This window comes from Siphateles boraxobius, unplaced genomic scaffold (assembly GCF_051911475.1).
Source record: "Siphateles boraxobius isolate OS27281-9 unplaced genomic scaffold, OSU_SipBor_1 86, whole genome shotgun sequence".
Classification (NCBI taxonomy): Eukaryota; Metazoa; Chordata; class Actinopteri; order Cypriniformes; family Leuciscidae; genus Siphateles; species Siphateles boraxobius.
This window is the reverse complement of record NW_027509215.1, coordinates 9294442-9420000: the sequence shown is the minus strand read 5'-3', so window position 1 is coordinate 9420000 and position 125559 is coordinate 9294442. Positions and strand designations below refer to the sequence as shown.

At 37.5% G+C, this 125559-nt stretch overlaps 6 protein-coding genes across 7 annotated transcripts in view; 2 read left to right on the top strand and 4 right to left on the bottom strand.

Moving 5' to 3' along the window:
* The window catches only part of LOC143731331 (homer protein homolog 3), a 47554-nt gene extending 45823 nt beyond the window's left edge, over positions 1–1731 (bottom strand). Inside the window, exons 1-2 of the mRNA XM_077222183.1 lie at positions 1320–1731; positions 598–647 (exon numbers count right to left, since the gene is read on the bottom strand). Of these exons, the coding sequence (XP_077078298.1) occupies positions 598–620 (23 nt within the window). The 5' untranslated portion in view covers positions 621–647; positions 1320–1731. The remainder of the gene's footprint in view (positions 1–597; positions 648–1319) is intronic.
* Positions 1732–11072: 9341 nt separating this feature from the next.
* upf1 (UPF1 RNA helicase and ATPase) lies at positions 11073–50876 on the bottom strand. The gene is made up of 24 exons (XM_077222116.1): positions 50462–50876; positions 47642–47778; positions 45857–45946; positions 45590–45757; positions 44281–44461; positions 39603–39764; positions 36242–36329; positions 35872–35970; positions 34430–34538; positions 32155–32314; positions 30984–31102; positions 29206–29370; positions 28846–28960; positions 27862–28005; positions 26525–26738; positions 25717–25834; positions 24956–25112; positions 19794–19936; positions 19502–19676; positions 18746–18827; positions 16046–16207; positions 15147–15370; positions 14142–14264; positions 11073–13408 (listed from the first exon to the last, which is right to left on the bottom strand). Exons 1-23 carry the CDS (start codon positions 50630–50632, stop codon positions 14145–14147), a joined length of 3303 nt encoding a protein of 1100 aa, XP_077078231.1. The 5' UTR covers positions 50633–50876; the 3' UTR covers positions 11073–13408; positions 14142–14144.
* An 823-nt stretch (positions 50877–51699) lies between these two features.
* pgpep1 (pyroglutamyl-peptidase I) lies at positions 51700–63359 on the bottom strand. Its single transcript, XM_077221746.1, has 5 exons — positions 63199–63359; positions 61929–61981; positions 59758–59874; positions 57563–57795; positions 51700–53915 (listed from the first exon to the last, which is right to left on the bottom strand). The coding sequence occupies exons 1-5, from the start codon at positions 63227–63229 to the stop codon at positions 53723–53725; spliced, it is 627 nt and encodes a 208-aa protein (XP_077077861.1). The 5' UTR covers positions 63230–63359; the 3' UTR covers positions 51700–53722.
* Positions 63360–72058: 8699 nt separating this feature from the next.
* jund (JunD proto-oncogene, AP-1 transcription factor subunit) lies at positions 72059–75895 on the top strand. The gene has a single exon (XM_077222213.1). It carries the CDS (start codon positions 72266–72268, stop codon positions 73103–73105), a length of 840 nt encoding a protein of 279 aa, XP_077078328.1. The 5' UTR covers positions 72059–72265; the 3' UTR covers positions 73106–75895.
* Positions 75896–89013: 13118 nt separating this feature from the next.
* On the top strand, positions 89014–106996 carry LOC143731323 (uncharacterized). Of its 2 annotated transcripts, none has more exons than XR_013200737.1 (3): positions 89014–90441; positions 92881–93540; positions 106273–106986. XR_013200737.1 is itself a non-coding variant. In XM_077222165.1 (3 exons), exons 1-3 carry the CDS (start codon positions 89674–89676, stop codon positions 106277–106279), a joined length of 1293 nt encoding a protein of 430 aa, XP_077078280.1. In that variant the 5' UTR covers positions 89014–89673; the 3' UTR covers positions 106280–106996. The 2 variants fall into 2 exon arrangements, 1 of the variants encoding a protein (XP_077078280.1); XM_077222165.1 differs by having other exon boundaries at positions 92881–93398; positions 106273–106996.
* A 17729-nt stretch (positions 106997–124725) lies between these two features.
* The window catches only part of loxl5b (lysyl oxidase-like 5b), a 5386-nt gene continuing 4552 nt past the window's right edge, over positions 124726–125559 (bottom strand). The window contains exons 6-7 of the mRNA XM_077222265.1: positions 125432–125547; positions 124726–125335 (exon numbers count right to left, since the gene is read on the bottom strand). Of these exons, the coding sequence (XP_077078380.1) occupies positions 125329–125335; positions 125432–125547 (123 nt within the window). The 3' untranslated portion in view covers positions 124726–125328. The remainder of the gene's footprint in view (positions 125336–125431; positions 125548–125559) is intronic.

The window sequence follows — 125559 nt, the reverse complement described above, 5'->3', positions numbered from 1 at the left end:
AACAATACCGGCTGTTTCATAAACAATATCCCAAGACCTTTTTGTGCAGCAGCAGGCGTGATGGGGTGTCATCTCTCAGTACTAGAAGAAATCTCTCTTTATATATGCATGCAGAATCCATAATTCCCATGAAAATGTCCAGCTAAGAGCAGGATTAATGGGTCATATGAAAAACAGGTGCCTTGTCCATTTTCACAAAGTGATTTTGTTTTAAAGTGCATTTCCGTGTTTTTTTTTTTTTTTAATGGCTGATGCTCTACAGCAAGCTGTCTGATTTATACATAATAACTTATGAGACATAAATGACAAATAATTGTCTAAATTGACTTTGCAACGTTGTAAAATAATGTTTAAAATACTATGCACTGATAATAAGTAAAATAATGTTTAAAATTATGCACTGATTATAAGCAAAATAATGTTAAAAAAATATTATGCACTGATAATAAGCAAAATAATATTATGCACTGATAATAAGATTCTCTAAAATTGGTGTTACCGATTACTGAGAATTTGATCAATGTATCTTATCTGGCCCATATTCACAAAAACACCCCCGGATCTGATAAAAAAAAAGAGAGAAACATGATGTCTTACCTCTCTCTGTGCAATGGATACATTCTTACTGGATAGATGAGGGTCTTCTTCTGCCATTAGAAATGAGAAAATGAAAACAAATAATATATAAGCCCAAAATTGTTAATACTGAGAAAATGAATGACATATTTGGGTCAAGGACGGGGATGAAGTTCAAGAACCGAAAGGCCTTTTAAATTATTTTTAAAAAATGTTTAAACAAAACTAATGCATGCATAATTAGGCTACAATAACTATTTAGAATAAATACATCATATCCTAGAAAGATGATAAATCTATCAGTGTCGATTATTTGGCTGAACCAAGATTTATGGGTAGTTGACAAATATCATTTTCTACATTCAATAAGATTAAAATGTGAAGTTAAATCGCACATGTACATAAGGAAAATTGTGTGTTTGAGATGTTGCAAATGAAGTTAAATCCCCTTTTAGTTTTTTTGCAGGTCACTTTTAACAAGAGTTAATGAAACATCATCTATACAGTTCTATAAAAATGGTTTGAAACGCTGTCATACAGCAGGATATTGCTTGTACATTTCTTAATGCAGAACTGAAGTAAACAAATAAACATTCCCTCATAAACAGTTTCCAGATGTCTAAACGCCATTTAAAGTCTTTCATCTGACATAGTTGCAGACAGTGAGCAGTGCTGTAGTAAGTTTGTGTTGAGTTCAGAGCTTTAAGCTCAGTTGAAGTTATAAATAAGAATATGACTCTTACCCCATGTCGTTGTAAACACACAGGATGTCAAACTCTTGTTCCTGTTCTGGATCAACAGCCTGTAGATTGTGTTAAAGATCAGTAATCCGTGTGTGGAGTCTGTCTACACAGTGAACGTGGTTTATATCTGCATGACATCAAGCGAATGCAACACTAGCAGCCGCAGAAACTGGACGTGATGACCGGGGCGCGTGTCAGTTCCTCTTTTCCCGTGTTTTTCTTTGGTTGCGCGCGCGGACACGCGGGATTCCCGCGTTCAGATGTTTCCCGCAGCGACTTTGATGACGTGCCGAGACTGTTACTTTGTAACCAGTTTTCGCTTTGATGTCCCGAGCCTCTTTGCGCGAGCGGGTTTTGAAGTGACTCTCTCTCTCTCTCACACACACACACACGCACGCACACGCGCACGCGCGCGCTCTAGTGGACCAGAACCAGAACTGCAGCTTCTTCATTGCGTCTTCTTCTCGCCCTCTAGTGAATACAGAGTAAAGAGCCGTTAATCATACAGGCATTTGTGCTGATGTTACCCCAATGAGACACTACAAACCTTCACAAACGCCAGTGAAACCATGGCGTTCCCATGTTTTGCGGACATGGTGCCTAAGGTAATAGTGTTTTATGACCATGTACCTTTTTTTTTTTTACATGTATCATGTTCTTTGAAACACCCAAGGGTAAGTCTTTTTTTAAAAACACTTATTGTTATAATGATTGACACTCTTTTCACATCCTGATAGCAATTAATAAAAGAAATTGCCTGATATTAAAACATACATTTTTGTCTTTAGCCTCCTTGTTGGCGCATCGCTCCCCTGCTGGAGACCCCGGTTGAATCCCGCTCGCTCGGAGTACATTTACATCACATTTATGCATTTGACAGATGCTTTTATCCAAAGCGACTTACATTGCATTTCAAGGTACACGTTACATTCTTATCAGTTCTTGCTTTCCCTGGGAACGGAGTAGGATTCGGTTACATTTGGTGCCGTGACCCAGATGGGAGTTAGGTTTAAATTGAAAATGAGACTTCCCATCACTAATTCCACTCATAGTGGGTCGAGTAGGACCGGTTACAAAAGCATAAATATAAAGAAACTACAAAGTTATGAAATCTATGAGCATAAATGTAAAAAAAATTTAGGAAAATAGTGCAAAAGTGGGTTTTACGAAGGTGCAACTTTAATGTAATTCATGTAAAAAATGAGGTTTTTATTAGGGACTGCGGGTGTAAATGTTGCTATAATCCGGCTTGTTTACATTTTCATCAACATGCTTTGTCCCCATCAAATAAATAATAATAAAAAAATTTGATGTAATAATGTGTAATGTCCAAGGCTAATACGATCCCACCCTCCCCTCCTCCTCCTGTGTGTTGATGAGGCCAGTTACGGATGAAAGAAAGTGTTTGTGGCGTGAGGCTTTAGTGGTGAAAGTCTGACGCTTGAATGACAGTCTGCTTTTGTCTTTGGCAGTGGCAGCATCAGTATAACAGATGGCGATGGATGATGGAAGAGTAGAAGTGCAACATCATTGTCTACGTCTGAAATTAATATTTAATGACTAGAATAGTAATGTCTCACTAGAAATTAGAAAAAAGTGTACATTTATTTCACACACAAACTGACAAACAGCCGCAACTTTAAGATGCCATCTTTATTTTTCTAGCTCGACTGTCACAGCACAGGATTCTGGGATATCAAAGGCAGTGAAGGATGCGATCAGATGAAGGAATCTCGGGAGACTGCAAGTGAAACCATTGCATTTAAACGTATCTTGATTTCTTCCAACCTTGGAGTGAGTCTCCAAAGGCAGCATTTATCAGTTTTCTTTGCTAGGTTGAACAACTTCTACAGTCGCAGTAAATACATTCACTGGTGCGCATTTGTTAATCAGAGAGTTGGTGTTTAGCTTGAGGTTCTGGGTGATGATGGTTCCCATAAACAGAAGGAGTCCACGATATCGACTGGGAAGTCAGAGCTCAGCTGGGAAATCTCGCTCAGAGATGAGCCCACTGTAAAAAGTTATCCGTTGGCAACTTTAAAAAAAATTACGGATACACTATTAAGTAAATTAACTTCATTCTTAATCGAAAAAAAACTAAGTTATGTGGAACTGTTAAGTTCATATAACTTAATGTTTTCAATTAAGCATTACGTTTATCTACATGATTTTAAGGCAAAGGGTTTCCTAATTTTTTTTTTATTCAATTCACATTTACTGTAGGCTATAGAAATTTTCACAATACACATCGTTTCAAAGCAGCTTTACAGAAAATGCATGAGTCCACATTACAATTTACAGTGATCTGTTATCAGAGTTATGCATTTCAGAAATGTACATATACAGAATCACAGGTAGCGAAAAATGTATTAATTTAAACAATGTAATAATTTAATGCAGAAACAATGAGCTCATTGAAGTAATGAATACTTGTTTGTTAACAAATGATTATGACATTTAGAAAATGTAGCATTAGTGCATGTCGATTCAGAGTTAAGTGACGACTGGATTCTAGACTTAACTGATAGATCTCAAGTGGTTAGGGTTAATGACCTTTTGTCAAAATCAATGTCCACCAGCATTGGCGCCCCCCAGGGGTGTGTTTTATACTCATTTTATACCAATGACTGTTTTTCTCACCATGGGACATAATGGTTTTTCTCACCATGACTCAGTCAAAATTTTTACATTTGCAGACGATACCACTTTGGTAGGCCTCATTACTAACGATGACGAATCGGCCTACAGAACAGAAGTGTCCTTGCTGGCTGAGTGGTGCACAATTAACAACTTGTCCCTTAACTTCTCTAAAACTAAGGAGATGGTTGTTGATTTTAGGAGCAAAAACATTAAGTCGCTCCCCTGGCCATCAAGGACAAAACTGTAGAGTAGTTGGTAGGGGTGGGCGATACTGCAAAATTCGGTATCGATCCGATAGCAAGTAAATACAGGGCCAGTATCGCCGATATCGATACCATACTTTTTAATTTTAAAAGTATGCACTTGAACTTACATGCACTTTCCTGTGCTAAAGCAGTGTGTCATGATTTATGAGGTGAATGCATCATCAATATGCTAAATCTGAATACGTTTTCATGACCACTAAATATTTTGTGATTTGTGCTCTCAACTCGCCTGTAATTAATCAGTGACTTTTACCAAACTACCCTAATTATAGTAAATGCACTATTGTACACTAGCCTACAGTTCAAAAGTTTGGGGGCTGTAAGATTTGTAATTCTCTTCGCCTTTATTTGATCAAAAATACAGTAAAAACTGAAACATCAGCATCATTACTCCAGTCTTCACGATCCTTCGTGATGAGAATTCATTTTAATATGCTGATTTGCTGCTCAAGAAACATTTCTTATTATCAATGTTGAAAACAGTTTCATGTTTTTGTGGAAACCATGATACATTTTATGCAAAATTATTTGATGAACAATGTTGAAAGAACAGCATTTATATGAATTTTTTTTTAACTAGTGTAAAACCCTTGACTGTCACTTTCGATCCTTGTAGAATAAAAATATTAATTTCATTAAACAAATCTTACTGACATAACCATTTTTAACCGTTATGTAGACTTTTAATTGGTTTATTGCGAAAAAACTCTCGATTGTTTCTCTGTCATCAAGGCTTCGTTTCCCAAACGCACTGTGACAGAAGCAGTGTTGGGGAAAGTTACTTTTAAAAGTAATGCATTACAATATTGCGTTACTCCCCAAAAAAGTAACTAAGTACGTTACTTAGTTACTTTTTATGGAAAGTAATGCGTTACATTACTTTTGCGTTACTTTTTCTCACCTGCATGGGCTTATTTGTTTGTTTTTTAATAACAGCTAAAACAATCTATTTTTGCCAATTGTTAAGGCCCTTTCACATCAAAAGTTAAATGAATAAGCCTAAGGCTGAAGGAAATGCATATTTACTACTGTACAGTAGAGGGCGCCGCTCAAACAAACCTTTCAGCTGCTGCTGTTCTTGATTAAATAACAATAGGATACAGGAGAAGGAAGTTCAACACTCTTATTTCTAAACCTAATCTAAAGTCATTTTTGCTTATTAGTATGGTTGAATTAGATCATTGTAGGTCAGCAGCAAACACATTGGTTAATAAACTGAGATTAAATACATAAAGTATATTTGTGTAATTTAACATAGTTAATTATAAAACTTTTGCACAACATTCTGAGATTGCATTTGACTGTTTTTATTCATTTTGGGGAATACTGAATGTTTTTGTGCAAGTGAGATGAGTAAATGCATGTTCAATGCAAATACACACAACACCTCACTTTATTTCTCTCAACATGGGGACAGGAGAGCTGTCAGTCAATAAATGTGAAAAAGTAACTAGCGTTACTTATTTGAAAAAGTAACTCAGATATTTTGTTGTAAATTGCAAAAGTAATGCGTTACTTTACTAGTTACTTGAAAAAGTAATCTGATTACGTAACTCAAGTTACTTTTAATAAGTTACCCCCAACACTGGACAGAAGCACCAGCATCGAACGCTCTCTGGGATTGATTGGTTTCATCTTGTATCCAGATGACTAGGAGAAATAGTTGTACCAGAGCCCGTCTCCGTCTACCCTTATTAGACATTCCCTGGTTCTACCCTACACAATTATTCGCTAACATTCGCGTATTTTTCAACTTAGACGTTTTTTACACACTGAATTGCGTTCTAAATTAATAAAAATTACTGGTAAAAAAACACACATTTGGATCGATATTTTAATGTGAGGATCGATCCTTTTCGATACCACGTCAGTATCGATACTTCAGGATCGAAGTTTCAGGTTCCTTGGGACCATTACATCCTCCAGTCTCAAATGGAGCCTTAATGTCAGCCAGATAGTTAAAAAAGCTCAGCAGCAACTTTTCTTTTTGAGACAACTTAGGAAATTTAAAGTGTCCAAGGCGGGAATGCTTCACTTTTTTTATGGGTGGTGATGGTGCAGTGGATAAGACACATGCCTTTGGTCTGAGAGACCCGGGTTCGAATCCACTGTGAGACACCAATGTGTCTCTGAGCAAGACACTTAACCCCTAGTTGCTCCAGAGGCGTGCGACCTCTGAAATATAGCAATTGTAAGTTGCTTTGGATAAAAGCGTCAGCTAAATGTAAAATGTTCACTTTTACAGGGCTGTGATTGAGAGCATTGTCACTTTCTCGATCACTGTGTGGTGGCGTAGCTGCTCGGCGGAGGATAAGTCTGCATTGAACAGGGTAGTTAGCACTGCATCGAGAATAATTGGGATGGACCTCCCTAAGATCTGTGACATTTATAACAATCCGTCTACTCAAAACTGGTCTGAAAATACTCAAGGATTCATTACACCCTGCTAATTCCCTTTTCATCCCTCTACCATCAGCCAGAAGGTTAGGAAGCATAAGATCCAGAACCACCCGTTTTCCTAATAGTACTTACCCGCAGGCTGTGAGGGCTCTCAACTCACAACAACAATCTCTATCTACTTTACTTATACAGACACAGCTATGCTCTCCTTCTTCTTAGGGTCCCCAAACGCACTAGTCTGATTAATTTTATTACTATTTATTAGCAGTTATCTAAGTATTTGTTCTCTGTTTTTATGTTTTTATTGTACATGTTATGTTGCATTGTCCTGTGAGAGCCAATTCACCAAAATGAATTCCAGGCGATGTGGGTCGTTCTGGCAAAATAAAGACTTGAACTTGAACTTGGATCCTGGCGTAGTTTCCTTAAGGAATCCAGGAAGGTTAAAGTTGAGATGTTGTCGCTCAGAGACAAAAACAATAAGTGTCGTCGGAGGAAAAAATGCACGAGAGACGAGAGCTGGGGCCTGTTTCAGAAAGGAGGTTAAGTAAAAACTCTGAGTATGTTAACCCTGAAATGAGGGAAACTCTTGGTTTTCCGTTTCAGAATGAGAGGTGTGTGAAACCCAAGAAAGCGGAGTAAGTCAAGCCCGTTTCTGAAAGAGAGGTAACTTATACTTAGTTACCATGGTAACTTACTCTGTGAACCTAACCTGGTCGGGAGCCGGTTTTCTTCGGTAAACCCAGAGTTTTTCTTAGGTGTAGTAAATGCATCTTGATTTAAGAATTTTTTGATATTTTGACTGGACTGTATATCATCATCGGGGATGCAGAGCACATTAGAAAGGCCGCTGTATCAGAGCAAACGAATAATTAGGATTTCCTTTAGGATTTCCAGTGTGGTTGGATGCATTGATGACACACATATTCCCATCATCGCTCCTTCCGAAAATGAAACAGATTACTGTATGGATGCCAGATGGAAGGGTAGAGAATAGAGATATATGCCGTAACTGTTAAATAAACGCTATTCACAATTTATTTGGTCACTTCTATTTCCTACAAATACAAAAGCAACAGTAGGCCTAATTATTTTTCCTGTTGGATTTGACAATTCTTCCAGTATTGTGTATCTCCGCTTCATCTGTCAGCGGGGGTGCAGGTCCTCCACCTTCTTGCTGTTGGCGGAGGAGAACTCAAATGTTCATTTAATTTCATTAGCCTAATTCAAAAATGTAACAGGTTGGATTAGAGAACATTTAATTATGTGAAAAGAGCATTATACTACATGGAAACAGCAGTGGCACATTGGAATGTATATTTATTTAATATGTCAAATGTTTGTAAAGTCATGTAGCCTAAAGCCATGAACTTTTTATGCTTAATCATTTAAAATATCAAATTATGGTTTTATTGTTCAATATTGTTCAACTTTAGTTGCTGCCACGTTCATTTAAAAAAAAAAAATTATGCCTGTGGGATACCATGAAAATAAGTATTAGTTCAATAACTTACCTTTCTGACAGTTTTCACCTAATAATATAACAGTGATTAAGAATTATACTTGACTCGGATGAATTGCCATGGGGAATCGTAGTTTCAGAGCTCCATTGATCAGGGCTTTTCACAGTCATGGTGCACGCGCTTAACTTAACGAGTCAACCTACTCAGAGTTGATTTAACTAACACAATTCAGCTGTTCTGAAACCGAAAACTCAGAGTTTCCCATCTCAGGGTAAATCAACTCAGAGTTCAAGTTTAACTAAGAGTTGATTCACACTCATCCGCATACCGATTGAGTGAGAAAAAGCAAACAAAAACATTCAACTCTGGTCATAAACCGAAAGGGAAATAAAAGTAAGTGCTTATCTCTTCTCACCTGTCACATCTATTACGGACTCTCTACGCACATGCGCAGTTCTCATTGTAGCCCTACCTCGAATTACCGTAAATGCACAAAAGTGACCACTACAACCTGTTGGCTCTGCTGGGGGTCAAGGAGAAGGTCTGTGAGGGATTTGAGGTGTATAAAGATATATAGAAATAAAGGACAGGTGTAATAACATTTACATATATATTTACCTTTCGTTAGATGTAACACCAGGCTGAGGTGGTATAAAGATAAATAGAAATAAAGGACAGGCATGACGACATAGTTGCATATAAATTAGTGCTGGGCAACGATTAATCGCATCCAAAATAAAAGTTTGTGTTTACATAATATATGTGTGTGTGCTGTGTATAATTATAAATTCACACGTATGCATGTAGGTATACTGTATTTTATATATAGCCTAAACACATTTTTCTTAAATATATACATGCATGTGTGCATTTATATATACAAAATAATTATACTCAGTATACACACATATTATGTAAACAAACTTTTATACACAGTACACACACATATTATAAATAAACTGTTATTTTGGATGCGATCAATAGTTGCACACCACTAATATATATATATATATTGCCTTTCGTTAGGATTTTTAAAATTTGAAAATAAATTTATTTACTGGCATGCTCTTACACAAATCACTTAGAAAAAAGTTTTAGCACAGTAGGTTTAATGGGTGATTGATACAGCAAGGAGATTCTGCAATTAATGCAAATTATTTACTTTAGAAGAAAAATATTAGCTTTAAAGCAAATATTGTATGTTCTTACAGTAATTTAATTTTAGGATTTAACATTCCTTCATCAAGGCTAATAAACATCATTAAAATATTAATTTCGTATGATATTTGCATCGAGTAAAACCTTGTCTCCTTTTCAGTTAAGCTAAACAGAGCAATATGAAAGCTTGTTGCCGCCACAGAATAGAAAATAAAACAGGTAAATGTGACTTTTTATCTCACTATTCTGACTTTCATCACAGGATGAAATTCCGAGGAAAATAAGTCGAGTCTTTTTTCCCTTAGAATTGGACTTTATAACTTGCAACCGCCGTTTTCTCTCTCACAATTCTGAGAAAAGTTATCAGTTGGCTATAAAATGTTTTATTCTGTGGCGGAAACAAGCTTCCATAGAGCACAGACACAATGCTCACACGAATTCTACTTCCTTACTATATAATTATATAGAAAACACCAGTGGTAAAAGTAAAAAAAGTCTATATTTAAAGAGCTTATTTGTAGAATTCAGAAACCCTGATTAGCGACACTGTTGGTCGTTAAGTGAACTGCAGCAGCTCTCGTGCTCAGTTGTAGTAAAATAGCCTACAAGAGACTGAACGTGACTTCAAGGCCCTGATATTTTCACGGCGAAGTTATTTTTTTGTTCTTCGCTTATAAGTTCAAAAAGAAGAAGCAGCGGGAAATACCTTTGCATCGATGATCCAACATTCAGACGCCGTCCACAAAAATATGTAAATCCTCTCAATAAGCAGCCATTAATAAAGCATCTGATCTGGATATGTTTACATGAGCTCTGCGATTCACCGGCATCATGTAAACAGATGAGCTAATTAAAATTACACTGTTATGATAGTTTGATTATTAAAGGTGCAATGTGTAATATTTCTGAGGATCTATTGACAGAAATGCAATATAAGATCCATAACTATGTTTTCAGTGGTGTATAAAGACCTTGCATAATGAACCGTTATGTTTTTATTACCTTAGAATGAGACATTTATATCTCCATAACCGCGGGCGCCGCCTTCTGTGGAGGTCGACATATTATGTGGTCATGTTTCTAGCGTAGCCGACAGCGAATACACAGCGCTACAGAGCGCGTTTCCTCACTACCTTGAAAGAGACGTTTTCAGTGGTGTATAAATGCCTTACTTAATTAACCGTTATATTTGTATTACCTTAGAATGAGCAGTTTCTGTCTGATTCTGTCGGGTTCCCGATCATTGAAATGCGCCGACATGTTTCTACAAACGCGTTTCGTTACTATGTTGCTCTTCGTGCAAGGAAGCAAGCTTAGTTCAGCGAATAAAACACTGACACAATACTATTTGCAATAACATATAGTTTTACTGAATAATTAAGCATAATTTCTTAATTTATCCTTGTAAGGAAACCTCATTGCTGAACTGCTACTCTCTGCGGTCTCAGACGATGACATATTTTCCTGTCGGCCACCGTAACTTTTGTTGGTTGCAATTCGTAACCTCACCACTAGATGCCGCTAAAAATCACACACTGCACCTTTAAGTATATTTGAAGGAAAGAATGGCTTTCAGGAGCACGCAAACGTCATATCCTTTTGATTTTCGCGGCAAAAACGCCCCGAGTCCTTTACATAAACATCAGTCTGGCATTCATAGTCAACCTAGAAAGTTGGGGAAGGTCTCGTTTTTAAGTTTCGTTACATGTTGTTCACACATTGGCAATAAAAAAAGCGATTAATAACGAATTCTTACATATAGCACCTTTAAGTTTCATTGTAGATCATAGCTACACAATTAAGACAAGGAAGCAACGAGACCTGCATTGGGTGAAAGAAAGCAACATTTATTTGTAAAGTTACAAGTACATACTGTGGGGGTGAAAACTCTTTCCACAAAACAAAATCCTGAATTATACTTAATATCCTGATATTTTTTCCAATGTCCCTCTTCAATGCAAGTTAATTTATTGTACATTTCGATCAAATCTGATATCTGAATGAAATTTTTTGCAGCGGATCCTCTCAGGCATGATCTCTTCTTCATCCCTTGTCATAACCAGAATATATCATTATGGATCACCTTGGCTTGAATATCTCATTGTCATTGGCAACCATTTGGCTCATGTTATATCAAATCTGAGCATTGTTATTTACATTTGAAGTATGAAAACAAAACTGTTTTAAGGAATTTTAGAGAACGAGTTAACTCTAAAAGGTGAGGTTAACATGGAAAAGACGGAATATCAGTCGCATACGTCAAAATGTCTGTTACAACATTTTTGCAACGTTGGTTATGAATGAATCATGATTGTCTTGTGGGCAAAGAAAAAGTAAAGCAAAACGGTGCATACGTGAGCTTAAAATGAATCTGTGCTTGATGCTATAAAATGCAAGTGGTGATATTCTAAGTAATATTAAACAGTCAAAAGTGTTTGCAAATATGGAGTAACAGCAAGGTATAAACACTCCAAAGTAAAAGTACAAAGTTGAGGCGACTGGCATCGGTCAGAACAGATGTTAAAAAGCTGCCTTAAAACTCTGAATGGGTCCGTGGAAACCAAATAAAGTTGAGCAATTTCCACACAGAGAGGTTACGAGAAATTCACGTCAGATCATACAAATAAAAATGAGCTTCTAAGAAGGGGGAGGAAAAAAAAGCAAATAAGCAACTAGAACAGGGGGAAAACAAAGCAAAACTACAATCTATCACTAATAATAATAATAATAATGAGGAAGGGCAGTCTGGAAACACACATACATACACACACCTCTGGTTGGCGATTACCGCCGCTCTCATTGACATCATCATCAAGCAAGAGAGCACGGCGGCGCCTCTTACGGTCAGACACAAAAACAGCGAGAATCTCACCTGTCTGTCCTTCGCATGGGTCTCCGGTCTCCTTCTGCTCTCTCTGAGGTGCAACTGCTCATTTTCACCTTTAACTAAAGCGATTTGGGCGCAACAATATTATGATGGCGTCCTGATTGGACAGAATAGAAGTGGGAGGGGTTTACTGTGATTGACACTTGTCTCATAATAAATCACATTTCAGCACTGATGATCTCACACACTGAAGTTTCTAACCCTTGGAAACCTGATTGTGACTTTTTTTTTTTTTTTTTTGACTGACCAAGGCAAGATTCCTGTTGGTTTTGATTGATTTTTTTTTTGTAGCAAGGTAAGAGATTTAAGAAGCCACATCTAAATCAAACAGGCTAATCGAGCGGTTCTACTTCACTGTTTTTATTCTAGTTGAACAAAAAAGCATTTTTTAAAAGAGGTAAATAAGAAAGGATAGATCCGTCGGGCCCCTTCCGCGTCAGCTCTGCAGAGACCAAACATTTAAAAAGAAAAGAGAAAGCCTTTTCTACCCCTTTTGCTTTCGCAAAATCACCTAGCAAAGAGCGGCTAAGATGTGACGGGCCTTCGGATACACGGCACCTCTCACCCTCCTTCTTCAGGCGGAAAACTTTCCTCAAAGTTGAATCGTCCTTCAGAGTGCCCTAGCACCTTTCGTTGCTCGGGGAAAACGCGAAATTAAACGCAAAAACACTCGTCCGTTCTCTCAAAGATGTTCGGTGGTAGAACCTGAACGTCAGATCTCAACTTTGAGGGGAACACTATTTTCCCCAAAATCAGCTGCTTGAAAAGCGTTTATAATTACTTTAAATACGTCACCCCCTCTCTCAGCTCGTGGAGACGACAGAGCAAGCGTGGTTTTTGCAGGTAAGTTTTAAGAGAACTTCATCTTTACTCCTCCTCTGTTGGCAGGGCAAGGCCTGAGGCTGACGTCGACAGCCAGGCGAGAGAGAGAGGAGGCCGGGAAGGGTCCCTGCGCTCCAGGAGCCTCCTCCACGTTGCGGAGTTGCAGATCGAAGATCTCGTGTTTCGTCTCCTCCTAACACCGCGTCTCCCCTCTCCTTCCCCGTCCTCAACGAATGGTGGATGTAATCCGCCACTCACACGTTCTCTTTCGTCCTGTCCAGCTTTACTCCCCTCCTGTGATTGGTTTGATTCTCTCCTGTTGCTCTCACACCATGGTGCTTCAGTTGTAACAGTGGTAAACGGGCATCCATGTTTGTTCTTTTTTTATATTTACCCATATTTAAAATGCTGATGAACTAAGCTCAGCACAGGCCTAGCTCCTGTTCCAACAACCTGCGGACACAGGCAGAGAAACGCATGTTTTATTACACGCAAAATGGAATTGTTTTATAAAATAAAAATCATTTTAAATTGCTCAAATATCATTTTAAAAGTGAGACAATAATAATACTGTGGTGTGCTGGAGTGGTAACAATGTCTGTCTGATTCATGTGTAGACAAAAACCAGCACATAATATGAATTATAATGGGGTTTTTGGTGTCTAGGTCATCCAGGCATCTATAACACCAACCAGACGAGTCAATTAATGTGATAATGTTAAAGTTTGGCGTTGCTAAGATTTTATTGTTTTTGAAAGAAGTCTCTTATGCTCACCAATGCTGCATATATTTGATGAAAAATAACCAATATTTAAAATAGCCGTTTTCTATTGTAATACATGTTAAAATGTAATTTATTCATGTGATGCAAAGCTGAATTTTCAGCATCATTACTCCAGTATTCAGTGTCACATGATCCTTCAAAAATCAGTATAATATAATTTGCTGCTCAAGTAACTGATACATTTTTTTCAGGATCCTTTGATGAATAGAAAGTTCAAAAGAACAGCGTTTATTTGAAATAGAAACTTTTGTAACATTATAAATGCCTTTAATGTCACTTCTTTTGATCTATTTAATGCATCCTTGCTGAATAAAAGTATTAATTTCTCTCTCTCTCTCCCAAACTATTAAATGGTAGTGTATGTGTGGTCTTCTAAGATGTGTGTGTGTGTGTGTGTCTTACACTCTAGTACTGTGAGAGTCCAGTCACTCCTCCGTGCTGATAAGCCCGTTCGCCCTGGTAGGTTGAATCCTGGGAGAGCGCCACATCCATCTGGGATTTGAACTCATCACCCAGGTAGCTGTCCTGTTTCACACAAAAGACCCACACAACTTTAACACAGATTCAAATGTATTGCAATATATATAGTTCTGAAATATATATATATTTTTTAGTTGCCTGTAAAACCACCTCATTCAAAAGTAAAAACTTTTTTTTGCGATATATGGGAGTTTTTGCGGAATTGACGTGTTTCTATTGGGTGTATTTTCAATTCGCAATTTGAAGGGTAAAGGAAACGCATCTATTTATGATTTGGGCAATAATAGATCATGTCCCTTTTAAAAATAATCATAAAGACATTTTGCACTACATACTGTTTAAGAGGTTACGTATACAATTTGACAGGGATCTTGAAAAGACTTTGTCTTTGTGAATATATTCATGGCTTAAGGAGCCTGTGACAACATTTAAGATAATTTAGCTCTGAAATATACTAAAGAATGGTAAAATGCTGTCAGACATGGTTCCAAAACTTTAAAAGGCACCTAATATGCTTTTTTATGGTGGTGTGACATAATTTAGAACAAAATCTGGCCAAAATCCGGCGCAAAAGCCCCTATTGCAATGCATTACTTTTAAAAGTAACTTTCCCCAACACTGCTTGCAAACCCAAAAAAATATGAACTCGTAAACGAGCATAACATGGGCACTTTAAACTCAAATGCTGATGTTGCACACCGAGTCGTATGCATTTTTTCGTATTCGTCATTCAGTGGCTCTGAATTGTCAAAACACCTCTAAAAAATGCTGAAATGCCAAAAATCGAATCCGATCTGATTTTTTTTATGACGGATGAAAGTTTCGGAGGCAGTGTGTAAGCGTGATTGACATAACGTGAGGTCGTATTTATTTTTTAACGTGTGAGAATTTCGGACTCCGTGTGCAAGGACCTTATAGTGTGTGTACCTGTGAGAGCTCAGGCTGGGACAGGCCAGGCTGGCTCATCTGTGAAGGCTGGCTCATGGTGATGTAGCCCTGGGTCAGAGGGCCCTGAGAGAAGGGCTGGGACACCAGATCCTGACTGGCCTGGCTGCTCGGCATGTTGGCCTGCCCACTGCCATGGTTCCCCGTGCCACGGTTCCTCTGGCGACCTCCACGACCCCCGGCCTTTCCTTTCGGAGCACCACGACCTGTAAGCAGCGAGGGAACCGATTAATATCGGGATTTTACTATTATTAAAATTCTAATATAGCTTTGAATATTTTGAATTGGCTTTTATTTTAATAGCTTCCATTAAAATGTTTTATTTTTAAGTAATTTTGGTGTGTTTAAAAAAATACATCTAAAGGGTTTTTTTAGATCGATTTTTACTTCAGTTTTCTTTTTTTTTGTTATTTAAGCACATCGAGTTAAACTAAATATTTTAAATTAGTTTTTTTTAAAAATATTTTCCATTTTCTTTTTAGTTAAAAAAAATTTTAGCTTTTTTTTATGTTAATCAATCATTTTTATTTTAGCTTTTAGTACATCATGATTAATAAAAATGAGACATGTTTTCTTGGCAACTAGCTGAAATAAAATATATATTTTTTAAAATATTTTATTCGTTAGCATTTATTTTATTTAAAGTAACATTTTTTTTAATGTTTTTATTTTTAGTTAACTATAATAGCCATGATCGTGATCTGATTCTGCTTCACCTCTTATTGCTCTATTCACTATGGTATTCTCCATCTCTTTTCCAAAGGCCAGTTTCTACACTATTGTGGAATTGTTTTGAACAAAAAAAAGTCCACTTATAACGTTAGTCAATGTTTCCTTCTCAGAAACAGTTGTAATTGAGTGTTTCTGGGGTTTTCTCTCACCTGCAGCGGGTCCGTTCACCTGGCCCAGGTACCCAGGCGGAGGCATGGGCGGCATGACAAGATTGAATGGGATGGGAATGTTCATGGAGCCCATAGGGTTCGGTCCGGTCCCGATCATGCCAACCTGATCATGGGTCTGGAAGTACATATTAGATGGACGACCTGTAAAGATAGACAATGAGTTGCAAATTACATTTCACAAAATAAACATTTAAAAAGCAGGTTCATCATAAAAACAACAGATTAACACAGGAATCATTTGGTTGATACTTAAACTAACCCATTAGATTATATTAGGGATGTCAATTTACAAATATTCCCATAATCGGTCATTGTACAAACCTCTTAATCAGAAGCAAGGTGCGCTAGCTACTAAGTTATCACGTTACTTAACTTGCTTAACTAACACAAAATAGGTGTTGTTTTAAAGCTTAGAAGCTTGGCTTTACAGTGAATATATATACAGGTCCTTCTCAAACAATTAGCATATTTTGATAAAGTTCATTATTTTCCATAATGTAATGATAAAAATTAAACTTTCATATATTTTAGATTCATTGCACACCAACTGAAATATTTCAGGTCTTTTATTGTTTTAATACTGATGATTTTGCCATACAGCTCATGAAAACCCAAAATTCCTATCTCAAAAAATTAGCATATCATGAAAAGGGTCTCTAAACGAGCTATTAACCTAATCATCTGAATCAACTAATTAACTCTAAATAGCTGCAAAAGATTCCTGAGGCTTTTAAAAACTCCCAGCCTGTTTCATTACTCAAAACCGCAATCATGGGTAAGCCTGCCGACCTGACTGCCGTCCAGAAGGCCATCATTGACACCCTCAAGCAAGAGGGTAAGACAGAGAAAGAAATTTCTGAACAAATAGGCTGTTCCCAGAGTGCTGTATCAAGGCACCTCAGTGGGAAGTCTGTGGGAAGGAAAAAGTGTGGCAAAAAACGCTGCACAACGAGAAGAGGTGACCGGACCCTGAGGAAGATTGTGGAGAAGGACCGATTCCAGACCTTGGGGGACCTGCGGAAGCAGTGGACTGAGTCTGGAGTAGAAACATCCAGAGCCACCGTGCACAGGCGTGTGCAGGAAATGGGCTACAGGTGCCGCATTCCCCAGGTCAAGCCACTTTTGAACCAGAAACAGCGGCAGAAGCGCCTGACCTGGGCTACAGAGAAGCAGCACTGGACTGTTGCTCAGTGGTCCAAAGTACTTTTTTCGGATGAAAGCAAATTTTGCATGTCATTCGGAAATCAAGGTGCCAGAGTCTGGAGGAAGACTGGGGAGAAGGAAATGCCAAAATGCCTGAAGTCCAGTGTCAAGTACCCACAGTCAGTGATGGTCTGCAGTGCCATGTCAGCTGCTGGTGTTGGCCCACTGTGTTTTATCAAGGGCAGGGTCAATGCAGCTAGCTATCAGGAGATTTTGGAGCACTTCATGCTTCCATCTGCTGAAAAGCTTTATGGAGATGAAGATTTCATTTTTCAGCACGACCTGGCACCTGCTCACAGTGGTAAATGGTTTACTGACCATGGTATTACTGTGCTCAATCGGCCTGCCAACTCTCCTGACCTGAACCCCATAGAGAATCTGTGGGATATTGTGAAGAGAAAGTTGAGAGACGCAAGACCCAACACTCTGGATGAGCTTAAGGCCGCTATCGAAGCATCCTGGGCCTCCATAACACCTCAGCAGTGCCACAGGCTGATTGCCTCCATGCCACGCCGCATTGAAGCAGTCATTTCTGCAAAAGGATTCCCGACCAAGTATTGAGTGCATAACTGAACATAATTATTTGAAGGTTGACTTTTTTTGTATTAAAAACACTTATTTTATTGGTCGGATGAAATATGCTAATTTTTTGAGATAGGAATTTTGGGTTTTCATGAGCTGTATGCCAAAATCATCAGTATTAAAACAATAAAAGACCTGAAATATTTCAGTTGGTCTGTAATGAATCTAAAATATATGAAATTTTAATTTTTTATCATTACATTATGGAAAATAATGAACTTTATCACAATATGCTAATTTTTTGAGAAGGACCTGTATACAGGGAATATGACTTTCACTTACCAAGTGCCTTTAAATTTGCTGACATATTAAAGTGCTCTATTTTCATAGTGTGAAAAAATAACTGCTTTACATGAAAATGTGATGTGAAAAATCATTGTAAGATAGACTTGTCATATATCGTTGAAATACAGAATATAACAAGCATATTTGTTTCAGTTAGAGACCAAACTATACCAAATACTAGATGATGTTTTGTAATTGATCGTCAATTAATCATTAGCATCTCTACTTTATATATTAACCAACAAGAAGAATAAGAGCTTTATTCTAAATAAGAAACTATATTAATTCATTGGAACCATAGTGTCTTAATGAGCAATGGCTTATTCAATTCAAATTTATTTATATAGCGCTTTTCACAATGCACATCGATTCAAAGCTGCTTTATAGAAAATGCATGAGTCCACATTTCAATTTACAGTGATCTGTTATCAGAGGTGACGGTCTTAAATTATTTATTTCAGAAATGTACATATACAAAATCACAGTTAGCTAAAAATGTACTCATTTAAACAATGTAATAATTTAAGGCAGAAACAATGAGCTCATTGAAGGAATTAATTTTGTTAACAAATGATTATGACAATATTAAGCTTATGATCATATTCTCACCAGTGTTGCTGCGGTCATACACAGAACCAGGAATCATGGCCTCTCTCGCATCATACATGGCAGTACTCATGAAACGTGCTCCCTGAAACACACACACAATTCCACTATTAGGAGGATTTTGCTACTTATGCGTGTTCTGGTTCTTCCTTTGAAATGTATTGGTCACTTTGGGAGTGATAATATAAAAATTAGATGTTACAGATGCAGTTAAAGTCCCCCTGTGGTGAAAATCCAGCTATTAATGTTGTTTATATGTCTATGTGGTGTTTTTAATATGTTTCAAGACAAACCATGTGTAAATTCTTAAGTCGACAGCATTGCTGAGTATTTTCTCCTTAAAACTGCAGTGAACCAAAGACAGTCTCAAAAACACGCTTTGAAATCGCTGGTGTTTCTGACGTCACAAACTACCTTGTAACCAATCAGATCAACGTGTGATCATCAACGAGTGGATCTCTGAGCTGAGTGAGTGGAGGCGGGCGGGGCTCATTTGCATATTCATAGAACTGTGTATACTAAATCAGGGAAGGGTGTAGAGTTAGATTCAAGCTATTATAAGTCCCAAGGAAAAAACAATTAAATGTCATTTTGGTGATCAAAAATGAGTTTTAAGGGATAAAATGATTGACTACAGGGGGACTTTAAGCACTTAAAATTCTTATTTCAACTTTATTCCAGCTTTGCATGCATGCATGCCATGTACATAACAGACTATTTCTGAGCCAGAGGAAATCTTGATATGTAGTCTATACTCACAGGGTTGATGGTGTTGACCAGCTTGCGTGGTTTGCTGAACTGCATGAGACTCTCTCTCAGGTTGTTGAGCGGACCCTCCACCAGAACCTTCTGCTCCTTGTAGTAATTCAGCAAGTGGTTCCACAAAGGCTGCTTGGACAGAGCCTTAGGATTGCCCACAATGATCACGCCATATCTGTACACATACACACAAAATTGTGCATATAATCAGAGCAATTCTCCTACATTATTTGCAACCAAATTTTCCTTCTCACTCAAATTTTCCTTCTCACTCAAAGTCTGCTGTTGTTACCTGGCTCTGGTTAGGGCCACATTGAGACGACGTGGGTCGTTCAGGAAGCCGATGCCCTGGTGCTCATTAGCTCTGACACAAGACAGGATGATGAAGTCCTTCTCTCTGCCCTGGAACGCATCTACACTGGCGATCTCCACCTCCTGTAGACACACAGTGGTCAATACATCACTGAATGCTGCTGACTGTGTGCCAAACAGCCATTAATCTACAGCCCTGTGTCTCTATCTAATCATCTTTTAGCATATGCAAGGAAATGGTCTATTCTTCTCATCCTAAGTCTAAATGTAAGAATCGGGGTCCATATTTACAGAATTCTTCTTAAAGGAGCATTTCACCCATGGGAACATTAATCTTCATTGAAAGTGGGTCATATATGTAGTCGAAATGTAAAATAAATTTCGAATTTTGTGCCTTCTTGAAGGAGGAAAGACAGACAGTAACTTTAGGGTGCATTTGTATGAAAGACAACAACTCCCACAATGCACCACACTGCACAGCTCCACAAGCCACTCCCACTAATCCAGAACAGCGCCTATGAGGTATCCGCCTATCAGAGAAATCACTCTTCCGTCTACAAGGCTAGCTACCACCAGAGCTTGAAATTCATTTCACACAAAATTTCTAGTTAGTTGGCGAACTCATTAGTGAATTACTCCTCGTTTGTATTTCTTTCGAAATGGTGAATTATCGCATGGAACCGAGATGTTCAGTCAGAACATATGCGGTGCAAAACTAGGATGGTTCACATCACAACACAAACGTCCGTGTCCTTGTCTGATTCAGAGATTTCGTCCAGGAGAAATTGACATCATTGAAATTCTTTGCAGCAGACAGACTCTATCTCTGTGTCTGTACGCGCACAGTGAGAGCACAGGCACCATCAGTCCGCCCCAGCTCGAGCCAACTATTGCGGCTCGTAAAAGTACTCACGAACTTTCAAAATGATCTTCTTCGATATTATATTGAGTACCTTCCGCCATTGTCGTAACTTCACATCTGGCTCCACAGCGCCTGCTAGCTTAGCTTCCAAACAAGATGGAGGATATTGTTTTTAGTTTCAGAAAGTGAAGTCCCACCCAGTGATCTGTATTAGGTCTGTAGTGTGAGTGGGTCCCACCCCTGGGAAAAATGAGGAACGAGTGTTTGTAGTCTCAACCCCTCTACAAAGATATGGGACTTCCTGCTTAGAATGACGCAAAATGATGATTTTTACATCATTATAAGCAGGAACTGCAACACTGAAATCCTTATTTCTCCCGTCTCAGGGGAAAATGACGTAATAATGCACGACCATTAAAAAACTATGACTGGGTTTCTAACAATACAAAGCTTAATGCAAATGGGTGAAGTGTCCCTTTAAGAAAGAAGTAAAGATATATCCAGTAAGAAAAAGCAATTCTTAAAAAATTCTCAAATTTTGGTAACACTTTACTGAGCCTTTATGTATAATGCATTATTAAGGTATGCATTATGTACGTTATAATGCATTATATTTTTTCATAAATAATTGTAATCAAAATTAAAATGAATTATAATATTCACAGATTCCTTGTTACATCTAAAATTGGTTGTTTATAAATGCATTATACTTTCTAAAGGTGTATTATAACTCAGGGATTAAAGTGAAAAAAATTCTTCTGACTGAAATTTTTTTTCAGGCCAAGTCATATTCCATTAACTTTATTTAAATAGTCGAGACCAATAGCGTTTTAAGGGGAGATGTTTTAAACCGCTTTAATATTGCCAGTTTGCGTATTTTAAAAGCTATTTTAATCTATGAAAAAAAAATTACTTAGCTTGACAAATAATCAACCATCTACATAACTTTTCAGTGCATGTTTTTATTTATCTTATAAGACCAAACAATGCTAAATTATATTAATATATAGTTTGTTTCATGGCAAATCGTTTTGGCTGAGGGCAAAGTGAAGTTTCATAACTTTATATATTTAGGCTATTTAACTTTAACTTGTTAGCCTATTAGAGAGCTGACTTATGTTTGACTGAATTGTTTTATTGCTTTATTTCTCAATGTATAGCTTCTTATATTAGGCTACTTATACTTTTATACTGGATATTATTGATCATTAAAACTGACATTTAACAAAAAAGCGACAGGGTTGTGTAATGTTATATATTCTAAAATACAGGTCCTTCTCAAAAAATTAGCATATTGTGATAAAGTTCATTATTTTCCATAATGTAATGATAAAAATTAAACTTTCATATATTTTAGATTCATTGCACACCAACTGAAATATTTCAGGTCTTTTATTGTTTTAATACCGATGATTTTGGCATACAGCTCATGAAAACCCAAAATTCCTGTCTCAAAAAATTAGCATATCATGAAAAGGGTCTCTAAACGAGCTATTAACCTAATCATCTGAATCAACTAATTAACTCTAAACACCTGCAAAAGATTCCTGAGGCTTTTAAAAACTCCCAGCCTGTTTCATTACTCAAAACCGCAATCATGGGTAAGACTGCCGACCTGACTGCTGTCCAGAAGGCCATCATTGACACCCTCAAGCAAGAGGGTAAGACACAGAAAGACATTTCTGAACAAATAGGCTGTTTCCAGAGTGCTGTATCAAGGCACCTCAGTGGGAAGTCTGTGGGAAGGAAAAAGTGTGGCAAAAAACGCTGCACAACGAGAAGAGGTGACCGGACCCTGAGGAAGATTGTGGAGAAGGACCGATTCCAGACCTTGGGGGACCTGCGGAAGCAGTGGACTGAGTCTGGAGTAGAAACATCCAGAGCCACCGTGCACAGGCGTGTGCAGGAAATGGGCTACAGGTGCTGCATTCCCCAGGTCAAGCCACTTTTGAACCAGAAACAGCGGCAGAAGCGCCTGACCTGGGCTACAGAGAAGCAGCACTGGACTGTTGCTCAGTTTTGCATGTCATTCGGAAATCAAGGTGCCAGAGTCTGGAGGAAGACTGGGGAGAAGGAAATGCCAAAATGCCTGAAGTCCAGTGTCAAGTACCCACAGTCAGTGATGGTCTGGGGTGCCATGTCAGCTGCTGGTGTTGGTCCACTGTGTTTTATCAAGGGCAGGGCCAATGCAGCTAGCTATCAGGAGATTTTGGAGCACTTCATGCTTCCATCTGCTGAAAAGCTTTATGGAGATGAAGATTTCATTTTTCAGCACGACCTGGCACCTGCTCACAGTGCCAAAACCACTGGTAAATGGTTTACTGACCATGGTATTACTGTGCTCAATTGGCCTGCCAACTCTCCTGACCTGAACCCCATAGAGAATCTGTGGGATATTGTGAAGAGAAAGTTGAGAGACGCAAGACCCAACACTCTGGATGAGCTTAAGGCCGCTATCGAAGCATCCTGGGCCTCCATAACACCTCAGCAGTGCCAGAGGCTGATTGGCTCCATGCCACGCCGCATTGAAGCAGTCATTTCTGCAAAAGGATTCCCGACCAAGTATTGACTCTTGAGTGCATAACTGAACATAATTATTTGAAGGTTGACTTTTTTTTTTGTATTAAAAACACTTCTTTTATTGGTCGGATGAAATATGCTAATTTTTTGAGATAGGAATTTTGGGTTTTCATGAGCTGTATGCCAAAATCATCAGTATTAAAACAATAAAAGACCTGAAATATTTCAGTTGGTGTGCAATGAATCTAAAATATATGAAAGTTTAATTTTTATCATTACATTATGGAAAATAATGAACTTTATCACAATATGCTAATTTTTTGAGAAGGACCTGTATATAAAATATTCTTTATATATTTTACTATGCATTCTCTTGTATGTGTACATGCATAATAAAATAAAACGATACAACCCTGTCTCTGTTTGTTAAATGTCAGTTTTAATGATCAATAAGGTTTCATATTTTTAAAATGAAAACAAAAAGAAGCAGAGTTGTGTTTTATATTTCGTGTTGTTATAAATATATGGAGTGAAGATAATCAATGTGCGTTGCCTGAACAACATTTGTGTGGCCATATAGGCCTAATATGTTTATAATAATATGTTCATTTATAAATGAAAAGAGGTGTTTTGTATATATTTCGTTTTATTGTTGATGAAAAGAGGCAGAGTTGTATTTTATACCATATTTCGTTTTATTGTTGCCTAAAATATACATAAAGAGATGACCGGAGCAGCCAGAGCGAGCTGAGTGACGCGATCAAGAACGCCGCGGTTCCGTTTGCAGAATAACCGGACTCTCGTCTTCTCGTCCTCGGGAGTTCGGTTCTCCTGAGTCGAACTTGGCAAGTCCGAACTATCAAGGACGCAAGTCCGAATTGCGTATTGGTATTGAGAAACGGCCAATATTTTACCCGCGTTCTGTTTTCAATCATGCGCCGTGCACGTTTGCGATGACGTAATATGCACGCAAACGCACCAGGGTTCGAAATGCACTCGGATTCGGTCCGCAGCTAACCAGCTGTAGCCTGACATGCACTTCTCCAAAACTAAGATTAATTGAGTGAACACGGAGCAGTTTTTCCGTGAGCGGGAATTGAAAACCTGGACTGGACCGTAAGCAAAGTGATTACAGAATGTTAGAGTGGAGAGAGGAACGTGCTTTCGCTCCAATCCAGGCTTTATCACATCCCCCTCAGCAGGGTGAATACACCTCGTCTTTCCTTAATTTAAGACTTATTCAAACTAAAATTAAGACATTTATCACACTATTTGAGAAATTAAAGCCTATTTACAGCCTTTACATGATGAAAAGTGAATTTAAGACATTAAGGACAGACGGGAACCCTGCAACTGACGGAAATCCGTCATAGACTCGCTGCAAACAGAAATCTGTCGTAGCGACGGAGAACTTTAATCCCTGATAATAGTAGTTGCAATTATTCATGAGACCATGCAATGCATAATTAATGCATTTTTATAATGCAATATATATAAAGACTTTAAGTAAAGTGCTGCTGATTATTTTTAAGAATTAATTTTTTTAATTTATTTTTTAAAGAACATTAAGAACTTAAGAATTTTTTTGGGAATACAAATTATTTCTAAAGTTATTAAGTCAGAAAATAAGAAGGAGATATCATTTTAGATTTTTATTCTTAAAACTATTTAGTGAATCCAGCCCCAGAACAGATTTGGGTTCAATAGCTTGGGCTGAAATCCATCTGCAAGCATGTTTAAAAGTGGTTTTGACTTTGTACCTGGTAGAGTTTGGTGTGCAGTGAGCCGCTGAACTGCATGTACTGCACCAGGTAAGAGCGCTGGCCCTCGTACGGCGTGATAATGCCAATCTGATCAGGTTTGGCTCCGGCTTTCAGCAGACGGGTGGTGATCTTCTCCACATTAGCAGCTTCAGTCCTGAAAACAGAGATATAATTTTATGAGACAGACCCTTTGAATGAGCTTTATCTAATGCTGGTAATGAGCATTTATGAACGAGCTTATGAATTTTCAAAAGTTTCTGTTATTCCAGTAGTAACATATAACCAGACTTCATCAACATAAAATTTGTTCTGCTTTGCATTTGATTCAGGCTAAGAGCAGCATATTTTTACAGGAAGCAGTCAACTAACTGATATATTTAAAAAAGTCAGATTGAAGCGTCTCATTTCAGACAGAATTACTATAACATGATCCCGTTCTTTACTGAGGTTGAAAATTATATTGTGGTCCAAGTAATTACCCTTTAAGTAATTTAAACAGGAATTGCTATAAGATTAACACATAATGATTCAATCCCCCAGTGAGCAAGACAGGAGATGTATTTTGTTTTATTTTATTTGAAATATTCCATTATGAGACTTGCAAACTTAGCCAAATTTGACCAGTGACTAGACTCACCATTCCAGAAAGGGCATAAAGTCTTGCTTGTTTTGAGAAAGCTCTTGGTATTTTTGTGTGCAATGTGCATCAGATATTTGTGATGCATGTCTTTTGAGAATGGGATATCACATGCAAATACCTGTTGAGATAGGAGGTGCCAGAGCTTGCGATCTCCTCCTGACCCTGAGTCACGTAGAAAAACATGGGCTTATCCGGCTGAGGCCACTGGAAGTCAAAGCCTTTCTTGATGCGATCAGCTGAAGAGCAACAAAACATTATTAAATGTGGCGATACAAATACTTTGTTTCAATATACTACCAGTCAATAAATACAATTTAAAATAACTTCTATTTTAATATATTTTAAAATGTAATTTATTAAAGCTGAATTCTTGGCAGATTAATACTTTTTTAAAATGTATTTGTTTAATATGAATGTTAAATGTTACAAAACTATTTGAGAAATGTTACAAAAGATTTAAAATAAACGCTGTTCTTTTGAACTTTTTTTTCATCAAAGAATACTGAAAAAAAAACCCAAAAAAAAACACGTTTCCACAAAAATATTAAGCAGGAAAACTTGTTTTCAACATTGATAATAATTGAGCACCAAATCAGTAAATTAGAATGATTTCTGGAAGATCATGTAACAGTGAAGACGGGAGTACTGATGCTTTGCATCACAGGAATAAATTACATTTTAAAATATATTAGGCTAAAATAGAAAAATATTTTACAATATTATTGTTTTTACGCAATTTTTGATCTAATAAATGCACCTTTGGTGCACAGAAGAGACTTCTATCAAGACATACATTTAAAAAATATCTTAATTGTGACACATAGTGTATAACAAAACAATTCTATCTATTATAGCCAATCTAAAATTAACCAGATCGAACTTAATGCAACCGTCTGTGAACTATACGCAAAGCGAAAATAACGTACCGGCAGTGACCCCGTTCTGCAGAGAACCCTCATAGAAGATATTTGAAGGGAAGGCGCTGAGTGCCGGGTGCATGCGGTACTGCACCTGCAGACGGATGGGTCTGATGCCCAGAACCACCAGCCTCTCAAACAGAGACTGAGAAAGACCTGCTTTAGCCGCCTTCTTGCACATGACCACAGGACCCAACTGACAGTGGTCACCCACCAGAATCAGCTGTCAAAGAGAGAGCACAGTATAGTTACTACTAGAGAAAATATACACTTGCATACAAGAGTCTCTACAAAAATTTCAAGAACCGTATTTTCCAGAATATAATAAAATGTAAAAAATGTAATCTCTGAAACCTGCTCAATTTATATTCCAAAGCGACTAACACATTTCAATTAATGTTAAGCACGCAAAGTGCAGACACATATTTATATAAAAGTTTAATTTCCACCTTTTGTCCAATTTTAATCCCTATAATCCCATCCTTTAATGTGGTACAGTAGAAAAACACTGTATATGAGATCATTAATGATCTTCCAACAAGTTAATTGTTGGCAACTTAAAAATGACTGGTCTGTGCATTTGTACAGAAATGTTTTATCTCATAGGTTTCAGTTATCATCTCTCCACACATTCAACTTTAACACATTCTTTCAATTGTGACCCATATCCGATTCATGCGTTTACACTTGACATAGATCTGAAACATCCCGCATGCTTAAAGGGGGTTCTTGCACAGATGGACGAACGCGAAATATGCTTGATGCTAGCTATGTGATATATGCGAAGTTCGCCAAACATCACCATGATTTTGAGGCCGAGGATGACGAAAAAGGCCATCATTGCAGCCTGCGCATATGCTTCAGTTATTGTGTGCGAGAGAGATCTCAGGACTGGTGGGAACATACAACACGATCTCATGAAAGTGCTTATCTATAGCATGAATTTTATTTCTCGTGCCATTCATACGCAAAAAATAGTTTTTGCGTGCATGTTACGCATTGTAAACCCCTTGGGTAGGATTACGGGCGTGGAGTGCGTGTGTATTACACGTCATTAAGTGCGTATCATATGCATTTTTGGCGCATAAATGGCACGAGAAATAAATTGTGCTATAGATACGCATTTTCATGAGATCGTGGCGGGCTCATATGCACACGAGCAAAAAATCGGAATTGGGTAACATTTCATGGACCTAAGGCACATCAGGTTTATTTGCATAGTGCGTTTCCTATGCTTGTTGTCTTTGTTATGTTGTGGATTAAGGGGGAACTACAAAGCATGTTTATAATGCTTGCAAATCTTTAGTTTTATGTACTGATATTTTTAATTATTTCCTGAAAATTACCTGTTTGGCCCCGAGCACCACGGGCACCATGCACTCGGGCTCCGTGGCCTGGGTGCTTTCATCGATGAGAATAGACCGGAACTGCATCTTTGCCAGACGAGGGTCACCCGCACCCACACATGTGCAACAGATCACATCTGCGTTCTGAGAAAGTAGAGAGAATGAGATGTTAGCAAGCCTCTATCACGGGGTTGGCTGATAGATCATGTCATGTTAGGGGTGTAACGGTACACAGTTTCATACTGAAACATTTCGGTATGGGTCTTTCGGTTAGGCACGCATGAGTACTGAATAATTGCAGCATTGTTTAACAACTGAATGTGCTGAACTTTTGCAAATGCATCTGACAAAATAATGGAAGGGAAAAGTGCATTATCCATGTTGTCCTAAATATATGCATTCTTGCTTACGTGCTTTATATTACACACTTCAAACTAACTCAAACAAATAAAGCGGCATGCCCTCCTGTCAGATATGTTTTCCTCGGCACATAGCTTATATCTTATGGTTGTATCCTTATATGTAAATGTTAGAAATTCAGGTATTTCTATTCAGGTAATACAAGTATTTCTATTTTGCCTAAGGGCTTGGCCTGATAGACAGCACAAAAGAATGGAAGCTCAGTATGTATGAAGAGTGTTGCGGAATATTTTAAATGCTTTATTTAAAGTTCAGTAAACCTCTTTTTCATAAAAAAAGGCGGTTTTATGTTGTGTTTTTCCCTCTGCTGTACCGTAAACAAACCAAACCTCGACTTAAAAATGACAGTTCTGAATGCATGTCGGTTTTGGTGTATCGTTACACCCCTAGTGCATGTTAAATAGCAGCACCACACAAAAACATGCATAATTGTTTTCCAATGCCTGCAGCATTAATATAAATCACTGAACATCCCACTTCAGACTCTAGAAACGCTTACTTTCGCTGTGAAATATTCCAGCATTTATGTCTATCTGTGTTTTAAAGAGAACTCAAGACATGTACCATGAGCAGCTCTCTCTCTGCGGTTCGTTTGAGAGCTCGGTAACGTTTCTCATCAGAAGACGACAGCTCGCCAGTTTCGTCCTTCAGCTGCTGCAGTTTCTGCAACTCAGGCATGCTGTAGAAATGACAGGCAAATATTAATCCTTTTAAGATCCGACACATTGTCTAACATCTACATATGCAGCATTCAAACTGAAAGGGTCATTGCTGGGTTAAGGGTTGTGGATTTTGAAAAACACTAAATCTGAGCAATAATAATGGTAATGCCAGCCTTACACCACTTAAAGCGCAAACAAATATAAGGTCTAATAGTGCATTTTTTTTAAATCTTAAACTCAGTGAGAACAGAAATGTCTGTACCTGTCCATGTTGCGGATCTGATTGTGCAGAGCCAGGAAAGACACCGGTGAATCGATGGCCTCACGACTCTTAGCGCACAGACGAACCACTTTCAGCCCCGTCTGATGGATCTTCTCTGTTAGCTGGTCCACTGCGATGTTACTCGGAGCACAAACCAGCACTGGACTAAAAAAATAATAATAATCAGAAGTTGAAAAAGATGAAATCAGATATGCATTTATTGGTAACACTTAACTATAAGGTTCATTAGTTAATGTATTTACTTACATGAACTAACAATGAGCAATACATTTGCTACAGTATTTATTAATCTTTGTTAGTGTTAGTTAATAAAAATACAGCTGTTCATTGTTTGTTCATGTTAGTTAACAGTGCATTAACTAATGTTAACAAATACAACCTTTCATTTTAATGACGTATAAGTAAATGTTGAAATTAATATTAAATAAGATTAATAAATGCTGAAGTATGGTTCATTCTTAGTCACCAAAATGACTTTTTTTTAAAAAAGTCTATGAAAATATGTTTTTCCTGCTTAAAAATGGCTTGAATGTAACTCTACACTCTTGCTTTATGTAGTATATGTGGATCCATGAACATGCAAATTAGCCCCGCCTCCACTCACAGAGATTCACTTCCTCAACTTTGCTGTAGTAAACACTGCACAAAGTCAAGCGGAAATACAGGTTTCATTCAACCATAAATGTTTGTACTAGAAAATTATTCGGAAGAAGTGGAAGAGCGAGTTATACAGGCTCTTCTACAAGTTGATGTATCAGAATGGTAATGCATTTTATGTATCGCTTTCTATGTCAGACACAAAATGGTAATAGACATGACTAGCCTTTGGCTAGCCTACATTACACAAAGCATGTTCCCATTCGCCATCTCAGAGACAGCTTTGAACGCTTTGAACGTCAGTGGAGAAAGGCATTTAGTTCATCATAATATACATAATACCCAATCTATTGTTAAATGTAGCCGATTTTTATGAATTTGCACATGGTTTGTCTTAAAGCATATTTAAAAACACCACAAGGACATACGTATAAACAACATTAAAAACTTGATTTTCACCACAGGGGGACTTTAAAATTCAACATTTACTAATACATTATTAAAATCAAAATTTGTCTGTTAATATTTTTTATTGGACCAGAGCTAACATGAATAATGCACAGTTGTATTTTCATTAATTAAAGTTAATAAATACTGTAACAAATTACTCATTGTTAGTTAACTCATTAAATAACATTTACTAATGAGACCTTATTGAAAAGTGCTAACAAAAATAATAATAAGGTGACAATACATTAATGTTAACTAATGAACCTTATTGTAAAAACTAACATGTGCTAACCATGAGCAATCCAGATGTTACTGTATCTGTGAATCTTTGTTAACGTTAGTTAATAAAAATACATAATTGTTAGTTCATGTTAGTTCACAGTGCATTAACAAAATTTTAATAAAGTGTTGGTAAATGTTAAAATTAACATTAACAAAGATTAATAAATACTGTATACGTGCAGTTTATTATTAGTTCATGTTAACTAATGTTAACTAACGAACCTTATTGTAAAGTGTTACCAATAATAAGGAAATAATTCATATTTAAAAATCGCAATCTAAATTTTTAGCAGAAAAATCTCAAATAGATTATTTCCAGCCCTAGTATTATCATCCAAATTAACTCATTTCATGTTGAAATTGTATAACACATTGGAAATACACAGAGGCATTTATGTCTAGCACTACCGTGAGAGGACGTGTCTTACCCATTGCCCTGTCTGGCCAGATGATAGACAATAGTGGCAGAGGTGACAGTCTTGCCGGTTCCTGGAGGCCCCTGGATCAGACTGAGGGGTCGCTGCAGTACCGTCTTCACAGCATAAACCTATATTGTGCCAGTGAGTCAATGAGTTTCAGAAGTCAGGTCAAGTCACCTTCATTTATATATATACAGGTGAAACTCGAAAAATTTGAATATCGTGCAACAGTTCATGTATTTCAGTAATATAAATTAAAAGGTGAAATATATTTAGTATACAGAATATAACTATATACATATGCATGATTATACTTTTCAGAGGGCCGAAATTTCTGTATTTAAAATCCTTTTTTTTATTGATTTCATGTAATATTCTAATTTTCTGAGACTTTGAATTTGGGGTTTTCATAAGCTATATGCCATAATCATCAAAATGATAACTTTTGCACGATATTCTAATTTTTCAAGTTTCACCCGTAGCTTTTAACAATAGAGATTGTTTCAAAGCAGCTTCACAGTGATAATAGGAAATTAAAGTCACAGAGATTGTTTTGGCTTTACAGCTGCAGCTCTAGAATAAAGTTATTGTCCAGCTAAAGTTAGTTTTGATTAATCCACTTCCGTTGCAAAGATCATTAGATATTAACTTAGGGGCCGCTAACGCGACACTGTTTTAACTGAAAGCAGAAAACGTTCAATGTTTTCTGGCCGTTCATTTGCACGACAACAGTGTTTGGTGGCTCGAGAATGCAAACTTCGAAATGGATTCCAAGGTGCAAGTTTTGAAAAATTTAGAAAAACGTTATCATCTCCGTGTAAACTTCAAAAACGTGAATAAACGGTGACGGCGTGCACATGCATATTACGAGTTTAATGTATAGGTATACGCATTTGAATATATATGTGCGCAGGCGCATGGTCTTTCTTTACAAAATGACCTCACCAAATTACTTGTCTGGTCTGCCGAATTTTTTGTTGTTTACGCGGATCCACGCGAACTGGAATCATTTTGATAATGTTTTAGCTGTACAGAGGTAAAGGGAAGGAGACTAGTTGACACTTCAGGACTGCGTTGCAGTACCGTCTTCACAAAACCTATATTGTATCAAAACTGGAGTTTCAGAAGCTTATAGTCAAAGGGCCGAATGAGGTGAAGGGGAGTTTGGGAAGCTCTGTACCTGCGAGTGGTTGAGGTCTGGCAGGCCCTGCGCAGTGAAGCGTTTGGGAAGCTGGCATTTGATGATAACGTCCTCCACCTCATGACCCAGCAGCTTGTGGTAGATGTAGCCAGACACAGAGGTCTCATCCACAGCAAACGTCTTCAGGGCGCTCTGCATTCTTCATGACATGACAAACAAAAAGCTGAACTTCACATCCACTAGGCTTACAGATCATTAGACCACATCAAGTAATAGCTCATCTGAAAATTAAACGGTTTCCCACATTCAATTACAAATAATCAGGACTAAAGGTATCAAGCTTAAAAAAAAGAAAAAAAGAAAGAAATGAGAGACAAAAGATCCATAAAAATATCATACCAGGAGTACATAAGACTCATGGACGATATATGTATCTAGTAAGGTCATACGATAACCTTTTGTGAAAAAGACAAAACTTAAAGCTACAATATGTAAGTTTTTTCGCCGCTAGGGGTCGCTAACCTCTTACAATAACAAAGGCGAAGGTTGATGACACATTAGCGGAATTATGGAACTTGTCGTCATGCCGATGGATCTAATAATGTTTATGGATGAGTGAATACATTGCTGTTTTTAACATGAATATGGACTGAAGCTGGGCGCGTTTGCTAATGAGAGACAGATATTAGCGCCACACGCGAGTCCCGTGGATATAAAGGAATAAGGACATTTCATTCTATTGAACTACCCGCAAGTGCTGAATTACTACTCACACCGGTCAGTTTATTAGCAGAAGGAAACGTGAGGTAACGCAGCGCTGTTTCACTTGGTCTACACTATCACACTAAACTGCATATGAGTGTGTTGAAAGTTATAATGTTATTCTATGTGTTAGTTTGTTAGCTGTATGAGACTAGCATTAAGCTAGATCAACATTAGAATAACATACTGATCATATTCTAACATTTCATCATGTTGTGCTATATAACATTGATTAGTTTTATGTAAATTTGCTCACCTGTCTAATAAAGTACATGCGAGAGTGGCGTCTCTGTCAAGTCGGAGTTAGCCACGGACGTGGCACACTGATATTGATCCTCGTTTTATTTCTCCTTTTGTCCCAAAGTCTGCTTGCCATAGTCCATAATGTTTGAACGAAACAACAACAGCGTGAGAGTGCCGCTAGACGTAACGCAGTTGTCCACGTCTGTCGTCATGGTTACTATGGCAGTACGACCGAAAACCAGGGATAGCGCGGATATTACATCATTGACAGGCGGCAATGACCAGGTACGAGTCATTATTTCAAATTGGAATTTCTCGGGAATTAAATATCTTTGGGAACTTTTGGAATATTGTAAGTGCACAAATGCAGGAAATATATCACACTGTGCAAGTGATTTTTGGATATTTTATTACAAAAATCTTACATATTGTACCTTTAAGTTAAAATTGCATCTGGCAATCACTTATGATCTTTTGGACAGAAAACTTGAGTCTCCATTTATTGTAATCGCATGCCAGGGTTATTATAGTATTATAAAATACTGAGTGTACTAGACATTAAGTAATTAAATGCCAAAGTAAAAAGATACATTTTTAAAATACTGAGTGTACTAGATATTAGGGAAGCTAGTACACTCAGTATTTTTAGAAGAAAATTAAAAATGTATCTTTTTACTTTGGCATTGATTTACTTACTCTGAATTATGCTTATAATAAATAGTCTCCTATATGTTTTAGCATTTTCTATTAGATGTGTTGTAGCTGATTACTTTTATTTTTGTCCTTCATATGTTTTAGTATTTTATAGTATGTGTTGCATTTAATTTTTTTGTATTTCGATGCACATTTTTTTATTGTATGTGATGTTGCTGTTGATATGGCTATATCATTTTTATGTAAAGCACTTTGAACTGCATTTTACCCCAGAAAAGTCCTATATAAATAAATGTGATTATTATTATGTTATTATTATTATTGTTGTTAACTAAAATAAAAAATAAAAAATTGTGAAATAAAATAACTTTATGTACTAAAGTAACAAATAAAATTTATAAAAAACTTCATAGACACATTTAAAAAAATAAATAAATAAAGAATAAATAAAAGGATATACATTAAAATAGTATCTCAATAACTGTTGCATGGATAAAACCAGTTCATTCTTCATAATGCCATCTACATAAAATAAAAAACATTCCGGTTTGGATCAACAAGTAGGTAGCAAATATGCACTGTATTAATGCAACAAAACAAATGGAAACGATTGAATGGACTGGTGAAAGTATTAAAACATGATAGTGGGACTAACCGGTCAAAAGATGTCGACTTCCAGACGAAGTCCACCTGGAAGTTGTGCGGCACCTCCACAGGTGCACCTGCACTGCTGCGCAGCTCGATGGCAATCTCATCTCCATAATCTGACAAAATCTCGGTTAAAGAATCATCCGTATGATACTTTTGTACTTGTAAATCAAAACAGTGATTTTTTCCTTATATAAAAGGTTAGGTGTTTGCAAAACTGTCACGATGCCAGCGTGTTTGTGAGGATTCTGCTATGCAGTTGTTAGAATTTACTGAGTGGTTTCAATTATGCTGCTATGAAATATACGATATTGTCCCTGATAGGGAAATTTGTAATGGACTCCATAGCCAGCATTTCACCAAAACCGGATATATCAAAAAATTACACCCTATGCAGTTGATAGGGTGCTCTGGGTGGTTGCTTATCAAATCATTAAAGCGGTGGTTCAGGATTTTGGACATCGAACCTCATTTCCAAGTTAGCCTGGGTGTTATTTATCAGTGGAGACAGTTTTCAAAAATTTCCATCCAGTCCTTCCTGTTGCATAGTTCGCCGGCGCTAGGCTAGCGCGAGTCAAAGGTATCTGCTAGCCTGCCATTGAAAACAGTTTTACCCACTCCACAGTACACCAAAAGCAAATAAATGATAACGCCAGACTATCGATGTTAATGTCTGTTGAGAGAATAATGTTAGAATTTTACCATTGTTAAAATTGTACTTTTTAATTTTACTTTGCGGAGGTTTACTTTGCTCCGGTTAGTAGCACTGCGCCGAAAAGTAAACCCAGAACAGAAGCGCACTACAGTCGGGACGTCTAGCTAGCTAGTAGTAGCCTTGAACAACGATGTTGAAACATTCGATTGTAAACGAAGGAATTGTCACATGGTGATATACTCTGCTTCTGTAGTGATGATGTCAGCGGCAGGGAAATACACCTGCGTGATTGTCATGTGGACCGGCTCTCTCGGTTGCCTTAGGTAACTTAATATCACTCCGCCGCTGCTATAGGCTGTGCTAATAAATACAGGGAACAAAGTATAACTATTGCAATGCGATGAAAGGATAGTTGGATTTCTAACATTATTCTCTCAACAGACATTTACATCGATAGTCTGGCGTTATAATTTATTTGCTTTTGGTGTACTGTGGAGTGGGTAAAACTGTTTTTAATAGCAGGCTAGCAGATACCGTTGACTTGCGCAAGCCTAGCACCGGCGAACTATGCAACTAGAAGGACTGGATGAACATTTTTGAAAACTGTCTCCACTGATAAATAACACCCAGGCTAACTTGGAATTGAGGTCCGATGTCCAAAATCCTGAACCACCCCTTTAATCCTAAGTATGAGCAATGTGTGCCTAAGGACATAATCAAAACATAATAGAAGTTGATAACAATAGTTAGTCATTGTGCAGCAGCCAGTTGGATAATCATTGTTGAAAGGATGCTGTCCGGGACTTTGATGACGTGTCCGATTCCTTTCCAGAGAGGAGCCAAGTCTCCTTTATAGCGCAGACAGATCTCGTCTCCTTGCATCAGTCGCATGTCTGATAAAAATCACCACCACAGAGAAAACACTGTCAGATAAACCACATCTTCTGGATTTATGTTCTAATAACAATAATAGAGCTATAAATCCATCACATACACACTACAGCAACACAAACACGCATGCACGCGCACACACACACACACACACACACACTCGGGCAGACATGTCCGTGCACACATCGATGAGGGATGCATGGGACACGGTGTTAGGGATGGGATGGATATGAACCACTGGTAGACACAGAAGATGTTGAAAGTGAATATTACCACCTGAATCCGTCTTGGGCAGAGTGAAATAAGCTATCCGCTTTTTATTCAGTCCCAAATCCCACCTCACAGTAATATTGTCTTGAGTCTGCAGTAAAAAAGAAAAAAAGAAGACAAGCAAAGAGAAAACATTAGCAGCAGAATAAAAACTAAATGTTTCAACACATTTTAAATGCGTTTAAACACATGATTTATTCCACTTAGAAACAACCTCTCTTTACCAGAAAGAAAAGAAACTCATGTACAAGATCACCCAAAAACATCTGAACGTCCATCTATTGTTTTTTCCTTGCAAAATTGCAATATTCTTGTTCCAGAAATAAGTCTCATCCATTTTCTCAACATCATTTTTTTTTTTGTGTGCAATAACGCAATGATGTATAACGTTTCAAGACAGACATATGAACTCGGGATGTAAAGAGATAATATATGCTTCTGCACAAGCCACAAATTAGAGATGCACGATTAATCGTTAAAAGATCCTGTCTATTAAACCTTAGACAAAATATTCAGATCTGCATTGGCGCTGCCACTGATCCAGAGAGAGCAGTTATCATTTATGAAACAGCTTCACAAACAAAGAAATAACAATACTGTGTGGTTGAAAAGTTGTTGCAAATATTCAAATCATCACAGAAGATAAAAATTGATAAAAAAAATACTGATGTCTATGGTAGCGATCATGATAAGAGTAAATCACCTTTTAAAAGCAACTCTGCACCCCAAATAATGATTGCATCGATTACACTGAGTAGGTTACGCCAGTAGGTGGCGACATGTGACTGTTAGAAATGTATTTGTCATTGAATCACTCATTCAAGAGATTTGTTCACAAGTAAAACAAATAGTATATGAGGGAGTCATTGAATCATTCATTCAATTTTTTTAATAAATAATTAAATTAACCACTTTTAAATAGTCTGCAGCTAATAACATTTTGTCAGGACCTCAAGTAAATGTTATTTTGTTTAGTTGTCTATTCAGAATCGCGATCACAGATTTTTAAACTTAAAACTAAATCATGCAGCTCTACTACAAATCAGTGTGATTTCAGCTAATTTTTTTTATAAAAATCATGTATACTGAATTAATACTAATACTTAACAGAAATCATCCAAACACTGTCGGCACCGCTATCACAGAAACGGAAATCATGAGCCGCTTTTCCACCGTCGCGCCAACCGTTCTTGTTGCTTAACCGTTCCGATCCGTGCCGATCCGGCCCAGCTGGTACGGATATGGTTTCGTTTTCAACTGTGGGGCTGAAATTGGAGCTCTTTGGAATGTAATACAAATGCGTCAGTCATTGTCTTGTTAACGCAAGAGTTTACAGACCGTACGAGATGTAAATAGCGATTGCGTTATGGAGGGTGTACTATTCAAGTACATTAAAGTTATTAATTTTATTAACTAGTGTTCTTTTATGGGAGGGGGAGGCATTTTATTATAAACTACATTTCTAACCCCTAAGTGTATGCTCACTTTTCATTTTTGCATCACTTGCATATGCAATTTGCATAATTTTGTTGCGAATCAGTTTACACAGCACAAGGAAGCTTGATTTCAACCTTGAATTTAATTTACAAAATAAATAACAAAAAATACATAAATTACAAGCAGAAGCACAAATAAATACAATAAAATAACATTACAAATTAAATAAAGAGTTCTTTAAGGTTTCCAGGAAGGTCAAACGGTATTTAGGTACAGGAATACTACAGAAATTGTAGTTCACTGTATAGTTGAAATATTTAATTGTATAAAATAAGTACTACAGAAATTGTAGTTCACTGTATAGTTGAAATATTTAATTGTATAAAATAAGTACTACAGAAATTGTAGTTCACTGTATAGTTGAAATATTTAATTGTATAAATTAAGTACAGATTAATTTTTCTCGCTATCTTTTGTTCTTTGATTGACATTAATGACACAGACAGCATCAGGTATATTAGGCTGCTGTCACTTTAATGCACGGATCCAATATCACATAAGACACCACCGACTGCGTTTATGTGAATACTTGCCAAGACTGGCCTTTTGACATCATTTTGTGCGTTTCTGACCATTTAATCGCAATAAGCCACGAAAAAGCACTCAGTTTGGCTTTATGTGTGTGTGCTCTAGGGTATGTGCCATCTCTCAGAGATTGCGCGAGGACTACAGAATGCTTTAAAAGTCGTGCATATGATAAACTTTAGTAACGATGCAACAGGCTCGATTGGGCAAAGTCTTTTAACGCAGCGTGCAGCTCGCTTGTACAGATGATGAGGTGATGTGAAGCCATGTTCTCAGTTTGAAAGAGAGAGCGAAGATGCGGCAGCGCTAAATCACTCTGGCTGTTTGTGAAATGACGTTAAACAGAGTTTTCGAATTACTGATTTGATCTGATTATCTGTGTGATTAATTTGCTAATTCAACCAACAAGCTAAATTAATAAATGTTTGAAAGAATTTCCCACCTTATAAGACCTGCAGGAATGAGTAAAATTATGCGCAATACCCGCACCAAAATTCGAGCCCTTTAAATATTTTGCAATAACCTCCAACACATCATATTATACACTTAGAGACAACAGTTTGGTCAATAGTTTTAAATTGCATCCTTATTGTGGATTTGATTAAATCATTCACAGATCCTCGTTTCCTCAAAAGGCATTACATCCTGCGCATCTGTCTTTGTTTTGATTTTCACTTGACACTTGTATTTCAAACACATTTCAAAAGATTAATCTCAGAGCTGGTTGATTTTGTTCATGGCGTAGAACTATTTATTGATTTTTTTTAAATGTCTAAAGAAAATTAATGGAAAAATACTTCCAGAACTAAAAGAGCTGAAAAAATGGATAGGCATGGTTGCGCTCTCTAGTTCACTTAGAAAAGTTAACCAAGCAGAAAATGAAAAGGACTGAATGCCAGTCTGTCAATCAAATCCACAGCAAGACTCAACCCATAGCAATGTGTCAAGGCAATGACATCTCAGATAGTCTGACAACAGATAAAAATTAACAGTAAATAAGTGACTTTCAGTTGATTCGTTACAAAAGTGCAGATTAAAGATGCTAAACACGGAAGCTCAAACATGCGCGTAACTCGCTAGAACAGACCTCATTGGTTCTCGAGCCTCGCACATGCACATTTGAGCTTCTTTTCCTTATAAGGACGGCTGGCAAACCCACTTGAAGGTCCATTATGGCAAAATTTACAGACAGCTGGCGTAAAATAAAGGATCAGGCTAAGGATAGCTGATACCGATCAGTTAAAAAAATGCTTAATCAGGCCCGATACCGATCCTTGAGATCGGCTCAGCTCAGGACATCCCTACACAGGAATAGAGTTGAATAGCAGAAAGGTTTTCATACTTGGGACTCTTTGAGTTTCTTGTCGTAGTCAGCCTCTAGTTTGACCAGCGGCCCAAAAATGTTCTGGTACTGATAGGCATCTTCGTAGCGAAGCAGAACGTGCTGAGGTTCCTCATCCACTCCAGGTTTCTCCAAATCTTCCAGGGTTGCTGTTGGGTTTTCCTACAAACATGATAGAAGATTAGGATGCTCAAAACTACGGTTCTGCATTGTTGCAGTGTTTTCACTCCAGAAGAAAGATGTAGGGATGCACCAAAATGAAAATTCTGGGGGCGAAACGGAAACTTCTAGATGCACTTGGCTTAAAACCGAAACTGAAAATGACTTTAAAATAATTTCTTATTTTAAATTACCTTTTTTAATATAATTGTATTATTATTAGACTTTTACATTAAATACAATCATTTTACTGAATTTAAAAAACTAAAAGGCAATAAAATAATAACCACACTTTTTTTTTAAGTAACACAAAAATTGGACAGAAAATAGCCATATATTAAAGTAATATTAAATGTATATCTATATATTATTCTTCATTCAGTTCTATGCAACAGACTCGGATTTAACAAATTTATTTTTTGACTAATTGTCAAGATAAAGTATAGTCTTAGAAAACTATTATTATCAGAGCATGAGAGCAGGGGCCGGTTTCTCAAAGATAGACTTTAACTATGGCTTAGATATAGTAGATAGTCAGACTTCAGATCGACATCTAAATCAGACCGATGCACAAAGCACTTAAGACTATTGCTGCGTCCCAATTCGCATACTATCCGTCCTAAATAGTATTCGAAAATATAATTAGTACGTCCCAAATCGTAGTATGTTGAAATGAGTGTTCCAAAGATACCCGGATGGTCTACTATATCCGGTCAGAATCCGAAGTGCAGATCGATGCACACTCTAACGGCTAATATTGCTCACAACCCATCGCGCGTTGGACGAGGATTCGGTTAGAACTACAAACACGAGTGAAAAGTGTTTAAAAAAACTACAGACATGGAGGACGCGCGCGAGTCCGGCGGTTATGTAGAGAGATTTAGATAAAGGGGTTTGAGAGATTAATTATCAGTATCTATGCTGACGAAAATGTATTTATTCAATGTTGTCTACATTATATTGCATCTGCAGCAGCATTGTGAACTTTTGTAAAGATATGTTTAGCCATTACCTTCTAAATGCATCATTATATTCAAATTGCAAACACATGAGGAGAGTCTTCGCATGAAAGACCCACGACTGGCAGATGAACGTGCTCTCTGAAACGGTAGGAAATCAAATTCGATTGAATGGAGGATTTTAACTGTGACAGGATGATTGACAGGGCAGTTTACGGTGACTGGATGCACGCGACAGATCTGTCCGTTAAAGATGACGTGATAGTATGTCCCAAAGCTTGCCTACTCTTTTGCTACACACTCAAAAGTATGTACTTTTTCTTCACAAAAAAAAAAGAGTACATACTTTTAGGTCGTAGTATAAGTAGGCGAATTGGGACGCAGCATCTGACTACCTTAAGCAGGACTACACTGCAATGCATTCTGGGTAAAATAAGATAGGCTACTTTTCAAAACAAAAAACATGGCGGATCGAGTAAGCGCCTTCAACCTTTCAGTGCAGTTTACCCCAGCGGAAAATATGTGTTTGTTGGAGGAGTGGCCTATAACAGTCACAAGGACATTTTACTGGGGAAGTTTAGCGGAGAATGTAGTAACATGAAGAAATGTTTAATTTGGAAAAAGATTGACAGTCAACAGCGTTAATCCGACCGTTGAGTTAAAGACGTACAGAAAAGAAAAGTCCTCATTATTATATATGTAGGTTAATGCGGTCCCTAAAAACCCTTTCCCTTCTCATAGCTCTCTCCATAACGTCATCAGCAAACCACAAATTATGAGCCATTTTCCCTTTTCTTTTGGCTGTTTGTAATGTAACTGATTGTTACTGCTGGTTGCCAAGGTAACAGAGTCTTAGACCCAAGTTAGCCTGGGTTAAGGTGTCTAAATTTTTTTTAGACTTGTCTAACACTATAGACCGGTCTAAAATAGCTTTGTGAAACCGGCCCCAGATAGCAGGCAGATGATCAGTGAATGAGAGGGTAGCTTCATTTTACCAGCGTTGCCCAGCACAGTTATACGATGTTACAGCACAGTAGGGATATTGCAAATAGGGATGCAACGATTAAAGATTTTGTAAGTACGATTATTGTCTGAGAAATAATCACGATTTAACGATTATCACGATTATTATGCATCAATTAATTTCACAACACTATATGTATAATATCACATGAACACTCAACACTAGATTTTCATGTGTTATTTGCCACAACACAGTACAAAATTATAAAATGACAAACGATAATCAATCTCTTTCTTTGGAATTAAAGAGAAGTGCTTTGTAATCATCCAGCATTTTTCTTTTAAAATAACAAATTAAGTCAATGGCTGCAGGGCTCTTTGATTGAAATAGATCACAAAATGATTAAGTGTTTAGTTTGTTCTAAATTTATTTTCAACCTGAGGTAGAAAACTTGATAACATGAAAACAATATCTTGTTGGTATTTGACTTAAAAACAAATAAAGGGATAATAAATCCCAATGAAAATAAGAATAAACAAAGTATTTGGCTCTATTGAATTAAATGTAAGCTAAATATTAACTATCTATTTCTTTTAAAAGAAAACAAATATAGTCCACGTTATCCACTCCAATATTATTGTACTTATTTTAATACTCTTTTTTAAATTATTAATCCAAATTTTACACGTGCCTTTAGAAAATCATCTATTATAATCTCATTATTTTGGTTTGTTTGTTTGAAGTTTAAGTAAAAATTATAGAAAGAAACTGAGAACATCTCTCATGTAGTGTTATCAATAACTGAAATGCAGTTAATTGGTAGTCCTAGAAGTCTACACGGCCCTGGCCCTGATTATGTTAGTGTTTTACACCGGGCATATTAAAACTACAAAGCCTAACATTTACAGGAGAAAGCAATAGGATATTAAGTTAAATGTTCACTGACTGAAACTCTTGAGAGCACGTCACATTCTGTTTTCCACAGACTTGGGTAACCAAAACATTCCGCTGTTTTTTGGTTGTTGTTTTTTTACGTTGCACTGAAAGCTGAAAGTTGCACGCCACGTTCTCCTTTTTCCAAAGCGCTAGGGCGGTTGCGCTCCGGAGGCGTCTGTCGTTGCTGTGTTGGTTCTTGTCACTTGACCTAAGGTGCGCTTGCGGCATTTTGAAAAGTAGAGATGTTTTTATCTCGATGCGGCGCGCACGCGCTTGCAAAAAACGAGCGCGCCGCTTCCCTTATGAGCGCGCATGCCGCACGCTTACATTTGAAATAACGAACTTGAGCGCGCAAAAGACGCGATCTGTGAACTAGAGGTCTGCACTCCCGCGGGAGTCCCGCGGGACCCGCGGGTCCCGACGCAAAACAGTGCGGCGCGGGACAAATTTTTAAAGGTCATTGCGGGAGCGGGCGGGATGATGAGGTGCACTTGCGGGTGCGGGCGGGAGGGATGATACGCTGCACTCCCGCATATTAAATATGAGTATAAAGTAAAATATATAAATGATTAAGGTAGCGTACATAATTTGTAGTTGTGAGGGAGATTCTGATTGGCAGCAATAAAAACGTTTTAAGCAGCCTAAACTTGTGAATGTTGTCGGGTAGGGCGGGGCCTAATCTCACGCACACTTGTTTAGAGACAATTTCCCGCTGCTCCGAGTTCGAATTCGAAAGCTAGTTCAAGTTCAAAATAGACAGCATGGACGAGGAACAGAGCGCCTCTAGTGCTTCAGATAAAGTACTGTTGTGAATATTATGCTGTTCGTAATATGGGACCAATAAATATGTTACCAAGTATTGGTAAGGAATTTTGTGTGCACGCATTTTTTTCCTCAAGACCTTTCGTCAGACAGAAAGTGCGGGCGGGAGCGGGACATTATATCACAGATGCGGGCGGGAGCGGTACTAAAAATGACAAATCTTTGCGGGAGCGGGCGGGAGCGGGACTGAACACTGCGGGAGCGGGCGGGAGCGGGTCTGAGAATTGTGTCCCGCGCAGACCTCTACTGTGAACAGGCCCTTAAGGCGTTTTTTCGGTGGAAATAGAGCGTCGCTGCTAGTCCCCCTGCCATAGTGGTTGACGAGCACGGCATTAAGCTGGTGCACCGCTGGTGTAACCTTGTTTTCGTTTGGTGCAAAAGTTCCGTTCCGTGCAGAACACTCGGTGTAGCATAGTCTTTACGATTAATTAACCGTGACGTTTTAAAGCGCGGTTAATTGTGAAATCCGGTAATCGCTGCATCCCTAATTGCAAACAGAAGTCTACTTCATAGAAATTTCACGTCGGCACGTTATTTGAGCGGATTTTGCTTATTCGGTGAGCGCCATCAGTACACGAGTAGAGAGTTTGGGGCATGAGCGACAGAGCAGTGCACACACAGAGCAGAACATTGAGCAGGCGCACACACACACACACACACACACACGGAATGGAGAGCGCGGCGCACACTTGTTTCGCTCGTGAAGTTGCTAAAAATGTTGCGCGAGAGTGAAACCTGATCGCCAAACACAGCGGCGCGGCATATTTTCAACCGTTTATCTTTTTCGGCCAAAATGCGAAATTCCGGTGCATCCCTAGAAAGATGTAAGTCACTGTACCTTCCAGAGCTCCTCGAGTTTGTTAATCTGCTGGGCCGTGATCTGACGGGCCCTCAGCTGCTCCTGCTCGGACGGGATCTTCACCAACCAGGACAGAAAGCAGCGGTCCTGGATGAGCGGCTGCCACTGAGAGCTGTCCCAATTAATGTCCTTCAGACTGCTCTGACTGGCGCACGGCTGCCTAAACACACAAACACACACACCCATGAGACAGAGAGACTGCACACGCTTAACAACATGCACTGTGTGGTTTCACAGCTTCAAGTGGTGTGATTAAACTTACATGAAACATTTTAAAATAATTCAACCAGTCAACATGAAGTGCAATCAATCTCTAGAAAAACCCTCTAGTTAAAAATGGAAAAGAATGTTTTATGCACTGCTCCCATTTATGCATTTATGTATGTTGTATACACAAATGCATAAATAGGAGCAGTGCATAAAAACATAAAACTATTTATTAAAAAGATATAAAATTTATATAATTCATAAAAATCAAATGTGTACACATTTCATAAGCACATTAAAAGCAATTATGCTAGCACATGAGGCACATACAGTATAAAATTTTCTTACACTCACGCCCAGTTTCATTATGAAAATATTAAAATACAAGCAACATTAGGGACTTTCCCCATTTCATTTTCAGTAAGAATGTACCTTCACACATGAAAGAGTTTAGACACTAATTATTAACAGTTTAACAGCCTTAAAGGAATGGTTAACTTCAAAATGAAAATTGTTATCATTCACCCACCTTCAAGTTGTTTCAAACCTGTATGAGTTTCTTTCTTCTGCTGAACACAAAAGAAGATATTTTGAAGAACGTCAGTAACCAGACAGTTGGAGGATCACATTAACTGCCACAGTAGGAAAAAAAATACTATGGAAGTCAATGGCGTCCATCAACTGTTTGGTTAAAGTTACTCTTTAAAATATCTTCTTTTGTGTTCAGCAGCAGAAGAAAGAAACTCATACAGGTTTGAAACAACTTGAGGGTGAGTAAATGATGACTATCTTCGTTTTGAAGTAAACTAATCCTTTAAGGTAACCTTGTAAAGCTTCCAGATTATGTCTTATACATACCATAAAGACACAATCAAGCAGCTAGAAAGAGCATATTTTAATTTTATTGTTGTTGTTATAAAAAACAATTACTAAAAACTCCCTTTATTCATTAATGACTAAAAGACATCAATTTAGGTTTGGGTTAACCCAATCAAAATAAACTCCTGTGATGATTTTATTCACAGAAACAGCAGTGTGTGAATCAGAATGAAGCAGTTTGTAAACGAGTGGTGAATTTGACCTGCACAGAAGCACCACGACGGAGTCTGCTTTAGCCGGGATGAAGCCGAGAAGGAAGACGTTACGGCAGCCACAGTTATAGCATTCGAGAACCGTCTCTCCCAGCGGCCCGTCCTTATGCAGCGTCACCTCCTTACATTTGGCCCTCACCAAATGGTTCACAATATGACTAAGACGACAAGTGTGACAAAAGACATCAGCCTTTAAGTGTTAACAATGCTTTGGTTTGAATTTAACAACACAAACGTAATCTAATTGGTGGACTCACCTGCCAGAGGTGTTGCCCCGGCCATTGCAAAACCATTTCTTGCTGGTGTTGCAGTAAACTACACATGCTGGATCATGGATGCCACAGTAGCTACAAACATACAAAACAAAACCAGTCCACAGAATGATTACTTTAGCATACTAATAAAACAATGACACACACTACCGTTCACATGTTTTTGAAAGAAGTATCTTAAACTCACCATGTCTGCATTTACTTGATTAAACATACAGTAAAAACAGTAATATTGAGAAATATTATTACAATTTCTTTTTTCCCCATTTCAATATATTGTAAAATGTAATTTATTCCCATAATGCAAGGCTAAATCATTACTTCAGAAGAAATAGTTATAAAATGCTGATTTGCTGCTCAAAAAGAATTCTGATTATTATAAATGCTGAATTTTTTTTGTGGAAACCATGGTACATTTTTTCAGGATTTATTCTTTGATGAATTAAAAAAAAAAAAGCATTTCTTTGAAATAGAAATCTTTATGAACATTATAAAAGTATGTGCAGTCATTAAAATAATGACGAGTTAAATCATCTGTGAATATATACTTTTCTTTGCACAGTCATTCTGACCTAAAATCTTACTGATAAAATAACTACCTACCTACAATGACCTACATAAATAAGGCATGATGTACATTGTACAATCAGAAGGGTCATGCTAGCCTTGTGGGAGTTTGTTTGTATAAATGATTGGCCGACTGCAGCCTGGGAAAACTGTCAATTATACAGCACAGTGTCATATACAAATAATGCTGTGAGTGATCAGAGATAGCCTACATGTTTCAGAGAAGCAAATCATGCAATAGGGCTGCAACGATTCGTCGACGTTGTCGACAAAAATCGATAATAGCAATAGTCGACAATGAATTTCATTGTCGAAGTTGTCGCCAGACATGTTTTTTCCGACCGAGGCATCTCTCTTCATTACAATCTCTGCCGAGAGTCGCACATGCGCATTAGCTTCCCTGCTGAGCGATAACATACAGAAATGGCGGCGTCCAACGAAGCAGCTGCGCGTACCAAAACATCTAAAGTTTGGGAGCATTTTAGCCTGGATACGGCGAATAAAAAGATTACCTGCATGGTTTGCAATGCAGTCCTTGCGTATCACGGCAGCACCTCGTGATGCACGAACATTTAAAGAGAAAGCACGTCGGACAGTTGAATGAAACTGAGTTTGACTCGCCTCGGTAAGATTTAAATAACATGGAAGCCAATACGTTTTCTTTTGGATGTACATTGTACATTTTATAAGCGTATTTTCAGCGTGGTTTTATTGCTGCTAATGTGCCTGCCCCTGGTTTACAGGAAGAGAATGTTTATTTGATTTTAATTTATTTTTTCTTATAAAACAAATGTGCTTGTCCTTTATAAAAATTATAGAGTTTCTTTATTTATGTATTTATGTCTATACTGACCGAGCACTGTGCTGTGCCTAATTGGTTTTAGACAGGGCATTTTTATTTACTTTTAGTATGAATCGGCCTATCATCAGCAAAGTTCAATAAAATATGCATTTTTCATTGAAGTACCCCCTTCTTTCTTGTGTTTACTATCATTTTCCACAGAATTAAAGAAATCTCATGCTAAATTTTAGAAAAATTTAATAATTATTCGATTAGTCGACTAATCGTTTCAATAGTCGACTATTAAAATAGTCATTAGTTGCAGCCCTATCATGCAATAGTCTATAACTCTCACAGTTACAGACACATAATTAAGGCACGTGAGATCAGGGCAGGTGTGTCATCATCATCAACTTCAGTACCTGCAAGCGTGCACTGGCAGATCTTTAGTGTAGTAAGTATCTTCCTCGTCCTCCTCAAAGTTCAGCTCGGCCAGAAGTTGGCTGGTCTTCACCACTGCATCTTCTCCGTTGGGCAGAACTCCGTCAGGCCCGTTCACCTGAACACACAACATTTCACTTTAACGCCCCCATTTCTACAAAACAAACCTTTAAATAGCACAAAAGTGAAAACAGGAGATTCAATACACTGCACAATGCACATAACCCTCAAATCACAAACATCTGCAACTTACACCAGCAGAAAACTACAGCACAAATGCTATTAAATCAAGCATAAATACACACTTGATTTACTAAAACAATGAAACTTACTCTGCTGCCTCATTTACTTAAAGGAATAGTTCACCCAAAAATGAAATGATCCTCGATGTATACGACTTTCTTCTTTCAGCCAAACATTTTTTTTTTTAAGTTACATTAAAAAATACCCTGGCCCTTCCAAGCTTTATAATTAGGGCTGTCACTTTACGTTCGAAAATCGATTGCACAATCGATCGGACCAACCAACACAAGTTTCGAAAACGAAAATAGGGAATCGATTTTAACTGCCTTTTTTTTTAACCAAAAATGTGTTTTAGGTAGACAGATTAATACAGTACACAGAAACATGTAGGATGTTGGAAAATAACAATGTCTGTTCTGTTAACCAAATGCTTTTTAATATTTGCTATTACCTCAGTGCAAGTGAACAAGCGCGCCGTTATTTGTTGCTTAGTGACGTGTGTGTTCAAGCAAGCCAGAAATACGCTGTATTTAATATATCATGAGGACTCACGAGTTGCGTATTTGCGCTAAATCCACGCAGATTTGGCTCACACGAACTTCCCCAGCAAAGTGAGTAAACATAGAAACACGCCAAATTGACTCGTGATATGACAGCGTAACCCGCCAAAGTTCATTTTTATCCGAATTTGGCGGGTGTTAATTTCAATCCCTGTTTGTCATTGTGCAAAAAACTTCACGCCAATAAATCATCAGAAATATTTATAAGACTTGAGGACGTCTCAAGCGCCCTCTTTACGTTCGTCCTAATGCCTGTTATAGTTGTCCGTGGATTTGCCAATATTTGGTGTTGAAAATGGAAACGTCTTTAGACATGGAAAAATCGATTTTACAATCGATTCAATGAACACATATGTCTCAAAAATCGAACAGGATTTTTTCACAAAAGTGACAGCCCTATTTATAATGGGAGTGAATGGTACCTGAGTTTTGGAAGCCTAAAAAAAGCGTATCCATCTGTGTTAATAAAGCCTTCTGGAGCGAAACAATGCGTTTTAAAAGAAAAACATTCATATTTTTAACTTTATAAACTATAATCACTGGTTTCCGGTAACGGTAAGCGAATCTAGTTCCGGCAGAAGATTGACCTCTGACCCGATGCATGATGCAGGAGTAGCGTAATCTTAGGAAAGAGTTGACCTCTCTTGCGGTCCAAACTAATAGGGCTGGGCAAATAAAACTCAAGCTCCTCCCACAATTCTCTTTAAAAATTCTCGTTTTAAACTTCTAATTCATGACCGGTGTTTTGTTTTGCTCTATTCATCAATACGTCATGCGTCGGATCAGAGCTCACTTCCGGCAGAACTAGACTCGCTTACGGCCGTTACCGGAAGCCAGTGATTATAGTTTATAAAGTTAAAAATATGAATGTCTTTCTTTTAAAACGCATTGTTTCGCTCCAGAAGGCTTTATTAACACAAATGGATACGTGTTATAATTATGGATATTTTACTTACAAAAAGCATCACTTCACTTCAGAAGGCCTTTATTAATTATTATATAGCCGTATGGTAATTATTACTTTTATGATGGGTGAATGCACTTTTTTGGGCTTCAAACTTCAAACTCACTCCCATTATACAGCTTTATTTTTAGACAGGATATTTTTTAATATTACTCTTGATTTTGTTTGGCTGAAAGAAGGAAATCATATACATCTAGGATGTCTTGAGAGGGTGAGTAAATTATAGGATATTTTCTTCATTTTTGGATGAACTAACCTTTAATGCACAAAAACCCGATGCAACATATCATTAGAGCAAACATTAAACAATATAGCTAAATCATTCACCTATAAACACGCCAAAACATCTTCCTGACCAAAACAAGCCCTATAAATAAAACACTCATACTAAAACTTTATACATATAAATTTAACACCAGTATATCTCACAAAAGAACCACACAATAACACATACGAGATGCAACTACTGACATAAACAAGCCCTAAAATACCACATAAATGCTCAAATACGGTGCATAATTTTATAATAACGCCAAACAGTTAATAAATACATCCCACATCAGCGGTAGAACTACATTATAACATCAATATAGTAAACAAATATCTGTCAACACATCTGACAGCTGTAGCCAACTCAAGCTATCTGTAATAACCCGTGCTGTTTAATATTTTAAGAAATCTAGATTACTGTTAACACCACTGTAGTTCACAAAAGTCCCTGAGAAAGTACGAAAATACACCTGGGATCCGCAGCTAAGCAACCAAAACAAACTATTTGACATAACACATTCATCATCAATAATATCATACAAGATAGTATATTTGATTGGACATATTAGTATATAAAATTAGTTAAAACATTAATGTAGTTGACAAAAGTCCCTCTGACAACTCTCTCTCTCTTTCAGGCGGCCTGCTCTATCGTTGCTAACGCTACCGCGCGGCTAACGCCTGCTAGCTCGCCATATTTGGACTCAAACGCGTTCTACCCAGCCTGATTTAAAGCTCGTTTGTGTGTTTTTATGCGTTTATACCTGGTTGTCGAGCTGACTCTGGGTCTGGCCTTGGGTTTGGGTCTGGCTGGGCAATGTAAAGTCGGTGAACTCGAACTCGGAGCCCTGCGTGTCGGCCCCGAGAAGCTCCGTTTCCTCCGTGTCCAGGAAGGTGAGCGTCTGCGAGCTCGGCCCGTACGCCTCCACACTCATCTTTATCCGGCTCTATTGACCGCCTTTTCACAGAAAACACCGAATAATCCGGACGAGAAGCGGGAGAATAACCGACTGAAGCGCGTCGGGCGAGGTTTGTTTTGATTCGAAGCGAAGAGAAGGAAACGGCGCGCGAGACGGGCTCGTGCAGAAATGAAAGCAAACGATTCCGGAGAAAGATTCGACTCCCACTCGAGAGCGCGACGCGAGGTGACGTCACGGTCGAGCGCAACCGACGTAGAGCGCACTGTACCGCTGACGTGTACACACGTTTGCTGTTTTTACAGGAAAAGGTCTGTTTTGTAAACATTTTGCTGTCATTTTAGAGCTTCTCTCAATGACACATAGGCTAGAAATAGATGTCTAGCTCTTTCTGAAATATTATATTGTTTTTAGTCACCATGGGAAAAGCTGTGAAAAATATGATAACCGGTTTTGCCAGATGAGAAGTTTATCTATGCCTCACCTTTTTAATCTTTTAGTTCCTTTTATAACTATCTTTTAATTCATTTTATAACTTTTAATTGCTTTTATTTTGTGATTATTTTAATTCCTTTCTGTGTAAAGCACTTTGAATTACCATAATGTATGAAATGTGCTATAATAAACTTGCCTTGCGCAAAATATTTTGGTTTTGCAAGACAAAATAAAGACAGTATAATATACTATGTGAATGGGCAGTGTCCTGAAATATTATTAAAAATTATAAATCGTTTTATATATATTATGCATTACTTTTTAACGACCTAATAATATTGAATAACCTTTAGTATTTGTAATTATTGAATATTTGTGTTTTTATATATCTGACTTCAGATAACATCAAAAGGTGAATAAAGAGTGAAAAACCTGAAATATTTTGACCTCTTAATGCACACTTTCATTGTACATATACTTAATAGGCCTATATATTTATAATATGATATGCTGATAATAAAATTGATAATGCAACATTTTAGAAAATGCAAAACACATTTTCACTAGTGATCTCATACTTTTTCCTATATTAAAATGTAATGTAAAAATTCACATCCATTTTATGAATTTAAGATAAAAAAACAATTAAATAAGGCAGAAATCATTTATTAAGAGCTACAGTTTATAAAAAAAGTGGAAGAATAAGGAAACACAAACATAAAGAGGAAACACAACGGCGTCCACCAGAATGTGGGAATATTAATGTATATACTTGAACAGATGTCAGAACACTTAATACAATAAAACTTATCAGTGGAAAAAAGGAAATGCTGAAAATAACAGTGTTTTTAGGCAACATTTAAATAATGAAGATTCACAGCATTATCTGTGTGGTTCAGTATGTTGTAAATAATCACTCAAATTCCAGTAAAAACTTAGCCATTATAATGTAATGCAATGCAATGTAATGTAAAATGTAATGCAATGTATAATGTAATTTAATGCGATGTATAATGTAATGCAATGCAATGCAATGTAAAATGTAATGCAATGTATAATGTAATTTAATGCGATGTATAATGTAATGCAATGCAATGTGATGTATAATGTAATGTAATAATTTAATGCAATGTATAATGTCATGCAATGTATAATGAAATTTAATGCGATGTATAATGTAATGTAATGCAATGCAATGTAATGTATAATGTAATGTAATAATTTAATGCAATATATAATGTAATCATTTAATGCAATTTATAATGTCATGCAATGTATAATGTAATTTAATGCAATGTATAATGTAATGCAATGCAATGTATAATGCAATGTAATAATTTAATGCAATGTAATAATGTAATTTAATGCAATGCAATACAATGTGCAATGTAATGTAATGTAATTTAATGCAATGCAGTGTAAAATTTAATGCAATGTAATGTAATTAACCGTCAATTAGCAGATTAAAGAGTTCTTTTAGTTTGGACCAAAATTCTACATAGTCCAAAATTCCAGCATTTTGCAAAGAGTAAGAAAGCAATATAAGAAGAAAATCTCAAACAATGTCCACTGAGAGAAGACAGACATCACGACTTCACATTTTGTATAATTAACAAAAGCCAAACCGCTGATGTCTTCACAGCTAGCACTGATAGCATTAGACATTGGATTACTCAAAAGGCATCAGATTTACGAGTCTTTATGTGGGACCCTGTACATAAAAGGATTAAAATGGTGAAAAACACATTTGGATTGTACAGTTAGGTTTGATGCTTGTATCCTAAAAGTCTGGTAACTCACTTTGGCACTTTAATAACCAGACAGACATAGTTATTATGTCTTTATATCACTGTCCAGCAGCCAAAACATTGTTTTTACTTTGTTATAATTGTAAACCAGCTTTTCCACCTGGTCTGTAGTCTGTGATCAAATAAACTGGGATGCTTATACTCCCTGCCAAGTGTGTGTTTGGGGTATTTTTGAAAGCTGCAAATGATAAGAGTTAAGTTTAAAACAGTATTAGTTTATCAATATTTTAAATGATGTTTTTAGTTTTTTTAACTATAAAAACCCTGATTCGAAAGTCTTAATAAAACTACATACATACTTAATTGGTAACACTTTTCAATAAGGTTTGTTAACATTAGTTAATGCATTAACTAACAATAAGCACTAAATATTTCCAGCATTTATTATCTTTGTTCATGTTAGTTAATAACGATGCTCATGTTAGTTCACAGTGCATTTAAAAATTCAACATTTGAGCTTAAAAATGTATCAACTAAGATTAATAAATGCTATAGACGTATTGTTCATGTTAGTAACCTAATGTTAGCGAATGAAACCTTATTGTAAAGTGTTAGCACTTAATCTGTTAAATAACTAATATAAAAACAAGACGGTGAGAGAAAGTGTTTAAATTAATTATTTTCGAAAATTTAGCTGCAAGACATACATGGTCTTCACACTAATGACGTCTGTTTTATGCATAATACCGAATCTCTGCATGTTTCAAGTATACCCCATTAAAGTGCTTTCTTAATGATTTGAGCCCGGCTGCAGCGTTGAGTTTAGCACACGAGTCGATTCCCGTGTTCGTAGCACACAAGCTAAGATATCGAAGTCTTCAAATGTGCATGAACTCTTGAATCCAAACAAGAGTGTGTGAGACTCTCACTGGTCGTGGAGACAGTGTTTCTTCCCCTTGTTTTGCTCCATCAGTTCAAGCATCTCCAGAACGACGGCTCTGAGGGCGCGAGCGAGATCTTCTGCGCTGTACGGTTTTCCCAGAGGAGGAACATGGACAAACGCAGATCTGCCGTCGCCCAGAAACAGAGACGTGTAGTAGGTGTAGTCACACAGATACCTGAGAAAACAGGATGGGGGATTTGGTTACGCTTTATTTTAAGGTGTCTTTGTTACACTGTAATTACAGTACCGTTCAAAAGTTTGGGGTCAACATGTTTTTTTTTAAAGAAATTTAACACTTTTCTTCAGAAAGGACGCATTAAATTGATCAAAAGTGACAGTAAAGACGTTTATAATAATGCAAAATATTTATTTTTTAATTAAATGCTTTTCTCTTGAACCTTCAAAGAATCCTGAAAAAAATTAATCACGGTTTGCACAAAAATATGAAGCAGCACAACTGTTTTCAACTGTGATAATAATCATAAATGTTTCATGAGCATCAAATCATCATATTATAGTGATTTCTGAAGGATCATGTGACACTGAAGACTGGAGTAATGATGCTGAAAATTCAGCTTTGATCACAGGAATAAATTACACTTTACTATATATTCACATAGAAAACAGCTGTTTTACATCGAAATAATATTTCACCATTATAAACTTTTGAACAGCAGTGTATACATTTAAGTACTGAGTAATAATAAGCAACTACATGTAGTTACTAAAGGGTTAGGATTTGGTTTGGTTTGGGGTTAGTTGCATGTAATTATGCATAATTAATAGTTATTACTATAGTAACTACATGAAACATATGTAACACTGTAAAAGAAAGTGTTACCGGGTATTTTTTTTTTTTATAAACCCCTGATCCAAAACTTGAGTCAGATGGCTGGATTCACAACATTTACAAGAGTCCTCAGGCTCACACTTCACCATCCAATTAATCCCAGATGGATCAAATCAAGGCCCACTTTACATTCTTGTGCAAAAGAAATTGAGCCAAGACAAAAATGGTAAAATATTTAGTGGTCTTTTAATGGTCTTAAAGGGACGGTTCACCCAAAAATAAAAAATCTATAATCATTTACTCACCCTCAAGTTGTTCCAAACCTGTAGTTTCTCTCTTCTGCTTAACACAAAAGAAGATATTTTGATTTTTGAAGAATATGGGTAACCAAACAGTTTATGGACTTCCATAGTAAGGAAAATACTATGGAAGTCAAATTTGGTTACCCATATTCTTCAAAAATCAAAATATCTTCTTTTGTGTTCAGCAGAAGAATAAAACTCATAGGTAACACTTTACAATAAGGTTCATTAGTTAGCATGAACTAATAATGAACTGCACGTATTAGTCTTTGTTAATGTTAATTTCAACATTTAAAATATTGTTAACATTAGATAATGCACTGTGAACTAACATGAACAAACAATGAACAGCTTTATTTTTATCAACAAACATTAACATAGATTAACAAACACAGTAACAAATGTATTGCTCATGTTTAGTTCATGCAAGTAAATACATAAATGTTAACTAATGAACCTTATTGTAAAGTGTTACCAACTCATACAGGTTTGGAACGACTTTAGTGTGAGTAAATGATGACAGAATTTAACTTTTTAAGTAAACTATCGCTTTAACCATTTTAAATCACAAATCACTGGTCGGGAAATTAGCAAGAATTGCACATTTACCGTAGATAAAGTAAGTTAGCACATAATCACCTTCCCCAAATTGCAGACAGTTTATTTACAGGAAGAAGAGTTGGTGTTTTTCCACTCTATGTTAATGGCTTTGAGAAGTTAAAAAATGTCTCCCAGTTAGTTTGAGTTTAATGCGAAATCAAATATTCACTAAAGGGTTCAAATCTGGACTCTGACTAAAACATGAGCCACTTCTTGGCTGTCTTTGCAGTTTGGGCAGGAGCATTGTCTTGTTGAAAAATAACATCTGATCATTCCCCTTTAGTTTAGATAACAAATTTGCATTTGTGGGAAGCAAGCCGTTCTGCAATATTCTCCTGTGCTTCAAAGCGTTAAATGACTTTTCACAGTGAAGTAGCTCATCAGTTCCAGTAGCTAAATAGACACTCTTCCTTCATGCTTCACCACTATAGAGACGCATTTATTATTATATTTCTGATTTCACCATGCAATTCATCACTCCACACACAACTTCCAATATTCTGCCAAAAAAATTAATCTGGCTTTGATGTTTTTCTGAGACAGCAATGGCTTTTAAAGTAGTGCATATACTTAAATTTTCGATTTTCCTGACCAATAATTTGTGGTTAAGACAATTAAAAGCTTAGTTTTTAGCAATTTTTTGGGCTAAATGCATATATTGACTTAATGAATATACTTTGTTACTTAGAAATAAGTAAGATTACAGAAGTAAAATGCCATTAAAGTCAGCTATTTTCATTAGCTGCGTTTGCATAAAACCTAATAATCCGTTTGTAAATCGCACTAGTAGCACAGTTGGAATAAAAAAAGTGAGAATGAATCGGCCAATTCCAATTGAAATTATTTTCAGATTGTAAAGGGTGGTTTAAACAATCGGATTGAAAACCGAAACTGGAAAGTTCTGTGCGTATGCAAAGACAGAAATGGTGTAATGAATTATGACTTGTTAAATATATTGTCGTGTCAATCTAAAATCCTCCTTTCACTTGCCATCTGTGAAGTGCTGCAGTAAAGTCCTTGCTTCGGTCTCTCATCCACGGATCTGATTAATGATAAATGTGCTTGTCGTCTTCTAATTAGGACCCAAAATAGATAAATATTAAATCTGATTAATATTAATAAGAAGCAATGGTAGGAGGCTGGTTATAATGCAGTAACAGCTCTATATTTGAAAAGATCAAAAGATCAAATCAAATTTGAAGCTTGTGACATATAAACCTGATCAACTTATTTAGCGTTCTAATGATTTTATTCCGATTGAAACAAAATGTGTCCATGTAAACGTAGATAAAATACAATGAAAACATACAGTACAAAATTTGTGGTCATAAGTTTACATATACCTTGCAGAATCTGAAAAATCGTAATAATTTTAAGAAAAATCATAAAAATGGCATGTTTTTTTATTTGGCAATGACACAGTTTTAAGAATCTAGCAACAGCACGATTTAAAAAAAATGTCTTGTTGACTATATATAAACATTTGTTATTGTTGGTAAGTGAAATATATGCAATATGCAAATATCACATGCAATTTTTATGATTCTTCTTTATTTTGTTAAAATTATTTACGTTTTAGAAATTCTGCAAGGTATCAAGTAAACTTATGCACATATGTCATTCTTACAGTCTTGATTTAGTTTTTTCCTGCTTGAATGTTGATTTTTATCCTCATATTCTGCATTGTTGCCTCATATTCTGTCAGCAACGCTCCGTTTACTTCCTGTCTCCATGAAGCCCCTCCTTCTGAAAAGCACACTGTGCTCTGATTGGTCGGCTGGAGCAGTGTGTTGTGATTGGTCGAGCGCTTTGAGTGTGTTTGGGAAATGTCCCGCCCCTTTTCATATCCGCCAGTTTCAACACACTACTAACTAACTCAACCAGGCCCCGCCCCTTTATTCTGTGCATTAATTATTTAAATGAGGAATATTGTGACGTGTTCGTTCCCGGAAGAAACTCAAGACCACAATGGAGGCGTTTCAGGAGTTCAGAAACACTGACACTGATATAGAGAAGCTTTTTCATTCTCAGATAGCAACATCACACACTAAAGAAAGATAACCATGGAAAAAAGAATAACAGGTCCTCTTTAAAAGAGCATTTTAGTGTGTGTTAGAGAAACGTCCATACCTGCCGGCGTCCTTCGATACAGACACAGAGACCCCAAGCCCAGAGGAGTTGACTCTCTTACAGACCGTGTCCATGTCTATGACAGAATGAATGCAGTCGGGTCCTCCCTCCATACAGCTGAGGGACTCGGGACAGAACCGGCAGTTGTCCAGGCGCATGTAACCCTGGTTATGACCACACTGTTCGAGTGTTACTGTGGTGGCCATCCCCGAAACTCCAACGTGGACAACTAACTTTGAAAAAGCAGAAAGAAAATAATAAGCTTTTTTGTTTTTTTTATAAAATGTGTTCTTAAAGGGGTGGTATAACGCCCTTTTCACAAGATGTAAAATAAATCTCTGATGTCCCCTGAGTGTGTATGTGAAGTTTCAGCTCAAAATACCCCACAGATATTTTTATATAGCATGTTAAATTTGTCACTTTTTGAGAGTGAGCAAAAACACACCGTTTTTGTGTCTGTCCCTTTAAATGCAAATGAGCTGCTGCTCCCGGCACAGGGGGCGGAGCTGAAACAGCTTGTGTCCTTTTACCTCACAGACATTAGTTTAGCCTTTTATGTTCAAACCAGAGGATGAAAGATGGAGAGACTCGAGAAGAAGTGACAACATGTAGAGTAACATTTCTGAATGGTTAGTTGATGAATTTATGTAGCTGGTGTGTTGTTATCTTCTAGACATTGATCAGCAGATTCTGTCTTGATAATCTATAAATCATGTTCAAGGGGCGGGGTTTATGTAAAGTTTAGGGTTAGTGATGTCACTAACCGGTGAGGAAGCTCGTGTAGTCCCTACCAGCCGTTTGTTGTAGTCCTTAAAAAGCAATTTCTTTAAAAGAAAATATCTCCCTTTGCTTTGAACTTTGAGCGTTGTAACTTTGCACGTGTTGTTTATGCTCAAACAGCAACATTACACACTAACTAAAGTTAGAAAAGTGAAATCATTATCAACCACCCCTTTAACAGAGCTGTCAAAAATGTTTAATTATTTGTGTGCTTTAATGAATTCAAAATAATTAATTTCATTAATTAGTGTCCTGGTTAAAACTGCTTATTTATCTGGATTTAAACATTATTGGAAACATCTGGGATAATGTAAGTACACAAGTCTAAAAAATACAGGTGAAACTTGAAAAATTAGAATATCGTGCAAAAGTTATAATTTTGATGATTATGACTTAAAGCTTATGAAAACTCCAAATTCAAAATCTCAGAAAATTTGAATATTAAATGAAATCAATTAAAAAAAGGATTTTAAATACAGAAATGTCGGCCCTCTGAAAAGTATAATCATGCATATGTATATAGTTATATATACTAAAAATATTAGTTTCACCTTTTAATTTGAATTACTGAAATGCATGAACTGTTGCAAAATATTTAAATTTTTCGATTTTCACTTGTATATAACATTGTTCTAGTAGTTTTTGGATATTTTAATACAAAAATATTACATATTGTGCCTTTAATAGGGCTGTCAAAAATGTCTGTGGTTTAATGCATTAAATAATTAACGCAGTGTCCGAATTTTATACTATGCTAACATCCTTGTACTAGCGTTACCATATATGATCACGTGATCTTTGCGCTGAACCAGCCCCGTGAGCCAAGAGATCCGCATATAAACCAGTAATTTATTACTTAGGCTATTTAAATAAACTTTGCAAAAAATATTCCTCTTTTAAAAAAAAAAAAGTCTCAGCTTTATGCAAAGTGACCAATATTTGGGTTTCGCCCTCTAAAAATGTGTACAATTGATTAATTTACTCATGGAGTGAACTGAGATCCCCATATCTCTGGAAATGAAACATGTTGGGCCTTAAAAAAAAAAAAAGTTTGTTAAGAACCAGAATCTATAAGGATATTAAGAGGTGCAAACTTAAAAAAAACACAAGAAGTGCGCTCTCCCTTTTTTAAATTTGGATTAAATTAACACACACACACACACACACACACACACACACACACACACACACACACACACACACACACACACACACACACACACACCCATACGCACACACACACACAGACACTCTAAAAACAAACGTTTATGTTAGATGTGATTCATCTATTTGATAGCACTCGTTTATACAGATATAAACTCATTTGAAACAACACAAACATGCAGTTATGAGAAAACGTTTTAGGTTTTTTAGCGCGAGCATGTGTGATTTTCGGACAGGTATAGTTACGCTACTTGTGGGAGGTGCTGTTTCCATAAAGACGGTAGAAGACTTTGGACGGCCTGATACTCCACAGGAACTTCAGCAACATGAAGGTTTATTTCGTCACCCAAACCCAGTTTCTCCAGCTCCTGAGAAGAGGAAATTTCACAGAAGAAAATGTTACTGCTTCTCATCTTATACAGTATCAACTTATTAAAGTATCAACTTTGTCTCAAAAGTTTCTCCTGAGATTCCTGAAGAACAAAAATGTACCTAAATGAGTCGACAGACATTCAGTATTTAGACAGCGGCTCAGAACATTTAATGAGAAACGTTTGAGATATTTGATTATCGATTGCAAACTTTGCATATTATCAATATGGAGCATAGTTTGAGACATTGTTGAGACCTTCTGAAACACTGAAATGTACACACGTGAGACTACTATGGTCTTTTTCTCATGAGAAACTTCGGAGAAGCGGATTGTTTCAGAATTAAAGAGATAATTGAGTTGTTAAAGTGCCCCTATTGCTTTTTCAGATATTACTGTACTTACTTTTATGTAGTTTATTTAGTTTAGCAATAAGTTTAAAGTTAACTGGAATTGTAAACGGATTTCCAGAACACTGGCAATTACCCATTGACTTCTGTTATATCCTTTTCCATATGATGAAATCTAATATCCAATGGATTTGACTATTTTTTCAAAAAGTTTTGATTTAAGTGGCCATTGTGCTTTTTGGGATAATAACTTTCACGTAGTGTGTAATAAAGCTGTTTGTGAATGTAAAATGTCTGTAAAGTTTCAAAGATCAAAGTCCAGATAAATTGAGTTATTGTCTCCCAAAAGAAAGAAGCGATTCTGAACAGCTGAAACGAGTCGTCAGTAATTCCAGTTTTACTTATTAAATGTTGGGGACATTTAATTTTATATTTAACAATATTATTACAACATTGTTTTCCTATTATCTCTGTAAAGCTGGTTTGTAACAATCAGTATTGTAAAAAGCGCTATATAAATAAAGGTGACTTGACTTCGTACTGAACCTACATAGGTTTGTAACTAATTTGCATAATGTCCCCCCATTGGCTGCTGGTGAACAGCGTCTGCTTTGCTCCGCCCTCAAACACTGTAGTTGTATCTGAGAAAATCCACTTTAACGAGATTGATAAGGTAAAACTGACGCAATCGTTACTGTTCTTATCACTGTGTATCAAGAGCTGAGGAAGAGCTGAAATTCAGATATGGTATTGAGCATTTAGTTTCTGACATGTGCTGTAAGCGGTCGACCAATCACAACAGACTGGACCATCTGACCAATCAGAGCAGAGCAGGCTTTCGGAAAGGCGGAGTTTAGAGAGACCGAATCCTTGATTGAACCGTTTCAGACACTGTGATAAAAGAGCTGATTCTGCAGTGTTTATTATGAGAACATTCAAGTGTTTCTGATCTTGAATGCATGTAAACCTGTTGTAGGAGACTTTAAAAAAAATTTGGAACCTTTATATGGAAGTAAAATAATGCCAAATGTCTCAAAGTGAACACTTTGAATATTTTGGAAGTAAAATATGAAAGGTGAATATGGATTATTGAATTTGTAATAATGCAAATGTGTTTGAAATGTTTTGAATTGAAATATTCACAGCTTAAATATTCAACCATGTTGAATTTCAGGACATCAAAGCCCTAAAAATACAAAGCATTAAAATACAAGCATGGTTAATGCAATGCATATTTTTTTCAAGTAGTGCAATTCAACAGGCTTTTTTGTTTCAAAAACATTTGGCATTATTTTACTTCCATACCTTTAAAATAGCATAAAAGTTGAACTTTAAAAAGATGTCACCTGTGCTTTCTGTATACAAATTAGATTCAACCTTTGTGAAGATTTCAGACCGCCAATGCTTGCAAAGACTCAAGAACTGATTCTTATCTAGCAATCATTAATATTTGTTAACTGCTGCCTAATACATTGATTCTGTCTGTTTTACTCAATACATGACATTAACTAACCACATAACATATGAATAATGCCATATGGACATTACTTTGATACACTCATCACTGACAGAAAACAGAAGTTAAGTTATATTGAATTGAAGTTTACAGTTATGCTGAAGTCATGCATAAACAAGCATAAATACAGATCATAGTTCATAATTGATTTGATCTGCTTATTTTCTACAGGTGCAAATATTATACCTGTACTGCCACCCAGCTGGCATTGACCGCATGTTCACCAAACGGTCCAAAACCTGCAGAAACACAGAGAAACACAACCATATGGCATATGTAACTGTCTTATATATATATATATATATATATATATATATATATATATATATATACTTGATTCTGACTGGTTAATGGTGTCAATCTATTCAAACATTTTGAATAATGACACTAAACTGAGTAACAGTTGAAGAAGAAATGAAGAACATTTTGAATCAAATCAATATTTCATGGCAATGTATTTGTTTAGTAATTAGCCGTATGATCGGCGAAATAATGTGCAATCAGCCAGTAATTATTACTCAATATTAAGAGTGAAACAAGACCTCTCAGCTTCCGATGACTTATCATCAACTTCTATTTTATAGCCGTTACACCCTTTAAACCCAACATGCTTTCAGGACAAGCTGGAGTCAGCAGAATCTAAACCCTGCAGTCCAGAGTCTAAGTCTGAATTTAATAAGTAACTGCATATTTTTATCAGCTCCATCAGGGGAAAAGTAGTATTTAAATCTGCAATGATGATGGAAATCAGATGTGAATTCCTTTTACTTTAATATATTATAGTACTGAATGATTATACTACAGTACATACATCATATACAACAAACAGGATGATTATCATAAAGCTATTAAACTATTTGTTAATTTATATAAAGCTGGAACTAAATAGAAATATTAGATGAAAAAAATCTAAACTAACTAAAATCAGAAATGTTGCCTTGACTAATTGAAATATGTTTAACTTAAAGCAACAAATAAATAAAAACTAAAACTGAAATAAAAAAATACTAAAAATTATTGATCATTTATAAAACAACAATTAATATAAATAAAATATATTATAATAATATAATATAAACAATACTGAAATAACCCTGACCTCAAACACTTCAAAGAATGCCATAGTAAAGTATTGTGGTAAATGTCCAAACAAACATAATCGAACATGGTAGACGTCCCAAAACAGTACTATGGTAAATATAAAAATTGAAAATTAAACTTTGTATTATCATGGTAAATGAAAAAAAAAGAGCAACATAGACAGTAATAGTAAAATACATGGACACAGATAAGACAAGACTAGACAAGACATGAAAAGACAAGACAAGAAAAAAAAGAAAACAAAAGAGACGAGGACTCATCTGTTTCTAGAAAAACTCTTAAAACTGAAACAAAAACCACATGATCCATCAAAAACATTCCGTTTTCCGCTACAGAGACTTTCATCACAGTTTACCTGTCACGATCACCGTCTTCTTCTCATCCATCACTGACAAACAAGCGAGTTTCGATCAAGAACAGAAGAATGACCATCAGATGAGATCTTCACAAACTGACATAATAAACAAACATCATGATCAAGGACTCTTCCTCTCTGTCTGAACTGAGATCAGGGGTAACGGTGCACAACAGCGCCACCTGTTGATCTGGCTGTACTTACCCTCGGGAATCAGTTACTAAATATACAAATATAAATAAATAAAACTATCGCCACTTTATATAAATCATTGAAGATGATTATATATAAGTTGTACGCTTGTTTATTATCTTAATAACTATGTTGCCAAGACGATAACTACTTAAAAAATAAATACATAAAAATCCCATTGACAAATGAGCCAAGACTGTTCAAACTCCAACTGTCAAAATTCTAATTGAAACATCTATCTATCTATCTATCTATCTATCTATCTATCTATCTATCTATCTATCTATCTATCTATCTATCTATCTATCTATCTATCTATCTATGTATCTATCTATCTATCTATCTATCTATCTATCTATCTATCTATCTATCTATCTATCTATCTATCTGTCTGTCTCTGTTGTTCTATTTATCTTGCTAAATCATGTAGTAACATGCTAAAACATGCTATTGTATACTACATGAATTATTACATTGCTAGAATGCTTCTAACATGATTTAAATGTGTTAACAGGATTTTAAACATTGTTAATTAGCATATTGTTAACATGTTTTAACACATTGCTAGCAGGATTTAGCACATTGCTAGCATGTTTTAACATGTTGCTAGCCTGATTTAGACTGATAGACTGTACTATTGCCTTCTAACTTTATGTTTAGGCATAAAGTTTAGACTTTATGTCTAACTCTAACTTCAAACTACTTCAAACTGAAAAACTTCAAGCTTTTAAACTCCTTCAAACTTTCTGTCTTGACAAACTTTTCTATCTAGTTGAACTTTACCATGCACTTTACAGTCCTGTTAAATAAAGTTAGGCAGGAACAAAATGGCATTTAATTCTGCAAAATAATTATTGTCGCCCTTTAGAATAATCTTTGCCTAAACATAAATCAATAAAGCATGCATGGACTTGCTTTATTGTGGAGTCATTGGTGGTTTAGACATGTGTGCCAACACCCATTACTGACATCTGGTCCAAACCTGTTTGTTTTAGCCAGTCCCTGTATCTTTAAAAGAATAGCTTCCCATTGTGATGTTTATACATGGTTTATACTTAACCAGCAGAAGTTCCTTCAGGCCCTGAGATGATGCTAAACACAGGAAGTGAGGCACAAATTGTCACGGTGGGGTTTTGTGTCTTGTTCCTTGTTCTTGTCTGTCATGTGATTCCCTGTTTGCCATGTGTCTTGTTAATAGTCTGATCATTGTTCCCATGTGTTTCTGATTAGCCACGCCCCCTTGTTATCTTGTCTAGCTTGTTTGCCTGTCTATTTATACCTCTGTGTTTCAGTTGTGGTTTGTCGGTCGTTGTTGTTGCTTCAGTGTTCCTGTCCTGAGTGCCGTGTTCCTTTGTTTCACCTGTTATTTTATTAAATTAGCTGCATTTGGATTTCTCTCTGCTTCGTCCTTGCTGCATCATTACAGAACGACTGACCAAAATGAATCCAGCAGCACGGATCTCGTCTGATCTCCCCAGCATGACCCGGGAGTTCGCTGGACAGACCGCGGCCTTGGCCCTGAATAGCCAAGATTTTTTCCAGTACACCTGGTTTGCTTCACTTGCTGCCTCCTGCTCCCTGGGGGACGAGGCAATCAAATTGTGTTACCGGCTGGGGGCCAAGGAGGTCAACCCGAGGGAGCTCCCCGATTTATCCGGTCTGGACTGGAGAGAGGCACTCTCCCGATGTCTGGAGAGCTTCCTCCCACGGTACGTCAGGTCATCATCTGACCTCAACGCCCAGCTGGATTTTCTCGTCCAGCCAGAGCTTCACGTCAGCCACGTCCAGCCAGAGCTTCACGTCAGCCACGTCCAGCCAGAGCTTCACGTCAGCCACGTCCAGCCAGAGCTTCACGTCAACCACGTCAAGCCAGAGCCGAGGCCCTCTTCGCCGCTGGTCCTGCCCAGCTCAAGGCCCTCTTTGCCGCTGGTCCTGCCCAGCTCAAGGCCCTCTTTGCCGCTGGTCCTGCCCAGCTCAAGGCCCTCTTTGCCGCTGGTCCTGCCCAGCTCAAGGCCCTCTTTGCCGCTGGTCCTGCCCAGCTCAAGGCCCTCTTTGCCGCTGGTCCTGCCCAGCTCAAGGCCCTCTTTGCCGCTGGTCCTGCCCAGCTCAAGGCCCTCTTTGCCGCTGGTCCTGCCCAGCTCAAGGCCCTCTTTGCCGCTGGTCCTGCCCAGCTCAAGGCCCTCTTTGCCGCTGTTCCTGCCCAGCTCAAGGCCCTCTTTGCCGCTGGTCCTGCCCAGCTCAAGGCCCTCTTTGCCGCTGGTCCTGCCCAGCTCAAGGCCCTCTTTGCCGCTGGTCCTGCCCAGCTCAAGGCCCTCTTTGCCGCTGGTCCTGCCCAGCTCAAGGCCCTCTTTGCCGCTGGTCCTGCCCAGCTCAAGGCCCTCTTTGCCGCTGGTCCTGCCCAGCTCAAGGCCCTCTTTGCCGCTGGTCCTGCCCAGCTCAAGGCCCTCTTTGCCGCTGGTCCTGCCCAGCTCAAGGCCCTCTTTGCCGCTGGTCCTGCCCAGTTCAAGGCCCTCTTTGCCGCTGGTCCTGCCCAGTTCAAGGCCCTCTTTGCCGCTGGTCCTGCCCAGCTCAAGGCCCTCTTTGCCGCTGGTCCTGCCCAGCTCAAGGCCCTCTTTGCCGCTGGTCCTGCCGAGCTCAAGGCCCTCTTTGCCGCTGTTCCTGCCCAGCTCAAGGCCCTCTTTGCCGCTGGTCCTGCCCAGCTCAAGGCCCTCTTTGCCGCTGGTCCTGCCCAGCTCAAGGCCCTCTTTGCCGCTGGTCCTGCCCAGCTCAAGGCCCTCTTTGCCGCTGGTCCTGCCCAGCTCAAGGCCCTCTTTGCCGCTGGTCCTGCCCAGCTCAAGGCCCTCTTTGCCGCTGGTCCTGCCCAGCTCAAGGCCCTCTTTGCCGCTGGTCCTGCCCAGCTCAAGGCCCTCTTTGCCGCTGGTCCTGCCCAGCTCAAGGCCCTCTTTGCCGCTGGTCCTGCCCAGCTCAAGGCCCTCTTTGCCGCTGGTCCTGCCCAGCTCAAGGCCCTCTTTGCCGCTGGTCCTGCCCAGCTCAAGGCCCTCTTTGCCGCTGGTCCTGCCCAGTTCAAGGCCCTCTTTGCCGCTGGTCCTGCCCAGTTCAAGGCCCTCTTTGCCGCTGGTCCTGCCCAGCTCAAGGCCCTCTTTGCCGCTGGTCCTGCCCAGCTCAAGGCCCTCTTTGCCGCTGGTCCTGCCCAGCTCAAGGCCCTCTTTGCCGCTTATCCTGCCCAGCTCAAGGCCCTCTTCGCCGCTGGTCCTGCCCAGCTCAAGGCCCTCTTCGCCGCTGGTCCTGCCCAGCTCAAGGCCCTCTTCGCCGCTGGTCCTGCCCAGCTCAAGGCCCTCTTCGCCGCTGGTCCTGCCCAGCTCAAGGCCCTCTTCGCCGCTGGTCCTGCCCAGCTCAAGGCCCTCTTCGCCGCTGGTTCTGCCCAGCTCAAGGCCCTCTTCGCAGCTGGTCCCGCCCAGCGCTCAGTCCTCTTTGCCGCTGGTCCCGTCCAGCCCAGAGCCTTCTTTGCCGCTGGTCCCGTCCAGCCCAGAGCCTTCTTTGCCGCTGGTCCCGTCCAGCCCAGAGCCTTCTTTGCCGCTGGTCCCGTCCAGCCCAGAGCCTTCTTTGCCGCTGGTCCAGTCCAGCCCAGAGCCTTCTTTGCCGCTGGTCCCGTCCAGCCCAGAGCCTTCTTTGCCGCTGGTCCCGTCCAGCCCAGAGCCTTCTTTGCCGCTGGTCCCGTCCAGCCCAGAGCCTTCTTTGCCGCTGGTCCCGTCCAGCCCAGAGCCTTCTTTGCCGCTGGTCCCGTCCAGCCCTGAGCCTTCGCCGCTGGTCCCGTCCAGCCCTGAGCCTTCGCCGCTGGTCCCGTCCAGCCCAGAGCCTTCGCCGCTGGTCCCGTCCAGCCCTGAGCCTTCGCCGCTGGTCCCGTCCAGCCCAGAGCCTTCGCCGCTGGTCCCGTCCAGCCCAGAGCCTTCGCCGCTGGTCCCGTCCAGCCCAGAGCCTTCGCCGCTGGTCCCGTCCAGCCCAGAGCCTTCGCCGCTGGTCCCGTCCAGCCCAGAGCCTTCGCCGCTGGTCCCGTCCAGCCCTGAGCCTTCGCCGCTGGTCCCGTCCAGCCCAGAGCCTTCGCCGCTGGTCCCGTCCAGCCCAGAGCCTTCGCCGCTGGTCCCGTCCAGCCCAGAGCCTTCGCCGCTGGTCCCGTCTAGCCCTGAGCCTTCTTCTGCCGACCCAGAGACCGTTCACGTCATTTCCGGCGACCCAGAGACCGTTCACGTCACTTCCGGCGAACCCAGAGACCGTTCACGTCACTTCCGGCGAACCCAGAGACCGTTCACGTCACTTCCGGCGAACCCAGAGACCGTTCACGTCACTTCCGGCGAACCCAGAGACCGTTCACGTCACTTCCGGCGAACCCAGAGACCGTTCACGTCACTTCCGGCGAACCCAGAGAGCGCTCACGTCACTTCCGGCGAACCCAGAGAGCGCTCACGTCACTTCCGGCGAACCCAGAGAGCGCTCACGTCACTTCCGGCGAACCCAGAGAGCGCTCACGTCACTTCCGGCGAACCCAGAGAGCGCTCACGTCACTTCCGGCGAACCCAGAGAGCGCTCAAGTCACTTCCGGCGAACCCAGAGAGCGCTCACGTCACTTCCGGCGAACCCAGAGAGCGCTCACGTCACTTCCGGCGACCCAGAGACCGTTCACGTCACTTCCGGCGACCCAGAGACCGTTCACGTCACTTCCGGCGACCCAGAGACCGTTCACGTCACTTCCGGCGACCCAGAGACCGTTCACGTCACTTCCGGCGACCCAGAGACCGTTCACGTCACTTCCGGCGACCCAGAGACCGCTCACGTCACTTCCGGCGACCCAGAGACCGTTCACGTCACTTCCGGCGACCCAGAGACCGTTCACGTCACTTCCGGCGACCCAGAGACCGTTCACGTCACTTCCGGCGACCCAGAGACCGTTCACGTCACTTCCGACGACCCAGAGACCGTTCACTTCACTTCCGAACCTGAACGCTCAGCGGAACCGGTATCTATTCCTGAACAAGTGTTTGTTTCTCTGTTTGCGTCTGTCCTTGTGGCTGTTTCTGTTCTGGTGTCTGTTCCTGAGCCAGAGTCTATTCCTGTTCCCGAGCCAGAGTCTGTGATGTCTGTTCCCGAGCCAGTGTGTGTGTTGTCTCTTCCTGAGCCAGTGTGTGTGTTGTCTCTTCCTGAGCCCGAGCCAGGGTGTGTGTTGTCTGTTCCCGAGCCGGTCTTCACTGTTCCCGAGCTGGTCTTCATTGTTCCCGAGCCGGTCTTCGCCGCCCTGGCCGCCCGAAGGGTCTTCGCCCCCTCTTCGCCCTGGCCACCCGATGGGTCGTCTCTGCCCCGGTCGCCCGAAGGGTCTTCGCCACCCGCTTCGCCCTGGCGGCCCGATGGGTCGTCTCTGCCCTGGCCGCCTGAACTGCCTTGCCCCCTGCACAGACTTGACCCTCCTTCCCTCCCCCAAGACCACCTCCGCTTCATCACCCTCCTGAACTATTCTGTTTTTTGTTAGTTTTTGTACTAAGCGGCGTCGGGAGCCGCCCATAGGGGAGGGGCTATGTCACGGTGGGGTTTTGTGTCTTGTTCCTTGTTCTTGTCTGTCATGTGATTCCCTGTTTGCCATGTGTCTTGTCGAATCGGCCTGAATGAAGATAATGATGGCGTTAATAAGACCAATTAAAAAGTAAGTAAATAACTCATCCACAGATATCACCGCTTTATGTCACGGGATCAAACTTTAGTTTAGTGAGCAATAAGCTTGAGGAAATTAAAGGTATCTTCATGTCTGTGACCAGTGATACAAGCTTGATGACTGTTAAAAATAAGAGGACTTGTATGTATATGTATAAATAAATAAATAAATATATATGTAACGATACCCTCATGACATGATTCGATATAGGCCTATATCACGATACTGAACTCACGGTACGATATTATTGCGATACTCCAAGACATGTAATTAAAGGTTAACAAATTTTTTTTTCTGTTGATTAAAATGCAAAATTTTATATTATATTGTGGGTGTAAATGAATAGACGTGGACTTGCTGCTGGAAACCCAATGCAGGACAATAGAGACACCAGAATAAAAATATTCATGATTCTGAAGCTGAAAATACAGAATTATTTTATTTAAAATAACGTAGGCCACGTTTTACACAAATACTCCCCCATTGCATTATTATACATAATACTGAAAGTAAAACTCTGGAAACTTCTCACACAGTAATCTTTATTTTGAGTGAACTATCCTCATTACATATTGTCACTATCAACGAAACAAATTGCAGCATTTTTGTATTGCGAAATATTGTGACACGATATATTGTTACACACCCCTAATATTTACACATACAAATGTTTATAAAGTAAAAGTTTTTGACTAAACAATAATGGCTTTCAGTATGCATAACTATCTGTTTCCTCCTCCATTGCTGGTAAAAATCAGCCAGTTGTTCTTCTTCTTCCACCCACTCGTACTCTGCACATCTTCACCCCCGCTTCATTCACCTGCCTCTGCGTCAGAGCCCATGTCAGTGTTGCCATGGCAACGGATGATGATGATGCTGATGATGCTGCTTCTATTCTCTGATGCAGTCGTTCTACAGACGTCATCGCCTCCCATTCAGATCTGCGCATTTATCCACGCTCTTCTTCCTCAGACTCGCCGCCTGCAGTGTTATTTATAGAAATCCACACGGCTCGCCAAAGCAGCTAATTCAATTCATGAATGCAATTTAACTTCAAAGCATCTTCACATCCCTCAAGATTAGTATTTCTAAATAAAGTTGTCATGTTCCCTTCCCTTCATTAAGTGATATTTGTACGGTGGCAAAAAACAAAGCTATGCAACATTTTGTTTGCAATAAACTAGTGATAAATAACACAAGCTTAAAACATATGGGAAATAAAATATATTTGACTAAACTGAACTGCAACAAGTTTGCTACCCAATCCACATTTAGTCTAATATGAAGTGAGTTTTGACTTCAATTGTGTTAATATCACCACAACCAAAATCTTGGTTAAAATCACAACCAATATTTTAATGCATTTAAAAGCAAATTATTTGGAGTATCTTCTTTCATAAGTATGGATATAAAAATTATTCTGGCATATATCCATTATGTCATATATCTGAAAACATTGAAATAATCTTCATGTTGCTAATATATTCTTCGTATGACACATGACTTATGCAACTAATGAAATGCAAAATAAAAAAATAAAAAAATAATGAAACAATGTTTCAACAGTATAGCCTGTGTATAGGCTATTATCCAACATACTTTTAAGTCGGACAATAAAACTATAAATCCTGAATATACACGAGAGATGAAAGTCTGTGCACACAAATAAATTAAAATAAGCCTTTTTTAAAAAGATTTACGCATTTCAATTGATTGTATAATTCTATCAAATTGAATTGAGTTATCCTTTTCAAATTATGAATTTTAAATCAGTAAAAAACCTAGAGCTTAATAAAACACTTAAATTTAAACCTTTTTTTAAATTTATGAATACGAATCAAACTAAATGGTTCAATCACTTGTTTCATTAAGATTTATACAAAATGTTTTATTAAGCTCTAGGTTTGTTTTTTACTCATTTTATTTTTTTATTTTTCCTTTATTTTACCAGGAAATAGTCTCATTGAGATTCAGAATCTCTTTTTCAAGGGAGTCCTGGCCAAGACAGCAGAATAATAGTTCCATATTAAAAAATACATATACAAACATTAACAAAAAACAAAACAAAAAAGAAAAAAGTACATTTTGGCAATTTAACAAACTCTCAACATAATCACCAGCCGCTCTCAGTAACAGCACATGTGCAACTAGTACTCAAATAGTCCTTTATCCTCGTCCTTATATGAATAATAAGTAAGGATTATTCTATTGAATTTTACCATTAATTAAAATGCATAAATCTTGAAAAAAGGCTTATTTTTATTTATTTGAGTGCACTTGCAGACTTTAATCTCTCTTGTAACCATTATGCAATTGATAAGCATTTATAGTTTTATTGTCCGACCTTAAAATTATGTTGGATAATATCCACAAGCTGTACTGTTGAAACATTATGTTTCATAAACATTTTAACATGTTTTTATTGTGAGGCTAATATCCTTTTCACTTCAGTTTCAGCACTTTTGCATAACACTTGAAAAAAAAATTTTTTTGATTGTGGCTGAGCATATATAGGCCTACATTTAAATATCTAATATTTAAAGTGTATATTATGTACAGTGGGATCAAAAACTCTGGGGAAAACTGGGAAACCAGAACCCTGTAAATAAATAAAGTTTACAGAGGATTCATAAAATGAATAAGAAATATTCAAATCTTTATTTCCAACTCAGTCTACACGAGTGTGGATTATTCCATCAGATTAAAAAAAAAGCTGGAGTGGAACTGGAACACTTGATCAAGCATAACAAAGACCTTCAACATGTTCAAAAATAAGGGAACATTTTCTACCAGCCAGGCTGTCTTGTTTCCCCACCCTCGCGCGCTCTCTACGTTCGCTATGACATCAACCCACAATGCACCGCACTGTTTGCCGTTTACTCGCCGTCTCTGTGGCGACAGCTGCGAGCGCCGCCCTTTATGCAAATGTAACCGGAAGAAAACGTCATCTTTGGCCAATCTGAGCGTTCTAAAGTGACATAATGGAATTTTTAGGAATAGAAAACTTGCAAATGCGTACTGACGCCCATAGAGAACACCTCTCGTGCGAGGGAGAGACAACAATACTGTAAAACAATACCATAAACCGATCAAAGGAATAAAAATAAACGTTCGAGGAAATACTTGTGTTGTGCGATCAAATGCGTCGTTTGGACACCCTTCACTGGGTGTAATAGGATGGGAACAAGCCTTTACCCAGACGAGGATATCCAAGGAATATCAAGCATTATGATGAAGAAAGACATGAGTTTAAACCTAGACGACCAGAATAGCTCGAACCTCAAGCCAGATTTGAGAGATGCCGAGGGAATTCTTAATTCACCCGATTTGGGGCTCCTAAAACTCGCTTCTCCAGAGCTGGAAAGGCTGATTATTCAGTCTAACGGGATGGTGACCACCACACCGACCTCGCAGTTCGTCTACCCGAAGTCGGTAAGCGACGAGCAGGAGTTCGCGGAGGGATTCGTCAAAGCCCTGGAGGACCTTCACAAGCAGAACCAGCTGAACGGTGGACCGTGTGTTCCACCGACGCTTAACCGACTCACAAGCAGCTCAAACCTCGCCTTGCCCACGGACCTGCCCGTGTATACGAACTTAAACGCGTACGGAAGTACAACGGTGAACTATACAACGGACACGATTCCGTTCCCTCCGCCGCCGCCCGCGCACCCAATGGCGACGCAACAACCGCAAAAGGACGAACCGCAAACCGTTCCGGACATGCAAAGCTTCGGAGACAGTCCTCCGCTCTCCCCCATCGACATGGACACACAAGAACGCATAAAGGCCGAGAGAAAGAAGCTGCGCAACCGGATCGCCGCCTCCAAATGTCGCAAGAGGAAACTCGAGCGGATTTCCCGGTTGGAAGACAAAGTGAAATCTCTGAAGAACCAGAACACGGAGCTCGCGTCCACGGCGAGCGTGCTGAGAGAGCAAGTGGCGCAGTTAAAACAGAGAGTTATGAACCACGTCAATAACGGCTGTCAGTTGCTGCCTAATCAAGTTCAAGCTTATTAAAAAAAAAGACAGTTGGGAACTTAATTGGGACAAACTACTTCGTCATAACTGCGTCTTTAACGGACAGCTCTGTCGCTTAATAACTGATACAACCCTGTCAATCATCTTGTCAGTTAAAATCCTTCACATTCAATGTTTATTTAATTTCCTACCGTTTTGGAGACGTTGATATGTCGTGGGTCTTTCATGTGTTTTCAATTTGCATTTAAAAGTTAATGACCAAACGTATCCTTTACAAAAGTTCACAATGTTGTTGCAGATTAAATATAATGTGGATAACATTGAATACATATATTTTCATCAGGTTAGTGGTCAAACACCTTTATCTAAACCTCTCTACTTAACCGTCAGGCTCGCACACCCGCCATGTTTGTAGTTTTTAAACACTTTTTATTGGTGTTTGTAGTTCTAATCGAATCCTCTCAATATTAGCCGTTAGTGTGCATGGATCTCGGATTCTGACCGGGAAAAGTAGACCATCTGGGTATTTTTGGAATACTCGTTTCAACATACTACGATTTGGGACACACTAATTCTAATTTCGAATACTATTTAGAACGGATAGTATGCAATTTGTTTTTAAATAAACCGTTATTTTAAGCTAATTCACAAAGCGTCATCCTGTGTGATGCAATGAAACTAGCGATTGTGCGCAGTGACACGGCGAACATTGTTTCGCGTTGGTGTCATATTATTGCGAGTGATCAGTCATCACCCAGGACTGGAAATATATCTAAATATATCTGTTTGATTGGACAAGCAGTATAACGTTTTCCTAAAATGTCACTGGAAAGTTCGCTCCAAGTATCAGCCAGATGTGTGTTGTTTGGTAGCACGAGACGCTCTATCCTGTTTCGGTTTCTTTTGGAGCTATTTTCGTTGCTTTTATTATAATAATGTACATTATTTTAGTTAAACCTTCAAAAAGAGCCATCATTCCGCCAAAAGATATAGTCCCTGACATGACAGAATGTTACAATGCAACGAAACTAAGGATTGTGCGATTGTATGCTGTTTTGCATCATATTTTAGCGATTGATCAATCATCCAGGACCGGAACTATATCTTTTTTTATTTCATTTCTATTTTTGATTGGACAAGCAGCGTTCCTAAAGTTTTCCTAAAACATAAACTTGAAAGTTCCCTCTTTGTATCAGTCCACTGTCAGTCTGTGCGTTGCTTGGCAACACGATTGTGTTTTGGTTTCTTTTGGAACTAATTTCGGTGCTTTGATATTTTATTAAATTGTTATTATAATAATTGCAGTCATTGAGATAAAAATAAATACAGTACCAGACTTGACTGAATGTTGCTATGCAACAAAACTAAAGTTTCTGAAATGCTAAAAGATGTTTTGTATGGAAAATTGTTTCTGCCATGGAATAAAGAATTTTAAAAGATAAATGCGACTTTTAATCTCGCAATTGCGAGTGTTTTTTCTCACAGTTTTAACTATTGTTTCTCGCAATTCTTACTTTTTTCTTGTAATTGTGAGTTTGGATCTCGCAATTCTTTTTCCGCAATTGCGAGTTTATATCTCGCAATTCTGAGTATTTTTTCTCACAGTTTTGACTATTTTTTCTCGCAATTCTTACTTTTTTCTCGCAATTGTGAGTTTGGATCTCGCAATTCTTTTTCCGAAAATACGAGTTTATATCTCGCAATTCTGACAAGTTGTTTTGCCAACTCTGACTATTTTTCTCACAATTGTGAGTTTATATCTCACACTTCTGAGGGAAAAAAATTAGAATTGTGAGATAAAAAGTCGCAATAACCTTAATTTTTTATGTTTTATTCAGTGGTAAAATCAAGCTTCCATGGTTCTGCTTCATAGCTGTTTCTTTATGTTATATTAGCACTACTGGAACGCTGCATTGACCAATCGTGTTTTATACTTTTTTAACTATAAATATATTTAGGCCTATACAACATTGAGTTCTGGTACACTAATTGGATTACACTAGCAGTCTAGTGAGTATTTATAAGAGCACTGAATTCATTTCACTTGCACTGTATCATGTTGACAGTTCTCACCAGATCCAGAGGACTTTTTCTGGAACCATTTTCTTCAGCAGAGCAACAACCAACAAAAACATGTCAGATACTCAATATAAAGAGTTGTATAAAAGCAATATCACATTGCAGTGCATCAGACCTCAGTGCTCAGCAATGAAGTGTATTAAAACAGCAGCTTGGGAGTGTAATGTTTTCATATCATGTGGATGTGATGAAGTCAGTCAGCTAACTGTGTGTTAAACATTATTCTGAGCTGCTGTCACTGCTTGACATGTCAAGTCAACTACCCATTTACTGATGCATAAAGGTCACAAACTGATCTCACCCTTCCAGTGACCATTCATTCTCGTTGAGCTGTTGAAGCGGACACTACAGGTGCTGATGTATAATATTATGTTTACAATATTTTGTAGCAAATGGACTCACGGAAGCAATTATGCTACATCATTTGATCTCATGAGATAAGATAAGCAGTATTTTTGCATGCTCGAGACAAGCTCAAAATGAGTGCAACCAAACACAACAAAGATGTCATGCATGTACGCTTCATGTTTAAGGCCTTATCTGACGACAAGCTCTTATTAATCAACGACTGTATCTATTTTATATACAACTATTCACACAATGTCTTATTTTATGCTCTTTTGGATTTACGTGTGTCGTGCTGTAAATGTAAACTTTCCACCTGTCACGTGTCCTTTACTGCCTTCATACGTTCCTAGTGTGATGATGTGTACATTAATGTCATTAAATCGGTTCAATTCACTTGTTAAATTATATATTTGTGGCAATTTTATACCCCTCTGATCATGCATACAAATATAGACCTAGTATAACGTTTGTAGAAAAGTTTGAAACTGCGTCCTCTAGTGGTCTAGGCATGGTACAACAACTAGTAAATAGTAAAACTACTATATATGCAGCAAGTAAATGCATGGTTGCATGCTATAAGAAGAGGCATCATATGTGCATTTGTATTATAAACCACAACCCACTGTCACGGTTTTATTTCACATTGATTTATTTTCCTTTTTGCTATTTACCCCAGTAAAACATTCAAATGAACAACTGAACATCAAAACCCACACTGTAAAAAAATTATATGACCATTATGGCAACATATGTTTTGCATTGCTTTTAACTCATCAAAATAAGTTAAGTCCCCCTGTGGTGAAAATCAAGCTTTTAATGTTGTTTATGTGTCTATGTGGTGTTTTTAATATGCTTTAAGACAAACCATGTGTAAATTCATAAGTCGACAGCATTGCTGAGTATTTTCTCCTTAAAACTGCAGTGAACCAAAGACAGTCTCAAAAACACGCTTTGAATTCGCTGGTGTTTCTGACGTCACAAACTACCTTGTAACCAATCAGATCATTGTGTGATCGTCAACGAGTGGATCTCTGAGCTGAGTGAGCGAGTGAGTGGAGGCGGAGCTCATTTGCATATTTATAGAGTTCATGTCAATTACATTCAAGCTATTTTAAGGAATGACAAAAAAAATTAAAGGTAAAAACTTTTAAATATGTCATTTTGGTGATCAAAGGTGAGTTTTAAGGAATAAAATGATCGACTACAGGGAGACTTTAATACATTTTTAACTTTTTTTTACAAGTTATACAAGATTCAACTCATTTTTAAGTTAGTTTAATGTAATTTAAGTTGAATTGACTTAAACATCCAAGCTGATTGTACTTAAAAATTTAAGGCAGCAACTTTTTTTTACACAGCACAATGCTATTTTAACATTCACTACTGAAGATAAATCAAGGTCTAAAGCAGACAGAATGAATTCATGTGTATGTATACTGTGTTCTTTGGGTAAGTTACCGTACTCTAAAAAAGTAATTAGCTTAATTACATCTGCAACAGTCTAATTAGATTATATTAGTATTGCATTACTTATTACTAATTACTTTCTAAATCCCATATCAACCTCAACCAGTACAATACAAGGATACATTAAAAAGCTATTTTAATTCTTTGAAATAAATACTATAAAATTGTGTAAATAATTCTTGAATTGAAAAAAGAATTTAAAGGGAGAAAGTTACATTTAAAAAAACATACATTTTAACATTAGACATTACATTTTTGTGTTAAATCCACTTGATTTATGTAGAGTTGTATACAGTATTTAATGCAATTACATCAAATTACAGAATATTAATAGTAATCTTTTTCAAGGGAAATCTAATTATATTAGAGTTACTCTAATCTTGTGTTTGGTGGAAATCTTCACAAAAGAGAGTATAAAACAAATGTGGCAGGAAAACAGTAGGTTACAGTCAGAATTAAGCCATTTTTTATTTATTTTTTTACAGTGAAGTTGACAAACTCCTTTATTACTGCATTAATGCAGTGTGTTTCTTGTCCAGTAGGGAGAGACCAACACCATTAAATTTGCTTTCCCTGCCTACAACATTTGATTTAAACTCTTTTGTGAAGCTCTTCACCAAACACAACAGATAGAGAAGAGTAAGTCTGATGGCAGACAGAAGTATTGACGGGTGAACCTGCTGTGATAAATGAGCTCAATTGTCCAGAAAGGGTAGCAGAATCTCTTTCATTGTTTGCTGTTATTTCACATCTCATTACGTCAAAGGTTTCTGAGTTTAACTATAGTTATGATGATGACACCTAGTTAAAACATCAGCCTTAGTTCACCGTGACAGAAATCACTTAACCAGAAACAGCTTATTTTATTTGTTTCCATGGCAACATGTGCTTTTTGTCCTGTTATTCGGACATGAACTTGTTGGTTTTTATTTGCGGCTGGCCTGGAGTTAATGCACCCAAGCAAAAAACAGGCATTCAAGACTTTCAGTGGAGCTCCATTAGATTATTATGTGCGTTTACTGAAGTTATTCCTGAAACGGCCACCTGTCAAAGCCAAATACACAGATGAATTCATTTAAACAATGGCATGACCCTCGATAGACAATAGAAACTACATGCCAAAAAGATAAACGAGGAAGGAAGGACAAAATGCTTGCAGTATTTCACTCTTACAATATATAAAATGTAATAATGAAAAACATTTGACTTTATACAAGTGATATGTGCGTGTTCGTTTAATAAGACGTCATTGGCAGTTTGACATGCTTTCTGAATTTGTTTTGAACATTTTTATATCAAATGATATAAAGTGCACCTATTATGCTATTCTAAAGGGTTGTCTTGTAGTCTCTTACAACATGTTTACATGCATCAAAGGTCAAAAAACACTATTAATCTCATAATATCAATTGCAGCGTCAGCTCTTTTCTTTCAGTGTCTAAAAAGGTTCATCAATGATTTAGTCTCTCTAAACCCCGCCTTTCTGAGAGCTGCTCGTCTCTGATTGGTCAGACGCCCCAGTCTGTTGTGATGGGTCTACTCTGCTCTTAAACGCTGATTAGCATATCTGAATTTCAGCTCTTCATCAGCTTTTGATACACAGTAGCTGTTTCCATCCAAAGTTGCATATTTAACTTATGCGCAAAATTTAAATATCGCATAAAACATTTGCGAATAAAGCAGTATTTCCATCCCATATGTTCAAGAGAATAAAATTGTCACTTCCTGGAAAATTGGCGCAACCGATCTGTAATAAAAACAGAAGTCGCTGCAGTTGGTGAAGAGAATGTGGCTTTTTTTTCCTCCATTATAAACGAGTTGGAACAGACGAAACGTAATAAACTGTCATTATCTTGCGTTCGGATGCTGGTGTTTGTGAACACAATCATGTGAGACACTCTAGAGGGAATTAAAGGTACAATATGCAGGATTTTTCGCCACAAGGGGTCGCTAACCTCTTACAATAACAAAGGCGTATATTGATGACGTATATTCCACATTAAGCTGAATTATGGATCTTGTCGTCAAGCTGATGGATCTTTTATGGATGAGTGAATACATTGATGTTTTTAACAAGACTGTGGTGTGAAGCAGGGCGCGATTGCTAGACGTATACCAGTGCCACACACAACGTGAGTCCCGCGGATATAAAAGAATAAGGACATTTCATTCTACCGAACTACACGCAAGTGCTGAATTAATACTCACACAGGACAGTTTATTAGACAAATTAAACGTGAGGTAACGCAGCGCTGGTTCACTTGCTCTAACACTTACACGATCACACTAAACGGCATTTGAGTGTGTTGAATGTCGTTAGTTAGGTTGTGTGTTGGCTGTATGAGACTAAGTACGTTAAGCTAGATCAACATTAGAATAACATACAGATCATATTCTAACATTTCATCATGTTGAACTAAATAACATTGATAGTTTTATGTACATTTGCTCACCTGTCTAATAAAGTACATGCAACACTCGCGTCTCTGTCAGGCCGAAGTTAGTCGCGGACGTGGAGCTCTCGGCATCTCGAAAAATGCTGATCTTCGTTTTAGTCCTTTGTTCGTCTCAAAGTCTGCTTGCCACGGTCAATAATGTTTGAACAAAACAACAACAGCCCAGCAACATAACCCAGTTGTCAACGTCTGTCGCCATGGTTACTATGGCAGTACGAGGTCAAACCTGGCGGAAACCGAGGCTAACACAGATATGACGCCATTGCCTGGCGACTCCTCACCCCTGCTCACACGTCCCGTTTCCTTGGTTAAAATCGCAATTTTCTCACGATTTACCAATAGTTTGAAACATTTGGGATATGGTAAGTAATCAACTAAACATCTAATAAACTAAAAATTCTACATATTGTACCTTTAAATCAAACCATTCTGATTACAGACTTTAGCTACATCCACACGAAGCCAGGCTTTCCCTATCCGATCTTTTTTTTCGTAAACACAGCGTCGTCTCAAGAAATATATTCGAACACACGAAACCACTGAAACCGACTGAAAACGATGTGGTATACGTCCCAGACCAGTATGTGGCGCTGTAATTCTGCCACAGAGATACACTAAACAAGGAGAAGAAGACTTGGAACATGCACATAACCTAATGAACCCGATTAAAAAGGCTCTATACGAACCCAACACGGCAGCAAGGTGAAGACGAAGATTGCTCACCGTAGTAGCATAGAAGAAGATTTTGCTATAGTAAAGCTAATATGCTCAGTAGCTTCTGCAGCACGATTACAACCATATAGTCCGCCATTGTATTTGCTGTTACGTGTGACATAGCGGCGTGTGACTAATGCTGACACGTGGTGTGATGACATCATCGTTTCACAAAATGTACGGATTGGCCGTACACACGAAAACTCAAGGGTATCGTTTTCAGATTTATCCACTCTGGGACACGGTTTCAAAAAATAAGTTTCAGTGTCCCAAAATGCCGGATCTGTCTGAACGAAACGCCAATACGATACAAAATTTATACGTATACAGCTAAACGCGTCTCCGTGTGGACAGGGCGATGTTGCACAGGCATTTTAGAATCACAAAACCAACATTTGAGATGTTGTGATACGATTGGTCTGCTGGTTAGTCCAGTTATCCAATCAGGCTCAGGCATTTTAGAATCACAAAACCAACATTTGAGATGTTGTGATACGATTGGCCTGCTGGTTAGTCCAGTTATCCAATCACAGCCTCTTTTGAGGCAACGTTATTGTTGCGCATTGAGGGATTTATTCGGTTAATGTGTTTCCATCGTAGTTTATGTCTTCTTATTGGATTCCAAAAAAAATGTATACGCATTTTTAGGATTTATGCGCTTCTTGGCGTTTCCATCCAACGGTTTTGTGTGTGTGCAATTTTGCTTTGGCAGCAGAAAACAGCTAGCCTGGCAAGCCAGACCCACATCAAGATGTTAGGTCTGGGAACTCACCATTGGCATGCCTCAATCCGAGGGGCGGGATAAACGGTTATCTTTCAAATTCCCTCTGCACGCAATAGCATAACACTACAACCAATCGGAGCAACGAACGGTTATGGCTGAGTGAGTCCCAAGGGTGTAATCCATCAGCCAGAAACTGAAGCCTCGCGGGAGCCGCCATTGTAGCAGAACTTCACCTGCTGTTAGCATTACATTGACTCCCTGGGCCCTATCACACAACGCGCATACACAGTAGATGATTCTCTCATCTACACAGATGCATTTAACTTTTTGCAAATGATACATTATTATAAGGAAAAATATTAAAACACGAGGGAAATCATTGTTGTGTCCATGACGATGGGGAAAATAGGCATAAAGCTTACACATTTACCCAAATTATTATATGCATGTTTAACCGAAGCTAATTTGGGTGGGTTAGGTTTGTCCCATCCCCAATGTCACTTCTCTTTCTTTTACGGCCCTGACGAGAACATCGATTTCCTCGGCTGTGAACCGATTCTGAAGCGCGCCTGGTAAATGCGCCGTTATAATAGTATTGCGCCATGGAACAAGCGCACCTCGTTCATCATGCTCTTAAAGGGAATGTGATATAAAGCTCTTATTGGTTTGTTTCCCGTTACGCCCAAACCACACTTATGAATAATGAAGCTACTTTAGACCAACCCCTTTTAGATTTGCGCCAGGCGCAAGAGGCATTTATCCCGCCGGGAAAATAGTAACAGCGCCGGGATCCGCCCACAAAGTTACTTGCGCTTTGACACTTGCGTTCAGATCGTTAAAATAGGGCCCACATTCATTTTGGCGTCACTTTGACAGAGAATAACTTTGCATCTGAGGCGTCCAAAGACTTCATTTGTCCATTATTTTTTTCTAAAGAAACACGACAATGTAAAAAAGGGCTCCATTACTTTGTATCTTATGTTATGGCCCCATAGAAGCCGTTTTTGCAAAAATAGGCTAACGATTGCGTCATAACCACGCGACTCTCTGTCGCACTGTAGAGAAATTACCGTATAGACAGGAGGAGAAGCTTGCAGGCAATCTTTTACGGTCTATGAGGCAATTGGGGGACATAGAGGCATAAAGTCAAGGAGAAGTCCATAGATAGAGAGTCCATAAAAGCAACGGGACAAAATATTTCAACAACATTTTTGAGGAATTGGAAATAATAGATTTGTCTTGGCACAGAGAAGTCAACTGTCAAGACAGGTTGCTCACGTCACATCTACGTCGTCAAGCTCAGTTTGAGCCTGCGCAGTCGCTCAGCCATCAGGAAGTGAGTGCTTCTAATGGGCTTCAGTTTCCTCCGTTGAAATCAAGTGGTTTTATTCTCATTTCTTTTACTGTCTATGGTGAGTCCCATGCGTTTTCCCACCAGCGGAGCTAGTTCATATATATAAAACTTTTTCATATACAAAACACATCTTCCTTTTTTAAGAATGACTTAAGTGCCGTTCTTTGTTCTTTTCTCATAGAAAAGCTTAACTCCAAGTCCTCCAGAGTCGCGGCCGAAGCCGATTCGAAAGACTAGCACCAGCCATCTTCTTTGTTTTCAAGTAGCAGGGAATTCAGGCGGAACCGTCACATCTCTGCCGTCATTATGTTAAGCCCGCCCACCGACTCTATACACAATGTGATAGGCTTGACTAGAGTTTTTTTCAGCTCGAAAGCCAACGGAGAGTTGCTAGACTACACTGGCTGCAAAATAAATGTTGCTGCCGCTATGGTTGCGTCTAGATTTCTAGGCTAGAAAACAGTGACTTCTCGACATGAACAACACAAACCAAACTCTTCCAGTCTCAGATAAAATTGTTTGAGGGCGGAGCAAAGAGACGCTGTTCACAGGCAGCCAATGAAGATCATAGGATAGAATTATGCTAATTTGTTACAGTTCAGAATCACTTCTTTCTTTCGGGAGACAATAACTCCATTTATTTGCACTTTGATCTTTGAAACTTTGCAGATCTATTACAATCACAAACAGCTTTATTACATACTACATGAAAGTTATTATCCCAAAAAGCATAATGGGCACTTAAAAAAAAAAACTTTTTGGAAAAATAGGAAAAATCTATTGGTAATTAGATTTCATCACATGGAAAAGGTTATCAGATCATTATTTTTTTTTTAAGATAAAAGATAGGATAATTGCCAGGGTTCTGGAAATCAGAAAATATTTTCTTTACAATTCCAATTAACTTTAAACTTATTCCTAAACTAAGTAAAATAATTTGTATCTGTACATCTGTTATGGCCCTGGTTACATACACATCACATGAAAGTGAGAAAGTAATCACAAAGTAGCCATTCCTTTTCAAATAATGTGTTTTTTAAAGGTAAATCTCTTTGAGACCGTCTATTTCAGATCAAATAATAAAATGCCATTTTCAGAAAAGCTCTTTGGACGTCCCGTTCCTTTTACAGTCACTTTCTGTATATCAGCGGCTTCTCTTGTGAATCAGAGAGCCGTTCGGTCAGACACTGATATAGAAAGATGGTCTCTAATGATAAATTCAATGAGACACACTGTTCTTTATTGAATTATGTATTTATAAGGATCCTATTATTTTCGTCTCATGTCAGACCCAACAAACTGAATCCATCTGACATAAACTCAAAAAACTCAGTTTCAGCTATTCCCTCAAATAAAAAGTTATTTAGCATTTTTAATAAAATTTGTAATGAACTTTAGAGGTCTAAGATAATGCATTGTATTGTCAGCATTCTATTGGTTATTCAATACAGAAAATGTGCACTATATATTTGTTTGTATCATTGAATTCTAGTTTTTATTATTATTTTGAGTCAGTTTTCATTTTTATATTTTTCATTTTTTTAAACATTTTTTAAGTTTTAGTAAATTTGCTGTTTTTGTTTTTTTTAAATAGTTTTTATTAATATTATTTGTTTTTAGTTGTTTTAAGTTAACCTTAATTATTTAGCCTAACTTGGCAACTATAGCTGAAATAAAAAAGCTTTTTTTTTAAATTAAAATCTTGTTTTTTATGGTTTTAGTTTCAGTAGTTGACCGTGTACAGTAGGCCTATACATATTATATTTGATACTATTTGTACAGTATTGTTGTATTCTATTATGATTACAACCCGATTTTAACAGTGGATTTTTTTAGTGTTTATGCAGAAGTAACACAATTATGATTGGTTTTATGTTTCAAAATGCAAAAACAGCAAGAAAAAGAGAGACCCGTATGAACTACAGGCAATATTAATGTATATGAAAATGAATCACTCAGTTTGTTGACCATTTTTATAGTCAATTTGTTACATCAATAATCTAAAAAAAGTGTGATTAGGGAAAACGCTTACATTTATTCATTTAGCAGATGATTTTCGATGAAGATCAGAGAAGCGATTCATCCTATGGAGGAGTGTTAAATGCTAAAAATAATACACAGAGAGGAAAGATATTAATTTTCAGAACATTATGCATATCATAAAGGGTTAATGCTTGCAGATGTTTTTGTCATTTAATTTGCTTCAGTGAATTCTTTCTCCACTCACTTCTGTTCTGCTCTTTCCAGTCTCCACTGGTTTTATTCTCAAATATCTATATTATTTTGTGCTCTGGATCAAATGCAATAGAGAATCAAGCTGAGAGATGTCCTGTCTCTCTGTCCCGGTCTCCATGAGATGTTCACTTGATGTTCACCTCCATCGCAGTGATAGATTTGACTAGAATAGAGAAAGGTGACATCTTGTCCTTTCAGTCGAACAGAACAGAACGATCTCAGCACTGACACAAGACGAGACGATGCTGCATGATGTACTTCACATTAGTTATTATCATCATCATCTCCATCTCAATCATTGTTTCTAATGCTCAGTCATTGGTTCAACCTGTTTTTTTCTCGTCACTGTTGTTCTTCAAAATCGTCTTGCAAATATAAATAGTTCTGCTGTTTTTTTCTTATTTAAAAAAATCCATAAATATTTATAATGTTGGAAAAGATTATTTTTCAAATAATGCTGTCCTTTTGAACTTTCTATTCATTAAAGAATCTTGAAAAATAAAATGTATGACGGTTTGCACAAAAATATGAAGCAGCACAACTGTTTTCATCATTGAAAATAATCATAATTGTTTCTTGAGCAGCAAATCATCAATGATTTGTGAAGGATCATGTGACACTGAAGACTGGAGTAATGATGCTGAAAATTCAGCTTTGATCACAGGAATAAATTACACTTTACTATATATTCACATAAAAAACTGTTTTTTATTGTAATAATATTTAACAATATTTAGATCAAATTAGTTTTTACTGTATTTTGTCAAATAATTGCAGCCTTGGTGAACATTTGGGACCTCTTTCAAAACAATACAAATTTTTAATTCTTCCAAACCGGCAGTGTGTGTGTGTGTGTGTGTGTGTGAATTTCACCAAGGGATTGGGTGTATTGCGCATATTTCACTTCAGTTAATTTTCGCTGCTTATTGCGCTTAAACAGTCAGTCAAATTGTCAGTCTTGGCGAGTATTATCGTTAACACAGTCAGTTATGTTTTAAGTGAACGTAAACAGTTGAGAAAGGAAACGCATGTGTAACAGTATAATGGATCCATGCGTATGGTCCTAATATCCCTGCTCACAAATTATGAGATAACATTCAAAATATCTATATGGCAGGTTTTCCTCATGGTATCGATGTTAAAATTGTGGCCAGTGAAAATACAGAGTGGCTCGTAACTTTAGAAAACCAAGCAAAAAAAAAAAGAGTTCATGTCAACCCCTGGATATATATTCACTCAGAGGTGTCAAGTAACGAAGTACAAATACTTTGTCACCTTACTTAAGTAAGATCCTCAATCCAATAGAGCAGCTTTGGGATGTGGAGGAACGGGAGATTCACAACATGGATGTGCAGCGACAAATCTGCAGAAACTGCATGATGATATCATGACAAAATGGACCAAAATCAATGTGAATCCAGCACCTTGTTGAATCTGTGCCACGAAGGCAGATCTGAAGGCAAAAACAGATATAAAACACACACATATATATATAAACACATATATAAAATGTCATACTATTTTGCTAAAATCTTTTCTCTTAGACTACCTCAATGAACAGAGGAAAATATCGACACAGTGCATAACATCGCTCATCTGGTTTCCATAGGAACATAAGTCTGTGTAAATAACACAGTAACACTCAAGAAATCATAATGACTGATCAAAAATAACCACATAAGTAGGACTAATTCTGAATAAGTGGAGAGAGTTTTAACAAAAGCCTCAGCATTAAAGAGAACGGCAGCTGATTCGACCTCAAGGTGAACGAATGGTCATACTGACGTTGTTCATTAATTATAGATCCACTTTTGTGTCAGGAAAATGCTTTTAATTCAGCTAGAAAGGAAATATGACATGGAAAAACAGCAGATTTTTGGAGTAGAGTTTGATTATAGTTCAGTCATGCAGAAGATGCAAAACTACATGATGCAAAAAATGCCTTTAGGCGAAGCTTTTAGATCTGGAGACAAAACGTACAGAGCTGGTTCATTCCAGGCTCAAACGGGACACACACCATACGGGAACATACAAAACTACTCTTATTAATAAAAGAATTGGCAACACTTTATTTGGATGGTCCCCTCCAGACATTTATACTAACTATTTGCAAGTACATGTTAAGTTAACATGTTGACAGGTGCAACATTACTTATAGGGGACCATCAAAATAAAGTGTAACCAAATAATTAGATTAAATTAAAAAAAATATTTTTAAATACACATTTTAGATTTGAATACCCATTTACTCTTGCCATTCAAAACTCATTTGATTTATATGATCTTCAGCTGCCTTATATTACAGTTAAAGTGGATGGTTATACTTTAAAAAGGATAAAAAAGCACCATGAAGGCATCTGTCAAATCGAATTCGATTCAAAACCAGGCATCTATGACATTTGATGTCAAAATGACAAATGTTGAGCTTAAAATTGGGTCTGTTCTTCACACAAAGCAATCCTATGACTTCCGAAGACTTGAAATATATATTTTATAATCATGCTATATAAATATATTATTTTTATGTCATTGTGTGCTTTTGTAGTACGGAAAAAAAAACAGTTTGAAACAATTTTTTTCAAATTTTCACTATAACCTTCATGAGGGTGAATGATGAAAAACGTTCAATTTTGGGTGCGCTGCTCATTTAAGATGTTATTAGTCCTCTTTATGAGCTTATAAAGACTTTTTTTTCATTCTTTTGAGTATATTTTGGGAAATTCTATCCACACAATGATGATGAAACCTACACACACACTCGCACACACACTCGCACACACACACACACACACACACAGTAAATCTGTCAGGTCTGATATGCGTTTCTACAACCATCCTAAAGTAAATTCCTTACAGGGGTCTTAAAGGAATAGCACAGGATTCCTATCAGAATTCAACCTTGCACACCATTTAAAATGATCGTAATGGGATCAAATGAGACCCTACTTGGTGAACTTGAATGCCTAGAGGATTTTTTTCATTCTTGGAGTCTATTACGTACCTTTATCAGATCTCGGCTTGTCTTGTATTGAAAATATGTCCTGATACTAGACAGTTTAAAGAAATCACATGTGATGCTAAATGAGTTTTAAAGTCCTGAAGGAACTGCTTTCAAAACACATTCAGGGGTTTTTATTTTCCAAATGATTCATTTGGGTTATTCTGTAATCCTATTAAAAAGAAAAAGAAAAAAAGGTTTTAAATGAACATTACGTTCCAGTCCTGTGGACATGTTGACTGGGGCTCGCAGTGATTTTGATTGATTTTTCACAACTAAGCTGTTTCAAGTTTAGACAATGAATGTGACAATCCATGAATGTGAAGAAATGCTGACGCGGTTGAGGCGGCAGCTCAAAACTGCACGGATTCATCTCTGTGGCTTTCATAGTTTATTGTTTCCAAACCAACGTCAGCAAAAAGGAATCCGCTCGTTTCTGAGGAGAACTGGTATACCTGAGGAAAATCTCATGCGTCTGATCAGATGTTGCTCATTCGTGGCTCAGGAACCGTTTCACGCTTCATTGTCTCAACTTTGCCTCGGATGTTTCTCCTAAAATAAAAACAGGCACAAATAAGATTATAGTTGTCTTACCGTTAGAGTATAGCACTATAAAACTAATGTGGAGAGCAGCTCAGATCATTTGGACAAGTTACATAAGTTTAAAGTCCCCATGTAGTCAATAATTTTATCCCTAAGAACTTCATCACCAAAATGACATATTTAGACGTTTTTCTTTGAAAAAAATTTCTTTATGCCTTAAAATAGCTTGAATTTAACTCTACACCCTTGCCTCTATTGTTATGCACGGTTCAATGAATTTGCAAATGAGCCCCGCCTCCACTCACTCACTCAGCTCAGAGATCCACTCGTTGACGATCACACGTTGATCTGATTGGTTACAAGGTAGTTTGTGACGTCAGAAACACCAGTGAATTCAAACCGTGTTTTTGAGACTGTCTTTGGTTGTAATAAGAAAATACTCAGCAATGGTGTTGACTTATAAATTTGCACATGATTTTTCTTAAAGCATATTTAAAACACCACATAGACATATAAACAACATTAAAAGCTGGATTTCACCACAGGTGCACTTTAACACTTTCATGACAAGCAAACATCATGCACTTGGTTGTGTCTCAGGACAGTTTGAGACATTTGTTAAGATCTCTCTTAAAACACGTGAAACGTGAGATTTCCGGAGTCTTTCCCGCAAGAGTCTTGGTTTCTCCTTTCCGCTGATGCCTGTGAGAAAGAAGATAATAAAGTAGGTGTCATATGTGGTTTTTCTTTCCACTGGAAAACAAAATTGAAAGTGTTTACTTCCAAGTAAATAAATAAGAGAATTTAGTGAAATGTGAGGGATCTAGAAACAGTGTTGTGGTGTGTTGTTCCCTAAATGTGTCACAAGACGTGAATCATGACAAACAGTGCCAGTATCTCAGCTGACTCACATAAACAAATGCGACGGCGAACACGCATTCGATTCTCAGACTCACGTGGGCTTGTGGGAATCGAGTTATGCCGAAAATCCCCTTTTCTGGGGCCGAGCGTCTCTCTCTCTCTCGTTCCCCTCCCCACTTCTCTAGGTCTCTGGCTCATGTTAGATCCTGTCTATTTCAGCAGCGTATGAAACCCCACCTCCTCCCCTCTCTCTCTCTCTCTCTCTCTCTCTCTCTCAGGCGGCGTGGACTCCTGGCTGTGTTTAATTGCCGAGTGGCAAGATCTGAGGGGAAAGATCGGGAATCACATGGAGCCGCTGCGTCTGTCAACGCTTTACGAGCCCAAACCCCGGGAGAGAGAGACCGAGAAGGTGTAGGAAGGAAGTGTTTGGAGTTTGGGAAAAGGGTGAGTTGAGTCTGAGAAGGGAATTTTTTTTTTACGCAGTGGGCAAAAAAAAACTGAGGTGTAGAGAGAGGTGAAAGACTTCAGGAGAAGGAGAGTTGGAGAAAAAAAGGAGGGAGGGAAGGAAAGAAAAGAGGCCCACCACTAGAGAAAAGGGCAACAAGCTGCGTTCGGGAAGAACGAGAGAGAACATTGGGAAAACAAGAGTAAGTTAGAAAAAGCACCAGGAGGAAGGAAAGGGGGAGGTGAGAGACAAAAAGTTGGAGAGGGGAAGTGCGGGAGAAAGAAAGAGAGAGACTGTAAAACGCAGTGAGACGCAGATGAGAAAAACAGACGCTGTGGATGGAGAGAGAACCAGTTGTTTTCTAAGTCGGATTTGGGACTGGAATGCACTCGGAGAACACGAATGCGAGATTTCAAACTCATTCCTGCCACTTTTGCCTGGAGCAGGGAGTCCGACGCACACCGGGCCCCGTTGATGGATCATGTGTGCGTATGGAGTCGGGAATAGCCCCGTTCCCGAAGGAGTTGGGGATAGACGGAGCGGAGAGGATCATTTTGTCAACGCCACGCCAAGTTTATGGCAAGGAAATACGACATCCATGCTATTCCTGGGTGGATGTACGGACGCCCAGGTGGGATTCTCCATGCGTTACGGAGATCCGGCGGGAATGTGGATGCGTCCAACGTTGGTATTACCCGGAGTTGCTTCATCCGTTCAATGGGGGTCATGTTTTAAAGGTCAGAGGTCAGCCGTACTTCTCGTCGGATCAGCACTATGGATATCACCGGGAGTGGGATGACGTGCATGGATATAACGGACATTGCACAAGGCGACGGGTGTCTTTCCAGCATCACGAAGAGCAACACACGCATAAGAGCCCGGAGACCAGCAGACAATCAAGTCCTGGAAAACCACACAGTAACGGGGAAAACTCCGCTTTTTTCCCAACCGAGGTGCCCTCCACCAAGTTGGGACGCTCGAGGCTGCAGGTGAACGGATCGAAGCGGGAAATAAGGATGGGTCAAGGTCTGGAAAACCATGGCAACCAGAGGAAGAGCCAGGGAACTGTACGGGAACAGATCAAACAAGTGGTCACTGAGCTCGAGGAAGTGCTGGGTGGTCTCAAACAGGTCCAGTTGGAGATGAAAGAGGTGAGGATGCAATAATAAATAGAGTGAATAATTTTGACTGTTTAATACAAACTGAAAAATATGGGATTGTTCATCCAAAATTCTGTCATTTATTTATGAAAGCATTCAATTTTACTTAAATTGATACTTCACCCAAAATGAAAATGATCCAAACCTGTATAACTGACCTTCCTCTGTGGAAAATAAAAGAAGATTATTTGACGAAAATTAAGAACTAGACAAAATTAGACCCTATTGACTTACATTGAATGTACCAACAAAACCAGACATTTCTCAGAATATCTTCTGTTCCAAAGAAGTCATAGGTTTGGATTGTTCACTCAAAATTCTGTCATTTACTCATTCAATTCACATTTATTTGTATAGCGCTTTTCACAATATATATAGTTTCAAAGCAGCTTTACAGAAAATGCATGAGTCCACATTAAAATTTAGAGTGATCTGTTATCAGAGGTGACTGTCCACGTTATGTATTTCAGAAATGTACACATACAAATCACACAGTTAGCATATAATGTATTAATTTAAGGCAGAAACAATGAGCTCACTCAAGTAATGAATACTTGCTTGTTAAATGATTTGGATATATTGGTGCATGTTGCATGCAATTTTTCTTAAATTGATGCTTCACCCAGAATGAAAATTATTTTATTTTACTCACATTTTCCAAACCAGTATGACTGACTTTCCTCTGTGGAACATAAAATAAGATTATTTGAAGAACATTGAGAACCAAACAACATTGGACCCCATTGATTAACATTATATGCACCAAAAAAAATGAGACATTTCTCAAGATTATCTTCTGTTCCACAAAAGTCATAGGTTTGGAACGCCAAACAGTGAAATGACATGCTGTTGGTGACCGGCTACTATTTATAATGAGTTTTCTACATGCATTCGTATACAGCTATGAGGAAACATTCATATAACAAGATTTGTCGCTGATTTTGGGTTTAACATATTTGAGATGGGATTTTAATAAGCACTTTCATCCTGTTTAGCCAGAGGAAATATATTATCTGTGTGTTCTTAGCAAGCATCTTTGTAATAAACTTATTCTGAAAAACAGCAAAACTAAACATCATCTGAAAGCCTTCAGAAGCCAAAGCACACATCTGCCAGAAACGAACGGTCAATTATATTCAGCAGAGCTGGAAATGTTCCACTGGAAGCTTATTGTATAGAGGAATATTGTATTTTCTGGATGGGAAGTGGCCAATTCTTAAATCCATCACAAAGGCCTGTTAAAAGAGAACAGAATCTTAAAATCAATACCTAAAAATAACTTAATACGTGCAGATTGACATTAGCAATAATGGACTGTGCAGGATGTAAAACATTAATTGAATTATTTAGGCATGTTTCAGTGAATGCATCAAGACTCCCATAAGATGTAAATGACTGCAGCTGGAAATAAAGTCAGTAGATTAATGCATCGCAGAGAAAGAAGCCAAAAAAGTATGTTATGACATCTTTACCCAATGATGATGTGAAGATTTGTTTAAAACAAACTTCAAAGGTGAAGGACGTGTTTTATATTTTCTATATAATCTAAGGTTAATGTTCAGAGTCATTGAAGTTACTGAGACGTTTTCAATACACTGATTGGTTTGTTTGAGAGGCATGACATGAGAATTTGTGACTCAGCCAATGACGTGTGTTTAGGGGCGGGATTATGATTGATTAATGACAGATGAGTTTGAAGAAACTTGTTTGGAAACCTAAAATGATTTCGTAGATGCAATCATGACAACTTTAGTTTATTTTGAGTTTTACCATGTTAGTTTTATTTTGTTTCAGTTTAGAAACATTTAGCTTCGGTTTTGTTAACTATAATAACTCAATATGCTTGCAAAAACCATTGGCGTCATACTTGGTGCAAAACATTTCAATGCACCATGTTTGAATATGTGAATGTGAACGCAGTGGCAGAGAAGAAGAATTCCAGTGAATATTTCCAGTAAAAAAATATTAAATGACTAAAGAAGTGTTTTTTTGTTGTGTGTTTAGGGGCGGGATTATGATTGATTAATGACAGATGGGCTCTAGAAGCGTCTGGGAAACTTGTTTGGAAACCTAAAATGATTTTATAGATGTAATCATGACAACTTCAGTTGTGTTAGTTTTATTTTTGGTTCAGTTTACAAACATTTAGTTTAGCTTTGTTAACTATAGTAACTCAATATGATTGCAAAAACCATTGGCGTCATAGTTGGTGCAACACATTTTGATGCACCGTGTTAATATATGTAAATGTGAATGCATTGGCAGAGAAGAAGCATTTCAGTGAAAAATTATTAAATGACTACAGAAGTGCTTTTTGGAGCTTGCAAAACAGCAGTGTATAGCATCTATTCTGTAAAGTATAAAGTTGCTTTTTATTTTTAAGCACACTATTCCTTTAACTTTGTTTTTTAACCCTCTTTGTCTGTGAAGGTCGTCCAACAGATCGATGTTCTGACGTCCCACATTGACCTTGATGAAGAAGAAACAAGTCCATCCAATGGACTCTCCCAAGATGCCACCAAAAGCAGTCATACTGATGTTGTGGCGTTGATCCACTATTCGAATGGCGAAGAGGACACGACTTCCGACTCTTCTCTCACACACAGCCATGTGGATTTAGTTCACAATACTAGTCATTCGCCAATGAGAAACCACACAAGCCTGCCCCCTCCTGAGCAGCGATCCATTACTGTTGAGGATAAAGGCAAAAGAGTTGTGAAACAAACCTCAGAGACTCAAAGGACTCATAGGACGCTCAATGGAAACTGCCTACCACACCGAACGGCAAGGAAAGGGCAACTGGAAAACCACAGACCCCCTGTAGTTCCAGTAGTGTGCACTAACTCAAATAAAACCCACCGGCCTCCACCTTACCCTCATAACGGACAGCTGAAGATGAGGACACCTCCTTACCCTGGAAAACACAAGATGCTCTCATCCACCGTAGTGTAAGGACTCAAAACTAAATTGCTTTCACAGAAACCCAAAGACAATCAAACAAACACATCATGCATACTCAGACACAGTTGCACACATGCTTAATCAATCACTTGGTCGTAATGTTCCTTGACCTTGGTGACGAAACTCAGGGTAAGTGGACACTAAATGTCCTCAGAAGAGCATGTGCTTGCTGTGTTTATGCTCATGCATGTCTAAACACACACAATAATGCATATACAAAGTTTGGGGTCGTGAAGGTTTATTAATGATTTTGAAAGAAGTCTCTTATGCTCACCCGGGATGCATTTATTTAATCAAAACTACAGTCAAATTTAAAATAGCAGTTTTCTGTTTGAGTATGTTTTAAAATGTAATTTATTCTTGTGATCAAACCTGAATTTTCAGCATCATTACTCCAGTCTTCAGTGTCACATGATCCTTCAGAAATCAGTATAATATGATGATTTGCTGCTCAAGAAACATGTCTGATTATTATCAATGTTTAAACCAGCTTTACATTTTTGCGGAAACCATGGCATTTTTTGTCCAGGACTTTTTAATGAATAGAAAGTTCGAAAGAACAGCATTTATTTGAAATATAATCTATATGTACAATAGTTTTGAAACATTATAAATGTATTCACTGTGACATTTGATCAATTTAATGCGTCCTTGCTGAATAAAAGTATTCTTTCAAAAAAATCATACTGACCCCAAACTTTTGAATGGTAGACATAAGAAAGAAAAATCACAAATGACATCTCTTTAATATCAAAAAAATTTCTGCTACAATGAGATTAAATGAAGAGCACATGGAAATGTCTGCTTTTAAGCTTTTTCTCTTGAAAAAATCTCACATCTACGAAAGAGTCATAGAAGACATCTCAACAACAATGTCTTAAATTTGCCAAGATGTCAAAGAGCTGCAATTTACATTTATTTTATACATGCCTAGTAGCAATTATCACATTTATTCAAAGGAATATCAAGAGAAACATCCAAGAGAAATCCATTAAGTCTCCTGAGCTTTAAAAGAGCAACATCTAAATCACAAAAGTGCTGAAACATCATGTCTTTTAGATCGTGTGTTTAAAGAAAAACTTTCTTCGCTATTATAACAGACACCATCCGCATGTGTTTTTTCTTAGTTATTATTTCCCAGAAAAGGAAAGCATGGTGGGGTCTGCACTGAATCATTTCCTTAGAAATACAGACCAAGCTATTTGTGATGAAGATAGTGAACACAATGACTCAGTGTTAACACGGCTAACTATGCGTCATGAAAGATTTCTTCCATCTGTTTCGCAGGAAAACACGGTGTCAATATACGCTGCACTTGTTTCCTCAGATTACACTGAGCTTTGTTGTTTGCCCTGCGGGGAGATGAACGGTGTTGAATGCTTTGCGATTCAAAAGCTTTTCCCTCATGGAATTACCTCAGATCTGAGGGTGAACATGACTTTGGCTTTGCTTTATCACAGAGGAATTCAGGATACAATCAGGAATGTCTGGTAAACATTCTATAAATGAAAATTATGATTACATCGGCTCTTCTTTGGCTGCTGTTGAGGCACGTTAAAAGATCAAACGCGGCTCGAAGGTTGGGATTGTTTTGGAAAATCATCTTACGCTGCTGTAGACAATATGCAGATAATATTACCTCGTCCATTAATTAAATTAACTATGCCCTGAAGACAGTTTGAGAGGTGCGTGTCTGTGCAGATTTGGGGGTTGACGGGTCATTGCTTTGTGGTTGCTAGTGCTTTCTAGTGGATCCTTACAGGCTCAAAACAAGTCACCGACCCAAGTCTCGAAGATATTATCATCCCTAAACATGCAACTTAGGCTCATTGGAAAAACATGCTTCTTGAAAAATGTACTAATAGATCCAATTCGAGCTGAAAGTGGAAGTAAAATATACCACCAGCTTTGATGCCTTTAACACAAATGATGATTAGGGGTAGATTATGTATTAATAATAACTTATTTTAACATAGTTCCTTGCACAATGCTATATTATATAGCTGCACAAACCCACGCAATCTTATTCCTAAATGACAGCGATTCGGCTCTATCTACAGTATTAACGCTTCAAATAACGGTTGTATCAATTACATGGTTACACCAGTAGGTGGCGACAAGTGACTTAAAAATATATTTGTCATTGAATCATTCATTCAAGAGATTCGTTTAGAAAACACAGATTCATCCAGTAATGAAAAACATAAAGTCTTTATGAGAGAGTATTTGAATCATTCACTCAAACTGATTTTTTTATAATTAATTCAAATTAATCAAACATATTAAATAGACTGCAGCAATTAACATTTTGTCAGAACCTCTAGTAAATTAGGTTATTTTGCTTAGTTTTTGGTTCAGAATTGTGGGAGATTCTCTATTTGAACCAAAAAAATCGGGATTCGGGAATCGGGGTTCAATAAACGCACTACTTTAATCAAATTGATCTGATTAAGCTCATAATCGTAGCAAAATAAGTGCCGTATGCCAATTTTAATTGCAATAAACAGGTATGTAAAACACTTTAATATTATCTATTTTACTCTGACCAAAGTGATTCGTAAACATAGCGGTAAAGAAGGGGTCACGTTTTTATGGTGCTGAAGAAACCCGACAACATTGTGCAACATGAATATAATGCAGTATATTAGCCTAAAGTATGAAAACATCGAAATGAAGACATTTTTAGGTGCATCACTGAAAAAAAAACCACTACGTTCATAAAAATGTGTTTTGCATTTTACGTACGCGGATTAAAACAGTGGCCAGTAACATGTCTACTGTATGTGAGTTCATCATTTGTGCTGTGCATTGGGCTGTGTAAATAATAGTGGACCACAGTTCTTAGTGAATAATCAGAAAAATAAAATTACATGTAAACAGGAGAGAAGAGGTTTGCTTGTGTCATGTAAACGTCTTACTCTGATTATTAGAAATAATCACATTATTGGTGCACGTTCATCTGGAGCACAAATTCACACACTGAACTTTAATACTTCAGAAAAATCCCTGGCTTGGGGTAGGAAGCACAACTCGGAAAACTAGAATTTGACACTATTCCCTGACGTATTCAACATTCCTCTGGGGTTAAAGTTAAAATGGCAGATGTGATCTTTGTGTGCGGTTGAGAACAAAAGGAACTGATTTCTGCCTGCCGGGATGTAAAAGCAGTAGTTATGGTTTGGCATTGTCCTCTAGTGGAGGGTATGTGTCTCTGCAAGACTGGCCCTTCTGTCTGGTTTTCATTAGAAACCACTTGGCTTTGAGCCTAACCGAATGAGGCAAGCTCGTACAATATTTGTGATGGTCAAATAAACACAGGCATTTTCAGACATCATTTACGATGATGGCCACCCACTATCTGGGAGGGCACAGCAACAGCTGAGCTAGACACACACACACACACACACACCAGGAAGAAGGTGCATAACAGACAGCGGATGTTTTAGTAGACGTGTGTTTATAAAGAACGCCCACCGTTTGGTGCCTTCGCTCAGGCTACACACTGCAAAAAATGCTATACTTAGTATTTTTGTCTTGTTTCCAGTTCAAATATCAATAATTTCTTAAATCAAGAAGCATTTACTAGATAAGTAAATTACATAAGAAATGATATCTTGTTTACTGGGGAGAAAAAAATCAAAATTAAGTGAGTTTTTGCTTAAAACAAGCTAAATAATCTGCCAATGGGGTAAAAAAAATGATGTTAATTCAAATGGAAAACAAGAAAAATCATCTTAATAACCTTAGAACCTATAATTTCATATGTCATTTTTAGGGGTGCGCCGATCCGATACTCAGTATCGCTATTGCTCCGATACTACCAATATTTGCCGGATCGGGTATCGCCAGACGAGACCATCCAAATCCGATCCGATATTGTATAGCCTACGAATGTTATTGTTATACAACACAAAAGGCACAAAACATTATAAAGCACTGTAATCTTTTCGTGTCCTGTATTTCAGGTTTTCTGAAGCCATTACATAAAGTTTAATGTGAGGTAAGTTACAGATTTGAATCGTTAAAGGGTTAGTTCACCCGAAAATGAAAATTAAGTCATTAATTACTCACCCCCATGCTGTACCAACCCCGTAAGACCTTCGTTCATCTTCGAAACACAAATGAAGATATTTTTGATTAAATCTGAGAGGTGGATCACTGCTACATAGGCAGCCAGAGGGAATGAAACTTGACGGCCCAGAAAGTCATTAAAGAACATGTTTAAATATTCCATGTGCCTACAGTGGCTCAACTATAAGTTTATCAAGCGACGAGAATACTTTTTTTCCGAAAAAAAAACATAAATAACGACTTTATTCGACTACTCCTTTTCTTCCTTGTGGGCCTGAGACGAGAGTTCAAGAGATTTCCACGACGCATGCGCGAGAACTGAACAAGAAGTATTAGAAGAAGAACGTCCTCTTCTCAGTTCTCGCGCATGCGTCGTGGAAATCTCTTGAACTATCGTCTCAGGCCCACAAGGAAGAAAAGGAGTAGTCGAATAAAGTCGTTATTTATGGGGTTTTTTTCGGGAAAAAAGTAGTCTCGTCGCTTGATAAACTTATAGTTGAGCCACTGTAGGCACATGGAATATTTAAACATGTTCTTTAATGACTTTCTGGGCCGTCAAGTTTCATTCCCTCTGGCAGCCTATGTAGCAGTGATCCACCTCTCAGATTTAATCAAAAATATCTTCATTTGTGTTCCGAAGATGAACGAAGGTCTTACGGGGTTGGTACAGCATGGGGGTGAGTAATTAATGACTTAATTTTCATTTTTGGGTGAACTAACCCTTTAAATTAATCTTCACCTAAGTGCTTCCCTCCGCTGCGGCTGTCAGCCATTCCCAGCACTGAACCAGCGCGTCGCGCTCGGGTAAAACAGTCAACACGATGAAACTCTCTCCAAGATGAGTCAATGTTCCTATTATTATACTGTAGATCTGTAGATAAAGGTCTATGGTTTGCATAAAATGACTTTAACGTGCTGGAGTTCCACATGTTACTTTCTACCGGGTGTCTGTTAGATCACAACACAAAATATCAGTGATCACAACACTGGAGTAGAGAGCGATATAATTGCTCTTCACGCGCACATTAACTGAAATTTAAAACTGTTAAAAGGCTCAAACTAATGAATAAATAAAGAAATATATGTATATCTTACTTTTGTGCTTTGAACTTTTCAATGCGACGCGCTGCGTGCCGTGACTCCATGTTGCTTCGAGCGCATCGTTCTGCGCACGGGATGCGCATAAGTGTTTCGTGCCGCTCTGAATTGGAGGCTTTCATATTACAATACTTTTGCGCAATGGCAGTTTATTGATAGCCTTAGTTGTTCTGTCCAATCTATCATAAGTTGCTGCTTCATTAAAAAGTTGTGCTTAAAATTTTAAAATAAATGTCTTTTAATTATATAGTATATATTTTGTCTGTATTGTTTTACAAAGTAAGGAAAATAATGTTTAAGTCAAGCTTTGATGCCTTTAACAAAAGAATAATCACAGTCTCTTCCCCACAGTGAGGCATACAGATACAGTTTATTAGATAATTTTGCACTGTTTTTTAATAATTATTTTAGTATTGGATCGGATCGGTATCGGCCAATACTGAGTCCCAGGTATCGGAATCGGTATCGGAGGCAAAAAAGGCGGATCATGCCACCCCTAGTCATTTTACTTCTCTATTAAATGCTTCTTGATTTAAGAAATTTTATATTTGGACTGAAAACAAGACGAAAATACTAAGTAAGAAAAGCATTTTTTGCAGTGCACAATGTCTTTCTGAGTGTGTTCGGGAAGCCATGTCTTCAAAATGAAGCCTAATGGAGAACGTTGTAGTACTTACAAGTGGTTTTCATTTAAATTCCGGAGACTAAAGCGTATGAAAGAAAAATCCCAAATGAGATCTCTTCAGTACGTCACTTGTTTCTACCAGACAGCAATGAGATTAAATTGAGAGAGAAACTTTTGCTTAAAAGGATAGCTCACCTAAAAATGTTGTTCCAAACCTGTATGACTCTTTCTTCCTTTCTTTCTTTCTTTCTTTCTTTCTTTCTCCCATTCACTTTCACTAATTGATTTTTCAAAATATCTTCTTTTTTTGGTTAATTTTTAGGTAACCTATTTAAAGGGATAGTTCACCCAATAATGTAAATTCTGTCAGTATTTACTCTCCCTCATGTTGTTCAACCCCGTAAGACCTTCGTTCATCTTCGAACACAAATTAAGATATTTTTGATTAAATCTGAGAGCTGGATCACTCCTCCATAGGCTTCTAAGGGATTGAAACTTGTTCCCCGAAAAGTTATTAAAGACCTCGTTAAAATAGTCCAAGTGACTACAGCGGCTCAATCTTAAGTTTATCAAGCGACGAGAATACTTTTTGTGCGCAAAAACAAAGAAAAATAACGACTTTATTTCAACTATTCATTTCCTTCTCTGTGGGCCTCGAGTGAGTTAACGAAGTGTGATTGCGTAGAGCTACATAGGCTCACTATTGGCCGACGCTGGTCATGTGTGTGATGCATGTGACGTACAACACAGAAGCGCTGCGCTGTTACACTAGTGACAAAAATACTAAAAATATTAAACACAGAAGCGCTGCGCTGTTACACTAGTGACAAAAATACTAAAAATATTAAAAATACTAAGTATAGCATTGTTCCTCGAGTGAGTTAACGAAGTGTGATTGCGTAGAGCTACGTCACACGTAGGCTCACTATTGGCCGACGCTGGTCATGTGTGTGATGCATGTGACGTACAACAACAGAAGCTTACGCTATTACACTAGTGAACTGACTCGAGGCCCACAGAGAAGGAAATGAATAGTTGAAATAAAGTCGTTATTTTTGTTTGTTTTTGCGCACAAAAAGTATTCTCGTCGCTTGATAAACCTAAGATTGAGCCACTGTAGTCACTTGGACTATTTTAACGATGTCTTTAATAACTTTTCGGGGAACAAGTTTCAATCCCTTAGAAGCCTATGGAGGAGTGATCCAGCTCTCAGATTTAATCACAAATATCTTAATTTGTGTTCTGAAGATGAACGAAGGTCTTACGGGGTTGAACAACATGAGGGAGAGTAAATACTGACAGAATTTTCATTTTTGGTTGAACTATCCCTTTAAGTCTCATTTCTCATATGTTTCTCCAAAGAAAATTTTAAGTTCTCAAGACATTAAAGTGTGCAAAAGTCAATTTCTCACAAGATCAAATGATCTGAGCTGCTATACACATTAACTTTATATAGCTCTACATACAGTTAATACTCTTACTTTCACTGACAACTATTCACTCATTTCTGTCCATTTTTTTTTCTTTTGCAGACTGCAAAAAATTATTTTCTTACTTAGTATTTTTTCCAGTCCGAATATCTAAATTTTGCTTGAAACTAGAAAAAATGATCTGCAAATGGGGTAAGAAAATAAGAAAAATGATCTATTATATAACTGAATTAAGATTATTTTTCTTGTTTTCCATTTGAGTTTAGATTATTTTTCTCATCCCATTGGCAGATAATTTTGCTTGTTTTAAGAAAACAAGATGTTATTTATTATGTCAGTTTACTCATCCAATAAATGCTTCTTGATTTAATACTTTCTTGAATTTTTTGATATTTGGACTGGAAACAAGACAAAAATATTAAGTAAGAAAGGCCTTTTTTGCAGTGCAATACTTCAATGAAACGTACCTGAAAGCTCTAGGAAGTCACTTTAGTGATATGGATCATCCTGCTCTGAACACAAGTATCATCTTGTGTGTGACATATTATTACTCAAATAAAATATTAATTTAATTTTCATCTGGCCCAGAGACATTAAAGCTAAATTGCAACTATAATATATTCATTTCAGCTTTGATATATTGTTCAAGCTAAAGCTAATTTAAGAACAATCATAAAATATAAATGTGCAGAATACAGTTTTACTTTTGGGTAGGTGGATAATTACATCTGACTGTGAGCGCTCAGACTTGGCTTGATGTTTCTGGTGTGGTAGAAGATTTGGACAAATGAGGGATAAAGAGCATTCATATGACGGCATAAAGTCTGGTCGCATTGCTTCTTATTCTGGCCACCAATTAAACGCCCCCTTAGACAGGAAGAGACCCACCTGATCGACACGGAAAATGACCAACCACAGTTTGTTTTGTTTTTATGAGCTTTTTAGGGGTGGGGTTATCTGAAATATATTGCACCACAATAATAGACCAGTCTAAAAACCATTAAATTATTAAAAGTGTAAAGATTATTCCTGGAAGTCAAGAACAAAAATGCAAATGGACTGGCTACGCATTTGGAAAATGTTTCATTGTTTCTTTCTGAATAATCTACACCATATGAATCAAATATATGCTTCGTACAGCAAAATTGGTTCTTCTTAAAACAGATCCATTATTTAACTAATAAACATTTTAACTTTTGGGTTAGTTCACCCAAAAATGAAAATTCTGTCATTAATCACTCACCTTCATGTCATTCCAAACCCGTAAGACTTTTTCATCTTCAAAACACAAATGAAGATCTTTTCGATGAAATCTGAGAGCTTTCTGTCCCTCCATTGACAGCTAAGCAACTACCATTTTGACACTTCAAAAAGTTCATAAAGAGATTGTAAAACTATTCCATGTGAATAGGCTTTTACTCATAACATTCATCAACTCACAGATCAATTGTAGTAAATGAGAACCAATGAGGTTTATTCTTGTGTTACGCATCACGTTTGAGCTTCAGCAAGAACCAATGAGGTTCATTCTCGTGTTACGCATCACGTTTGAGCTTCAGCAAGAACCAATGAGGTTCATTCTCATGTTACGCATCACGTTTGAGCTTCAGCAAGAACCAATGAGGTTCATTCTCGTGTTACGCATCACATTTGAGCTTCAGCAAGAACCAATGAGGTTCATTCTCGAGTTACGCATCACGTTTGAGCTTCAGCAAGAACCAATGAGGTTCATTCTAGTGTTACGCATCACGTTTGAGCTTCAGCAAGAACCAATGAGGTTCATTCTCGTGTTACGCATCACGTTTGAGCTTCAGCAAGAACCAATGAGGTTCATTCTCGTGTTACGCATCACGTTTGAGCTTCAGCAAGAACCAATGAGGTTCATTCTCGTGTTACGCATCACGTTTGAGCTTCAGCAAGAACCAATGAGGTTCATTCTCGTGTTACGCATCACATTTGAGCTTCAGCAAGAACCAATGAGGTTCATTCTCATGTTACGCATCACATTTGAGCTTCAGCAAGAGCCAATGAGGTTCATTCTCATGTTACGCATCACGTTTGAGCTTCAGCAAGAGCCAATGAGGTTCATTCTCATGTTACGCATCACATTTGAGCTTCAGCAAGAGCCAATGAGGTTCATTCTCATGTTACGCATCACGTTTGAGCTTCAGCAAGAGCCAATGAGGTTCATTCTCATGTTACGCACCACGTTTGAGCTTCAGCAAGAACCAATGAGGTTCATTCTCGTGTTATGCAATGCATCACATTTGAGCTTCAGCAAGAGCCAATGAGGTTCATTCTCATGTTACGCATCACGTTTGAGCTTCAGCAAGAACCAATGAGGTTCATTCTCGTGTTATGCATCACGTTTGAGCTTCAGCAAGAACCAATGAGGTTCATTCTCGTGTTACGCATCACGTTTGAGCTTCAGCAAGAGCCAATGAGGTTCATTCTCGTGTTACGCATCACGTTGAGCTTCTGCAAGAACCAATGAGGTTCATTCTCATGTTATGCATCACGGTTGAGCTTCAGCAAGAGCCAATGAGGTTCATTCTCATGTTACGCATCACGTCTGAGCTTCAGCAAGAACCAATGAGGTTTATTCTTGTGCTCGCATCACGCTGGAGCTTCAGCAAGAACCAATGAGGTTCATTCTCATGTTATGCATCACGGTTGAGCTTCAGCAAGAACCAATGAGGTTCATTCTCGTATAACGCATCACGTTTGAGCTTCAGCAAGAACCAATGAGGTTCATTCTCATGTTATGCATCACGGTTGAGCTTCAGCAAGAACCAATGAGGTTCATTCTCCTGTAACGCATCACGTTTGAACTTCATTCTTGCCCGTCAAGCAGATTCGGTTCAGCTTCTGTTTATGTTCGCTGATCAACATTTATATGTAAATAATAGCCTAAATTCAATCTGTTCATCATATAAAGAGATTATGAAGAGTCTCTTCATAAAATTTGGACCGAACCAATTTAAATGGAATGTATGCAATGAATTCATATGGATCGTTTAACGATTTCTTTATGAACTTTATGAAGAATAGTGGTATGGAGGGACAGAAAGCTCTCAGATTTAATCAAAATGATCTTCATTTTTGTTTTGAAGATGAACGAAAGTCTTACGGTTTTGAACGACATGAGGATGATTAATTAATGACAGAATTTTCATTTTTGGGTAAACTATCTTATCCCTTTAATTTGCTAAACCATACAAAACACTTGAGCAATCCCAGAATATCATGCTAAAACAGTCAGCACACCTTAGCAACCACATTGCAACAGGCTGGCAATCACCGAGGCACTGTTTACATCTGATGTTATAATCCGATCACAGATGAGACACATCTCTCATATTTGAACCCAGCAAGATGTTTCTCGCAGAATATTTAGTGTATTTAAAGGCATACCTGTGTCAACTGAACTTCCGATGTGATTCATAACCCGTGTCGCTGCATACAGGTTTCAGTCATGCTGAGGTCTTGCCGGTGTATATTAATACGCAAATCCAAATGTTTTATTCGGACGGTTATTTTCCGCATACGTTGGCGCCAAAGTTCAAAACAAGTAGCCTACTTGTTGATTGACAGCTGAGTAGGCGGAGCTTCAGCACGCTACAAACCTTGCAATATGATCACGTGCCTTTCTGGCTCTATGGCTGCGTCAGAAAGCGCATTCTCTCTTGAGTAGGTAGTACTTGTTTTTGAATGAGTAAATACTGCTAAAAAAAGTATGTTCTATATGCTATAATATGAATGTTATAATCTAGACGCACTACATTCGCCATATTTCCTTTTTCACGTGACCTATAGCATCAGTTGCGTCGCTTCATTACCATTCATAAATCCTCTTGGCCTCATGGGATAGTAAAGTGTCCATCCAATGCACACTTCAGAATCACGCCGGAAGAAAAAGATCATCCGGGTACTTTTCGCCGACTCTTTTGAGTGTTGTGAATTCAGAAATACTTCTTTTGTCACATATGGTGAATTCAGATTGATTTGGATACTTTTCCCTAGTCATCTCAATGGCAAAACGTGTCCCAGTAAACCTGAATACACCCCTACTGCTATATAGTAGGGAGAAGCATGCGATTTAGAATGTATATTATGTTAGTAATCTCATCATAATCCCATTTTACATAACACTCTTCACTTTTAATCAGTTCACAATTCGGTTCAAATCATAATATATCAGAAATAATTGGCCTAAGTAACACATTACTTCTCAACATGACACATTAGAACCTACACAGCAACATTCTAAAAACCCTAGCAACCGTATAGCAACATTCTAAAATGCCACTCACAACAAAACACTTTAGCAACCTCATAGCAACATTCTAAAAAACCCTTAGAAACCACATATCAATGCCCTGACAACCTAGAATTGAGACTTGAGATTTGAATTGAGATTTTTGCATGGTCTTGCACAAAAAATACTTTATTTTAGGAAATCTAAAAATCAAGTTTTTATGAGCTTTAAATGCTAAACTATGTGACCAGAGATTGAAACCCCAGTACTGTATTATTGCATTTAATTTAGTCTAAACTGAAAAGTTGTGCATGTCAAAACCAGAATGCATATCAGTCTTCTCTCTCTCTCTCTGCAGCTATTAGTGTTTCAATTCAACAGCCTTACATCTACACTAGAGTCCTGATAAAGACAGCACACTGCGGCATGAGGAAACTCATGTCCAATCAGATCTGCTGTCCTCAACATTGAGCCAAGCTGAGCGTATAAATTAGAGTAATAAATCAAGCTGATAAGTGAGCACAATCTTGGCAGTAGAACACGAAAGGCTAAATTGCGATACATTATCGCAGCACATAATGTGAGCCAGTCAGGTTTGTGAAAGCAGCAGCTATGCCAAGGACAAGTCAGAGGTAGAGAAGGTAAAAGTAGCACCTACTCACTTAATAATGTTGGCTTAAAAATAACCCAACGAATAACCCAACCATGGGGTGTTATACCACTGTGGGTTATTTTAAGTTTTAACCCAATGCATTGGAACCCAACAGTTGAGTTAACCATTTATTTTTATTTATGCCATTATTTTAAATAAATAAAATACACTTTCTTTTCAAATACAGGCTGGAATGGAATAAAACAGAATGGAATAAAACAAATGGAATAAAACAGAACATACACAAATGTGATAATGTGCAAATATTAAAATATATACTCATTCAATTCAAGACCTGTGGACACACAGTACACAAATTGGTAGCACAGATGTACACATACAGTACAGGAACGTATTTTACCCGACTGTTAGGTTATAACTAAAACTAACCCATCGACGTAAACAAATGACCCAACACATTTTAAGATAACCCAATATAATGACCCAATATGCATAACCCAATGGTTGGGTTAAAAATAACTCAACTTTTTTTTTTACTGTGTATGTATCGTCATGCTCATCCTCCGTAATTATTGCTGATTAGGACTTTTTAAGTGTTTGTCGGCTGCATTTGCTTTTCCCCGATCTGGGCTCTGGTCCAGCGCTTGCTTAGAGGCATCGATCAACACGTTTTGAAAGGGACATTTGTGTAATGAAGATGTGACCCTGTCTGTGATGGGCTGGACATGAGAGTGCACTATGTAATCAAAGTCTTTTTATTACACAGGGATTGATGCCACACAACCCATCTGACTCATAGCGGAGGACGGAGAACCCTGGGCTGACGGGCAATGACTGTATTTCCCATGGAAAACTCCAGAAGCATCATTAAAGCCCTCTTTTTCTCGCACACTCCTGCTGAAAAAACAAACAAACAGTTTACACTAGTTTGTACCAACACTCTAAAAAATGCTGGGTTGTTTTAACCCAATTTTGGGTCAAACATGGACAAACCCAGCCATCTTAAAGTCATCATGAAATAGCATTCACAAATTTTTTTATTCATATAGTCAGATGCATTTCTGATTAAAACAGGAAAAGTGGGAGTCATGCGATTGGAGGGGCGGGATTAAAAAGTAACAGGGAAAAGGAAAGTCGTTTCAGAGGAGTGAGTTGTAACATTTTGATGAAAGATTATGAAAACAAAGGAGTAATGTGCATCAAAGAATTTTAGACAACCGGGATTGTGTATTAAGAAAGTCTGTGCAAATAGTGTGCTCATATTTATTTCCTTACCCAAACAGCCGGTAGGAAGTGACTGGAATTTATTTATTTTGAAAGTATTTTCTTGGCTTTCGTCCACTAAGTGTAGTGTTTTACATAAACTAAAGATTATAGAGAGCAACTGTCTGTTTCCGGAAGTAAAAACTAGAAATGTATTTTGAAAAATAATGTATAAACCAGCACTAGAGCAACAAAATTGTTAATCCATGGTATTTAAAAAAAAAAAACATGTTTTTTAAAAATTGGACAAAAAGACAAGTAAGGGGGAAAAAACTACAATCCCATGAAGCATTGCGAACCGCATAATTGAATTGCAAACGAAAACTACTCATTAACAAATGTTGATTATATAGCCTATATAAACAATATATTTTAAGTTTACAGCAAACATAAGTATTTTGAGAGCATAGAGATAGAGACTCGATTACGTCACTTGCAGCGGAGCTACGAGATTTTATCACGTGTTACTTTTTTTACTCTGATTGGTTTATGTAGGGCATCATGGGTAATGTAGTTTTTCACCATGAATTCAGCTATTAAAGAGTTATACGCCTTTAAACTACTTTAAAACTACTCATTAACAATGTTGATTATATATATATATATATATATATATATATATAAACAATATATTTTAAGCATATTTTGCTATAATCTTAAAATATATTGTTTATATATAGTATATATATATTCAACATTTGTTAATGAGTAGTTTTAAATTAGTTTTTAAATCAATTATGCAAGTATTTTGAGAGTGTAGAGAGATTGACTCGATTATAGGTCATTTGCAGTGGAGCTAACAAGATCTTTTGGCACATGCTGCTTTTTTCGAGTCTGATTGGTGGAATTTTCTGTAGGGCATCATGGGTAATGTAGTTTTTCACCAGGAATTCTGCTGTTAAACACAATTATGCTGGCTGACAGCTTAACAACCTCGTAGCTCACAGTATCTGTCTTTAAAGGTTTATAAGTTATTGTTCAAAATCAATTTCCATATGTAGAAAATGAAGGTCCCGTAACCCGACTTTTGCTCTCTATTGGGTGTGTTTTTTTAAATTGCACTAGTCTTTTATTATGTCCCACTTCAACTTCCTGTTTCAAAAGGAAATGCATCAACACAGGAAGTCATAAAGAATTTCATGGGGCTTTAACTAGTTTAGATGAACATGCTGATGTGTCACTGGCACAAGCGTTTTTATTAGTGTAGCATATCCAAAAATATGCATTATGCTGGTTATTTAAGCTGGTCAAGGCTGATTTTGGTTATTTCAGCAGGGTCTCTCTCTATAACTACACTGTGTAAACCATATAGTACAAGCTGCCCTTCTTAACTAACCTGTGACCAGAAATCAGAGTGTTTCTCTGTAAAAAGCTGCTTTTAGGTTGGAAAGTATGATTTTTTATGTCCAAACTATGGCCAGCGCTCACGTGGATCTGTGAAAAGATGGTTGAGATGCTGGAAAAGAGGATGCATTTTCTTAATAAGATTTTATTATTATTATTATTATTATTATTCAGACCAAAGATTGACATGATTTTTTGTTCAGGGAGGCTGAAGGATCTATAAGTATATTAAGCTAAAGCTAATGAACATTAACATTGCCTTAAAGGCAGCTCGTAAAACCACTTCAGAGAGGTATATCTGAGTTTACACTTCTGGAATAAAGTGGATGACGGTATTGCAGCTGTGGACTGGAATTATTTAATCAGTATTTAAAGCCAGTATAAGCCATCTTTATAGACTGTTGCAATCATGTAGTGGCATTTTCACTCTGTGGCCGATAGATGGCGCTGCAGACCACAGAAAAACAAGGTAACGCTGCAATGACACGTGAATGTCTTACAAATGTGTACAGCTCACATGAAATAAAACATTAAGTGTTCACAAATATATTCTCAGTGACTTCTTATCGACCCGTTAAAATATGTTTAGTTAAAGGATTTTTCCTAATGGTTTTCTCACATTCAGTATTGGCAGATTACAGTATTCCTCCAGACACATATGACTAATATTTGCACTATAATTTAGAGCTATAGGATGGTATTGACAGTGTCTGTGTCCCTGTTTATTTAAATCTTGTCTGAGAGTTTCTCACTTCTCTCTGAGGGGCCTCTTCATATCCCAGCATGCATCTGTTCAGGGGGTGAATATAACAGTTTTATACTCTAAAAAATGCTGGGTTGTTTTAACCCAGATTTGGGTCAAATATGGACAAACCCAGCCGTTGGGTTAAATTTTTTTATTAAAATTTTTAACCCAACTGTTAGGTTCGTCCATATTTGACCCAAATTTGGGTTAAAACAACCCAGCATTTTTTTAGTGTGTATACATGCATAGTAAAACCAAATTAAACTGTTTTGTATGACATTAAGCTTTTTTATTTTACTGTATTTTTTAATTTATTTTTTAATTTTTTATATTTATTTTTTTTTATTTTATCCAATTCCCCCAAATGCTCATAACTATAATGGATTAAAAAAATCTATATATATTATATTATAATATAGATATAATAATGTTTTTACAGACAGACAGACACACACACACACACACACACACACACACACACACACATAAAATCAAGAAATATATTTTTCATGAAAATACATGTCAAGAAAATGACATGAAATTACATTTGAGTATATATATATATATATATATATATATATATATATATATATATATATATATATATATATATATATATATAATATTTTTTTAATTATTTTTATTATTATTATCTTTCTTTTCAATTTGTGGTAAAATGTGACCTGGACATGTTTCCATGAGATTTACTTTGTCATTATCATATAAATTCTCGAAAGGCCTCATGCTAAATTGCTTCAGGGCAGCAAGTGTGCTTAAGATGTTCATCTGATTAATTAGGGTTTCATTAGTCATTAGCACTTAAAGTCGTCTGGCGGTGGATATCCTGTCATGATTCAGACTCTCATATGCTGGACAAATATTGAGACCTTCTGTGACCCGTCCCGTCTCCCGTCTGGCCCCAGAAAGACAGATGTAGTGCAGGTCACCCGGGGTGTGTTTCTCGTGACTAGCCGCTAAGTGACTGTGTTAGCCGAGCACAAGGTCACTCAAACACACTCATTATTCTTGGACTGAGTCGCAGACTAAACGACGCAGATGATTCTTGGATGCATTACTTCCCGTCAGACATTAAAGGATAAGCATACATGTCTTAATATATGAATAATTGGTTCAGTAATTAAAAATAACGTCTACACAGCTGACGAGAAGCAGGCCATAAAAAACTTGACGGAAATGGACCCTAAGCAAATTTACTCCCAAGAAAAGAAAAACAACTTTTCAACAAAAAAAAAGATTAAAATGCAGAGGAAGATTTTTTTTTCTGCAGTGTATGCATCACTAAAAAAATATTCTTGCTCAGTATTTTTCTCTTTTTTTCCAGTACCAATATCTAAAATGACTAAATCAAGATATATTATAAGCAAAATGACAAAAGTCTTGCTTATAAATAGTGATTTTGTGCTTAAGAAAAAATAATGTGCCAGTGGAGTAAGAAAAATAAAATAGTATTTTTCTGACCCCATTGATGGTTTTTTTTCCCAACTAAATTGAGATACATTTTTCAGAATAAACACTTAATAAAATAATTTTGCTTCTCAAGTAAATGTATCTTGATTTGTGAATGTTTAGATATTTCTACTGGAAAACAAGACAAAAATATAACATGTATGGATGTATGGAATGATAGATAGAACGATAGATAGAAGAATAGATGGATGGATAGAACGATGGAAAGAAGAATAGATGGATGGATAGAAAGATAGATAGAAGAATAGATGGATGGATGGATAGAATGATGGAAAGAAGAATAGATGGATGGATGGATAGAACGATAGATAGAAGAATAGATGGATGGATAGAAAGATAGATAGAAGAATAGATGGATGGATGGATAGAAAGATAGATAGAAGAATAGATGGATGGATAGAAAGATAGATAGAAGAATAGATGGATGGATAGAACGATAGATAGAATAATAGATGGATGGATGGATAGAAAGATAGATAGAAGAATAGATGGATAGAACGATAGATAGAAGAATAGATGGATGGATAGAAAGATAGATAGAAGAATAGATGGATGGATGGATAGAATGATGGAAAGAAGAATAGATGGATGGATGGATAGAACGATAGATAGAAGAATAGATGGATGGATGGATAGAACGATAGATAGAAGAATAGATGGATGGATGGATAGAAAGATAGATAGAAGAATAGATGGATGGATGGAACGATAGATAGAAGAATAGATGATGGATGGATAGATAGAACGACAAATGGGTGGATAAAACGATAGATAGAAGAATAGATGATGGATGGATAGAAAGATAGATAGAAGAATAGATGGATGGATGGATAGAAAGATAGATAGAAGAATAGATGGATGGATGGATGGATAGAACGATAGATAGAAGAATAGATGGATGGATGGATGGATAGAACGATAGATAGAAGAATAGATGGATGGATGGATAGAACGATAGATAGAAGAATAGATGGATGGATGGATAGAAAGATAGATAGAAGAATAGATGGATGGATGGATAGAAAGATAGATAGAAGAATAGATGGATGGATGGATAGAACGATAGATAGAAGAATAGATGGATGGATGGATAGAACGATAGATAGAAGAATAGATGGATGGATAGAAAGATAGATAGAAGAATAGATGGATGGATGGATAGAATGATGGAAAGAAGAATAGATGGATGGATGGATAGAACGATAGATAGAAGAATAGATGGATGGATGGATAGAAAGATAGATAGAAGAATAGATGGATGGATGGAACGATAGATAGAAGAATAGATGATGGATGGATAGATAGAACGACAGATGGGTGGATAAAACGATAGATAGAAGAATAGATGATGGATGGATAGAAAGATAGATAGAAGAATAGATGGATGGATGGATAGAAAGATAGATAGAAGAATAGATGGATGGATGGATGGATAGAACGATAGATAGAAGAATAGATGGATGGATGGATGGATAGAACGATAGATAGAAGAATAGATGGATGGATGGATAGAACGATAGATAGAAGAATAGATGGATGGATGGATAGAAAGATTGATAGAAGAATAGATGGATGAATGGATAGAAAGATAGATAGAAGAATAGATGGATGGATGGATAGAACGATAGATAGAAGAATAGATGGATGGATGGATAGAACGATAGATAGAAGAATAGATGGATGGATAGAAAGATAGATAGAAGAATAGATGGATGGATGGATAGAACGATAGATAGAAGAATAGATGGATGGATGGATAGAACGATAGATAGAAGAATAGATGGATGGATGGATAGAAAGATAGATAGAAGAATAGATGGATGGATGGAACGATAGATAGAAGAATAGATGATGGATGGATAGATAGAACGACAGATGGGTGGATAAAACGATAGATAGAAGAATAGATGATGGATGGATGGATAGAAAGATAGATAGAAGAATAGATGGATGGATGGATGGATGGATAGAACGATAGATAGAAGAATAGATGGATGGATGGATAGAACGATAGATAGAAGAATAGATGGATGGATGGATAGAACGATAGATAGAAGAATAGATGGATGGATGGATAGAAAGATAGATAGAAGAATAGATGGATGGATGGATAGAAAGATAGATAGAAGAATAGATGGATGGATGGATAGAACGATAGATAGAAGAATAGATGGATGGATGGATAGAAAGATAGATAGAAGAATAGATGGATGGATGGAACGATAGATAGAAGAATAGATGATGGATGGATAGATAGAACGACAGATGGGTGGATAAAACGATAGATAGAAGAATAGATGGATGGATGGATAGAAAGATAGATAGAAGAATAGATGGATGGATGGAACGATAGATAGAAGAATAGATGATGGATGGATAGATAGAACGACAGATGGGTGGATAAAACGATAGATAGAAGAACAGATGGATGGATGGATGGATAGAAAGATAGATAGAAGAATAGATGGATGGATGGATGGATAGAACGTTAGATAGAAGAATAGATGGATGGATGGATAGAACGATAGATAGAAGAATAGATGGATGGATGGATAGAACGATAGATAGAAGAATAGATGGATGGATGGATAGAAAGATAGATAGAAGAATAGATGGATGGATGGATAGAAAGATAGATAGAAGAATAGATGGATGGATGGATAGAACGATAGATAGAAGAATAGATAGATGGATGGATAGAAAGATAGATAGAAGAATAGATGGATGGATGGATGGATAGAACGATAGATAGAAGAATAGATGGATGGATGGATAGAACGATAGATAGAAGAATAGATGGATGGATGGATAGAAAGATAGATAGAAGAATAGATGGATGGATGGATAGAAAGATAGATAGAAGAATAGATGGATGGATGGATAGAACGATAGATAGAAGAATAGATGGATGATAGAAAGATAGATAGAAGAATAGATGGATGGATGGATAGAATGATGGAAAGAAGAATAGATGGATGGATGGATAGAACGATAGATAGAAGAATAGATGGATGGATGGATAGAACGATAGATAGAAGAATAGATGGATGGATGGATAGAAAGATAGATAGAAGAATAGATGGATGGATGGAACGATAGATAGAAGAATAGATGATGGATGGATAGATAGAACGACAGATGGGTGGATAGAACGATAGATGGATGATAGATGGATGGATGGATGGATGGATGGATAGAAGGATAGATAGAACGATAGATGGATGGAACGATAGATTTGACTTCACAAAATACATTATGAAATTATTATGAAAATGAATAAAGAAAGAACAACATTAAACAGTAAATTTTTAGTCTTCATCGCTCCACTGGAACTACGACAGTCAGTTCCACACCATCATTCCCAGTCTGCAGATCTATGGAAGTGATAGAGGAGAAATAGCAGACCAAGAAAAAGACATAAAGGACAGAAGAATAGAAACAGAAAGGAAAACAAAAACAAAACAAAGAACAACAACCCATGTTATGTGCCCGCATACTACAGTCTGTGTCATTTAACATCTATGTGTAAGCATTTAAAATAAACACCAATCATCTAAGAAAAGAAAAACGAATAACTCTTCTTCCTCGACTCGTGAAGTAACTAACTCCTCCAGTTCCTGGCCAAAACAACAAACTCAAACAAACGTCGATGTTAAAGGATCCCTCGGGGTTGTAAATCAGTGAGCGAGTGTTCATTGTTTTGTAAGTAATGTATGTGTAAAATCTCCTATTTCACTCTGTATGTCCCATTCTCGGTTCTATCCATCGCTATCTCACGAGTCACGAGTCACGACCAATGTGTACGAATTTGTACGATTTGTCTAAACCCACGTGACGGGTAGTTTTAGGGGCGGGGTCAGGCGTAGATCATTCGTACGAAATGGGCAACTCGTAAACGATTTAGCAAAAATCGTACTAATTCGTACGAGTGAGGTCGTATGAATTCATACGAATTAGCCACCTCATAAAATTGCTGTGAGATCTGGTTGTTCTATCCATCTGTCATCAAAGGAGCATTTCTAAAGTTATCTTTAGTTTAAATGGTAAATTAATGTATCCCCTGTTATCCAGACTTCTCTTGAATTGGCAAAAACGATCTTCATCTTTAGACTTGGAATTATCCAAATGCCATGTCTAATGATCTGCAAAAGTAAAACACTATGGTAGAAAGCTATTAATTTAATATCACATATCCATCACAGATTCAGGATCTAAAACTTTTAGACAATTTTGTCCATAAGGCAACTGACATCATGTTTCTAAAATAATTTAATAAGCTTTTTTTGTGGTCTCCACAGAATTAATGACAATCACCCTCATGGTCTCAGCTAGTTCTTGAAAACTCTTTCCCATCAGCTCTAATTTAAAGGTCCCATATTGTCAAAACTGAAATTTCCTGGCTTTGTTCATGATAACAGAGGTCTAGGGTCTATGAAACTACCATATCAGTTTCAAAACAGACTTCCGTATATTTGTGATGTCAGAACTACTCAGTCACCAATGGTGGGTCACTCAGAAAACAACAGGCCAATCAGAAGAGAGGCTCATTAATAATAAGTAGACAGGCCAAAATCGAGCTAATATTGAGATGGTTTTTGGTACTTATACCGCAAATATATATTCTTAAGGACATCAAAACCTAAAATAAAACTTCAGAAAGTTGTACAATATGGGACCTTTAATAATTTCCTTTTTCTCAGGGTGTCCCCCCCCCCCCCGGCATAGTTATATCACATTACGGCAATTGTCACAATGAAAAACAAGCCATCCGACGAATGCAGTTTCTGGTGATCAGGCATCCCAGCAAGCAATAGCTGTCATTTCACCGTCTAGGTTAACTATAGACCCGATATAGTCAGACTATATGAGTTAACCCACCTCGAGCCAAAATAACCTTGAATTTGGTTACATGTTGTTTTTGCCAAAATAACGTGCAGGATGTATGATATTCCATCATGTAAGCAAAGTCGACAGTGATTACAAGGTTTCATTTCTTCACTCATTGAATTACTTTGTTATTTAATTTGATGACTAGTCTAATCTTGGGCTATGGTTTAGATATCTATAAAATTTTTTACTGACAGCCCAAATTTTGCCTTGTTGTCTGGGCTGTGTTTGCACGGCTGTTAGACGTCTTGTAAACGCAAAATTGCTTGCTGGGATTGAGCACACATTTTTGGGTAAACTGCTGTAACCCTCAATGATGCTGTCGGCCTATCACACACACACACACACACACACACACACACACACACACACACACACACACACACACACACACACACACACACACACACACACACACACACACACACACACACACACACACACACACACACACACACACACACACACTGTATAGTAAGGATTGAGCTTATATACACCACTCTGGGACAACTTCCTTACTTCCAACTTCCCTAGAAAAACATGTTGCTTGTGTTTAAAATGGAACGTATACCTCATGCTTACACATGGTACAATCCAATTTCGCTCTGTGTATACATTAGTGGTACATTTGCATCAGTTGAAATATTCCTTTCCTTGTAAAGAACATGCCAACTGAGGTATCATCACTAGTGGAACATCTCTGCTCAGTGAACGTTGCATTGCACACATACTTATATGCAATATATAACGCTCCCAGCTCTCTGCTCAGCACACATGTACAAACATACTCTGACTTCACAAAATACATTATGAAATTATTGTCAAAATGAATAAAGAAAAATAATGCTAAAACATTGTCTTCATAATTTTAGTCTTCAGTTCAACACTATTTCCCCTAAAAAAGGAAAATCACAATTGTTTCTCCACTATAAAAAAACAAACTGTGTTCATGGTGCCTTAAAATTTTTATTATTATGCCTTAAAAAGTTGCATTAGGTGACAACTTGGATATTTGAGTTCAAGTTATTCTAACTCTAAATTTTAAGCTAATTGCACACTGTTAAAAATTTCTACCCTCCCAACTAAAAATTTTCTAGTGACTGGTCACATCTAAATTTTTGATTGAAAAATAGAAAATTAGATGTGACCAGTCACTAGATAATTTTTAGTTGGGAGGTAAGACATTTTTTACAGTGCAACAATTATACTCGTATAGCAGTTTTTTTGATTAAATGAAGAGCAAATTGAAACTTTTGCATGCTTATCATAAGTTTCTCCTGAAAAAAGACATTAGTAATCAGTTTCAGAAGTGAACTGTGCTCAAGATCACAAAGTCAGAGATCAAACATTTCTCATCAAATGATTAATCTTACCGCTTATATTCTATGACTAATGACTGAGACATTTTTGATCATAACTGAGAGCAAATCAGAAACAAATGGAGGAGAAAAAAAGCGAGGGAAAAGCTGAAGCGATGAAAGGGTTTGATGAAGAGGTTTGTCAGATGACAGAGACGTGTGAAGTGTCACACAAACACTGACAGAGACGTGAAAGAAAGCTGGAAAATGATGTGATGATGTAACTAATCTACTCCAGTGAGTAGAAACAGCACAATATTACGCATAATAGTCCATTAATTTGTAGTAATACCTAGCACTGAACGAATCACAAGTATATTTTAATCATAAATGTCTGGATAAAAACTTATGTTCAGTATACTAGCATTCAAAAGTTCTGTAAGATTTATTAATGTTTGTGAAAAGTCTCGTATGCTCATCAAGGCTGGATTTATTTGATCAAAAATACAGTATTGTTGCAGTCTGAAATAACTGTTTTCTATGTGAATAAATGTTAAAATGTAATTTATTTCTGTGATCAAAGCTGAATTTTCAGCATCATTACTCCAGTCTTCAGTGTCACATGATCTTTCAGAAATCACTATGATGTTTGCTGCTCAAGAAACATTTATGATTATCAATTATCCTCATTATCAATATATTATCAATATATCTATCTATTATGTTTTATGTCTATTATCTATATCAATGTTGAAAACAGAAAAATATTAAAGTGGAAACAGTGATACATTTGTTTTCAGGATCCTTTAATGAATAGAAAGTTCCAAAAGAACAGCAATTTATTTGAAATGGAATCTTTTGTAACATTATTAATGCCTTTACTGTATCGTTTGATCAATTTAATGCTTCCTTGCAGATTTAAAAAATCTTCCTGAAGCCAAACATTTGGACGTAGTGTACATTTATGATCATATGAAAACAGTCTGTACCTCGTAAATCAGTGGTCATTCCTCAGTGAAAACATCTTGAGAGTTCAGACAAACACACACATGTTCCGCTGGAAGGGTTTCAATCACTGATTTTTGAATCACACTGTCCCAGTGCGGTTCTGATGGAAACCACCACTGCATTTCTGGGTTTCCTTCACACACACACACACACACACACACACACACACACACACACACACACACACACACACACACACACACACACACACACACACACACACACACACACACACACACACACACACGTTTTCTCTTACACGTCCACCACCCTGACGTCAACGTCCGCCTGTCACTCCCTCTCAGATATTTGCTCAGGGCGAGCAACTGATGTCATTCTCACAGACCCTAAATATTCCCAGCCGTACCTGTGTCTGTGTGTGTGTATGTGTGTGTGTGTGTGAGTGTGTGTGTGTGTGTGTGTGTGTGTGTGTGTGTGTGTGTGTGTGTGTGTGTGTGTGTGTGTGAGTGTGTGTGTGTGTGTATATGTGTGTGTATGTGTATGTGTGTGTGTGTGTGTGTGTGTGTGTGTGTGTGTGTGTGTGTGTGTGTGTGTGTGTGTGTGTGTGTGTGTGTGTGTGTGTGTGTGTGTGTGGACAGATAAACATCCTGAGGAACACACATCGCACAACTATTTCCTGTTTGCAAATCAAACAAAACATTAGTTCAGATGAAGCACTTATAAATTGTTTAACAGCTAGTTTAATAATTTAGACCATTTTCCCTATGATCCATCCATCCATCTATCTATCCATCCATCTATCCATCCATCCATCAATCCATCCATCCATCTATCTATCTATCTATCTATCTATCTATCCATCTATCCATCTATCCATCTATCCATCCATCCATCTATCCATCCATCCATCCATCCATCCATCCATCCATCCATCCATCCATCCATCCATCCATCCATCTATCTATCCATCCATCTATCCATCCATCTATCCATCCATCTATCTATCCGTCCATCCATCCATCCAACCATCCATCCATCCGTCCGTCCATCTATCTATCTATCTATCTATCTATCTATCTATCTATCTATCTATCTATCTATCTATCTATCTATCTATCTATCTATCTCTTCCAAAGATATAGAGGCTCTCTAAAAAGATTTCTTAAATATCAATCCCCTCTTGAACTCCTGAATCCAGTGTAACAGGTGGCCGCATGTTCTCAGAGTTTGCCATGTCAGCATGTTTCACAGCTCAACATGTTTATGTTATGGATGTCTGGCAGATGTGTATATATATATATATATATATATATATATATAAACCCACACAAAATGTCTTTCTGTCTCGGCCTCGTGATATTGCAGTTCAGCCTAATATTTTTTCACTGGTTTTCTAGGCCGACAGCAGCCGAGGAATTTCTCCACTCTGTGTGTAAGAAACTGTGCCAATGCAGGCGTGCCAAAGTCACACACACACACACACACACACACACACACACACACACACACACACACACACACACACACACACACACACACACACACACACACACACACACACACACACACACACACACACACACACACAACCCCTACCTACCAATCACAGAAAACTTTAAGCATTTTTACATTTTTAATAAAACACTGTTTAGGGGGAAATGTCAAATTCTCCTTGTAATACCAGTGTAATAACCATGTCATTATACAAACAAACGAAAAAAACAAAAATAGATTTTTTTTTTTTAAAGAAACAAAAGTCTTGACTGTATCATTTTTGGAAGATTTTTTGCCCATGCATACGTCACCTTCATGATGCTATAGAATGTTATAGTTGGTTGCCAGGGTGTTGCTATGCTGTCGCTAAGAGCATTTTTGACTAGTTGATATGTGGTTGATAAGATCAAAGACTTTAAAGGAACTTTGATAAGATATTCTGAGGGTGTTGTGGGCTGCTAGAGTATGACTTTTTTGACAACAAAAAAACCATATATGGATGCACGCGACAGATCTGTCCATTAAAGATGACGTAATAGTATGTCCCAAAGCTTGCCTACTCTTTTGCTACACACTCAAAAGTATGTAGGCTACTTTTTCTTCACAAAAAGAGTACATACTTTTAGGTCGTAGTATAAGTAGGCGAATTGGGACTGGGCCGTCACCTTCATGATGCAATAGAATGTTTGAGTTGGTTGCCAGGGTGTTGCTATGCTGTCGCTAAGAGTATTTTTGGCTTGTTGATATGTGGTTGATAAGATCAAAGACTTTAAAGGCACTTTGATAAGATATTCTGAGAGTATAACTTTTTTGACAAAAAACAAACAAACATATTCCTTGGAAAAAAAGAGTTTACCTTGAATAAGTCACTTTGAATAAATACATTACAAGTAATCTAATAATCATTATTAACTTAATATATCTGGACACTCAAGCACTGGTTGCATTATAGCGGCTCAACATGAAGTGACTGTGGGAATCTCTTCATTATATCTGTGTGTTTGGAGAGCAGCTGTTCAAACAGCACATGTTTGAGAGGAGCAAACTGTTGGAAAACTAAAGCTTTTCCTCCATCAGATGCTCTATACGCTCTAAACTATATTTCCAATTAGCACCTATAGGCTTTACAACCTTACTGAGGTTCACAAAGGATGTTTTAAAGAACCCACTAATAATACACTGTAACTCACTTTAAATCTTCAAAGAATGATATTAGCGACACAAGAGTCCTGTTCAGGTCAATAAGAAATTAGACTTTGCACATAGAATATATATTTTATTTATATGGCCGATACCATTTTAGCCGATACCGATAATTCCTCATATTTATCGGCTTTCAAATATAAATAATTATCAGTACCGGCCAAAATGTTCATATTGGTGCATCCCTAATATATATATATATATATTTTTTTTTTTTTACTTTGATGTATGTTTTCATTTTGTTCTTTCCTATTTTTATTTTTAAAGCGCTTTGGGATGCTACTTTTAAAGGTGCTATACAAAATAAAGTTTATTACTATTATTATTATTAATAAAACCAATTAACTTTATTAATCTTCAAGGAATTATATTATAGTCAAGACAAGTCCTGTTCAGGTTGTATTTCACATTTAAATCAAAAGTAATTATTAGGAAATTATATTTTGCTTTATTGCAATGAAAATGAGATTGAGAAAAAAACATTATTTTAATATTTTATTATTTAAACCAGTGGATTACCGTAATAGGAATCTAATAAGAATCACTATTGACAATAATGAGGATAAAAATAAATAAAGCACACAAAATGTCTGCATACATTGCAACAATTTACATTAGGGAAAAAGCATAACTGTCATGAAATAAAACTTTTTTATGCCAAAAATATTTGGTTTCATGAGATTTATCTTTTTTTTTTTGCCAAATGTGTCGTAATGAACCATAAAGGAACTTGATTTTTTAAAAGTGCATGTTGCATTTGTCAGTAATTGTCAATAAAAGCATCTTATTTCCGCAGCTCACGGCTTCAACAGCTCTCTGTTCTACAACAAGCTCTCGTCTATTGACCTGAGCGACACAGTAAATAAGATGCTGAGCATGTTCCCACTTTATGTCCTATAAACAGCATGGAAACACAGAGAACGAGTCCATCAGCCATTCCTGAATGTCAACATGAGTCAATATTAGAGACGGAGCAGAACGAGCCGAAAGAAGCCGAGGAAATGGGATTTTTCCAGACACTTTCAAAAACACTGGGAATCTATTCTGGCAGAGCTTCAGTTCCTCCCGAGCGCCAGAATAAACGCCTCGTTCTGTCTTCATTCTCATTACGTTTAGCCTTGGCTAATGCAGTCTCTTATTCTCGGGCCTTTGAGTCTAAAACATCCCTGAAGGATTTTATGTGTAACACTGATTCAATGAGAATAATATTAGATACAGAATTCAGACACACTGAGATCTTTGAGACATTTAATCCGGGAAAAAATTTGAAATGTTAATTAGAAATAGTTTTTGACGCAAGTAAATAAGATGTATGTATAATTTCTGGGAGAGTTCTGGGAAATATCTTTCATAATCTTTGCAACTAACTGCAATAACAAGTAATGTATGCTAAACTGTTTAAAAGTTGTTGTTTTTTGTGGAAGAAAATGATACTGTTACAAAAGATTCTATTTCTAATAAATGTTCAAATAAATGTTCAAATAGAAAAAATATTTTGGAACTTTCTCTTCATCAAATAATCCTGAAAAAAAGTATCACGGTTTGCACAAAAATATGAAGCAGCACAACTGTTTTAAACATTGATAATAATCAGAAATGTTTTTTATTTTATTTTATTTTAGCTGCAAATCCTCATGTTAAAATAATTTCTGATGGATCATGTGACACTGATGACTGGAGTAATACTGAAAATTCAGCTTTGCATCACATTTTAAAATATATTCAAATAGAAAACGGCTATTTGAAACTCTAATAAAATTCCATAATTTTTACTTCTTTTTTTATCAAATAAATGCAGCCTTGGTGAGCAGAAGAGACTAAAAACAATTTAAACTGCCATTCATAGGCATATATAGCCTACATATATATTCAAATATAATTCCCCCACATTAGGAAATTGATTTTAAACATCTCTATATTTAAACCTGCTGTTCAAATGTTTGCTTTCATGAACACAGAATCAAGAATCCATGTCTCACTTCCTATATCCTGTTTGCAAAGACCAAGAAAAGACATGTGCATCTGAATCTGCAAGAGGAACAGGAGTGGACAGAAGAGAGATTCATTCTTTCAGACAGACACATGGCCAGAGCGTTTCATAAGCGTCTTCACAGGTCAGTGTCAGTAAACAAGCCGAGATCCTGGAGATCCCTCAAATCACACCGGCTCCAAACGCGAACTATAGGGAGACGGTACGATAGTTTAACAGTGCTAGTCGGTTACGGTTCACGTTTTAAAACTGTAAACATTTTATGTTTTCTTTTTTACTTCACCGGAATGGTACCTACCAAACTTAATGGTAATTTAAGGTTTTGGCACTTGCGATGTGAACACACACACAGACACAAACACAGACACGCACGCGTGCACGCGGACATGATTCAAAGGGTTAAGTTAAATGGTCAGGGGGGGAAAAGTCACACTCAAAATGAACTACATTGGAAATGAATGCGAGACGAATTTCATCTAGTGGAAATGTTCGGTACTACGGCCAAATAAAATCTCACTGAAAGCTATTTTTTGAGATAGCCTATCAGGCTCAAGTTTTGAACACAACTTGTTTAAGTTTAGGGCTTTGATTTTCTTGCTTAATTTTAAAGTAAAGCGTATTTTTGAAAATATTTATTTAATATAAAATACATTTTGCACGTACATTTTTCATAATAAACTTCAACTTCTTATCCATGTTATGCTGTTTTCTGTGAAAATATTCACAGACTTTGAACAGTCACGGAAACGGCGCGTGTTGAAAAATCCGTAGACTCAGCATTTGAGGGGAAAAATGAGGATGACGGAAAACGCGACGAATGGAGTAAAGAAAATACGATTTCATTCTCTTACCTTTATAGTCCGAAAAGTATATTTAGTAGGCATGCCTTTTGTAGGCTAAACAGGTCACGTGTCACGTTCGTCCAATCAATGACGCTGATACCGCAAATATGCAAACAAGGACGATAACCCGGGTTAAATTAGGGGCAATACCAAAGCTCAGGATTCTCTTAACCCGGGGTTTAGAATGACCCAGGCCAGGGTTAACTATATGTGGAGCACATAATTAAAGTATTAGTTATTAATGAGATAATTTTTTAGGATTGTAATTTAGGATTGTAAATTATATTCACATAATTAACATCTCTCTCACCTTGTGGATTTTTTTTGAATGAGTTGAAATGCATTCTGGGATTGCCTTCTGCATGCACAGGTTGTTTGTCTTCAAAGGAGGGAAAATAATGGGTGAAATGCATGTAAATACTCGGAAAGGTGACATTTTATTCTATTATAATCAGTACAAAATAGAATGTGGTCAAGCTGACGAATCTCTGCAGCTCAACAACATTCAGTTTTCATCTCAAACATAAAAAATAAAAAGCTGAAAATGACAGTGTCCCATTTATAAAGTTCATTAAATATAAACTACATTTGTTCCAAAGTCATAATATGAGGGAAACATCTCCCAACCATGAAGACTTTCATCCAAACAGTTCGACCCAGTTGAATTTTTACTCTACTGTACAGTAAATACAGTGCCTAGCATAAGTGAACTCACCCATGCTAAAGATGAATAAAAAGAGGAATAAAAAATCATCTTTTGGAAATTGATCTTAATGCCTTAATTTAAAAAATGAGGAAAAATCCAACCTTTAAAGACACCAATTTTCTTTGTGAATGAATAATGTATCGTAAATAAATAAATGTTCTTCCTTAAAATACAGGTTGCGTAAGTCAGGACACCCCTATGTTAAATTCCCATAGAGACAGGCAGATTTTTATTTTTAAAGGCCAGTTATTTCATGGATCTGGGATACTATGCATCCTGATAAAGTTCCCTTGGCCTTTGGGATTAAAATATTCCACATTATCACATTCCCTTCACCATACTTAGAGATCGGCATGGTGTTATTTCAGTTAGGCTTAGCTGTTTTGATTGAGAGATGATCTTATGGAAAGTGCCCAATGCCAATCTCTAGGTATGGTGAAGGGAATGTGATGATGTGGGATATTTTAATCCCAAAGGCCAAGGGAACTTTATCAGGATGCATAGTATCCCAGATCCATGAAATAACTGGCCGTTAAAAATAAAAATCTGCTGACTCTATGGGAATTTAACATAGGGTGTCCTGACTTACGCAACCTGTATTTTAAGGAAGAACATTTATTTATTTACGATACATTATTCATTCACAAAGAAAATTGGTGTCTTTAAAGGTTGGATTTTTCCTCATTTTTTAAATTAAGGCATTAAGATCAATTTCCAAAAGATGATTTTTTATTCCTCTTTTTAGTCAACTTTAGCATGAGTGTGTTCACTTATACTATCCACTGTAAGAAGAGGCAGTAAAAGGTCTCAGACTCTGATATCTTTGGCTCAGTCTCGGCTCTCATTCCACACGCTTTCATCCCACATCTACACTTCAATAATGCCTTCATTCCTGTTTAAACATTTCAACTTATAGCTCATTTGAACTTTACTGTATTGAATGAACCTGTGATTTAATGAAGAAGGAGTTTAGAAAAGAACCACAATCCATTTTCTGTATTACATTCTCTCCATTTTTGTTTATTGCATATCAAGCCACAAACGACTTTGTTCATCCAAGTCCGGGATTTATGTAAAGATTCTTATAATCATGGCAAAGTCAAAGGAAACACGCAGCAAAGTCTTTCAAGATGTTGCACAGAAATATCGAAGGACACCTGGAAACCCGAACCTTTGGAATATTTCAAGTGTATATTTTACGCTGGAGGAAAACACGTAACCACTGTGAATTCACCATCAAATAAGAAGCCTAAATAACACAAAACGTCCCTCAATATCATCTTAGCTAATATAAGAAAATGCGTATATTTTTTATAATCTGTGTAATAAATACAAACCCTAAAAAGCAACATACTAATTAAAGTTATTAATTTAAAAAAAAAAATGTTGCAAAAAGACATTCTATTAAAATGCAAACATCACAAAAACACTTGGAATAGCACGTTTTCCAGAAATAAAACTCAAAATAGATACAGTACGTTTGTCATTAAATATTATTCCAACATCTATAAGGAATGTTTCAAGTTAAATTATCATAGGTAAACCTATTATATAGGCCTTTAAAAATCATCTTGTTGACCCGACCCAAGGGCTTTAACTCCTGTGGAAACAGTAAGAAAGAAATGCATGTAGTGGATTATTGCTCTGATTACAATATTAATGTGCTGCAATAAATTAAAAAAACACATTTTCTCACCCAGTTATGATGCAGTTTCTTGTTTGGATGTAAATGCCGGTGTAAATGACCTCACATCGCACAACGTTATTGGAGAAGTCTGACTCGGGCACCAGGAAGTCTGGATTGACAGTGACCTACAGGAAAAC

Excerpts from the sequence above, each read along its gene's own strand:
- upf1 (XM_077222116.1), bottom strand. The coding sequence starts at position 50,632 with ATGAGTGTGGAGGCGTACGGGCCGAGCTCGCAGACGCTCACCTTCCTG. Across the intron at positions 28,961-29,205 it reads CAGATCCGCAACATGGACAG|CATGCCTGAGTTGCAGAAAC; the intron begins GTACAGACATTT and ends TCATTTCTACAG. Across the intron at positions 14,265-15,146 it reads CCCAGCCTGAGCTCTCACAG|GACAGCTACCTGGGTGATGA; the intron begins GTACACACACTA and ends TGTGTGAAACAG.
- pgpep1 (XM_077221746.1), bottom strand. The coding sequence starts at position 63,229 with ATGGATGAGAAGAAGACGGTGATCGTGACAG. Across the intron at positions 61,982-63,198 it reads GAAGACGGTGATCGTGACAG|GTTTTGGACCGTTTGGTGAA; the intron begins GTAAACTGTGAT and ends GTGTTTCTGCAG. Across the intron at positions 59,875-61,928 it reads CCAGCTGGGTGGCAGTACAG|GAGCTGGAGAAACTGGGTTT; the intron begins GTATAATATTTG and ends TCCTCTTCTCAG.
- jund (XM_077222213.1), top strand. The coding sequence starts at position 72,266 with ATGGGAACAAGCCTTTACCCAGACGAGGATATCCAAGGAATATCAAGC.
- LOC143731323 (XM_077222165.1), top strand. The coding sequence starts at position 89,674 with ATGCACTCGGAGAACACGAATGCGAGATTTCAAACTCATTCCTGCCAC. Across the intron at positions 90,442-92,880 it reads TCCAGTTGGAGATGAAAGAG|GTCGTCCAACAGATCGATGT; the intron begins GTGAGGATGCAA and ends TTGTCTGTGAAG.